This window comes from Salvia hispanica, chromosome 5 (genome assembly GCF_029641045.1).
Source record: "Salvia hispanica isolate PSC_SH4W2 chromosome 5, Shi_PSC_v1, whole genome shotgun sequence".
In the NCBI taxonomy this organism is placed as follows: domain Eukaryota; kingdom Viridiplantae; phylum Streptophyta; class Magnoliopsida; order Lamiales; family Lamiaceae; genus Salvia; species Salvia hispanica.
Genome location: NC_142696.1, coordinates 4,339,524 through 4,460,489, shown reverse-complemented (window position 1 = coordinate 4,460,489; position 120,966 = coordinate 4,339,524). Strand labels below are relative to the sequence as shown.

Genomic DNA, 120,966 nt, shown 5'->3' with positions numbered 1-120,966 from the left:
ACTCACCAACCTTTCATATAGAATCAGCATCCAATTCACAAGTCACCAACAATACACATAGATTCAACAAACTATTCAGTAAACACTAACACAAATTTGCCACAAACTAAAAATAATTAACAATAGCCAAGTTGAGATGAACCATAACAGATGAAAGATCTCACCAATATTACACTTTCTCAATCTCCTTAGAGGAATTCAACTCATCATAATCAGGGCTGTGGAAACCAAAAATCCCTTCCTCCTTCATCTGTCGTTCAGCCTCTACCTTGCAAGCCTCCCAAGTTTCACCAGTCATCATCCAAGCAGGAAGAGGCTCAAGTGAATCCATATTAGATTCGGTGTCTGCTTCGGCAGCGGCAGCTGCAGCGGCAGCATCCCGATCCAATATTACTTGGAACCGATCTTTGATATCCTGTAGTGTCACGCATTCGGAGAGACCATCGCTCCTTGGCTTCTTTGCAGTGGGTTTGGCATCAGGACATGGAGCTTCTCCGTCGGAATATTCGACCGGCGCAACGAGGGGGCGGGAGGGGGAGGGGGGAAAATTCTTGCTTTTCTTTTTCCTTGCACCACCGTGAGAGATTCTTTACTGCCACCGCCACCGCCAGCAGATTTATAGCATCCAGGGACATATGACAAGATAGGGCGAGTGAGGGGGCGTCGAGGGTTAACCCACCCGTCGTCGGATGGGTTAGGTTCGTCACTACCAGCAGATTCGTCGGAAGCCATTGAGTGAGAATTTGAAAGAGAAATGCTAGATCTAGGGTTTTTTTTTTTGCAAGAGTCGGCTAGAGAGAAAAGAGAGATTGAGTGGGAAGAGAGAGAGGCGTAAAAAGAAAGTGATTTTGGAATTGGAGTGTTGGGTACAGAAAATTTTGGAATACATTATTTTAATGCTAATTGTAATAAGGGCATTAATTAAACTTAATCTAAATCATGTTTAAAATTCCTAATTTTTACTAAAAATAGAAATGAGTCATGTATGTTGGGACACCCCAAAAAGGAATACGAGTCGCTTAGGTTGGGACGGAGGGAGTATCAATTTTTCAAATGTCAAAATTATACTCCCTCCCTCCCCAAAAAAATTGATAAACTTTTAATAATGTGCAATTGGTAAAGTAAAAGAGAGATGGAAAAAATAAAAGAGAGAGAAAAAGGTAGGGAAATGACTATTAGTGGATTGTGGGTTTCATATTATAAATGACATGTAAGATTATTATTTATTGAAAAACTTTCCATATTTAAACTTTGTCTAATTTTGGGGGACGTTTCAAAATGGTTAAACTAGTCTACTTTTTAGGGACGTATGGAGTATGACATAACTTTTGCAAGTAATATCATAATGGACTTGGTTTTATCTATCAACAGAAAGGTTTCATAATGGTCACTGTCAATTAATCTAGCCTTCTAGGTTGTTCTTTGTGTTGGGGTTTGTATACTAAAAGATGCTTCGAGCGTACATGCCTTTGTACAGTCAGCTTGTGCATGTATACAAGAAACGCCACGTCCACTTGTTTACCTAATTATGAGAATAAATAATATAATATAATGGTTTATTATTGAAATATGATAAACAAGTCTAAGGCTTTTTACTAAGAAGGTCAATTAGGGAAATTCGATGAATCTCCTCATGAGTTTTCCAGTAGGGGACTTGGCCAGATCTAGTAAGAAGAAAAACGTATTCACAACCTAGATAGGCTTTGGCTACCTATTGGTACGGTTGTGGTGTTTGTGATAATTCTCTCTTACCTAAGAAGAGATTAGTAACACCGATGTGGTAAAGCACTGAAAGGATCTAATCCGAAATGTATTCTTTATTGCTATCTACTGAAAGAATATATTTCAGAAAGTTTAGTATTTTCTAGTCTATGATATTAATATCAATATTGTTTATCCAATCAAACGCCACTTTGACTTATCAATATGTGAGAGTTTGTACGTAACTCAAGTTCATGATATCTTAGGTGGTAGTAATTGAATAACATGAAGGTATTAGAATATTATTTCATAGAATTCGCGTGCCCAGTGTGGTATGATTAAATCCCTAAAAGGGTGATCCCCAATGAGGTGTTTGAAAGAGGAATTTATTATTCAGAAATCTGCGCAGTTGGAATTTATTCCACGAATAATAAATAAAGTTTCAAACTAGAAAAAGTCTTTGGAGAATTAATTTAATTCTAGTCACATAGCAGACAAAAGAATTAAATTGACGGATCAAGATAATCTTAAACGCGGGAAATATTATAAAATAAAATGGACCCAAGTTATTTGTAATTTGGTGATTTAAGTGGGAGTGCAATATTATTCTTTAGTGGAATAAAATAATATTCCATTGATAATATATTAAATCATGGGTCATTTGATTTAATTAGTAATTTATCTAATGGGTGAGCCCAACACTTAAGTCATTCCATGGATCCCCTTACTAGCCCAATAAGGTCCACTATAAATAATGAATGAAAGGGAAACCCTAGCACACAATCCAAGACAACACAAAACCCTAACCCTAGTGCCTAGAAATCGGCGCCTCCTTCCTCTTCCTCTTGGTCTTGATTTTCGAGCCATAGTAGTGGGAGAATTAGGGTTTTGATTATTGTTCTTGATCTATCCTAATTCATAGGATTAGATCTAGACAATTTGGTGTTTGTATTGGGTTTCCCTAGATTCATTCAAAGTTATTTAATTGGTTTTCTAAGATCCGCCCACACAGATGGAGAATCAAGGACGATGGAATAGTACGGAAGATTCGTGGTCGATAAACCAAGGATCTCCGGGTGGTGCAGCTAGCAACGTCAATCCAATGATGGATTATGAGGTAACAATCGAATCTACATCGAATATGCATGATTATGTGTTTATTTGATGTTATATCTATAGATCTATGTAAATTGCATGAAATTGGAGTCGAATGCATAATCACCTAAATAGATCCGTTCTAGGACCTGTTTGGTTTCCGTGTCTTCCGCTGCGGTAGTCCCAACACTTTGCTGTTCGAATCTCTCTTCTTTTGAAGATTCATTTGCAACCAGTGGCAGATCCAGCATTTTTCGTTTGGGGGTACGATAAATAATTTTAACGATTTGAAGCTTCAAAATCTGATAAATTTAATTTTTTATTTAATTTTTTCTCTCATAAAATCTATAATTTTAATTTTAATAAAACAAACATCATGTAGATGTGCAACTAAAGGAAATAAAAAAGATAAAAAAAACTAATTATATATTATGATGAAACATGCATTACACGAAAATGTGTGTGAATTTGTGTTGGTTTTCAAATGAATTTTATAATATTTAATAGATATAAAAGCAAAGATATTACTAAATAAAATGCAATATGTGAAAATACTAGACAAATAGGATAAAAAAACTTTTAAAAGTACTTCATCTTCTTCAACGAACACAAATAAATGCAGAGATCAAGAAAAACAAACTCAGATGTAGATCGGAGGCATAATCTTAACAGAAAACTAAACAACGACGGAAATTAAACTGCTAGACGAAGCAAACCAGGCAGAACAAAATTTCCCATAATTTCATGCACAAATTTCACCTCCCCTGTTCAGATCCACACTTCGGATGCTAAATCCACTCCGGATCCAAGCATCAGAACAAAAATCCAACCGAACACAACTTCAATACCACGATTCTCGAATCTCCTAAAATATTCAGCAACAAATTCAAGAGAACATCTCAAATAAACAAACCAAAATAGCAAGCATCATAATAATCAACACGAAATCTAACTTCATCAAAGCAAATCAAATGTAAACAGAACGGATAAACTGATTTAGCAACAAAACAACAAGCTCGACTTCCAAACGTGAAGTTCGAGACTGAACTGAGTACCAAACAGAAATTAAGAGAACAATTGTTTCTTCGCCCTCAAGGGACGGTGGTGCACTGATACGTAATTCACGAAAACGAAAACCACCCCAAATTTCCCATTTCCCTAGTGTGTGTGCTAAGAGCGTGACTGTGTGTGGAGTGTAACCGATCTGCCATTCTTGTTGCGCACTCCTTTATTTATAAGCTTCGAGGTGGGGCCCAGCGAGGTATTGATTGACTTGATTGCCCTCAGCTTTTGGCTTCCTTCCTCTAGCTTTTCCTCGTGATTCCGTTCCTGCTCCTCGCTAGATATCCTCCTCCAGCATCTCCTGGATCCAGCGCTACACACACACCTGGCTTAACAAATCTTGTTAGATCCAGCAGAAATGTGATGTTTTTCACTACATAACCAATGCATGAAATTAGCCTTATCAAACTGCTCACACTTAAACCATACTTGTCCTCAAGTATAAAGACAAGAAGAAAAGAAGAATAAGGCGAATTTCAGGCATGGTTATCCCCTTGACCGACTCTACAGACTCTAGACAAAACTACTACACTTAGACACTAAAACAAAGAATACATAATCACATAAGATGAAAACACATAAACACATATGCATGAACTGGTTTCAACTTTTAGACAACCGTCCCCACAAGATTAAGGTCAATCCAACAGGCTGCACTCCTCCAAATAGGCCTTTTTCTCCCCTCTACCTAGCCAACCTGTCAGCTCGTCAAGATAGCCTTTTACTTCCCCAATTGTTAGATTCACTCGATCACTCATTCCTCACCAGGGATGTTAGGACCGATTCTCTCTTAAGTTATTGCCAAACCACTGAAGCCTCGGGTTATGAGAATTTCCTCCTTCTATCCTCCGTCACTATCCCCCTTTTTTTTCTTTTTTTTTTTTTTTTTTCTTTCTGGACTTCGTCCAGCTTATACCTCCTTGATTTCCTGGACTTCGTCCAGCTTATACCTCCTTGATTTTTTTCTCTCTTTTTATTTCCTCCTCTGGACTTCGTCCAGCTTATACCTCCAGATTTTATGATTATATATTTTCTCCTTTCCCCCTTTTTTATTTATATTTTTTTTTTTTTCTTCTCTTTTCCTTCAGCATTCAGTGGCAGACTTTTGACATATGTTAGCTCTAAGTGTTATCACAGGCTTATAACTCACCTCTAGAGTAGGGCTTCACAACTGAGCAAGTAAAGGCATTTACTATCGTTCTCGCTTCATTCAGATTGGTTCGGCTTACTAAAGAATCAGGCTTCTAAGTTGGAATACCTCCTATTTTCAATTGCTCTCCCTAAGGGAATCTGCCGTATTATATCCACTAGTTCATGCGACACACCCCTAGACCTACGACTCCTCAAAGCATAATAACACTGCATTGACTCCTCTCCCCCTCCCGCTTCACTCAAGCTTGGCCTCAAGCCATCGTCGTGAAGGGGGGAAAAAGAGAATTCAATGCAGAAATAAACAACAATTCTAAAAAAAACAACTTCTCACACTTAGACCGAGCAACGGGCTAAGTGGGAGAAGAACAAACCAACAGAAAACACAGAACTTCTCACACTTAGACCAAGGATTGGGCTAAGTGGGAGAAGGTAGCATAAAACACAGCAAAAACATGAAAATAAGACACAGAAAAGAAAAAAAACACAAAAACTAAAATTTACTTGGTCTGGGGAAATTGTTCATTTCTGGGGCTGGCTCCCGCGAGAGCCAGACGGTGGTGGAACACTGGGGCGGTTTGTTTTCACTTTCTTCTTCGCTGGTTGCTCCAGCTCTTCCTTTCCTTCTGCAGCTTGATCGAGTCCTGGTTTCCTCATTAGCATTTTCGTCCTCGGTGGATTTGGAACTTTCTCGGGAATAGTCGGGGTGGTCAACTGCTGGAATGGCTTGATCGAGGGACTGCTGTGGATGATCTTCTGTGCCTCGCCACTTGACCCAGGAGTCGACTTCGACTGGGTCAAGGGAAGCGTCTGATGCAGCCATTTCAACATCCGCGTAGATATCTCCACAGCTTCCGCCACTCTTTCACTTTGTTTGGCACATTTCGTGGCCAAATCTGCTACGTTGCTGCTCAGAACTTTTACTTCTTCCCGACTCCCATTGAGTTCCTTCCGTATTCCCCCGAGTTCCTTCATCATCTCCTTTTTCATCAGTTGCATTTCCTTTTTCATGTCCTGCACCTCCTTCCTAAGCTCTTCCACCTCTTCACTTGGCATGGCCTCCTCAGCTTCCTCCGGCTCCGCCTTCGCTTTATCTCCCAGCGAATAGAAGTAAGTCTTGTTGCCTTGAGTTTGCAACAAGCCCTTGTTGAAGAAGTAGTCTACGCTGAAAACCTCTGGGCGGTCGCACATCACTATGGGCACTTGGGGCATCTCATCTCGCCTCGAGATTCCCCCTGTCTGTTGACATCTTTCGCAGCATTGACAGTATTCAAAGGCATCCTTGTTCAATGTAGGCCAGTAGAATCCACTGTCTAAAACTTTCCTTGCGGTTCTCCTTGGTCCGAAATGCCCTCCACACGCCAAGGAGTGACAATGATGGAGTACATCTCTTTGTTCCCATTCAGGAATGCAGCGTCGAATTATCTGATCTGCGCACATCTTCCAAAGATAAGGATCATCCCAGAAGTAATATTTGGCTTCGCTTTTAAGCTTCATCTTCTGGGCCCGGGAAGCTTCCTCTGAACTTGGCACCTCTCCCGTGACCAAGTAATTTGCCAGGTCGGCGTACCATGGTTCTGCGTTACGTACGCGCTTTCCTCGATCAGATTCTCCTGGACCTGTTAAAACTAAGACAGATTCCCAGCTTATCGGTCTAGGTGGTTCGTCCATATAGTACAAATGTTCTTCGGGAAAAACATCGGGAATAGCCTCGTCCGTATCTCCTTGATGAATTCTACTCAAGTGGTCAGCCACTCGATTCTCTGTTCCTCTTTTGTCCCTTACTTCCCAATCAAACTCCTGTAGAAGTAGGACCCATCGAATTAGCCTTGGCTTTGATTCTTTCTTAGCTAGCAAGTACTTTATTGCTGCATGATCAGTGAAAACAATAACCTTTGACCCAAGAAGATAAGGGCGGAATTTTTCGAACGAGTAGACGACAGCCAACATTTCCTTCTCCGTAGTATCGTAATTCTTCTGAGCTTGATTTAGTGTCTTGGACGCATAGAAAATTACGTAGTTTCTCCCATCTATCTTCTGCCCTAGGACGGCTCCCACAGCGAAATCGCTCGCGTCGCACATTATCTCAAAAGGGTGATTCCAGTCCGGTGCCCTGATAATTGGTGCGGACACTAGTCTCTCCTTGAGCAATTGAAATGCCCTCTTGCATCCCTCATCAAACTCGAACTCCACATCGTTGTGCAGCAAATGAGTGAGTGGTTGCGCAATTTTTGCAAAGTCCTTGATAAACCTTCGATAAAACCCTGCGTGACCGAGGAATCCTCTAACTTCCTTTTGATTTGTAGGGTAAGGTAGCTTTGCAATCACTTCCACCTTTGCCTTGTCCACTTGTATTCCTCTTTCAGAGACCACATGACCTAAAACAATCCCCTCAGTTACCATGAAGTGACATTTTTCAAAATTCAGAACTAGATGTTTCTCTTGACATCTTTGCAGCACTAGGTCAAGGCTGGCTAAACAAGTGTCAAATGAGCCTCCATATACAGTGAAATCATCCATGAATATCTCGATGCACACCTCTAGTAGATCCGAAAAAATACTCATCATACAACGTTGGAATGTCCCTGGTGCATTACATAGACCAAATGGCATCCTTCGGTAGGCATAAGTTCCAAAAGGGCATGTAAATGTGGTCTTTTCCTGGTCCTCTGGGTTCACGAAAATCTGGAAATAACCGCTATATCCGTCGAGGAAACAGAAATACTGTTTGCCAGCCAGCCTCTCTAGCATCTGGTCAATGAATGGTAAAGGAAAATGATCCTTTTTGGTGGCTTCATTTAGTTTCCTATAGTCGATGCACATCCTCCATCCAGTGACCAGTCGAGTAGGCACCAACTCGTTCTTGTCATTCTTCACCACTTGTATTCCAGATTTCTTCGGTACCATGTGAACCGGACTGACCCACTCGCTATCTGGAATAGAGTATATGATTCCAAGGGACAGTAGTTTCAGAACTTCCTTGAGCACTTCCTCCCTCATGTTTGGATTCAGTTTCCTTTGTGGATCACGCCGAGCCTTTGCCCCTTCCTCTAGTCTGATGTGGTGCATGCAAAGATCAGGGCTAATTCCAACTAGGTCAGAAAGTGTCCACCCTATGGCCTTCTTGTTCCTCCTTATTACTTCCAGCAGCGCACTCTCTTGGTCTTCAGTCAAGCGGCTGTTAATTATCACTGGACAAGTTTCTCCTTCCTCCAGGTATGCATACTTTAAATTTTCAGGCAAAGTTTTCAACTCCTTCTTCGGTGTGATGGCTTCCTGAGGTAAAGGGTTCTCCGCCTTACTTCTTGGCGCCATTTCCTCTAGATTCGCTCCCTCGTCTGGGCTCTTCTCCTGAACAGATCTGGCTGATTGGAATGATAGTGGCTGGTGGCAGAATGCCATGATCGCTTCATTGATCTGATCATCTGTCAAGTCCTGTGTGAAAAAAGTTTCACACCATCCTGTCACCTCCTTTTCTACAGTCTGGCTCAGCTCCGAATTGTCAAACTGTTCCTGCATTAGTTCAGTCTCAAGATATTCTTGGACTAGGGGGTTAATTACATCTACAACATGCAAGTTTTCAACATCAAGCGGTTTTTTCATAGCTTCTTCAATGTTGAAGGTGTATTTCTCCCCATGATAGTCCAGGCATATGGTTCCATCAAACACATCAATAACAGTCTTCGCGGTGCGAAGGAAGGGTCTCCCCAGTAACACCCCACTAGACTCAGCAGATTCATTACCCCTCATTTTTATCACATGAAAATCAGCTGGGTATAGGAAATCATGCACTCTGACTATGACATTTTCCAATACTCCCTCAGGCGATATGCATGTTCTATCGGCCAACTGAATCACTACTTTAGTATCGACCAAACTGACTCCCACCAATTTTTTATATATTGACAGCGGTAGGACATTTATCGAAGCACCTAGATCACACATGGCATGCTCAATTTTAATATCACCTATAGAAATAGGAAGAGTGAACATACCTGGATCTGTACACTTTGACGGCATCCTCCTCTTTTGTATCACGGCGGATACATTTTCTCCTATAACAATCTTCCCATCAGGTTTGGTTTTTCCTGCTATGAATTCCTTGATGAACTTGCTGAAGGTGGGTATTTTCAGAGCCTGCAAAAAGGGTAGGTTAATCTCCAGCTTACTAAATATTTCCACAAGGTCCTCAGTATCATCTTTCTTTTTCTTGGCTTCTCCTCGATATGGGAATGGTTTGGGTCGCTTTACTGCATTCGTGGAACTCCCTGCTGGGGCTGCACCTGTCTCCCTGCTTCCCTCTTTAAGTTCCAACTCAGGTTCTGGATCAAGGAAAAATGGGTCACTTAGTCGAGGCATAGATCCCCTTAAATCTCCCTCCTGGAGGTCATCCTGTATAGGAATTTCTCTGAGTCCAGGATCATCTCCTCGAGACTTCTGATTCCCCTTTTCTCCGTTCATCTGTGAGGGTGTCTCCTCGTTTATCACTTGCTTCGGTCCTTCATAGCCTTTCCCCGATCTCAAGGTAATTTGACTAATATTTGCTCGGTCTGGTGGTTTGACAGTGGCAGGCAATTTCCCTTCATTTCCCCGCATTTCGTTCAGCGACGTGGCCAACTGGGACATCTGCTTTGCCAGCATGTCCATGGCAGACTTCTGCTCCTGCTGGGCATCTTGAATTTTGTGCACCACGTCATTGTTAGCCTGCATGTTATTCTGCATGTGTTGTTGGGAATTTACCAGATCATGCACCATGTCATCAAGATTCCGCTGTGGTCGGAAACCTTGAATTGAACTGGGATTAAATCCTTGATTTTGATTGGTTCCAACCACCTGGTTCTGGCGAAAATTTCCCTGACCTCCTTGATTATTGTTGTACTGGGTTGCTGGACCTGGGTGACTCTGTTGGAAATTTTGATTGTTTCCTGAATTGTTCCTCTGATGCGGTGGCACATAAGAATTCCCTTGGTTGCTCTGGTTCCTGTTGTTCCAGTTATGCTGATCCCCTTGGTTACGGAAATTCCAGTTGTTCAGCCCCTCTTGCTGCTTCCCTGCCCAGTTAGAATTATGCTGTGGTCCTTCCTGATTCCGGCTGGGCCATGTCTGCTGGTTCTCCGCTGGACCTGGGTGTTGTGACTGTGGTTGTTGGTTCCCTTCAGCCCATCTGAAACAAGGATTGTCCCTCCATGGTGCCTCCTTAATCTTCCACTGGTTCCAGTTGGTATTTTGATTACTTTGATTCCAATTCCCCATTGCATTCACTTGAGCTTGGAAATCTCCATCGAGTGAGGGATTATTGTAAAATTGAAGCTGATGTTCCTCTTGACCTGGGTTTTTTTCCTTATCAGTCGACCCAGGGGTATTTTTCTTTTCAATGGCATTTAGCAGTGCCTTCTCCAGTCGATCTATTCTGTCTCTAACCTCTTCTCCTTCTCGTTCCTTAACTGTGTTCGCGGAGCTTCTCCTCATGATAGCACGCGGGCAGTCATACGCCTTCTTCGCGTCGATTAATCTTCCCAGAATCTCGCGTGCCTCGCTTGCCTTATTCTTGGTGAAATTCCCCCCGCTCGAGGAATTCATTAAGTCCTTGGACTCAGGATTTGCCCCTTCGTAGAATAGATAAAATGTTTCAGCCTCCGTCATCCTGTGATTTGGGCAAGCGTCAAGCAGGCCTTTAAACCGAGACCAATATTGGCTTAAAGATTCATCGTAGTCCTGCTTACACTCTTGAATTTCTTTTTTCAAAGCGTTTGTCTTATTGGACGGAAAGAAATAGTCCAGGAACTCCAATTTGAAATCCCTCCATGTGGTGATCGAGTCAGGTGGAAGTCTCAGCAACCAAGTGTTTGCCTCTCCTTTCAATGCAAATGGAATCGCTCGCAGGCGATAGTCCTCCTCGGTAGTTTCGTTAGGCCTTTTCTGGATGCTACATAGCTTACTAAACTCGTTCAAAAACTCATAAGGACACTCATTCCTCCGTCCAGAGAATGTAGGTAAAACGCCCAGCACATTCGTCTTGATCTCAATAGACCGCTGACGTTGATTTGACACTATGGCATGAGCTGGCTCTCCGTCGAGATGTGCAGTTAGCGAACCAATCTCTGGGTCTAGGTCCACTAAGTTTGCCATTACAGACTCCTCTTCCTCCCTTTCCGAATGCTCAGTTTCTGACGACGACCGTGAATCCTCTTTCCCCGATGAATTCCACTCTTCTTCACTCCCTGATTCAAACGGAAATGGATCTACAGTTGACAACCCCGATCTGGTAGTTATGGCGGATGTTGATTCCTTAACTTGCCACTTCAACTGCACGTTCCTTGACCAAGATGGGTTGCTCCAGATTCCTGACCTTGAGCCCTTGCTCATAAACTGCCAAAAGCGAAATTCAAAAGATTAAAACTATTTACACCAAATCTCTAAACACATAAACAAACTACGCCATCCATCCCCGGCAACGGCGCCATTTGAAGAGTTGATTTTCTGCTTGCTGTATCCTATCAATTTCTAATTACACACTTCCTAGATCCAGTAAATCAACTAGATCACAAGGTCTAGAGACTCACAAGACTGGAAGTCTGGTCGTTGGTACGCAAGCAAACCTTCAAAACCCTCAACCACAGATACTAAACTAGCACAGGGAAGTAGGGATCGATCCCACAGAGATGGACTCGTATAGTACATGCATAGAGATTTGGAAACTATTTTTGGGTTGGCTGCTGCCACGCATATTTTGGGTTGAGGAATTTAACTAAGTGAATTTGGAAATAAAGTACGCTATGCTAACTGCTAGATCTAGGCGAAAATGAATTTTGCATAAGAACTAAGTCAAATCAACTACTAGATCTGGGACTTCTACGAACATATCTAGACCAAGGAGATTAAAACAAGTGGGGACCAAACTCTGAAAAAGGTAAGTACGGACAGAATCGAATCTGCAGCCTAACTAACTAAAGCATCAACTGAAAATGACTTCATCTTCTTCAACGAACACAAATAAATGCAGAGATCAAGAAAAACAAACTCAGATGTAGATCGGAGGCATAATCTTAACAGAAAACTAAACAACGACGGAAATTAAACTGCTAGACGAAGCAAACCAGGCAGAACAAAATTTCCCATAATTTCATGCACAAATTTCACCTCCCCTGTTCAGATCCACACTTCGGATGCTAAATCCACTCCGGATCCAAGCATCCGAACAAGAATCCAACCGAACACAACTTCAATACCACGATTCTCGAATCTCCTAAAATATTCAGCAACAAATTCAAGATAGCATCTCAAATAAACACTCCGAAATAGCAAGCATCATAATAATCAACACGAAATCTAACTTCATCAAAGCAAATCAAATGTAAACAGAACGGATAAACTGATTTAGCAACAAAACAACAAGCTCGACTTCCAAACGTGAAGTTCGAGACTGAACTGAGTACCAAACAGAAATTAAGAGAACAATTGTTTCTTCGCCCTCAAGGGACGGTGGTGCACTGATACGTAATTCACGAAAACGAAAACCACCCCAAATTTCCCATTTCCCTAGTGTGTGTGCTAAGAGCGTGACTGTGTGTGGAGTGTAACCGATCTCCATTCTTGTTGCGCACTCCTTTATTTATAAGCTTCGAGGTGGGGCCCAGCGAGGTATTGATTGACTTGATTGCCCTCAGCTTTTGGCTTCCTTCCTCTAGCTTTTCCTCGTGATTCCGTTCCTGCTCCTCGCTAGATATCCTCCTCCAGCATCTCCTGGATCTAGCGCTACACACACACCTGGCTTAACAAAACTTGTTAGATCCAGCAGAAATGTGATGTTTTTCACTACATAACCAATGCATGAAATTAGCCTTATCAAACTGCTCACACTTACACCATACTTGTCCTCAAGTATAAAGACAAGAAGAAAAGAAGAATAAGGCGAATTTCAAGCATGGTTATCCCCTTGACCGACTCTACAGACTCTAGACAAAACTCCTACACCTAGACACAACTGAGGCAAAGCTAGACACTAAAACAAAGAGTACATAATCACATAGGATGAAAACATATAAACACATATGCATGAACTGGTTTCAACTTTTAGGCAACCGTCCCCACAAGATTAAGATCAATCCAACAGGCTGCACTCCTCCAAATAGGCCCTTTTCTCCCCTCTACCTAGCCAATCTGTCAGCTCGTCAAGATAGCCTTTTACTTCCCCAATTGTTAGATTCACTCGATCGCTCATTCCTTACCAGGGATGTTAGGACCGATTCTCTCTTAAGTTATTGCCAAACCACTGAAACCTCGGGTTATGAGAATTCCTCCTTCTATCCTCCGTCACTATCCCCCTTTTTTTCTTTTTTTTTTTTTTCTTTCTGGACTTCGTCCAGCTTATACCTCCTTGATTTCCTGGACTTCGTCCAGCTTATACCTCCTTGATTTTTTTCTCTCTTTTTATTTCCTCCTCTGGACTTCGTCCAGCTTATACCTCCAGATTTTATGATTATATATTTTCTCCTTTCCCCCTTTTTTATTTATATTTTTTTTTTTTTCTTCTCTTTTCCTTCAGCATTCAGTGGCAGACTTTTGACATATGTTAGCTCTAAGTGTTATCACAGGCTTATAACTCACCTCTAGAGTAGGGCTTCACAACTGAGCAAGTAAAGGCATTTACTATCGTTCTCGCTTCATTCAGATTGGTTCGGCTTACTAAAGAATCAGGCTTCTAAGTTGGAATACCTCCTATTTTCAATTGCTCTCCCTAAGGGAATCTGCCGTATTATATCCACTAGTTCATGCGATACAATCCTAGACCTACAACTCCTCAAAGCATAATAACACTGCATTGATTCCTCTCCCCCTCCCACTTCACTCAAGCTTGTCCTCAAGCCATCGTCGTGAAGGGGGGAAAACAGAGAATTCAATGCAGAATTAAACAACAATTTCACTTCTCACACTTAGACCGAACAACGGGCTAAGTGGGAGAAGAATAAACCAACAGAAAACATAGAACTTCTCACACTTAGACCAAGCATTGGGCTAAGTGGGAGAAGATAGCATAAAACACAGCAAAAACATGAAAATAAGACACAGAAAAGAAAAAAAACACAAAAACTAAAATTTACTTGGTCTGGGGAAATTGTTCATTTCTGGGGCTGGCTCCCGCGAGAGCCAGACGGTGGTGGAACACTGGGGCGGTTTGTTTTCACTTTCTTCTTCGCTGGTTTCTCCAGCTCTTCCTTTCCTTCTGCAGCTTGATCGAGTCCTGGTTTCCTCATTAGCATTTTCGTCCTCGGTGGATTTGGAACTTTCTCGGGAATAGTCGGGGTGGTCAACTGCTGGAATGGCTTGATCGAGGGACTGCTGTGGATGATCTTCTGTGCCTCGCCACTTGACCCAGGAGTCGACTTCGACTGGGTCAAGGGAAGCGTCTGATGCAGCCATTTCAACATCCGCGTAGATATCTCCACAGCTTCCGCCACTCTTTCACTTTGTTTGGCACATTTCGTGGCCAAATCTGCTACGTTGCTGCTCAGAACTTTTACTTCTTCCCGACTCCCATTGAGTTCCTTCCGTATTCCCCCGAGTTCCTTCATCATCTCCTTTTTCATCAGTTGCATTTCCTTTTTCATGTCCTGCACCTCCTTCCTAAGCTCTTCCACCTCTTCACTTGGCATGGCCTCCTCAGCTTCCTCCGGCTCCGCCTTCGCTTTATCTCCCAGCGAATAGAAGTAAGTCTTGTTGCCTTGAGTTTGCAACAAGCCCTTGTTGAAGAAGTAGTCTACGCTGAAAACCTCTGGGCGGTCGCACATCACGACCTCGGGAGCAAGCTCGGCGATCTTCACCTCAATGTTTCGTTGCAGGCATGACATCAGCGACCGTACTCCTCCATAATTGTCGGCATTTTGAATTTCAAATTATAACTTCCCTCCTCAACTGCTCCTTCATGCACTCTTCCTCTAATTGATTCCCTTGACCGCGACCTAAAAAAAATATGAAGACCCCAGACTCCTGGGTCAAGGTTAAAGTACGAGACATAAATCCCCTTTGAGTTTGGGTCTTCGAAAATATTTTTGGAAATTTTTGAATTTTTATTTTGTTTGGATTTTCTTTGTCTTCTAAAGCAATTAAACTATGTACAATTACCTTTGAATATTCTCGAATCCCCTGGATCAGTGTGTAAAAACATAACATTTCCCTTGACCCAGGAGTTCATCGAGAATATTCCTTTGTCTGGCTAAGTGATAACTGAGAGCGCACGTAGTGGTATTTCCTCCACTACGCATAGCTCAGAATTATCCCTATAGACTTTCAATCTATGGCCATTAACAAGAAAAGGGACCGAGTTAGGAGCACTTCCCTGGATTTCCACTGCTCCGTGTGCGCGGAGGCCAACGATGGTATATGGACCTACCCACTTTGACTTCAACTTCCCTGGCATTAGCTTGAGTCTGGACTGAAATAGAAGTACTTTCTGCCCCACCTGAAGTTCCTTGACCCGGAGGTTCTTGTCGTGCCAGAGCTTCGTTCTTTCCTTGTACCACATTGCTGAATCGAATGCCTCTAGCCGTAGTTCCTCCAGCTCCTGTAATTGCAGCTTCCTTTCTTCTTCACATGCCACAGACTTCATATTCATTTCCTTAATGGCCCAGTATGCCTTGTGCTCCACTTCCACGGGTAAGTGACACATTTTCCCAAACACCAACCTATAGGGTGACATCCCGATTGGTGTCTTGTAAGCAGTCCTATACGCCCACAAAGCATCGTCAAGGCGTTTACTCCAATCCTTCCTTGTGGTGTTAACTGATTTTTCCAGAATACTCTTTATCTCCCTATTAGAGACTTCAGCTTGCCCATTCGATTGGGGGTGATATGGTGTAGACAATCTATGATGCACGCCGTATTTCCTCATGAGCGCTTCTATAGTGCGGTTGCAGAAGTGTGTTCCTTGATCTGAGATAATCGCTCTAGGAACTCCATATCTGCTGAAAATGTTTGACTTCAGAAACTTGGCCACCTCTTTAGACTCACAAGTGGGCGTAGCCTTCGCCTCTATCCATTTGGAAACGTAGTCTACAGCGACCAATATGTAAGCATTTCCGTACGACGACGGAAATGGGCCCATAAAATCCATCCCCCAAACATCGAAAATTTCGCAGATCACTATGGGCACTTGGGGCATCTCATCTCGTCTCGAGATTCCCCCTGTCTGTTGACACCTTTCGCAGCATTGACAGTATTCAAAGGCATCCTTGTTCAATGTAGGCCAGTAGAATCCACTGTCTAGAACTTTCCTTGCGGTTCTCCTTGGTCCGAAATGCCCTCCACACGCCAAGGAGTGACAATGATGGAGTACATCTCTTTGTTCCCATTCAGGAATGCAACGTCGAATTATCTGATCTGCACACATCTTCCAAAGATAAGGATCATCCCAGAAGTAATATTTGGCTTCGCTTTTAAGCTTCATCTTCTGGGCCCGGGAAGCTTCCTCTGAACTTGGCACCTCTCCCGTGACCAAGTAATTTGCCAGGTCAGCGTACCATGGTTCTGCGTTACGTACGCGCTTTCCTCGATCAGATTCTCCTGGACCTGTTAAAACTAAGACAGATTCCCAGCTTATCGGTCTAGGTGGTTCGTCCATATAGTACAAATGCTCTTCGGGAAAAACATCGGGAATAGCCTCGTCCGTATCTCCTTGATGAATTCTACTCAAGTGGTCAGCCACTCGATTCTCTGTTCCTCTTTTGTCTCTTACTTCCCAATCAAACTCCTGTAGAAGTAGGACCCATCGAATTAGCCTTGGCTTTGATTCTTTCTTAGCTAGCAAGTACTTTATTGCTGCATGATCAGTGAAAACAATAACCTTTGACCCAAGAAGATAAGGGCGGAATTTTTCGAACGAGTAGACGACAGCCAACATTTCCTTCTCCGTAGTATCGTAATTCTTCTGAGCTTGATTTAGTGTCTTGGACGCATAGAAAATTACGTAGTTTTTCCCATCTATCTTCTGCCCTAGGACGGCTCCCACAGCGAAATCGCTCGCGTCGCACATTATCTCAAAAGGGTGATTCCAGTCCGGTGCCCTGATAATTGGTGCGGACACTAGTCTCTCCTTGAGCAATTGAAATGCCCTCTTGCATCCCTCATCAAACTCGAACTCCACATCGTTGTGCAGCAAATGAGTGAGTGGTTGCGCAATTTTTGCAAAGTCCTTGATAAACCTTCGATAAAACCCTGCGTGACCGAGGAATCCTCTAACTTCCTTTTGATTTGTAGGGTAAGGTAGCTTTGCAATCACTTCCACCTTTGCCTTGTCCACTTGTATTCCAGATTTCTTCGGTACCATGTGAACCGGACTGACCCACTCGCTATCTGGAATAGAGTATATGATTCCAAGGGACAGTAGTTTCAGAACTTCCTTGAGCACTTCCTCCCTCATGTTTGGATTCAGTTTCCTTTGTGGATCACGCCGAGCCTTTGCCCCTTCCTCTAGTCTGATGTGGTGCATGCAAAGATCAGGGCTAATTCCAACTAGGTCAGAAAGTGTCCACCCTATGGCCTTCTTGTTCCTCCTTATTACTTCCAGCAGCGCACTCTCTTGGTCTTCAGTCAAGCGGCTGTTAATTATCACTGGACAAGTTTCTCCTTCCTCCAGGTATGCATACTTTAAATTTTCAGGCAAAGTTTTCAACTCCTTCTTCGGTGTGATGGCTTCCTGAGGTAAAGGGTTCTCCGCCTTACTTCTTGGCGCCATTTCCTCTAGATTCGCTCCCTCGTCTGGGCTCTTCTCCTGAACAGATCTGGCTGATTGGAATGATAGTGGCTGGTGGCAGAATGCCATGATCGCTTCATTGATCTGATCATCTGTCAAGTCCTGTGTGAAAAAAGTTTCACACCATCCTGTCACCTCCTTTTCTACAGTCTGGCTCAGCTCCGAATTGTCAAACTGTTCCTGCATTAGTTCAGTCTCAAGATATTCTTGGACTAGGGGGTTAATTACATCTACAACATGCAAGTTTTCAACATCAAGCGGTTTTTTCATAGCTTCTTCAATGTTGAAGGTGTATTTCTCCCCATGATAGTCCAGGCATATGGTTCCATCAAACACATCAATAACAGTCTTCGCGGTGCGAAGGAAAGGTCTCCCCAGTAACACCCCACTAGACTCAGTAGATTCATTTCCCCTCATTTTTATCACATGAAAATCAGCTGGGTATAGGAAATCATGCACTCTAACTATAACATTTTCCAATACTCCCTCAGGAGAGATGCATGTTCTATCGGCCAACTGAATCACTACTTTAGTATCAACCAAACTGACTCCCACCAATTTTTTATATATTGACAGCGGTAGGACATTTATCGAAGCACCTAGATCACACATGGCATGCTCAATTTTAATATCACCTATAGAAATAGGAAGAGTGAACATACCTGGATCTGTACACTTTGACGGCATCCTCCTCTTTTGTATCACGGCGGATACATTTTCTCCTATAACAATCTTCCCATCAGGTTTGGTTTTTCCTGCTATGAATTCCTTGATGAACTTGCTGAAGGTGGGTATTTTCAGAGCCTGCAAAAAGGGTAGGTTAATCTCCAGCTTACTAAATATTTCCACAAGGTCCTCAGTATCATCTTTCTTTTTCTTGGCTTCTCCTCGATATGGGAATGGTTTGGGTCGCTTTACTGCATTCGTGGAACTCCCTGCTGGGGCTGCACCTGTCTCCCTGCTTCCCTCTTTAAGTTCCAACTCAGGTTCTGGATCAAGGCTAATCAATTTTACAATAATCAGTTTATTTATAAGGCTAATTTCATGCATTGGTTATGTAGTGAAAAACATCACATTTCTGCTGGATCTAACAAGTTTTGTTAAGCCAGGTGTGTGTGTAGCGCTAGATCCAGGAGATGCTGGAGGAGGATATCTAGCGAGGAGCAGGAACGGAATCACGAGGAAAAGCTAGAGGAAGGAAGCCAAAAGCTGAGGGCAATCAAGTCAATCAATACCTCGCTGGGCCCCACCTCGAAGCTTATAAATAAAGGAGTGCGCAACAAGAATGGAGATCCGTCACACTCCACACACAGTCACGCTCTTAGCTCACACACACTAGGGAAATGGGGAATTGGGGGAGGTTTTCGTTTTCAGGAGTCTCGTATCAGTGCATCACCGTCCCTTGAGGGCGAAGAAACAATTGTTCTCTTAATTTCTGTTTACTACTCTGTTCCGTCTCGAACTTCACTTTTGGAAGTCGAGCTTGCTGTTTTTGTTGCTGAATCAGTTTATCCGTTCTGTTTACGTTTGATTTGCCTTGATGAAGTTGGATTTCGTGTTGATTATTATGACGCTTGCTATTTTGGTTTGTTTATTTGAGATGTTCTCTTGAATTTGTTGCTGAATATTTTAGGAGATTCGAGAATCGTGGTATTGAAGTTGTGTTCGGTTGGATTTTTGTTCGGATGCTTGGATCCGGAGTGGATTTAGCATCCGAAGTGTGGATCTGAACAGGGGAGGTGAAATTTGTGCATGAGATTATGGGGATTTTGTTCTGCTTGGTTTGCTTCGTCTAGTAGTGTGATTTCCGTCGTTGTTTCGTTTACCGTTAAAATTATGTTTCCAATCTACATCTGAGTTTGTTTTTCTCGATCTCTGCATTTATTTGTGTTCGTTGAAGAAGATGAAGTCATTTTCAGTTGATGCTTTAGTTAGTTAGGCTGCAGATTCGATTCTGTCCGTACTTACCTTTTTCAGAGTTTGGTCCCCACTTGTTTTAATCTCCTTGGTCTAGAGATGTTCGTAGAAGTCCCAGATCTAGTAGTTGATTTGATTTAGTTCTTATACATAATTCATTTTTTGCCTAGATCTAGCAGTTAGCATAGCATACTTTATTTCCAAATTCACTTAGTTAAATTCCTCAACCCAAAATATGCGTGGCAGCAGCCAACCCAAAAATAGTTTCCAATTCTCTACGCATGTATTTTACGAGTCCATCTCTGTGGGATCGATCCCTACTTCCCTGTGCTAGTTTAGTATCTGTGGTTGAGGGTTTTGAAGGTTTGCTTGCGTACCAACGACCAGACTTCCAGTCTTGTGAGTCTCTAGACCTTGTGATCTAGTTGATTTACTGGATCTAGGAAGTGTGTAATTAGAAATTGATAGGATACAGCAAGCAGAAAATCAACTCTTCAAATGGCGCCGTTGCCGGGGATGGATGGCGTAGTTTGTTTATGTGTTTAGAGATTTGGTGTAAATAGTTTTAATCTTTTGAATTTCGCTTTTGGCAGTTTATGAGCAAGGGCTCAAGGTCAGGAATCTGGAGCAACCCATCTTGGTCAAGGAACGTGCAGTTGAAGTGGCAAGTTAAGGAATCAACATCCGCCATAACTACCAGATCGGGGTTGTCAACTGTAGATCCATTTCCGTTTGAATCAGGGAGTGAAGAAGAGTGGAATTCATCGGGGAAAGAGGATTCACGGTCGTCGTCAGAAACTGAGCATTCGGAAAGGGAGGAAGAGGAGTCTGTAATGGCAAACTTAGTGGACCTAGACCCAGAGATTGGTTCGCTAACTGCACATCTCGACGGAGAGCCAGCTCATGCCATAGTGTCAAATCAACGTCAGCGGTCTATTGAGATCAAGACGAATGTGCTGGGCGTTTTACCTACATTCTCTGGACGGAGGAATGAGTGTCCTTATGAGTTTTTGAACGAGTTTAGTAAGCTATGTAGCATCCAGAAAAGGCCTAACGAAACTACCGAGGAGGACTATCGCCTGCGAGCGATTCCATTTGCATTGAAAGGAGAGGCAAACACTTGGTTGCTGAGGCTTCCACCTGACTCGATCACCACATGGAGGGATTTCAAATTGGAGTTCCTGGACTATTTCTTTCCGTCCAATAAGACAAACGCTTTGAAAAAAGAAATTCAAGAGTGTAAGCAGGACTACGATGAATCTTTAAGCCAATATTGGTCTCGGTTTAAAGGCCTGCTTGACGCTTGCCCAAATCACAGGATGACGGAGGCTGAAACATTTTATCTATTCTACGAAGGGGCAAATCCTGAGTCCAAGGACTTAATGAATTCCTCGAGCGGGGGGAATTTCACCAAGAATAAGGCAAGCGAGGCACGCGAGATTCTGGGAAGATTAATCGACGCGAAGAAGGCGTATGACTGCCCGCGTGCTATCATGAGGAGAAGCTCCGCGAACACAGTTAAGGAACGAGAAGGAGAAGAGGTTAGAGACAGAATAGATCGACTGGAGAAGGCACTGCTAAATGCCATTGAAAAGAAAAATACCCCTGGGTCGACTGATAAGGAAAAAAACCCAGGTCAAGAGGAACATCAGCTTCAATTTTACAATAATCCCTCACTCGATGGAGATTTCCAAGCTCAAGTGAATGCAATGGGGAATTGGAATCAAAGTAATCAAAATACCAACTGGAACCAGTGGAAGATTAAGGAGGCACCATGGAGGGACAATCCTTGTTTCAGATGGGCTGAAGGGAACCAACAACCACAGTCACAACACCCAGGTCCAGCGGAGAACCAGCAGACATGGCCCAGCCGGAATCAGGAAGGACCACAGCATAATTCTAACTGGGCAGGGAAGCAGCAAGAGGGGCTGAACAACTGGAATTTCCGTAACCAAGGGGATCAGCATAACTGGAACAACAGGAACCAGAGCAACCAAGGGAATTCTTATGTGCCACCGCATCAGAGGAACAATTCAGGAAACAATCAAAATTTCCAACAGAGTCACCCAGGTCCAGCAACCCAGTACAACAATAATCAAGGAGGTCAGGGAAATTTTCGCCAGAACCAGGTGGTTGGAACCAATCAAAATCAAGGATTTAATCCCAGTTCAATTCAAGGTTTCCGACCACAGCGGAATCTTGATGACATGGTGCATGACCTGGTAAATTTCCAACAACACATGCAGAATAACATGCAGGCTAACAATGACGTGGTGCACAAAATTCAAGATGCCCAGCAGGAGCAGAAGTCTGCCATGGACATGTTGGCAAAGCAGATGTCCCAGTTGGCCACGTCGCTGAACGAAATGCGGGGAAATGAAGGGAAATTGCCTGCCACTGTCAAACCACCAGACCGAGCAAATATTAGTCAAATTACCTTGAGATCGGGGAAAGGCTATGAAGGACCGAAGCAAGTGATAAACGAGGAGACACCCTCACAGATGAACGGAGAAAAGGGGAATCAGAAGTCTCGAGGAGATGATCCTGGACTCAGAGAAATTCCTATACAGGATGACCTCCAGGAGGGAGATTTAAGGGGATCTATGCCTCGACTAAGTGACCCATTTTTCCTTGATCCAGAACCTGAGTTGGAACTTAAAGAGGGAAGCAGGGAGACAGGTGCAGCCCCAGCAGGGAGTTCCACGAATGCAGTAAAGCGACCCAAACCATTCCCATATCGAGGAGAAGCCAAGAAAAAGAAAGATGATACTGAGGACCTTGTGGAAATATTTAGTAAGCTGGAGATTAACCTACCCTTTTTGCAGGCTCTGAAAATACCCACCTTCAGCAAGTTCATCAAGGAATTCATAGCAGGAAAAACCAAACCTGATGGGAAGATTGTTATAGGAGAAAATGTATCCGCCGTGATACAAAAGAGGAGGATGCCGTCAAAGTGTACAGATCCAGGTATGTTCACTCTTCCTATTTCTATAGGTGATATTAAAATTGAGCATGCCATGTGTGATCTAGGTGCTTCGATAAATGTCCTACCGCTGTCAATATATAAAAAATTGGTGGGAGTCAGTTTGGTTGATACTAAAGTAGTGATTCAGTTGGCCGATAGAACATGCATCTCTCCTGAGGGAGTATTGGAAAATGTTATAGTTAGAGTGCATGATTTCCTATACCCAGCTGATTTTCATGTGATAAAAATGAGGGGAAATGAATCTACTGAGTCTAGTGGGGTGTTACTGGGGAGACCTTTCCTTCGCACCGCGAAGACTGTTATTGATGTGTTTGATGGAACCATATGCCTGGACTATCATGGGGAGAAATACACCTTCAACATTGAAGAAGCTATGAAAAAACCGCTTGATGTTGAAAACTTGCATGTTGTAGATGTAATTAACCCCCTAGTCCAAGAATATCTTGAGACTGAACTAATGCAGGAACAGTTTGACAATTCGGAGCTGAGCCAGACTGTAGAAAAGGAGGTGACAGGATGGTGTGAAACTTTTTTCACACAGGACTTGACAGATGATCAGATCAATGAAGCGATCATGGCATTCTGCCACCAGCCACTATCATTCCAATCAGCCAGATCTGTTCAGGAGAAGAGCCCAGACGAGGGAGCGAATCTAGAGGAAATGGCGCCAAGAAGTAAGGCGGAGAACCCTTTACCTCAGGAAGCCATCACACCGAAGAAGGAGTTGAAAACTTTGCCTGAAAATTTAAAGTATGCATACCTGGAGGAAGGAGAAACTTGTCCAGTGATAATTAACAGCCGCTTGACTGAAGACCAAGAGAGTGCGCTGCTGGAAGTAATAAGGAGGAACAAGAAGGCCATAGGGTGGACACTTTCTGACCTAGTTGGAATTAGCCCTGATCTTTGCATGCACCACATCAGACTAGAGGAAGGGGCAAAGGCTCGGCGTGATCCACAAAGGAAACTGAATCCAAACATGAGGGAGGAAGTGCTCAAGGAAGTTCTGAAACTACTGTCCCTTGGAATCATATACTCTATTCCAGATAGCGAGTGGGTCAGTCCGGTTCACATGGTACCGAAGAAATCTGGAATACAAGTGGACAAGGCAAAGGTGGAAGTGATTGCAAAGCTACCTTACCCTACAAATCAAAAGGAAGTTAGAGGATTCCTCGGTCACGCAGGGTTTTATCGAAGGTTTATCAAGGACTTTGCAAAAATTGCGCAACCACTCACTCATTTGCTGCACAACGATGTGGAGTTCGAGTTTGATGAGGGATGCAAGAGGGCATTTCAATTGCTCAAGCTTCCAACTCCGTATTATATCCACTAGTTCATGCGATACAATCCTAGACCTACAACTCCTCAAAGCATAATAACACTGCATTGATTCCTCTCCCCCTCCCACTTCACTCAAGCTTGTCCTCAAGCCATCGTCGTGAAGGGGGGAAAACAGAGAATTCAATGCAGAATTAAACAACAATTTCACTTCTCACACTTAGACCGAACAACGGGCTAAGTGGGAGAAGAATAAACCAACAGAAAACATAGAACTTCTCACACTTAGACCAAGCATTGGGCTAAGTGGGAGAAGATAGCATAAAACACAGCAAAAACATGAAAATAAGACACAGAAAAGAAAAAAAACACAAAAACTAAAATTTACTTGGTCTGGGGAAATTGTTCATTTCTGGGGCTGGCTCCCGCGAGAGCCAGACGGTGGTGGAACACTGGGGCGGTTTGTTTTCACTTTCTTCTTCGCTGGTTTCTCCAGCTCTTCCTTTCCTTCTGCAGCTTGATCGAGTCCTGGTTTCCTCATTAGCATTTTCGTCCTCGGTGGATTTGGAACTTTCTCGGGAATAGTCGGGGTGGTCAACTGCTGGAATGGCTTGATCGAGGGACTGCTGTGGATGATCTTCTGTGCCTCGCCACTTGACCCAGGAGTCGACTTCGACTGGGTCAAGGGAAGCGTCTGATGCAGCCATTTCAACATCCGCGTAGATATCTCCACAGCTTCCGCCACTCTTTCACTTTGTTTGGCACATTTCGTGGCCAAATCTGCTACGTTGCTGCTCAGAACTTTTACTTCTTCCCGACTCCCATTGAGTTCCTTCCGTATTCCCCCGAGTTCCTTCATCATCTCCTTTTTCATCAGTTGCATTTCCTTTTTCATGTCCTGCACCTCCTTCCTAAGCTCTTCCACCTCTTCACTTGGCATGGCCTCCTCAGCTTCCTCCGGCTCCGCCTTCGCTTTATCTCCCAGCGAATAGAAGTAAGTCTTGTTGCCTTGAGTTTGCAACAAGCCCTTGTTGAAGAAGTAGTCTACGCTGAAAACCTCTGGGCGGTCGCACATCACGACCTCGGGAGCAAGCTCGGCGATCTTCACCTCAATGTTTCGTTGCAGGCATGACATCAGCGACCGTACTCCTCCATAATTGTCGGCATTTTGAATTTCAAATTATAACTTCCCTCCTCAACTGCTCCTTCATGCACTCTTCCTCTAATTGATTCCCTTGACCGCGACCTAAAAAAAATATGAAGACCCCAGACTCCTGGGTCAAGGTTAAAGTACGAGACATAAATCCCCTTTGAGTTTGGGTCTTCGAAAATATTTTTGGAAATTTTTGAATTTTTATTTTGTTTGGATTTTCTTTGTCTTCTAAAGCAATTAAACTATGTACAATTACCTTTGAATATTCTCGAATCCCCTGGATCAGTGTGTAAAAACATAACATTTCCCTTGACCCAGGAGTTCATCGAGAATATTCCTTTGTCTGGCTAAGTGATAACTGAGAGCGCACGTAGTGGTATTTCCTCCACTACGCATAGCTCAGAATTATCCCTATAGACTTTCAATCTATGGCCATTAACAAGAAAAGGGACCGAGTTAGGAGCACTTCCCTGGATTTCCACTGCTCCGTGTGCGCGGAGGCCAACGATGGTATATGGACCTACCCACTTTGACTTCAACTTCCCTGGCATTAGCTTGAGTCTGGACTGAAATAGAAGTACTTTCTGCCCCACCTGAAGTTCCTTGACCCGGAGGTTCTTGTCGTGCCAGAGCTTCGTTCTTTCCTTGTACCACATTGCTGAATCGAATGCCTCTAGCCGTAGTTCCTCCAGCTCCTGTAATTGCAGCTTCCTTTCTTCTTCACATGCCACAGACTTCATATTCATTTCCTTAATGGCCCAGTATGCCTTGTGCTCCACTTCCACGGGTAAGTGACACATTTTCCCAAACACCAACCTATAGGGTGACATCCCGATTGGTGTCTTGTAAGCAGTCCTATACGCCCACAAAGCATCGTCAAGGCGTTTACTCCAATCCTTCCTTGTGGTGTTAACTGATTTTTCCAGAATACTCTTTATCTCCCTATTAGAGACTTCAGCTTGCCCATTCGATTGGGGGTGATATGGTGTAGACAATCTATGATGCACGCCGTATTTCCTCATGAGCGCTTCTATAGTGCGGTTGCAGAAGTGTGTTCCTTGATCTGAGATAATCGCTCTAGGAACTCCATATCTGCTGAAAATGTTTGACTTCAGAAACTTGGCCACCTCTTTAGACTCACAAGTGGGCGTAGCCTTCGCCTCTATCCATTTGGAAACGTAGTCTACAGCGACCAATATGTAAGCATTTCCGTACGACGACGGAAATGGGCCCATAAAATCCATCCCCCAAACATCGAAAATTTCGCAGATCACTATGGGCACTTGGGGCATCTCATCTCGTCTCGAGATTCCCCCTGTCTGTTGACACCTTTCGCAGCATTGACAGTATTCAAAGGCATCCTTGTTCAATGTAGGCCAGTAGAATCCACTGTCTAGAACTTTCCTTGCGGTTCTCCTTGGTCCGAAATGCCCTCCACACGCCAAGGAGTGACAATGATGGAGTACATCTCTTTGTTCCCATTCAGGAATGCAACGTCGAATTATCTGATCTGCACACATCTTCCAAAGATAAGGATCATCCCAGAAGTAATATTTGGCTTCGCTTTTAAGCTTCATCTTCTGGGCCCGGGAAGCTTCCTCTGAACTTGGCACCTCTCCCGTGACCAAGTAATTTGCCAGGTCAGCGTACCATGGTTCTGCGTTACGTACGCGCTTTCCTCGATCAGATTCTCCTGGACCTGTTAAAACTAAGACAGATTCCCAGCTTATCGGTCTAGGTGGTTCGTCCATATAGTACAAATGCTCTTCGGGAAAAACATCGGGAATAGCCTCGTCCGTATCTCCTTGATGAATTCTACTCAAGTGGTCAGCCACTCGATTCTCTGTTCCTCTTTTGTCTCTTACTTCCCAATCAAACTCCTGTAGAAGTAGGACCCATCGAATTAGCCTTGGCTTTGATTCTTTCTTAGCTAGCAAGTACTTTATTGCTGCATGATCAGTGAAAACAATAACCTTTGACCCAAGAAGATAAGGGCGGAATTTTTCGAACGAGTAGACGACAGCCAACATTTCCTTCTCCGTAGTATCGTAATTCTTCTGAGCTTGATTTGAAGAGTTGATTTTCTGCTTGCTGTATCCTATCAATTTCTAATTACACACTTCCTAGATCCAGTAAATCAACTAGATCACAAGGTCTAGAGACTCACAAGACTGGAAGTCTGGTCGTTGGTACGCAAGCAAACCTTCAAAACCCTCAACCACAGATACTAAACTAGCACAGGGAAGTAGGGATCGATCCCACAGAGATGGACTCGTAAAATACATGCGTAGAGAATTGGAAACTATTTTTGGGTTGGCTGCTGCCACGCATATTTTGGGTTGAGGAATTTAACTAAGTGAATTTGGAAATAAAGTACGCTATGCTAACTGCTAGATCTAGGCGAAAATGAATTTTGCATAAGAACTAAGTCAAATCAACTACTAGATCTGGGACTTCTACGAACATATCTAGACCAAGGAGATTAAAACAAGTGGGGACCAAACTCTGAAAAAGGTAAGTACGGACAGAATCGAATCTGCAGCCTAACTAACTAAAGCATCAACTGAAAATGACTTCATCTTCTTCAACGAACACAAATAAATGCAGAGATCAAGAAAAACAAACTCAGATGTAGATCGGAGGCATAATCTTAACAGAAAACTAAACAACGACGGAAATTAAACTACTAGACGAAGCAAACCAAGCAGAACAAAATCCCCATAATCTCATGCACAAATTTCACCTCCCCTGTTCAGATCCACACTTCGGATGCTAAATCCACTCCGGATCCAAGCATCCGAACAAAAATCCAACCGAACACAACTTCAATACCACGATTCTCGAATCTCCTAAAATATTCAGCAACAAATTCAAGAGAACATCTCAAATAAACAAACCAAAATAGCAAGCGTCATAATAATCAACACGAAATCCAACTTCATCAAGGCAAATCAAACGTAAACAGAACGGATAAACTGATTCAGCAACAAAACAACAAGCTCGACTTCCAAACGTGAAGTTCGAGACGGAACAGAGTAGTAAACAGAAATTAAGAGAACAATTGTTTCTTCGCCCTCAAGGGACGGTGGTGCACTGATACGAGACTCCTGAAAACGAAAACCACCCCAAATTTCCCATATCCCTAGTGTGTGTGCTAAGAGCGTGACTGTGTGTGGAGTGTAACCGATCTGCCATTCTTGTTGCGCACTCCTTTATTTATAAGCTTCGAGGTGGGGCCCAGCGAGGTATTGATTGACTTGATTGCCCTCAGCTTTTGGCTTCCTTCCTCTAGCTTTTCCTCGTGATTCCGTTCCTGCTCCTCGCTAGATATCCTCCTCCAGCATCTCCTGGATCTAGCGCTACACACACACCTGGCTTAACAAAACTTGTTAGATCCAGCAGAAATGTGATGTTTTTCACTACATAACCAATGCATGAAATTAGCCTTATCAAACTGCTCACACTTAAACCATACTTGTCCTCAAGTATAAAGACAAGAAGAAAAGAAGAATAAGGCGAATTTCAAGCATGGTTATCCCCTTGACCGACTCTACAGACTCTAGACAAAACTCCTACACCTAGACACAACTGAGGCAAAGCTAGACACTAAAACAAAGAGTACATAATCACATAAGATGAAAACACATAAACACATATGCATGAACTGGTTTCAACTTTTAGGCAACCGTCCCCACAAGATTAAGATCAATCCAACAGGCTGCACTCCTCCAAATAGGCCCTTTTCTCCCCTCTACCTAGCCAATCTGTCAGCTCGTCAAGATAGCCTTTTACTTCCCCAATTGTTAGATTCACTCGATCGCTCATTCCTTACCAGGGATGTTAGGACCGATTCTCTCTTAAGTTATTGCCAAACCACTGAAACCTCGGGTTATGAGAATTCCTCCTTCTATCCTCCGTCACTATCCCCCTTTTTTCTTTTTTTTTTTTTTCTTTCTGGACTTCGTCCAGCTTATACCTCCTTGATTTCCTGGACTTCGTCCAGCTTATACCTCCTTGATTTCCTGGACTTCGTCCAGCTTATACCTCCTTGATTTTTTTCTCTCTTTTTATTTCCTCCTCTGGACTTCGTCCAGCTTATACCTCCAAATTTTTGCGATTATATATTTTCTCCTTTCCCTTTTTTTTATTATTTTTTTCTTTTCTCTTTTCCTTCAGCATTCAGTGGCAGACTTTTGACATGTGTTAGCTCTAAGTGTTATCACAGGCTTATAACTCACCTCTAGAGTAGGGCTTCACAACTAGGCAAGTAAAGGCATTTACTATCGTTCTTGCTTCATTCAGATTGGTTCGGCTTACTAAAGAATCAGGCTTCTAAGTTGGAATACCTCCTATTTTCAATTACTCTCCCTAAGGGAATCTGCCGTATTATATCCACTAGTTCATGCGATACAATCCTAGACCTACAACTCCTCAAAGCATAATAACACTGCATTGATTCCTCTCCCCCTCCCACTTCACTCAAGCTTGTCCTCAAGCCATCGTCGTGAAGGGGGGAAAACAGAGAATTCAATGCAGAATTAAACAACAATTTCACTTCTCACACTTAGACCGAGCAACGGGCTAAGTGGGAGAAGAATAAACCAACAGAAAACATAGAACTTCTCACACTTAGACCAAGCATTGGGCTAAGTGGGAGAAGATAGCATAAAACACAGCAACGCATGGAAATAAAACACAGAAAAAGAAACACAAAAACTAAAATTTACTTGGTCTGGGGAAATTGCTCATTTCTGGGGCTGGCTCCCGCGAGAGCCAGACGGTGGTGGAACACTGGGGCGGTTTGTTTTCACTTTCTTCTTCGCTGGTTGCTCCAGCTCTTCCTTTCCTTCTGCAGCTTGATCGAGTCCTGGTTTCCTCATTAGCATTTTCGTCCTCGGTGGATTTGGAACTTTCTCGGGAATAGTCGGGGTGGTCAACTGCTGGAATGGCTTGATCGAGGGACTGCTGTGGATGATCTTCTGTGCCTCGCCACTTGACCCAGGAGTCGACTTCGACTGGGTCAAGGGAAGCGTCTGATGCAGCCATTTCAACATCCGCGTAGATATCTCCACAGCTTCCGCCACTCTTTCACTTTGTTTGGCACATTTCGTGGCCAAATCTGCTACGTTGCTCCCATTTGAAGAGTTGATTTTCTTGCTTGCTGTATCCTATCAATTTCTAATTACACACTTCCTAGATCCAGTAAATCAACTAGATCACAAGGTCTAGAGACTCACAAGACTGGAAGTCTGGTCGTTGGTACGCAAGCAAACCTTCAAAACCCTCAACCACAGATACTAAACTAGCACAGGGAAGTAGGGATCGATCCCACAGAGATGGACTCGTAAAATACATGCGTAGAGATTTGGAAACTATTTTTGGGTTGGCTGCTGCCACGCATATTTTGGGTTGAGGAATTTAACTAAGTGAATTTGGAAATAAAGTATGCTATGCTAACTGCTAGATCTAGGCAAAAAATGAATTATGTATAAGAACTAAATCAAATCAACTACTAGATCTGGGACTTCTACGAACATCTCTAGACCAAGGAGATTAAAACAAGTGGGGACCAAACTCTGAAAAAGGTAAGTACGGACAGAATCGAATCTGCAGCCTAACTAACTAAAGCATCAACTGAAAATGACTTCATCTTCTCCAATGAACATAAATAAATGCAGAGGTTAAAATCAAAATAAGGCGTAGATCGGAAACACAATTTAACGGTAAACGAAACAACGGCGAAAGTTACACTACTAGACGAAGCAAACCAAGCAGAACAAAATCCTCATAATTTCATGCACAAATTCACCTCCCCTGTTCAGATCCACACTTCGGATGCTAAATCCACTCCGGATCCAAGCATCCGAACAAGAATCCAACCAAACACAACTCCATAATCAACGATTCTCAATTCTCACAAGATATTCAGCAACAATTACCAGACAACATCCCAATAGAACAAATCGAAATAGCAAACATCATAAGAATAGTAATCAAAACGGAATTCAACTCCATCACAAGCAGATCAGAACGTAGACAGAATAACCAAAATGAATCCAGTAACAAAAGCGACAAGCTCGACTTCCAAAAGTGAAGTTCGAGACGGAAATGAGTAGCAAACAGAAAATAAAAGAACGATTGTTTCTTCGCCCTCAAAAGGACGGTGTTGCACTGATACGTAACTCACGAAAACGAAAACCTCCCTTAACCACCAGAATTCCCCATATCCCTAGTGTGTGTGTGTGAGCTAAGAGTGTGACTGTGTGAGGAGTGTGACGAAAAAAGTGATGTTTCTTGTTGCGCACTCCTCCATTTATAAGCGTCGAGGTGGGGCCCAGCGAGGTATTGATTGACTTGATTGCCCTCAGCTATTGGCTTCCTTCCTCTAGCTTTTCCTCGTGATTCTGCTCATCCCGTTCCTGCTCCTCGCTAGATCAACTCCTCCAGCATCTCCTGGATCTAGCGCTACACACACACCTGGCTTAACAAAACTTGTTAGATCCAGCAGAAATGTGATGTTTTTCACTATATAACCAATGCATGAAATTAGCCTTATCAAACTGCTCACACTTAAACCATACTTGTCCTCAAGTATAAAGACAAGAAGAGAAAAGAATAAGGCGAATTTCAGGCATGGTTATCCCCTTGACCGACTCTACAGATTCTAGACAAAACTCCTACACCTAGACACAACTGAGACAAGGCTAGACACTAAAACAAAAAAAACACATAATCACATAAGATGAAAACATATAAACACATATGCATGAACTGGTTTCAACTTTTAGGCAACCGTCCCCACAAGATTAAGGTCAATCCAACAGGCTGCACTCCTCCAAATAGGCCCTTTTCTCCCCTCTACCTAGCCAATCTGTCAGCTCGTCAAGATAGCCTTTTACTTCCCCAATTGTTAGATTCACTCGATCACTCATTCCTCACCAGGGATGTTAGGACCGATTCTCTCTTAAGTTATTGCCAAACCACTGAAGCCTCGGGTTATGAGAATTTCCTCCTTCTATCCTCCGTTACTACCCCCTTTTTTTTTTTTTTTCTGGACTTCGTCCAGCTTATACCTCCTTGATTTCCTGGACTTCGTCCAGCTTATACCTCCTTGATTCTTTTCTTTTTTTTTTTTTTTTAAATTTCCTCCTCTGGACTTCGTCCAGCTTATACCTCCAGATTTTTATGATTATATATTTTTTTCCTTTTTTTTTTCTCCTTCTTAAATTCTTTTCCTTCAGCATTCAGTGGCAGCCCTTTGTCATGTGTTAGCTCTAAGTTATCAAAGGCTTATAACTCACTTCTAAAGTAGGGCTTCACAACTGAGCAAGTAAAGGCATTTACTATCGTTCTCGCTTCATTCAGATTGGTTCGGCTTACTAAAGAATCAGGCTTCTAAGTTGGAATACCTCCTATTTTCAATTACTCTCCCTAAGGGAATCTGCCGTATTATATTCACTAGTTCATGCGACACAATTCTAGACCTACAACTTCGCAAAGCATAATAATACTGCATTGACTCCTCTTCCCCCTCCCGCTTCACTCAAGCTTGGCCTCAAGCCATCGTCGTGAAGGGGGGAAAACAGAGAATTCAATGCAGAAATAAACAACAATTCTAATTATAAAAACAAACCAACTTCTCACACTTAGACCGAGCAACGGGCTAAGTGGGAGAAGAATAAACCAACAGAAAACACAGAACTTCTCACACTTAGACCAAGCATTGGGCTAAGTGGGAGAAGATAGCATAAAACACAGAAAACGAATGAAAACAAGACACAGAAAAAGAACACAAAAACTAAAATTTACTTGGTCTGGGGAAAATGCTCATTTCTGGGGCTGGCTCCCGCGAGAGCCAGACGGTGGTGGAACACTGGGGCGGTTTGTTTTCACTTTCTTCTTCGCTGGTTGCTCCAGCTCTTCCTTTCCTTCTGCAGCTTGATCGAGTCCTGGTTTCCTCATTAGCATTTTCGTCCTCGGTGGATTTGGAACTTTCTCGGGAATAGTCGGGGTGGTCAACTGCTGGAATGGCTTGATCGAGGGACTGCTGTGGATGATCTTCTGTGCCTCGCCACTTGACCCAGGAGTCGACTTCGACTGGGTCAAGGGAAGCGTCTGATGCAGCCATTTCAACATCCGCGTAGATATCTCCACAGCTTCCGCCACTCTTTCACTTTGTTTGGCACATTTCGTGGCCAAATCTGCTACGTTGCTGCTCAGAACTTTTACTTCTTCCCGACTCCCATTGAGTTCCTTCCGTATTCCCCCGAGTTCCTTCATCATCTCCTTTTTCATCAGTTGCATTTCCTTTTTCATGTCCTGCACCTCCTTCCTAAGCTCTTCCACCTCTTCACTTGGCATGGCCTCCTCAGCTTCCTCCGGCTCCGCCTTCGCTTTATCTCCCAGCGAATAGAAGTAAGTCTTGTTGCCTTGAGTTTGCAACAAGCCCTTGTTGAAGAAGTAGTCTACGCTGAAAACCTCTGGGCGGTCGCACATCACGACCTCGGGAGCAAGCTCGGCGATCTTCACCTCAATGTTTCGTTGCAGGTAGGCGCCGATGAGGTGGCAAGTATACATGTGGCGTGAGGGATTGCTCGTCATCTGGTGACAGGCCTGAGCCAGCCAATATCCCAAATGTACCTTGATGCCATTGGCCATGCACCAAGTGAAATATAGGTCGGTGGTTGTAAGAGCGGCATTTGCTGTCCCCATCAGATTGTAGCTGATAAAAGTTTGGGCGAAACGAAGGATGCGGTCTTGGATATGAGAGGCCTTCGAGTAGCTTGACTTGAATGCACCCGCTTGAGAGTGAGTGAGCGACTCCCATGCTGACTGCACATTGAAACCGGGTGTGTGCTTTGGTAGCCCAATCATCCTCTCGTTCCACTCCCCTTCATCATCCTCCTCTGGAGTGAGCACCCCCATACGGAGTGACCATTCTCTGATGCTAATCTCATGTTCTTCGTTGAACATCCGGAAGGTAATGGAGTCTGCATCCAAGTCAGTAGTGTTTTTAAACCGAAAGGTGGAGAAAAACTCCCTCGCCAGATCCACCGGAACCTTTACTCTGCTATGCTGCAGCAGCCACTCAAAACCAATTGAGGAAATGCAAGCACAGAACTCTTCGTCGCTTGCAATCTTTACTAGTTCCTTCGGCCGATATTGCTTCCCAGACTTCGTCATCTTTCCCGTGCCACACCTTTCCTTGTAAATAGCGGCCCTCTTCGGATCGTCGAACTTCCTCATAGCTTGCAACAATTTTTTCGTTAACAACACCTTCGGGCGTCCAGCGATAGGCTCCTCCTCCACTTCCTCAGAGTCAGACTCCGGCAGGGGAGTCTGTTCGTCTTGATGCTCCGTGGAGGGTTCCTCGACCACTGGGGAAAAAGGTTCCTCGACCTCCTTGACGGAGGTAGCTTTCCTCGATCGGGTAGTTGCATGGCCTTTCCCTTTCTGTTTCTTCTCGTTTTCCAGACGGCTCTCCTCAGCCGTTGAGTCCTCTTGTGCCACTTCGTCAACTTCATCCAGTAAGCTTCTCCTGGTGCGCCTTCGCTCAGCCCTTTCGTCTACAGCGGGCTCATCTTTCTCTTCCGGTTCATCTACCAAATCCACAATTAAATGGAGCCCCTCCACGTCGGGCTCCTGTACATCAGTCTGCTGCATCTCCGCAGCATCCTCAAACTTCTCAGGGGTTGCCCCCTCACCTTCAACCATCGGGGTTGCCCCCTCAATGTAAACGGGGCTTCCCCCCCCAATATCGAGTAGAGTACCCTCCTCGTCGGCAGGGGTACCCCCTTCCTTCCCCTTATCACCCTCAAGATTAGGGTCCTCGAATTTTCCTATCTCTGTCTCGTCACCCTCAAGATTAGGGTTCTCAAAATTACCTGTCTCTGTATCGTCACCGTCCCCGCCTTCCTTTCCGTCCCTTTTTCCGCCGTCCTTTTGCCTACCTCCGACATCATCCGCCTCCTCTGGGACTATTTCTGTGTTTGTCGGTTCAGATCTACACGCTTCCGCCTCTCCTTGCAGCGCTTTCTCATGAGAGACGGAAGGTCGGGCTGACGAATCGTCTGGTACCGACGTCGGCACAGTGATCGCCGCGGATGGCATCATATTGGCAAAGAATAGGGCGTAGACCTCCTTCGCCTTTTCGACGCACCCTACCTTCTGCGTCAGATCGGCCAGCAAGGCCGGGTCGTAGACTATTTGTGGAGAATTTCCGGCGGGATTAGTGGATTCCATTACTCAGATCTGCAATTCAAACAAAAACTCGGCCGATTTGGTTAGGGTTTGTAAGCTTAGAGAGAGAATGACAGTAGAGAGAGGGAGGAGCAAGTTGTGAAATTATTATGTGGAGAGAGAAGGTCGGTTCGCATCTTTTACACAGAAGAGAGAGACGGTTGCAGGCATGACATCAGCGACCGTACTCCTCCATAATTGTCGGCATTTTGAATTTCAAATTATAACTTCCCTCCTCAACTGCTCCTTCATGCACTCTTCCTCTAATTGATTCCCTTGACCGCGACCTAAAAAAAAATATGAAGACCCCAGACTCCTGGGTCAAGGTTAAAGTACGAGACATAAATCCCCTTTGAGTTTGGGTCTTCGAAAATATTTTTGGAAATTTTTGAATTTTTATTTTGTTTGGATTTTCTTTGTCTTCTAAAGCAATTAAACTATGTACAATTACCTTTGAATATTCTCGAATCCCCTGGATCAGTGTGTAAAAACATAACATTTCCCTTGACCCAGGAGTTCATCGAGAATATTCCTTTGTCTGGCTAAGTGATAACTGAGAGCGCACGTAGTGGTATTTCCTCCACTACGCATAGCTCAGAATTATCCCTATAGACTTTCAATCTATGGCCATTAACAAGAAAAGGGACCGAGTTAGGAGCACTTCCCTGGATTTCCACTGCTCCGTGTGCGCGGAGGCCAACGATGGTATATGGACCTACCCACTTTGACTTCAACTTCCCTGGCATTAGCTTGAGTCTGGACTGAAATAGAAGTACTTTCCGCCCCACCTGAAGTTCCTTGACCCGGAGGTTCTTGTCGTGCCAGAGCTTCGTTCTTTCCTTGTACCACATTGCTGAATCGAATGCCTCTAGCCGTAGTTCCTCCAGCTCCTGTAATTGCAGCTTCCTTTCTTCTTCACATGCCACAGACTTCATATTCATTTCCTTAATGGCCCAGTATGCCTTGTGCTCCACTTCCACGGGTAAGTGACACATTTTCCCAAACACCAACCTATAAGGTGACATCCCGATTGGTGTCTTGTAAGCAGTTCTATACGCCCACAAAGCATCGTCAAGGCGTTTACTCCAATCCTTCCTTGTGGTGTTAACTGATTTTTCCAAAATACTCTTTATCTCCCTATTAGAGACTTCAGCTTGCCCATTCGATTGGGGGTGATATGGTGTAGACAATCTATGATGCACGCCGTATTTCCTCATGAGCGCTTCTATAGTGCGGTTGCAGAAGTGTGTTCCTTGATCTGAGATAATCGCTCTAGGAACTCCATATCTGCTGAAAATGTTTGACTTCAGAAACTTGGCCACCTCTTTAGACTCACAAGTGGGCGTAGCCTTCGCCTCTATCCATTTGGAAACGTAGTCTACAGCGACCAATATGTAAGCATTTCCGTACGACGACGGAAATGGGCCCATAAAATCCATCCCCCAAACATCGAAAATTTCGCAGATCACTATGGGCACTTGGGGCATCTCATCTCGTCTCGAGATTCCCCCTGTCTGTTGACACCTTTCGCAGCATTGACAGTATTCAAAGGCATCCTTGTTCAATGTAGGCCAGTAGAATCCACTGTCTAGAACTTTCCTTGCGGTTCTCCTTGGTCCGAAATGCCCTCCACACGCCAAGGAGTGACAATGATGGAGTACATCTCTTTGTTCCCATTCAGGAATGCAACGTCGAATTATCTGATCTGCACACATCTTCCAAAGATAAGGATCATCCCAGAAGTAATATTTGGCTTCGCTTTTAAGCTTCATCTTCTGGGCCCGGGAAGCTTCCTCTGAACTTGGCACCTCTCCCGTGACCAAGTAATTTGCCAGGTCAGCGTACCATGGTTCTGCGTTACGTACGCGCTTTCCTCGATCAGATTCTCCTGGACCTGTTAAAACTAAGACAGATTCCCAGCTTATCGGTCTAGGTGGTTCGTCCATATAGTACAAATGTTCTTCGGGAAAAACATCGGGAATAGCCTCGTCCGTATCTCCTTGATGAATTCTACTCAAGTGGTCAGCCACTCGATTCTCTGTTCCTCTTTTGTCTCTTACTTCCCAATCAAACTCCTGTAGAAGTAGGACCCATCGAATTAGCCTTGGCTTTGATTCTTTCTTAGCTAGCAAGTACTTTATTGCTGCATGATCAGTGAAAACAATAACCTTTGACCCAAGAAGATAAGGGCGGAATTTTTCGAACGAGTAGACGACAGCCAACATTTCCTTCTCCGTAGTATCGTAATTCTTCTGAGCTTGATTTAGTGTCTTGGACGCATAGAAAATTACGTAGTTTTTCCCATCTATCTTCTGCCCTAGGACGGCTCCCACAGCGAAATCGCTCGCGTCGCACATTATCTCAAAAGGGTGATTCCAGTCCGGTGCCCTGATAATTGGTGCGGACACTAGTCTCTCCTTGAGCAATTGAAATGCCCTCTTGCATCCCTCATCAAACTCGAACTCCACATCGTTGTGCAGCAAATGAGTGAGTGGTTGCGCAATTTTTGCAAAGTCCTTGATAAACCTTCGATAAAACCCTGCGTGACCGAGGAATCCTCTAACTTCCTTTTGATTTGTAGGGTAAGGTAGCTTTGCAATCACTTCCACCTTTGCCTTGTCCACTTGTATTCCTCTTTCAGAGACCACATGACCTAAAACAATCCCCTCAGTTACCATGAAGTGACATTTTTCAAAATTCAGGACTAGATGTTTCTCTTGACATCTTTGCAGCACTAGGTCAAGGCTGGCTAAACAAGTATCAAATGAGCCTCCATATACAGTGAAATCATCCATGAATATCTCGATGCATACCTCTAGTAGATCCGAAAAAATACTCATCATACAACGTTGGAATGTACCTGGTGCATTACATAGACCAAATGGCATCCTTCGGTAGGCATAAGTTCCAAAAGGGCATGTAAATGTGGTCTTTTCCTGGTCCTCTGGGTTCACGAAAATCTGGAAATAACCGCTATATCCGTCGAGGAAACAGAAATACTGTTTGCCAGCCAGCCTCTCTAGCATCTGGTCAATGAATGGTAAAGGAAAATGATCCTTTTTGGTGGCTTCATTTAGTTTCCTATAGTCGATGCACATCCTCCATCCAGTGACCAGTCGAGTAGGCACCAACTCGTTCTTGTCATTCTTCACCACTTGTATTCCAGATTTCTTCGGTACCATGTGAACCGGACTGACCCACTCGCTATCTGGAATAGAGTATATGATTCCAAGGGACAGTAGTTTCAGAACTTCCTTGAGCACTTCCTCCCTCATGTTTGGATTCAGTTTCCTTTGTGGATCACGCCGAGCCTTTGCCCCTTCCTCTAGTCTGATGTGGTGCATGCAAAGATCAGGGCTAATTCCAACTAGGTCAGAAAGTGTCCACCCTATGGCCTTCTTGTTCCTCCTTATTACTTCCAGCAGCGCACTCTCTTGGTCTTCAGTCAAGCGGCTGTTAATTATCACTGGACAAGTTTCTCCTTCCTCCAGGTATGCATACTTTAAATTTTCAGGCAAAGTTTTCAACTCCTTCTTCGGTGTGATGGCTTCCTGAGGTAAAGGGTTCTCCGCCTTACTTCTTGGCGCCATTTCCTCTAGATTCGCTCCCTCGTCTGGGCTCTTCTCCTGAACAGATCTGGCTGATTGGAATGATAGTGGCTGGTGGCAGAATGCCATGATCGCTTCATTGATCTGATCATCTGTCAAGTCCTGTGTGAAAAAAGTTTCACACCATCCTGTCACCTCCTTTTCTACAGTCTGGCTCAGCTCCGAATTGTCAAACTGTTCCTGCATTAGTTCAGTCTCAAGATATTCTTGGACTAGGGGGTTAATTACATCTACAACATGCAAGTTTTCAACATCAAGCGGTTTTTTCATAGCTTCTTCAATGTTGAAGGTGTATTTCTCCCCATGATAGTCCAGGCATATGGTTCCATCAAACACATCAATAACAGTCTTCGCGGTGCGAAGGAAAGGTCTCCCCAGTAACACCCCACTAGACTCAGTAGATTCATTTCCCCTCATTTTTATCACATGAAAATCAGCTGGGTATAGGAAATCATGCACTCTAACTATAACATTTTCCAATACTCCCTCAGGCGGTATGCATGTTCTATCGGCCAACTGAATCACTACTTTAGTATCAACCAAACTGACTCCCACCAATTTTTTATATATTGACAGCGGTAGGACATTTATCGAAGCACCTAGATCACACATGGCATGCTCAATTTTAATATCACCTATAGAAATAGGAAGAGTGAACATACCTGGATCTGTACACTTTGACGGCATCCTCCTCTTTTGTATCACGGCGGATACATTTTCTCCTATAACAATCTTCCCATCAGGTTTGGTTTTTCCTGCTATGAATTCCTTGATGAACTTGCTGAAGGTGGGTATTTTCAGAGCCTGCAAAAAGGGTAGGTTAATCTCCAGCTTACTAAATATTTCCACAAGGTCCTCAGTATCATCTTTCTTTTTCTTGGCTTCTCCTCGATATGGGAATGGTTTGGGTCGCTTTACTGCATTCGTGGAACTCCCTGCTGGGGCTGCACCTGTCTCCCTGCTTCCCTCTTTAAGTTCCAACTCAGGTTCTGGATCAAGGAAAAATGGGTCACTTAGTCGAGGCATAGATCCCCTTAAATCTCCCTCCTGGAGGTCATCCTGTATAGGAATTTCTCTGAGTCCAGGATCATCTCCTCGAGACTTCTGATTCCCCTTTTCTCCGTTCATCTGTGAGGGTGTCTCCTCGTTTATCACTTGCTTCGGTCCTTCATAGCCTTTCCCCGATCTCAAGGTAATTTGACTAATATTTGCTCGGTCTGGTGGTTTGACAGTGGCAGGCAATTTCCCTTCATTTCCCCGCATTTCGTTCAGCGACGTGGCCAACTGGGACATCTGCTTTGCCAACATGTCCATGGCAGACTTCTGCTCCTGCTGGGCATCTTGAATTTTGTGCACCACGTCATTGTTAGCCTGCATGTTATTCTGCATGTGTTGTTGGAAATTTACCAGGTCATGCACCATGTCATCAAGATTCCGCTGTGGTCGGAAACCTTGAATTGAACTGGGATTAAATCCTTGATTTTGATTGGCTCCAACCACCTGGTTCTGGCGAAAATTTCCCTGACCTCCTTGATTATTGTTGTACTGGGTTGCTGGACCTGGGTGACTCTGTTGGAAATTTTGATTGTTTCCTGAATTGTTCCTCTGATGCGGTGGCACATAAGAATTCCCTTGGTTGCTCTGGTTCCTGTTGTTCCAGTTATGCTGATCCCCTTGGTTACGGAAATTCCAGTTGTTCAGCCCCTCTTGCTGCTTCCCTGCCCAGTTAGAATTATGCTGTGGTCCTTCCTGATTCCGGCTGGGCCATGTCTGCTGGTTCTCCGCTGGACCTGGGTGTTGTGACTGTGGTTGTTGGTTCCCTTCAGCCCATCTGAAACAAGGATTGTCCCTCCATGGTGCCTCCTTAATCTTCCACTGGTTCCAGTTGGTATTTTGATTACTTTGATTCCAATTCCCCATTGCATTCACTTGAGCTTGGAAATCTCCATCGAGTGAGGGATTATTGTAAAATTGAAGCTGATGTTCCTCTTGACCTGGGTTTTTTTCCTTATCAGTCGACCCAGGGGTATTTTTCTTTTCAATGGCATTTAGCAGTGCCTTCTCCAGTCGATCTATTCTGTCTCTAACCTCTTCTCCTTCTCGTTCCTTAACTGTGTTCGCGGAGCTTCTCCTCATGATAGCACGCGGGCAGTCATACGCCTTCTTCGCGTCGATTAATCTTCCCAGAATCTCGCGTGCCTCGCTTGCCTTATTCTTGGTGAAATTCCCCCCGCTCGAGGAATTCATTAAGTCCTTGGACTCAGGATTTGCCCCTTCGTAGAATAGATAAAATGTTTCAGCCTCCGTCATCCTGTGATTTGGGCAAGCGTCAAGCAGGCCTTTAAACCGAGACCAATATTGGCTTAAAGATTCATCGTAGTCCTGCTTACACTCTTGAATTTCTTTTTTCAAAGCGTTTGTCTTATTGGACGGAAAGAAATAGTCCAGGAACTCCAATTTGAAATCCCTCCATGTGGTGATCGAGTCAGGTGGAAGCCTCAGCAACCAAGTGTTTGCCTCTCCTTTCAATGCAAATGGAATCGCTCGCAGGCGATAGTCCTCCTCGGTAGTTTCGTTAGGCCTTTTCTGGATGCTACATAGCTTACTAAACTCGTTCAAAAACTCATAAGGACACTCATTCCTCCGTCCAGAGAATGTAGGTAAAACGCCCAGCACATTCGTCTTGATCTCAATAGACCGCTGACGTTGATTTGACACTATGGCATGAGCTGGCTCTCCGTCGAGATGTGCAGTTAGCGAACCAATCTCTGGGTCTAGGTCCACTAAGTTTGCCATTACAGACTCCTCTTCCTCCCTTTCCGAATGCTCAGTTTCTGACGACGACCGTGAATCCTCTTTCCCCGATGAATTCCACTCTTCTTCACTCCCTGATTCAAACGGAAATGGATCTACAGTTGACAACCCCGATCTGGTAGTTATGGCGGATGTTGATTCCCTGACTTGCCACTTCAACTGCACGTTCCTTGACCAAGATGGGTTGCTCCAGATTCCTGACCTTGAGCCCTTGCTCATAAACTGCCAAAAGCGAAATTCAAAAGATTAAAACTATTTACACCAAATCTCTAAACACATAAACAAACTACGCCATCCATCCCCGGCAACGGCGCCATTTGAAGAGTTGTTTTTTCTGCTTGCTGTATCCTATCAATTTCTAATTACACACTTCCTAGATCCAGTAAATCAACTAGATCACAAGGTCTAGAGACTCACAAGACTGGAAGTCTGGTCGTTGGTACGCAAGCAAACCTTCAAAACCCTCAACCACAGATACTAAACTAGCACAGGGAAGTAGGGATCGATCCCACAGAGATGGACTCGTAAAATACATGCGTAGAGAATTGGAAACTATTTTTGGGTTGGCTGCTGCCACGCATATTTTGGGTTGAGGAATTTAACTAAGTGAATTTGGAAATAAAGTACGCTATGCTAACTGCTAGATCTAGGCGAAAATGAATTTTGCATAAGAACTAAGTCAAATCAACTACTAGATCTGGGACTTCTACGAACATATCTAGACCAAGGAGATTAAAACAAGTGGGGACCAAACTCTGAAAAAGGTAAGTACGGACAGAATCGAATCTGCAGCCTAACTAACTAAAGCATCAACTGAAAATGACTTCATCTTCTTCAACGAACACAAATAAATGCAGAGATCAAGAAAAACAAACTCAGATGTAGATCGGAGGCATAATCTTAACAGAAAACTAAACAACGACGGAAATTAAACTACTAGACGAAGCAAACCAAGCAGAACAAAATCCCCATAATCTCATGCACAAATTTCACCTCCCCTGTTCAGATCCACACTTCGGATGCTAAATCCACTCCGGATCCAAGCATCCGAACAAAAATCCAACCGAACACAACTTCAATACCACGATTCTCGAATCTCCTAAAATATTCAGCAACAAATTCAAGAGAACATCTCAAATAAACAAACCAAAATAGCAAGCGTCATAATAATCAACACGAAATCCAACTTCATCAAGGCAAATCAAACGTAAACAGAACGGATAAACTGATTCAGCAACAAAACAACAAGCTCGACTTCCAAACGTGAAGTTCGAGACGGAACAGAGTAGTAAACAGAAATTAAGAGAACAATTGTTTCTTCGCCCTCAAGGGACGGTGGTGCACTGATACGAGACTCCTGAAAACGAAAACCACCCCAAATTTCCCATATCCCTAGTGTGTGTGCTAAGAGCGTGACTGTGTGTGGAGTGTAACCGATCTGCCATTCTTGTTGCGCACTCCTTTATTTATAAGCTTCGAGGTGGGGCCCAGCGAGGTATTGATTGACTTGATTGCCCTCAGCTTTTGGCTTCCTTCCTCTAGCTTTTCCTCGTGATTCCGTTCCTGCTCCTCGCTAGATATCCTCCTCCAGCATCTCCTGGATCTAGCGCTACACACACACCTGGCTTAACAAAACTTGTTAGATCCAGCAGAAATGTGATGTTTTTCACTACATAACCAATGCATGAAATTAGCCTTATCAATTTCTAATTACACACTTCCTAGATCCAGTAAATCAACTAGATCACAAGGTCTAGAGACTCACAAGACTGGAAGTCTGGTCGTTGGTACGCAAGCAAACCTTCAAAACCCTCAACCACAGATACTAAACTAGCACAGGGAAGTAGGGATCGATCCCACAGAGATGGACTCGTAAAATACATGCGTAGAGATTTGGAAACTATTTTTGGGTTGGCTGCTGCCACGCATATTTTGGGTTGAGGAATTTAACTAAGTGAATTTGGAAATAAAGTATGCTATGCTAACTGCTAGATCTAGGCAAAAAATGAATTATGTATAAGAACTAAATCAAATCAACTACTAGATCTGGGACTTCTACGAACATCTCTAGACCAAGGAGATTAAAACAAGTGGGGACCAAACTCTGAAAAAGGTAAGTACGGACAGAATCGAATCTGCAGCCTAACTAACTAAAGCATCAACTGAAAATGACTTCATCTTCTCCAATGAACATAAATAAATGCAGAGGTTAAAATCAAAATAAGGCGTAGATCGGAAACACAATTTAACGGTAAACGAAACAACGGCGAAAGTTACACTACTAGACGAAGCAAACCAAGCAGAACAAAATCCCCATAATTTCATGCACAAATTCACCTCCCCTGTTCAGATCCACACTTCGGATGCTAAATCCACTCCGGATCCAAGCATCCGAACAAGAATCCAACCAAACACAACTCCATAATCAACGATTCTCAATTCTCACAAGATATTCAGCAACAATTACCAGACAACATCCCAATAGAACAAATCGAAATAGCAAACATCATAAGAATAGTAATCAAAACGGAATTCAACTCCATCACAAGCAGATCAGAACGTAGACAGAATAACCAAAATGAATCCAGTAACAAAAGCGACAAGCTCGACTTCCAAAAGTGAAGTTCGAGACGGAAATGAGTAGCAAACAGAAAATAAAAGAACGATTGTTTCTTCGCCCTCAAAAGGACGGTGTTGCACTGATACGTAACTCACGAAAACGAAAACCTCCCTTAACCACCAGAATTCCCCATATCCCTAGTGTGTGTGTGTGAGCTAAGAGTGTGACTGTGTGAGGAGTGTGACGAAAAAAAGTGATGTTTCTTGTTGCGCACTCCTCCATTTATAAGCGTCGAGGTGGGGCCCAGCGAGGTATTGATTGACTTGATTGCCCTCAGCTATTGGCTTCCTTCCTCTAGCTTTTCCTCGTGATTCTGCTCATCCCGTTCCTGCTCCTCGCTAGATCAACTCCTCCAGCATCTCCTGGATCTAGCGCTACACACACACCTGGCTTAACAAAACTTGTTAGATCCAGCAGAAATGTGATGTTTTTCACTATATAACCAATGCATGAAATTAGCCTTATCAAACTGCTCACACTTAAACCATACTTGTCCTCAAGTATAAAGACAAGAAGAGAAAAGAATAAGGCGAATTTCAGGCATGGTTATCCCCTTGACCGACTCTACAGATTCTAGACAAAACTCCTACACCTAGACACAACTGAGACAAGGCTAGACACTAAAACAAAAAAAACACATAATCACATAAGATGAAAACATATAAACACATATGCATGAACTGGTTTCAACTTTTAGGCAACCGTCCCCACAAGATTAAGGTCAATCCAACAGGCTGCACTCCTCCAAATAGGCCCTTTTCTCCCCTCTACCTAGCCAATCTGTCAGCTCGTCAAGATAGCCTTTTACTTCCCCAATTGTTAGATTCACTCGATCACTCATTCCTCACCAGGGATGTTAGGACCGATTCTCTCTTAAGTTATTGCCAAACCACTGAAGCCTCGGGTTATGAGAATTTCCTCCTTCTATCCTCCGTTACTACCCCCTTTTTTTTTTTTTTTTTTCTGGACTTCGTCCAGCTTATACCTCCTTGATTTCCTGGACTTCGTCCAGCTTATACCTCCTTGATTCTTTTCTTTTTTTTTTTTTTTTAAATTTCCTCCTCTGGACTTCGTCCAGCTTATACCTCCAGATTTTTATGATTATATATTTTTTTCCTTTTTTTTTTTCTCCTTCTTAAATTCTTTTCCTTCAGCATTCAGTGGCAGCCCTTTGTCATGTGTTAGCTCTAAGTTATCAAAGGCTTATAACTCACTTCTAAAGTAGGGCTTCACAACTGAGCAAGTAAAGGCATTTACTATCGTTCTCGCTTCATTCAGATTGGTTCGGCTTACTAAAGAATCAGGCTTCTAAGTTGGAATACCTCCTATTTTCAATTACTCTCCCTAAGGGAATCTGCCGTATTATATTCACTAGTTCATGCGACACAATTCTAGACCTACAACTTCGCAAAGCATAATAATACTGCATTGACTCCTCTTCCCCCTCCCGCTTCACTCAAGCTTGGCCTCAAGCCATCGTCGTGAAGGGGGGAAAACAGAGAATTCAATGCAGAAATAAACAACAATTCTAATTATAAAAACAAACCAACTTCTCACACTTAGACCGAGCAACGGGCTAAGTGGGAGAAGAATAAACCAACAGAAAACACAGAACTTCTCACACTTAGACCAAGCATTGGGCTAAGTGGGAGAAGATAGCATAAAACACAGAAAACGAATGAAAACAAGACACAGAAAAAGAACACAAAAACTAAAATTTACTTGGTCTGGGGAAAATGCTCATTTCTGGGGCTGGCTCCCGCGAGAGCCAGACGGTGGTGGAACACTGGGGCGGTTTGTTTTCACTTTCTTCTTCGCTGGTTGCTCCAGCTCTTCCTTTCCTTCTGCAGCTTGATCGAGTCCTGGTTTCCTCATTAGCATTTTCGTCCTCGGTGGATTTGGAACTTTCTCGGGAATAGTCGGGGTGGTCAACTGCTGGAATGGCTTGATCGAGGGACTGCTGTGGATGATCTTCTGTGCCTCGCCACTTGACCCAGGAGTCGACTTCGACTGGGTCAAGGGAAGCGTCTGATGCAGCCATTTCAACATCCGCGTAGATATCTCCACAGCTTCCGCCACTCTTTCACTTTGTTTGGCACATTTCGTGGCCAAATCTGCTACGTTGCTGCTCAGAACTTTTACTTCTTCCCGACTCCCATTGAGTTCCTTCCGTATTCCCCCGAGTTCCTTCATCATCTCCTTTTTCATCAGTTGCATTTCCTTTTTCATGTCCTGCACCTCCTTCCTAAGCTCTTCCACCTCTTCACTTGGCATGGCCTCCTCAGCTTCCTCCGGCTCCGCCTTCGCTTTATCTCCCAGCGAATAGAAGTAAGTCTTGTTGCCTTGAGTTTGCAACAAGCCCTTGTTGAAGAAGTAGTCTACGCTGAAAACCTCTGGGCGGTCGCACATCACGACCTCGGGAGCAAGCTCGGCGATCTTCACCTCAATGTTTCGTTGCAGGTAGGCGCCGATGAGGTGGCAAGTATACATGTGGCGTGAGGGATTGCTCGTCATCTGGTGACAGGCCTGAGCCAGCCAATATCCCAAATGTACCTTGATGCCATTGGCCATGCACCAAGTGAAATATAGGTCGGTGGTTGTAAGAGCGGCATTTGCTGTCCCCATCAGATTGTAGCTGATAAAAGTTTGGGCGAAACGAAGGATGCGGTCTTGGATATGAGAGGCCTTCGAGTAGCTTGACTTGAATGCACCCGCTTGAGAGTGAGTGAGCGACTCCCATGCTGACTGCACATTGAAACCGGGTGTGTGCTTTGGTAGCCCAATCATCCTCTCGTTCCACTCCCCTTCATCATCCTCCTCTGGAGTGAGCACCCCCATACGGAGTGACCATTCTCTGATGCTAATCTCATGTTCTTCGTTGAACATCCGGAAGGTAATGGAGTCTGCATCCAAGTCAGTAGTGTTTTTAAACCGAAAGGTGGAGAAAAACTCCCTCGCCAGATCCACCGGAACCTTTACTCTGCTATGCTGCAGCAGCCACTCAAAACCAATTGAGGAAATGCAAGCACAGAACTCTTCGTCGCTTGCAATCTTTACTAGTTCCTTCGGCCGATATTGCTTCCCAGACTTCGTCATCTTTCCCGTGCCACACCTTTCCTTGTAAATAGCGGCCCTCTTCGGATCGTCGAACTTCCTCATAGCTTGCAACAATTTTTTCGTTAACAACACCTTCGGGCGTCCAGCGATAGGCTCCTCCTCCACTTCCTCAGAGTCAGACTCCGGCAGGGGAGTCTGTTCGTCTTGATGCTCCGTGGAGGGTTCCTCGACCACTGGGGAAAAAGGTTCCTCGACCTCCTTGACGGAGGTAGCTTTCCTCGATCGGGTAGTTGCATGGCCTTTCCCTTTCTGTTTCTTCTCGTTTTCCAGACGGCTCTCCTCAGCCGTTGAGTCCTCTTGTGCCACTTCGTCAACTTCATCCAGTAAGCTTCTCCTGGTGCGCCTTCGCTCAGCCCTTTCGTCTACAGCGGGCTCATCTTTCTCTTCCGGTTCATCTACCAAATCCACAATTAAATGGAGCCCCTCCACGTCGGGCTCCTGTACATCAGTCTGCTGCATCTCCGCAGCATCCTCAAACTTCTCAGGGGTTGCCCCCTCACCTTCAACCATCGGGGTTGCCCCCTCAATGTAAACGGGGCTTCCCCCCCCAATATCGAGTAGAGTACCCTCCTCGTCGGCAGGGGTACCCCCTTCCTTCCCCTTATCACCCTCAAGATTAGGGTCCTCGAATTTTCCTATCTCTGTCTCGTCACCCTCAAGATTAGGGTTCTCAAAATTACCTGTCTCTGTATCGTCACCGTCCCCGCCTTCCTTTCCGTCCCTTTTTCCGCCGTCCTTTTGCCTACCTCCGACATCATCCGCCTCCTCTGGGACTATTTCTGTGTTTGTCGGTTCAGATCTACACGCTTCCGCCTCTCCTTGCAGCGCTTTCTCATGAGAGACGGAAGGTCGGGCTGACGAATCGTCTGGTACCGACGTCGGCACAGTGATCGCCGCGGATGGCATCATATTGGCAAAGAATAGGGCGTAGACCTCCTTCGCCTTTTCGACGCACCCTACCTTCTGCGTCAGATCGGCCAGCAAGGCCGGGTCGTAGACTATTTGTGGAGAATTTCCGGCGGGATTAGTGGATTCCATTACTCAGATCTGCAATTCAAACAAAAACTCGGCCGATTTGGTTAGGGTTTGTAAGCTTAGAGAGAGAATGACAGTAGAGAGAGGGAGGAGCAAGTTGTGAAATTATTATGTGGAGAGAGAAGGTCGGTTCGCATCTTTTACACAGAAGAGAGAGACGGTTGCAGGCATGACATCAGCGACCGTACTCCTCCATAATTGTCGGCATTTTGAATTTCAAATTATAACTTCCCTCCTCAACTGCTCCTTCATGCACTCTTCCTCTAATTGATTCCCTTGACCGCGACCTAAAAAAAAATATGAAGACCCCAGACTCCTGGGTCAAGGTTAAAGTACGAGACATAAATCCCCTTTGAGTTTGGGTCTTCGAAAATATTTTTGGAAATTTTTGAATTTTTATTTTGTTTGGATTTTCTTTGTCTTCTAAAGCAATTAAACTATGTACAATTACCTTTGAATATTCTCGAATCCCCTGGATCAGTGTGTAAAAACATAACATTTCCCTTGACCCAGGAGTTCATCGAGAATATTCCTTTGTCTGGCTAAGTGATAACTGAGAGCGCACGTAGTGGTATTTCCTCCACTACGCATAGCTCAGAATTATCCCTATAGACTTTCAATCTATGGCCATTAACAAGAAAAGGGACCGAGTTAGGAGCACTTCCCTGGATTTCCACTGCTCCGTGTGCGCGGAGGCCAACGATGGTATATGGACCTACCCACTTTGACTTCAACTTCCCTGGCATTAGCTTGAGTCTGGACTGAAATAGAAGTACTTTCCGCCCCACCTGAAGTTCCTTGACCCGGAGGTTCTTGTCGTGCCAGAGCTTCGTTCTTTCCTTGTACCACATTGCTGAATCGAATGCCTCTAGCCGTAGTTCCTCCAGCTCCTGTAATTGCAGCTTCCTTTCTTCTTCACATGCCACAGACTTCATATTCATTTCCTTAATGGCCCAGTATGCCTTGTGCTCCACTTCCACGGGTAAGTGACACATTTTCCCAAACACCAACCTATAAGGTGACATCCCGATTGGTGTCTTGTAAGCAGTTCTATACGCCCACAAAGCATCGTCAAGGCGTTTACTCCAATCCTTCCTTGTGGTGTTAACTGATTTTTCCAGAATACTCTTTATCTCCCTATTAGAGACTTCAGCTTGCCCATTCGATTGGGGGTGATATGGTGTAGACAATCTATGATGCACGCCGTATTTCCTCATGAGCGCTTCTATAGTGCGGTTGCAGAAGTGTGTTCCTTGATCTGAGATAATCGCTCTAGGAACTCCATATCTGCTGAAAATGTTTGACTTCAGAAACTTGGCCACCTCTTTAGACTCACAAGTGGGCGTAGCCTTCGCCTCTATCCATTTGGAAACGTAGTCTACAGCGACCAATATGTAAGCATTTCCGTACGACGACGGAAATGGGCCCATAAAATCCATCCCCCAAACATCGAAAATTTCGCAGATCACTATGGGCACTTGGGGCATCTCATCTCGTCTCGAGATTCCCCCTGTCTGTTGACACCTTTCGCAGCATTGACAGTATTCAAAGGCATCCTTGTTCAATGTAGGCCAGTAGAATCCACTGTCTAGAACTTTCCTTGCGGTTCTCCTTGGTCCGAAATGCCCTCCACACGCCAAGGAGTGACAATGATGGAGTACATCTCTTTGTTCCCATTCAGGAATGCAACGTCGAATTATCTGATCTGCACACATCTTCCAAAGATAAGGATCATCCCAGAAGTAATATTTGGCTTCGCTTTTAAGCTTCATCTTCTGGGCCCGGGAAGCTTCCTCTGAACTTGGCACCTCTCCCGTGACCAAGTAATTTGCCAGGTCAGCGTACCATGGTTCTGCGTTACGTACGCGCTTTCCTCGATCAGATTCTCCTGGACCTGTTAAAACTAAGACAGATTCCCAGCTTATCGGTCTAGGTGGTTCGTCCATATAGTACAAATGCTCTTCGGGAAAAACATCGGGAATAGCCTCGTCCGTATCTCCTTGATGAATTCTACTCAAGTGGTCAGCCACTCGATTCTCTGTTCCTCTTTTGTCTCTTACTTCCCAATCAAACTCCTGTAGAAGTAGGACCCATCGAATTAGCCTTGGCTTTGATTCTTTCTTAGCTAGCAAGTACTTTATTGCTGCATGATCAGTGAAAACAATAACCTTTGACCCAAGAAGATAAGGGCGGAATTTTTCGAACGAGTAGACGACAGCCAACATTTCCTTCTCCGTAGTATCGTAATTCTTCTGAGCTTGATTTAGTGTCTTGGACGCATAGAAAATTACGTAGTTTTTCCCATCTATCTTCTGCCCTAGGACGGCTCCCACAGCGAAATCGCTCGCGTCGCACATTATCTCAAAAGGGTGATTCCAGTCCGGTGCCCTGATAATTGGTGCGGACACTAGTCTCTCCTTGAGCAATTGAAATGCCCTCTTGCATCCCTCATCAAACTCGAACTCCACATCGTTGTGCAGCAAATGAGTGAGTGGTTGCGCAATTTTTGCAAAGTCCTTGATAAACCTTCGATAAAACCCTGCGTGACCGAGGAATCCTCTAACTTCCTTTTGATTTGTAGGGTAAGGTAGCTTTGCAATCACTTCCACCTTTGCCTTGTCCACTTGTATTCCAGATTTCTTCGGTACCATGTGAACCGGACTGACCCACTCGCTATCTGGAATAGAGTATATGATTCCAAGGGACAGTAGTTTCAGAACTTCCTTGAGCACTTCCTCCCTCATGTTTGGATTCAGTTTCCTTTGTGGATCACGCCGAGCCTTTGCCCCTTCCTCTAGTCTGATGTGGTGCATGCAAAGATCAGGGCTAATTCCAACTAGGTCAGAAAGTGTCCACCCTATGGCCTTCTTGTTCCTCCTTATTACTTCCAGCAGCGCACTCTCTTGGTCTTCAGTCAAGCGGCTGTTAATTATCACTGGACAAGTTTCTCCTTCCTCCAGGTATGCATACTTTAAATTTTCAGGCAAAGTTTTCAACTCCTTCTTCGGTGTGATGGCTTCCTGAGGTAAAGGGTTCTCCGCCTTACTTCTTGGCGCCATTTCCTCTAGATTCGCTCCCTCGTCTGGGCTCTTCTCCTGAACAGATCTGGCTGATTGGAATGATAGTGGCTGGTGGCAGAATGCCATGATCGCTTCATTGATCTGATCATCTGTCAAGTCCTGTGTGAAAAAAGTTTCACACCATCCTGTCACCTCCTTTTCTACAGTCTGGCTCAGCTCCGAATTGTCAAACTGTTCCTGCATTAGTTCAGTCTCAAGATATTCTTGGACTAGGGGGTTAATTACATCTACAACATGCAAGTTTTCAACATCAAGCGGTTTTTTCATAGCTTCTTCAATGTTGAAGGTGTATTTCTCCCCATGATAGTCCAGGCATATGGTTCCATCAAACACATCAATAACAGTCTTCGCGGTGCGAAGGAAAGGTCTCCCCAGTAACACCCCACTAGACTCAGTAGATTCATTTCCCCTCATTTTTATCACATGAAAATCAGCTGGGTATAGGAAATCATGCACTCTAACTATAACATTTTCCAATACTCCCTCAGGCGGTATGCATGTTCTATCGGCCAACTGAATCACTACTTTAGTATCAACCAAACTGACTCCCACCAATTTTTTATATATTGACAGCGGTAGGACATTTATCGAAGCACCTAGATCACACATGGCATGCTCAATTTTAATATCACCTATAGAAATAGGAAGAGTGAACATACCTGGATCTGTACACTTTGACGGCATCCTCCTCTTTTGTATCACGGCGGATACATTTTCTCCTATAACAATCTTCCCATCAGGTTTGGTTTTTCCTGCTATGAATTCCTTGATGAACTTGCTGAAGGTGGGTATTTTCAGAGCCTGCAAAAAGGGTAGGTTAATCTCCAGCTTACTAAATATTTCCACAAGGTCCTCAGTATCATCTTTCTTTTTCTTGGCTTCTCCTCGATATGGGAATGGTTTGGGTCGCTTTACTGCATTCGTGGAACTCCCTGCTGGGGCTGCACCTGTCTCCCTGCTTCCCTCTTTAAGTTCCAACTCAGGTTCTGGATCAAGGAAAAATGGGTCACTTAGTCGAGGCATAGATCCCCTTAAATCTCCCTCCTGGAGGTCATCCTGTATAGGAATTTCTCTGAGTCCAGGATCATCTCCTCGAGACTTCTGATTCCCCTTTTCTCCGTTCATCTGTGAGGGTGTCTCCTCGTTTATCACTTGCTTCGGTCCTTCATAGCCTTTCCCCGATCTCAAGGTAATTTGACTAATATTTGCTCGGTCTGGTGGTTTGACAGTGGCAGGCAATTTCCCTTCATTTCCCCGCATTTCGTTCAGCGACGTGGCCAACTGGGACATCTGCTTTGCCAACATGTCCATGGCAGACTTCTGCTCCTGCTGGGCATCTTGAATTTTGTGCACCACGTCATTGTTAGCCTGCATGTTATTCTGCATGTGTTGTTGGAAATTTACCAGGTCATGCACCATGTCATCAAGATTCCGCTGTGGTCGGAAACCTTGAATTGAACTGGGATTAAATCCTTGATTTTGATTGGTTCCAACCACCTGGTTCTGGCGAAAATTTCCCTGACCTCCTTGATTATTGTTGTACTGGGTTGCTGGACCTGGGTGACTCTGTTGGAAATTTTGATTGTTTCCTGAATTGTTCCTCTGATGCGGTGGCACATAAGAATTCCCTTGGTTGCTCTGGTTCCTGTTGTTCCAGTTATGCTGATCCCCTTGGTTACGGAAATTCCAGTTGTTCAGCCCCTCTTGCTGCTTCCCTGCCCAGTTAGAATTATGCTGTGGTCCTTCCTGATTCCGGCTGGGCCATGTCTGCTGGTTCTCCGCTGGACCTGGGTGTTGTGACTGTGGTTGTTGGTTCCCTTCAGCCCATCTGAAACAAGGATTGTCCCTCCATGGTGCCTCCTTAATCTTCCACTGGTTCCAGTTGGTATTTTGATTACTTTGATTCCAATTCCCCATTGCATTCACTTGAGCTTGGAAATCTCCATCGAGTGAGGGATTATTGTAAAATTGAAGCTGATGTTCCTCTTGACCTGGGTTTTTTTCCTTATCAGTCGACCCAGGGGTATTTTTCTTTTCAATGGCATTTAGCAGTGCCTTCTCCAGTCGATCTATTCTGTCTCTAACCTCTTCTCCTTCTCGTTCCTTAACTGTGTTCGCGGAGCTTCTCCTCATGATAGCACGCGGGCAGTCATACGCCTTCTTCGCGTCGATTAATCTTCCCAGAATCTCGCGTGCCTCGCTTGCCTTATTCTTGGTGAAATTCCCCCCGCTCGAGGAATTCATTAAGTCCTTGGACTCAGGATTTGCCCCTTCGTAGAATAGATAAAATGTTTCAGCCTCCGTCATCCTGTGATTTGGGCAAGCGTCAAGCAGGCCTTTAAACCGAGACCAATATTGGCTTAAAGATTCATCGTAGTCCTGCTTACACTCTTGAATTTCTTTTTTCAAAGCGTTTGTCTTATTGGACGGAAAGAAATAGTCCAGGAACTCCAATTTGAAATCCCTCCATGTGGTGATCGAGTCAGGTGGAAGCCTCAGCAACCAAGTGTTTGCCTCTCCTTTCAATGCAAATGGAATCGCTCGCAGGCGATAGTCCTCCTCGGTAGTTTCGTTAGGCCTTTTCTGGATGCTACATAGCTTACTAAACTCGTTCAAAAACTCATAAGGACACTCATTCCTCCGTCCAGAGAATGTAGGTAAAACGCCCAGCACATTCGTCTTGATCTCAATAGACCGCTGACGTTGATTTGACACTATGGCATGAGCTGGCTCTCCGTCGAGATGTGCAGTTAGCGAACCAATCTCTGGGTCTAGGTCCACTAAGTTTGCCATTACAGACTCCTCTTCCTCCCTTTCCGAATGCTCAGTTTCTGACGACGACCGTGAATCCTCTTTCCCCGATGAATTCCACTCTTCTTCACTCCCTGATTCAAACGGAAATGGATCTACAGTTGACAACCCCGATCTGGTAGTTATGGCGGATGTTGATTCCTTAACTTGCCACTTCAACTGCACGTTCCTTGACCAAGATGGGTTGCTCCAGATTCCTGACCTTGAGCCCTTGCTCATAAACTGCCAAAAGCGAAATTCAAAAGATTAAAACTATTTACACCAAATCTCTAAACACATAAACAAACTACGCCATCCATCCCCGGCAACGGCGCCATTTGAAGAGTTGATTTTCTTGCTTGCTGTATCCTATCAATTTCTAATTACACACTTCCTAGATCCAGTAAATCAACTAGATCACAAGGTCTAGAGACTCACAAGACTGGAAGTCTGGTCGTTGGTACGCAAGCAAACCTTCAAAACCCTCAACCACAGATACTAAACTAGCACAGGGAAGTAGGGATCGATCCCACAGAGATGGACTCGTAAAATACATGCGTAGAGATTTGGAAACTATTTTTGGGTTGGCTGCTGCCACGCATATTTTGGGTTGAGGAATTTAACTAAGTGAATTTGGAAATAAAGTATGCTATGCTAACTGCTAGATCTAGGCAAAAAATGAATTATGTATAAGAACTAAATCAAATCAACTACTAGATCTGGGACTTCTACGAACATCTCTAGACCAAGGAGATTAAAACAAGTGGGGACCAAACTCTGAAAAAGGTAAGTACGGACAGAATCGAATCTGCAGCCTAACTAACTAAAGCATCAACTGAAAATGACTTCATCTTCTCCAATGAACATAAATAAATGCAGAGGTTAAAATCAAAATAAGGCGTAGATCGGAAACACAATTTAACGGTAAACGAAACAACGGCGAAAGTTACACTACTAGACGAAGCAAACCAAGCAGAACAAAATCCCCATAATTTCATGCACAAATTCACCTCCCCTGTTCAGATCCACACTTCGGATGCTAAATCCACTCCGGATCCAAGCATCCGAACAAGAATCCAACCAAACACAACTCCATAATCAACGATTCTCAATTCTCACAAGATATTCAGCAACAATTACCAGACAACATCCCAATAGAACAAATCGAAATAGCAAACATCATAAGAATAGTAATCAAAACGGAATTCAACTCCATCACAAGCAGATCAGAACGTAGACAGAATAACCAAAATGAATCCAGTAACAAAAGCGACAAGCTCGACTTCCAAAAGTGAAGTTCGAGACGGAAATGAGTAGCAAACAGAAAATAAAAGAACGATTGTTTCTTCGCCCTCAAAAGGACGGTGTTGCACTGATACGTAACTCACGAAAACGAAAACCTCCCTTAACCACCAGAATTCCCCATATCCCTAGTGTGTGTGTGTGAGCTAAGAGTGTGACTGTGTGAGGAGTGTGACGAAAAAAAGTGATGTTTCTTGTTGCGCACTCCTCCATTTATAAGCGTCGAGGTGGGGCCCAGCGAGGTATTGATTGACTTGATTGCCCTCAGCTATTGGCTTCCTTCCTCTAGCTTTTCCTCGTGATTCTGCTCATCCCGTTCCTGCTCCTCGCTAGATCAACTCCTCCAGCATCTCCTGGATCTAGCGCTACACACACACCTGGCTTAACAAAACTTGTTAGATCCAGCAGAAATGTGATGTTTTTCACTATATAACCAATGCATGAAATTAGCCTTATCAGCTGCTGAGATGAATCGAACCCAGGTCTCGACAGTTGAAGACCGGAAATCATACCACTAGACCAACTGTACCAACTTATTTTGGGGGTACACTCGTACCCCTTTGTTCTCACGTGGCTCCGCCACTGTTTGCAACCTATGGGTCTAAATCAATGTCGCCATTCGACTAGTTCTCATAAATCATAATAGATTGAAATACATCGAGTCCAATTCAAATATTCAGGTTTCCGACCATCTTTGTAGTCAATTTCTAGCATCACTTTGATATAGGTCTTTAAGTAGTGGTGGCTCCATAAAACTTTCATCGTGGGGTCAGACATAATAAAATATTAATAATGAATACTCCCCCCGTCCCAGATTTATAGTTACATTTAGTTATGACACGGATTTTAAGGAATTGGTGGAGTGTGTAATTAATGAAGTGAGATGGTGGAGTGTGTAATAAATGAAGTGAGATGGTGGAGTGTATAATAAATGAAGTGAGATGATGAAGTGTGTAATAAATGAAGTGAGTTGGTTGAAGGTGAGTCCCTTTTTGATTTTTTGGTTTTTTATTTTTGTTTTGGTTTATTTTGGTGTTGATAATGACATTTGGGTGTAATTTTAGTGAATAATGGGGTAAAATTTTATGTCCAAATATGGAAAATTCTAAATGTGACTATAAATGTGGGACGGATTTTTATGGCAAAATGTGGCTATAAAACTGGGACGGAGGGAGTATAATATTTAAATTATTATTTGAAAAAAATTACAATTAAGAGACTTAATTAATATGGGGTGCCAGTACTGATCCATTGAGATCTAGTCATAGGAGTACCCGAAGGAGATAAGCTTTACTCGAAGTGGTGCCAACAATGATCCGCAGAGTAATCGGGCTTCTGACAGGCTTGGTAGGTGAGACGATTGTTGAAGAAACGGCCACGAATAGGTGGTCGACCGTCAGTGCGAGGAGATGAAGATGAGCTTTGCCGACCATCTTGGTGAACATGAGTGGAGTAAGCAATGTAGGCTGATGGTTGAGAGCCATCAACATTTAAAGAAGGGGTGCGAGTAGCCTACAAGCGAGATTCTAAACATAAAAGGGGAGCACCAACATTATGAACAGACCATTATCACATTTAGAGGTGACAATGACTACAACATGGTCAAATTCAAGACCAAGACCACCAAGGATGTGAAGAATATGATCATCTTTTGAAACATTGTGGCTTGTAAAATTTAGAAAATCACGATAGGAATTCACTTTGTTGAGATACTCACACATAAGAAACTTATTTTTTTGGAAAATCTGGAGCAACAACTTGTAGTACATCACTTTAGCTTTAAATTGGCTAACATAGCTTGATTCATTGGCATGCCAAATATCCTTGTTGGACTTTAGTCGAACGATAAGAATCATGGAGCTTTTAGGGAGGGAGCTCTGGATCCAAATTGAAAGAAGTTGGTCTTGTGACTCCTGTCAATGTCAGACTAAGACTTATGGGTTAGGGTGAGTCGAAGATAGGTCGTTGTTGGGAATAAAAGAAGCAGGGAAACAATGTCATCGGTGAGAAAACCATCAAAGCTGTAGCTGGAGACAATGACCAAAAATTGTTGGCACCACATAAGAAAGTTATCATTAGTGAGTTTGAAGACAATTGGGTGAGCATGAGTAAAAACAAGAGTAAAAGGAAGGTGTGAAGGGACCAAAAGTGGTTGTAGATGTCATTTGGAGAAGAAGATATAAAAGAGCAGATAGAGAATTAGAATCTGAGCTATGATACCATAATAGGAAATATATCAAGAATGTAAATAAAGAAAGTTTACTGTATTATTGTTTGAAAAAAAGGATATTGTGATATGATCACAAAGCAATTATATATCTACAACAAGGGAAGAATCTAGATCCTATCAGTAAACCCTAAGAGAACTAGATGACAAAAAGATTAACTGTTTAGAAAATGATTTATATTTCATTATATTTTGCTAACAAAGAAAATAACTCACTTCAAGTGGAACATTCTAAAATGAATTCAAGCATTTATGGTAATACAAATAGACTATTCTTTTTATGGAAATTTCTTCACAATTTTTTCTCTTTTATGTCTCCTACTTTATCCATTAATTTTTGCACTTTACATCGAACCTTGATCAAAAAAATAATCACATATTTTAAACTCGTTGTTTAATATTTTAAAGCTATGAAGTTAATATTTTCTCTTGTTCTTTCTGAAAAAATCGAATTAGATACATAATAATATTAATACTAATTGAATATATAATTTTGATTTTAAGAACTTCTAAGTTTGATTTTAATCTTTACTTTCAAAATATTAGTTTATATAAATACTTAATAAAAAAATATTTCATATGTTTTTAACTCATGTATATTTTAAAGTTATATATTTTATATATACTATATTATGCAATAAAATTAAAATTTAATACGTACTGTATTATGTTAATATCAATTGAGTTTACCGTTATACGGAGTAATTTTAAAGAATTTCATAATTTTATTCTTTTACTTTCTAAAAATCTAAATTTTAAAAATTCTTAATTTTTAAGTTTCAGTCGAATTCCATGGTCATAATCTAATCTAATGATATAAATATGGAGCATGGGATATTCTAACTAATTTTAAAGTGCTAATGTACATCCAATCACGTGCTGCCACGTGGCAAGAAAAACGCAATATTGTAAACATAAAAATGCAATATACATTTGTAGAAGTGATAGATGAATTTTGCCCGATTACATTTTAGTTATAGGCAGATTGCATTTTTTATTGTTAAGTTTTGCATTTTAAATATTGACTGTTTAATTTGCATTTTTTTATATATAGTCGAATTTTTGCATTTATATATAGTTTATTTTGCATTGTAGACAATTTATGTTAAAATGCAAAACTTAATAATATAAAATGCAATTACTAAAATACAATATGCGGAAATGCATGTACAATTTCACAAATGTGTATTGCATTTTTGTGTTAAACACATTGCATTTTTCGTGCCACATGGCCGTACGTGATTGGATGTACGTTAGCACTCTAATTAAAGATGCACCCTAGTGTTCCCCGTGGAGCATTATATAAATTAGTCAAACTATTAAACGTAATAAAGAAAAAATTATGAAAATATTACATCAAAATGTATCTTTTTTATTTTAATAACAGTAGTCTTCAGATTTTCAATGTTTATAGCGAAGGGTTTAATACGAAACAGCGAGACTGAATCGACATCTCCGAACCTAAATTAGATTTATTTCTGAAAGAAAGCGTTTGCCTTTGGGCCTTTGGCCGACGAGGTTGAATTCAAGCTTTTCAGCTCTACTATTACCTGAACCCTAACATCGATTTATCCACGCCCTAGCACCCCCTTGATTTCAATTTCTCTGTCATTCCTAATTGTGGGTTTTTAAATCAATAAATTAGGAACGGTGAAAGATGTCAATTGATTTGATATTGAAGCCGTCGTGCGGTGCCTGTGGATCGACGACGGAGCTCTACGGCAGCACGTGCAAGCACCTGACGCTATGCGTGAGCTGTGGCAAATCTATGGCCGAGAAACGTTCCAAGTGCTACGAGTGCGGAACCCCTATCACTCGCCTGATTAGGGTTCGTCATGATTGGAGAAATTTATTGAAATTTTTCAGAAATAATTTCTTGTAACGTATCCCTACATTAATTTCAGTATGCTTATGCACATAACTGGATGGTTCAACTGTAAATCTGTTGGATGTCAATTTGAACGCCGACTCTTAATAGTTATGTTTATGAATTGTTTATCTGTAGACAATTTGGAGTGCCGAATATTAAGTTAATGAGTTGTCATTTCTGTGACTCGAGTAATTCAAAGTTTTTTCTAGCAATCTTACTCATTGGTTAACTTCTCCATCCAAGTATAAGAGAATTGATTGTTTGTTTCTGTAATATACTTTTACATGAACTGAAATATCAAGTTAGTCGGTGTGCTTTAGCATCTGAAGTCAAAATGATGCTTGTCTGTTTATGTCTATAGGTTTCAAGGTTCTAGTTGACATGCCATGTTATAACCAAAACTTGAAGTACATTTATGAGTTTTAACTGTAACCATTACTGGAGATAGTTTATAGGCTCTAAAACTTGCATTGTTGTAAACATTTGGCATAGAGAAAGTGAATATTGGTGATATGAACTGCATTCATTAATCTGTTCTTTATGCTCACTTGCATCAGAGATCATTTTCCTTGACATATGTTTAAAAGTGGATGTTATGTGGTGAATGTAGGAATATAATGTACGTGCCAGTTCCAGCAACGACAAAAATTATTTCATTGCAAGATTTGCCTCAGGATTACCAAATTTTAAGAAGAAGAATGAGAATAAATGGACCTTGCAGAAGGAAGGTTTGCAAGGGCGCCAAGTCACAGATACTCTGAGGGTACTTCTTGTCCCAAGTCAATATCTAGTTCTCATTTGTTGAAACTTGCTATACCATTATTATAATATTGTGAAAGAGTTCTGTCATGCATTTGATTGTCTAATTTTTCAATCTCCTAACATGTCCTTCTGTAGACAATTGTGAATCTGTGATGTTGTTCCAGTAGCCTTGTTGTTAGGCAATAATCCTTTCTTTTCATTTTTTCTCAACTTTGCTATTTGTAGTTGGGAAAGTTGCTATACATGGGTGGATCCAAAATTTGAAAATGAGTCAGCTGAAAATTTAACTATTCGGCGCACTCAATTTTATACATATCAAAATATTTTGATGTTCACACAAGCTGTGCCTTGTGGAGCTTCAATACATAAACTCATCAATAACTGATTCTGTATCTTATGCTACATATAACAGAATCTCTTTCAATTCAAAGTGTTAACAAAATTTCTTATTTTTGGGTTGGGCTAAATTTGGGTTAGTCTTAATATAATGCTCCCTCCACCCCATTTTCGTTGACACATTTTTTGGTCACGGATATTCAGGAGAGTTGAAAAGTGGTGTGAGGAATTTATATTATTTAAAGTTCTATGAGTAATAAATGTGTCTTAAAAAGAAAACGTGTCATGTTAAATATGATGGCCTAAAAAGGAATACATGCCATGAATAATGGGACAGAGGGACTACATGGGAGTATAAGAAAAGGTTTTAGGCCAGAGAACAATGCAGCCACTGAATAGATCCACCCCTGTTGCTATAGTAATCTTCATGACCCTCCCCTCTTTTCTTGTACTGAGGTATATTTAGAATAAGATTACTGCAAACACTGAATTTAAATTGGCAGATTCAGCACATTCTTTTCTTTTTTAATTTTTTTGTTATTCAATAACCGATTGCATTCATCATTTAATTTTGCTATGTAGGAGAAATTCAAGAATAAACCTTGGCTACTGGAAGACGAAACGGGTCAGTTTCAATTCCATGGTCACCTTGAGGGCACACAGACAGCCACATATTATCTTCTAATGCTTCAAGGAAAGGAATTTGTTGCTATTCCTGCTGGGTCCTGGTAATCAACATTTTTACGCCCATGTTATTGCTCTTTTGAATATCCATTTCATAGTTGTTGATTATAGGTACAATTTCAACAAAGTGGCACAATATAAGCAACTAACTTTGGAGGAAGCTGAAGAAAAGATGAATAATAGAAGGAAAACAGCTGATGGCTACCAGAGATGGATGATGAAAGCAGCAAACAATGGAGCTGCAGCCTTTGGTGAAGTTGAGAAATTTGATGGCCGGGAAGGTGCATCTGGTAGTGGGAGGGGGCGCAAAAAAACTACAGGGGATGATGATGAAGCCAATGTTTCAGATAGAGGAGACGAAGATGAAGATGAAGAGTCAGCAAGAAAAAACAGGTTGGGTCTCAACAAGAAAAGTGGGGATGACGATGAAGAAGGTCCAAGAGGTGGTGACCTTGACTTTGATGATGATGATATTGAGAAGGGTGAGTGTTGATATTTTTCTCTTTGCTCATGATTCTGTTACTGGATTCTCATATGCATGTGGTGGTTTGAGTGTGTAGGAAAAGTAGAGATGGTTCTATCATGTTGTCAGTTAGCAATGACATGATGACACAGACATTTCTCACTTTCTCAATTTAATTTTTTGCCAACCATCTGCTATAGACCTTTCAAGTTCATGAATCATATATACAATGCTCTGAATCTGTCATATTTTACGATTAAAACACATTTTTCAACAGAACTTAAGTTTTGAAATTAATTTTTTTTGCTAAAATATAATTTGAAATATATTTTATGCTTTCTAATTCTCGGTTTACTCCTTTTCAAGCGAAAATTGTTAAAAATTTAGAAAACTACCTTTATAACTCAATAAACCTTCAGTTGGTGTAAACCGTATTCATAATATAGCTCACACATGGAGTGGCTATTACCTAGGAAAGGTCATCCCCCCTCTGACCTTTTGATGATTGTCATCAGGTGATGATTGGGAACATGAAGAAATTTTCACTGACGATGATGAAGCAGTTGGAATTGATCCAGAGGAACGTGAAGATTTGGCCCCTGAGATACCTGCACCTCCAGAAATTAAGCAGGTCATAATTTGCTGTTATTCTACCTTTAGAACTTAGCTGAGTTTCATATATACTGGAATGAAGGAACCTCATGATAAATAGTCAATAGAATCTTCCATTTGCCTAAAGCATGCATGCATATATTTTTCTCGATGTTGCAAGTTTGATTGATCCCTATTCACGGAGTAGCTGATGTTGCATAAATCATGCAATTTCTTGAGTGCCTATCAGTTATTATGTCAAGATGTTAGTTGTTTAAATTTTTATAGCTGATAAGCATATAAGCTAGGGCGACCTAACTAAACCAAAACCATGAACGTCCCGAAATGGCAAAAAGAGACATTATTTCATGGTCGGAGGGAGTACATGTTATAGGTTTTCAAGGAACTAACTTTAGATGATGAACTTCTTCCTGGTCTTTTTGTAGTTTGAAAGGCTGTCCGCTGTAGTATGCTTGGTGGATCACTGAGTCTGGCTGAATGTGCAACTTAAAAAAAGATAATTTGCTTTGCAGTCCATTTAATTTGGAGCAAATGATATATTTTCCCTGCCAACCTTTTATTTTCATTTCTCATAGGACATTGACACAACTACTAAATGCTTATGATATCCATTAGCACGATGCATGTTTGTGATTGAAGCCCCAGTTTAAATGATGATGTTATTCTGGTTATTTCGTTTATCTCAGGATGATGAGGATGAGGATGAAGCTGACGAAGATGATAAGGAGGGAGGACTGAGTAAATCTGGAAAAGAGCTGAAGAAGCTACTTGGGCGATCTAATGGGCTGAATGATTCCGACTCCGAGGATGACGACGATGACGATGATGTATGTTATTTGATGCCACATTCTAATTTGTTGTTTTTATCTCAAGGAGTTTATATCAACACACAAATGCATTGCCTTGGTGGTGTGGATTTTGAACCTGATAAACATCCAATGTCCTGCACATGGTTTCTTGGAAACTAACCTATTTGCATTGTTTGGAAGCTTTATGAGAAAAAAAAATTATTTTGTTTTTCAATAAAAAGAGGCCCCATATCCATGAACTTTAGAAAGTTTAAATTTGTATTTGTTCAAGTCAAGGTTCTGAACCCAGCTTATCCGGATATTTAATTTTTCCACCTATGTTAGGCGGATGATGATATATCACCTGTGATCGCCCCAAAGAAGGAAGCTCCAAAAGAGGAGCCAGTTCATAACAACAGTCCCCTTAAAGCAACAAATTCTACATCTGGTCGTGGGACACCATCTACTTCAAAATCGTCCAAGGGGAAAAGAAAAGTCAGCAGTGATGATGCAAAAACACCGAACAGTGCACCTTTAAAGAAAGTGAAAACAGAAAATGTGAGATTGCATTTGTGCAGCAGTGCTCATTTACTTTTATGCTGGTCCTCCGGTTCTTCCATAGGTCAATACATTGTGTTTGTGGTTGGTTTATTCAGTGGAATCTTTTATTGGAATACAGGAAACAAGAGCTGTGAAAGATGAGAATGCTTCATCCTTAAAAAGCGTTGCACATCCTAAAGGTGCAATGCCACCCACATCATCAAAAAGTGTGTCAGCACCAGCAACTGGACCAGTTACTGAAGAAGAAATTAGGGCTGTTCTACTACCAAAGACGCCAGTGACCACGAAGGATCTTCTGGGTAAATTCAGATCCAGATTGAAGACAAAAGAGGTCAGGAAATTCATATTCTGCTGTTTTTTCTCCCTCAAATTACCTTATGCTATGCATGTTTAATTTTTATTTTTTTTTCAGTTCTTACATCTTTTCAACACTTATGAAAAGTTAAATGTTGTTGGATCGATTTGGTTTATTAAAAGTTATGGAATATCTGCGGTTTCCCCCTTCTCTGGGTTGTGTGGATTACTGGATTTCCAACTATCAGAAAGATCAAATAAAACTGAATTCCCATTGCTTATGAAAGTATTTGGTTTTTTTGATGCTGCTTCTTGAATGGCCAGAACAAAAAGTATCTCCTTTGATTATAGTCGAAGCTACTTCTTTCCCTGTGGCCATCTCACTGCTAGTTTTTTTGAAAAGTAAATTGTTGTTGTATTGTGTTGTTGCATGAAATCCCTGACCTGGCTTCAACTTATAGTGATTAGGGAGTCTGTACAAATAGGTGTTGGACGTACGCCAGCCATATTAACTGTTATAAATGATTCTGGTTTATGAGTCCTATTTTTAACATGTCTTAAATGACGTGAGCCTATTTGTTAGCACATCACCCATCCTATGCTTAGGCTCCAGTGAGACAACTTTGGCCATGATAGGCTCCTTATGTTTTAAGCTCTTTGTATATTCATACAAGATTTGTATGTGGCTCATAGTCAAATTTTCAGCATTTGTCTTGGAAATGTTAACTCTAGGCAAGTTTGTGTGGATGCAGGAAAAGGATTCTTTTTCAGCTATAATGAAAAGGATATCAAAGATCCAAAAGACCAATGGTGCCACAAACTACGTAGTTCTTAGAGATAACTTGGCGTAGTGACTTTATACCTCATTGCAACAAAAGTTGGTTTATTGTGGGAATAGAAATTGGTGGAAGGCCAGAGAGAACAATACGAATCAATGATCAATTCGATTGCTGAAGTCTACTTCTTCTTTTCTTTGGGATGCATTTCCTTTTTATAGCCATAATAAGGATAAATCATCCTCAACGCTGGTGACGAGACTTACATTTGGATACAGTATAGTTAACCTACACTAGACGTGTGCCGCTATCTGAAACTATGTTTTTGTATTGTTGTATACATCTGGATTTGTGTTGCATCTATGATCTATCCAAATAAAACTTGCTGATATCTAATCTAGAATGCATCCATTCCAAATTCCAATAGGAAGTTACGAATTTTAGTTAAAATTTATGTTGACATGAACGGTGTACATGGGCGTTCATTGAATCAAGAAAACTGAAACAAATCGGGAGTGGTAAGCAGTGAAACATTTATAACTGAAAATGCAAACTAGGGTCGACAGGTTTATTAAGTTAGTATTCCACTAATTAAGCTTGCAATAATTAATCCCACATTAGTTAGTAGTAATATTAATACGAGTAATTGCTAAAGGCGTGTAGGTGGTAAATCCAGGTGGCAGCAGGGAAGAGAAAACACAAGCTGCCGTTGAAACGGGCGGCGGCGGGTGATGGGGGAGGTTTGTATGGAGGAGGAGGCAGCACCTTGAGTGGAGGATACGGGTCAGAATCGTGGGTGCGGGTGACAGTGACGGGCAGCTTGAGTGCGTTACGGAGGAGGAGGCACCTTAATCATTTTTTATTTCTATCTCTTTTCTACCTTTTCAAATTCTCATTAAAATTTGTGTCGTTCCAAATTCTCTATTTTTATGAAACAAACGGATTATAATTAGTCAAAATCAGAATTCAAATAAATGATTAAACATCTCAATTTAATCTATACATATATAAAAAGCAAATTTTGACACTTTTTAATAATTATTTTATACAAGGGATGTACATGTATATTTGTAACTCTTAGAATTGTATTAATAATATTTAATGCATTACACTAATTATGATATAATAAGTATTATGTATCCAATAACAAATTTAGAGGAAATAATATGCGATAGTTGACGTAGCATAATTAGCACTATTTAATTCTAATTAACCATTTGCATTAATTGTTAGGTTACGTTGAAATATATTTAATGCATTACACTAATTATGATATAATAAGTATTATGTATCCAATAACAAATTTAGAGGAAATAATATGCGATAGTTGACGTAGCATAATTAGCACTATTTAATTCTAATTAACCATATGCATTAATTGTTAGGTTACGTTGAAATAAATACTGCATTAGAGATGAAAATAATTAGGTCGTAGAAAATGAAAAGATTTAGGGAGAAGAATGTGAAAAGATTATGAATAATCTTAATATATTTTTTAACTATAAATACTACTTTCGAATCTATACATATGTAAAAGACGAGTTTTAACATTCTTTTGAAATATTTATAAGTTTTGAGGTTTAAATATGAATATTTATGAGTTATATATAGAGATGTGATCAAATTAAAACTCTAAATATTGTACAAACTCAAAATTAAAATCTGAACCATTGAAAAATGTCAACAGATTACAAAAAAACATCAACAGGAAAATGTCAATAGAATTTCAATGGCAGTCAATAATTGATGTTGTGTTGATATTGTGTTGACATTAAAATCTTAAAATTTTACAATGTGTTGATATTGTATTGAAACTGCGTTGAAGCTATGTTGAAGAGTTTGTACAATATATAAGTTTGCATTTTATCACTACCCTAAGTGATTAATTATAAAATAGATGATGATTGACATTATAATTACAAATTTTCAATTATTATTTAGAAATTAATTATAAATTATTGCATGTATACAATGTGAACGGCTAATCATCATGGTGAAATAAATAAATGTGCATTGAAACTCATTTATTCATAATAAGAAATGTATTATAACTTTTAATCTATGGCTAATAACAACAAAAATGAATTAGAAAAGTCAAATTTTGTAACCTCTATTGTCTTAATTTTATAATTATGTTGTTTTAATTCCATGATCTCTCATGGACTAATTTTGTGCCTATAAGGGTGTGTTTGATTGGTCTGAGAGTATTGTGTATGATAGGGTAGTTGTATATGGTTTGATATGATAGTGGTGATAGTACTATATCTCAATCCAATGTTTGTTTGGGCTGATTGTGCAATTCAGATAACTTAGTTGGTCTTTGTTTGGTCTTGCACAAATCCTAGATAGCACCCATGAGTTACCAATATGCCCTCACAATTTTTTTATATTGACGAAATTGTCCTCGTCAGTCAAACCCTTTTCATCGTCAAAATGTGAATTGGCGCTCAAACACCAAATAACTCGCGCCTCTCTCATTTCGCAACTGTGTGAGAATCGTTTAGGCGATTCATCACTCTCAAATCCCACACATATCTTCGGCGGTCCGACACGAAGATTCACCTACGTAAGTTTGCTCTTATTCACCTTCGTCAGTTTGCTATTATTTACAAGTTATGCAGTGTGGTTTGACAATGTGGGTCGTAGTTTTTTGAATTGGTTGATGCTTTTTATATGTGTTGATCTAGTAGAAATTACATAAGACAAGGTGTACCCACTTTATTCATCCCCCATTTAGGAGCATTAGCAGTAGTGGTTGCAGATGTGTGAGAGTCGGTTGATTGAAATTTTTTTTGCTGAAGGGTTTGTTCGCAAATCCTCAATGTCCAGGTCGCGAATGGCTTCTCAGCAGCTAGGGATGAGCGACGACGATGGTAGCCCACCACCAGAGGGTAAATCGGTTTTAATATTAAGTTTGTGATTGAATATATTAGGAGGTTTATTCTCTCAATTGATGCTTTGACTGTCGTTCATTTAAATTTGTAGGTAGCAACGATTTGGGTATGAACAAGCACGGGAAAGCAGACAGGTCGAGGCGCGTTTGGAATGTTCGCGAGGAAGAGATTCTAATGGCAACAATGAAGGAGCTGGCAGCCAATGGCTGGAGGGGAGATAATGGATTCCGATCAGGATATCTTGTGCGTGCTAAGGAGGCAATCAAGCGTGAATTCCCGAATACGGATATCTTGCCTCATCCTCACATCTATTCGAAGATTACAACGTGGAAGAGGAATTACAGTTCTCTAAAGATGATGCTTAACTTCAGTGGCATTGGGTTCAATACCGACGACAACTACCGAATAGACGTTGATGATGAGTCGTGGGCACAATTCATTAAGGTTTGTCATAATGTTGATAAGTTTAATGAGTCGGCTATATGGATTTCACTACTATTTTTTCATCTATGTATCAGCCCAAACAAACTGAACTATTCTTACATCTTGCATCCTGGTTATCCTGTATTTAGATGCATATTTTAATGCTTTTCTATCATCAATTATTAATGTTTTGGATATTAATATTTGACTAATGGGGAACATTCGGAGAGTTAAATGCCTACATATTGATGTTTGCTTCCCTCCATGATCAGCGTTGCATCAACCATTCTGCTACTTGTTATACATATCTTGCTTTGCCTACGTTGTTGCTCCTAATTTCACCTTAGTACTCCCTTTTGACAACTTGCAGAAAGACAGCAATGCACGGTACATGAGGAACAAGTCTTGGCCACAATATGAGGACTGGAAGGAGGTATTCGGAATGAATCGTGCAGATGGTGAACGCGGTGTAGACGTTGCGGCGTCAGCTGATAAGCTCTATGGTCACAAGGAGGTCTCTCCTGATGATGCTGGTCCATCCAACACAATGACTCTTGAGGAGCTATTCCCGGATGAAGTGTACCCCGATGGTGTTCTCCCCGAGATGGTGGATGAGAGCCAATCGTTTACTGAGTATGTTGCGCCTGTTACTGGTGCAGGGGCTGAAACAGGGACCGGAGCATCACCTGCGGCTGGAAAACGTTCGGTTGCCGGTCGAGAATCCGGCTCTAGATCTGGATCGGGGAAGATGGGGAATAAGGTACTAAAGAAACAGAAAATAGAGGAAAAGATGGATGGCGTCCTTACTCTCATGGGCCAGATACACAATGACACCAATGAGCGGCTTAAAGAGATTTTCGCTAGAATTGGATATGAGTTCGACCTCAGTACCAAAAGGGCCGAAGTGTTTGATCAAATGAAAGGTATTCCGGGTCTAACTATGAAACAACAGTTCTACATTTCAAAGAAGCTTGTGAAGGAACCTGAACTACTTGACCTCTTTCAGGGATTGAACGAGACTGCTCGTGCGGCCTTTGTCTTTGATCTTTTGGAGACCGATGGAATGCTAGGCTGAACAATGCTGGCGCGTAATTGGCAACTGTTTCTTTTGTCGAACTCGATGGAGTTATTTTCTTTTATATGTTTAACCTCAAACTTTAATCAGGGAGGTCGCTTTATTATCGCTTAGTAGGCGTTGATGAGTTGTGGATGCATTTGCATCATGTGAACGTATATGCATAACCACAACTCAAGTATTTTGTAGTAATTATCGTATTGAACTTTATGAACCGTATGACATTCTGGATTGTTGTTATCAATTATGATTATACATGAATGAACTGTGTTACGAGTGATAAACTATAGCATACTGCACTTATACTTCAAGGTTGAATACTTGCATTTAAAACAACCTATTCGACGATTAGGTTCATGTATCAACACCCAAGAAAACGAGACACTCTTTGAATACCTTGATCCACACCTATTGACGGACCAGTTATGGGTCTGTGTTACGTGCACTAGGGCAGGGACTCCACGATGCACAAGATGAGGCCTTCGGAGAAGATAAATTTGCTTTCTTGACTTGCTGAAATCGAGTGGGAGACTTAGTACAAGACGTTTCACCGCCGCATGTTACGCCTGTATCGAATAGCTTGCGGCGAATGCGACTAATTTTACCCGGCAGCGGTGAAGTCACTTCGTCCGAGTCGGCAGGTGAATCATATGGAACGAGCTTCGTGGGCGTGTCTGGTACAACTGATTCGGAGAGCACGATGATCTCGGTGGTGTCGGACAGAGTAATCACCTCACGAGCGAACTCCTCCTTCACGTCATTTAAGCCAAACACACTTGCAAGAAGTGTGGACTCCGGCTCGTCGCGGTAGTAATACGCAGCTACCAACGCATCCCTCTGCCAATGCAAAGTGAGCAAACATAGAAACGATGATATATAATACTTATTTTTGGAGTTACATTTTTACATTTTAATATGATTTCCACGAACCTCTATAATAAGCTTCCACGCCTGGTCTTCGGCTGTCACGACCCTCGCATCCTGGTTCCATAGGACTCCATGTGTAGCGACCACCTTCTTAAATAGTCGATATCGAGCCTTCAAATGTTTGCAGCGCTCGGAAACATCTTCAGTTGATAGGGCTGCTCCAAATGGATGGTTTAGCACGGCACGAACGTTGTTGATGACTTCATCGGGCAAATTAACAGCATCCTAGTCACGGCCCCTCCTCAAACTGATCAACGTGGAAAGAAGTAAGGTATCCATCTCTCGGGACCATTTCCCTCTGTAGAAGAATGTTGCTTGCTGCGGAACACGGAAGTTCTTTGTTGAGAGAATACTAACAATTTCTTTGGTAATGGTTGAAGCACCTAATATAGAAATCGAAACCTAAACTAGTACCTCCTTCTTCATTAATGTTTATGGTTGAGCACTTTCTACCCTTTAGTTGATGTATGTGTAGTCTACCTCAAGGACGAGGTTCACGTTATTCTCGTACTAAATAGATGCCATAAAAAGGAGAAGTTAATTAATTTCCTGCAAGTATATTATTTTTTATTATCGTGACTTTACTTATTCAGATAAGGAAATAATAATACACCCATATTGCTTTGCCAAATATTAGAAATAATCTACACAACATACTAGGCCACGTTCAACGCGTTATTAAGGTCTAATATTTTCAATATATTATTTTTTTATTGTTTGGGAATCCCCGCATAAACATTAGCAATCATATGACATCAAGTGTTGATCATACGCACATGTTTCATTTTTAATTGCATTTAAATAATTAATTATATGCACTCACTTCAAATGACTATATAAATGTAGATATAATTGTGGAAATTAGTTTCCATCAGAAACACGAATATTTGGTAGACATTATTAATGCCGAAAATCATGCAAAAAAATGCCGAAAATGATGAATATGAATGGGCAAAAATATAATTAATATTATGGTGAGGCATAAATGTGTAATACATATGTCCATTTTCTCCTATATGAACTACAAAATATGGGTTATGTTTGACCAAATAAATGCACAAATATCTTCCCATCTCCCCCTATACATAGCTATGGATTAAAAGCTTTTATTGCAGATCTGCTCTATCAATTTTGCAGCAGTCGGTGGCGTATGTAATGCCAAGAAGAAGAGTCCATTTATTTGGCCCAACCACCCACCTTCTCGATGCAGTGTTATGCCTAATCAAATTCAGTCATAGCACCTATTCATGGTCGTCATTTTTCTTATTAAATAACCCATTTCCTATCGCTGCATTCCATAGACAAATCCACATCTCAGAACACTGTGTTAGTAATACAATGGCCGGTATCAATAGTGTTAATGAGTACCACAGGCTCCCTTCGTTCATCAAGAAGTTCTCTGAGGACGTTAACATGAACGAGATGGTAAGGCTGCGTCTTATTTCATTACTTTCTTCATATATTCTAAGTATGTTGTGCTTTTAACTCTGTTTCAATTGATAAAGCGTCTGCCACCAGAATTTGTGGCAAACCACTACGATGATCTCCCTTTCAACTGCTGACTTGTGATGCCGAGAGGGGGGAAGTGGCCCGTTCGCCTCCTCAAGATCGCCAGTGGGTCGTTGGGTGGCCCGAGTTCTGTTTACTCAACCGCATTGTCCACGATGACACTCTTGTGTTCACTATGGTCGAACCCGAGATTTTCCATGTCAAGAGGTTTAAGAATAGAACCGGTTGCCCCCTCCCCCCGAGTGATTTGACACGTGAGTAGACGAACATACGCCCTTATCTCAATTAGAATAATTCACATGTAATTTTTGTTCATTGTCTAAACTATTATTTTGCATTTGAATTGATAAGCGGTCATGGACGAGGACTCCGACCAGAGTTATGCTGCGGATGTCGATAGTGAGGATGATTATCAGCCCTTTGAAACGGAGATCCAATCCTCCGACGATGATGATGAGCCATATGCTCCCGATGCGGGGGTGATCGACGTTGATGGATGCCCGACATTTGTTGTCACCCTGGACCAATCCAACATCAGACGAACTTTGGAGATACCTTATGCGTTTTGGCGCCGTCACATTCGAATGAACGCCCTGAACGACCCAGTCTACTTCAATGTTAACGGAGATAATTGGCACATGAATCTTGGTCACAGCCGGACCAAAATTTGGGTCAGCAAAGTGTGGCGGCGTTTCAAGAATGGCAACAACTTGGTCGCGGGTGTTCGTTGTCACTTCAAGCTCGTCGATGTGAATGAGGTCCAGTTCTACGTGTGGTTTGATCGTCCATAGGCTATCTTGTGGCCGCCTAAGCGTTGTGTAACCTATCTACTTTATCCCTAGTTTATGTGTGTAATTGCATGGCAAGCATACCTAATTTTTCCAACTTTGTTTGTTATGTTAGTGCGGCCATTGGGAATTTGTTGTTGTTGTGCTCATTTTAGTTCGTGTGTAGTAGTCTGTCGTGTGTAAGATATTATGTAAACACCGTGTTTTGCACCAAATTTTAATCCATATGGTGTAATCGGTTTCAGTGACATGACTTTGTGTTGTTTAATACATTGTATTTGTCACAATATCATAGGGTGTAATGCAGTTCAGGTAATGACTCTTGAATACATCATTTTGAATTACATAAATCCAGACACAAATGTTATAATGTTGAAATAAATGGCACAACATGAACTTTAAGAAAAGTACAAGAGTGGAAATGTTACATATGTTTAACTACGATTATTCGACTAGGTAACAACAAGAACTCAATTCAAATGATACATCAGCCTAAACATTTTGTCTCTCTGCCCACATATCTCTAGCAAGATCATCTCGTTTCTTGTTCCAAGAGGCGGATGGTTCGACGGAGCTGATGTGATCAGCTCCGTCATGTTCGGCGACACTTTCATCCTCATTCTCTGTCTCATTTGCCAATTCTGCCTCAACCGGATCTACCGCCATTTGAGCTCAGATGAAATTATATAGAAGGAAACATGCGATAATCAGACCGGTTTGTATATCTATCGGGTAGAAGCTGGCAGATTGGAGGATACCCCAGCGCATCTTCAACACGGCAAAAGAGTGTTCGATGACATTCCTTGCCTTACTGTGCCTCAAATTGAATAATTCTTTCGGGGTTTGAGGTGCCTGTCTTCCGGGTCCCCATTCTTTCAAATGATATCGGACCCCTTTATATGGCGTGACAAAACCTTCTGCATTTGCGTAGGCATTGTCGCAGAGATAGTAGCAACCTGAATGTAACACCAACAAAATTTTGTATGATACTATAACAAAGTCAAACGAAGAGCTTGTGTACAACTAACTTAAAATATATCACCTTTTGGTACTTTGAGCCCTAACGGTCTACTAACTGCATCTCTCAAGATACGTGAATCACCTGCCGATCCTTCCCATCCGGGGAGTAAGTAAATGAATCGAAGTTGTGGATCACATGCGGCAAGGGTGTTGGTTGTGATGTGTCCTTTCCTGTTCCTATATCGAGGGGCATTAGCAACAGGTAATCTTACGTTGATATATGTTCCATCTAAGGCTCCAATACACCCCTGCGTGTAAAAGTCATAAGAATCATATATAAAGCTAAAATGTTTTAACAAGATTAGAGAATGTGTGAACCTTAAACCACTTCCAGCGCCGGTCAGTGCAACCATCTTCTATCGGGTGGGGCATTACCAAAAATAGACTGTGAAGCTTGAGAATACCACGAAGCACAGTATGGATGTACTTCGAAACGGTCTGAGAGGACCGCATAAAATTGTAACCAACAATCCGAGATTTCTTGTGGTGTGATAGCACACATAAGAACATCGCAACTTGTTCTTCAACAGACACGAATTTCTGATCAATTAATCCTACCCGATCACAGAGAATACGACATAGACGCCCGGTCTGTCAAACGACCGGTCCTTAAATTATCTATGCACGACCGGTCTGTCAAACGAACAAGCCTATCTAACTGCTTAACATGGTTTGGTATAGAATTAACCATTTGTGATTGATTAATTCTATCCAAGCGCTTGCGCTTGCGTGTTTCCGGGACAATTAGTGTGAGCATGAATGATATGAGAAGCATATTAATTTGATGATTCCGTATTATCTCCTCTAACAAAATCAACAAGGCTGTCATTTCATTTCTCCTATCCCCACCCTGATCAAGCAATACAAATACATATTGTCGGTGAAAAAACAGAGCTTCAATGACAGCTACAACCACAACAACAAACAAAATAACACTACAAACATTTTCCAGATACAGATCTACACAAAAAACATTATCAAAATTAACAGCATCCCAATCACAAATGATTACCCGAATGTAAACTGCAGTGGATTCAACAACTCATGTTAATTATAACTAAATCAGATATTAAAACTTTCAGGTTTCGGGGAAAATTCCAGAATTGAATATCCATGAAAATCTAAAGGAATTTGAAGTGAATTTGTCTTTGAATTAAATTTTGTTGTACCTTACCACCGTCTTCTTCATTAGCCATGGAAATCGGCTTCCCAAAAAATGTCGACCTTGCGAGATGGTGCAACGGAATGCTGTGTCGATTTGAAAGTGGAAATAAATTAGATTTGAATTTTTGAATGAATGAATAGTGTCAATTGTTGTGAAATAAATTTTACCAACAATATTCCGACTCCAATTTGTCTGCTGTGCCGGTAAATCTGTCGCCGACGCCAAAACTTTCGACCCAAGCGGTTATGAAATTGGAAGGGGAGAGGATGAAGGGGAGGGGTGTTTTGGAGAGTCAGATGTTCACAAGGCTTTCGGGGTCGCGACATAGAAGGCTATCCCACCCTTCCGCCTGGTTAGCCATATTGGAGATTCACTGCTAGCTATCTTAAATGAAATCGGGTCGGCGTTGTTATCACGGGTTATCATGGAGTGCTATCGTACCAAACAAAAACTACATACAACCTAGATAGCAGCCCTTATATAGGGCTATCAGCCCAAACCAACGCCCCCTAACAGGCATAGAGTTGTGGATGAATCACACACCAATAAAAGCATTATCCATTCTCTCTCAAGTTCTCAACATTTTATTGTACATTTTAGGAACATTGTATTACTCAATTTTTTGAGTCCCATCTAGTTCATCGGTGCCTAGCGGGTTTGAGATGTTATGTACGTTAGGAGGATTTCATCTTTGGGGATAATACGTCAATCCGAGAGCACTAACCATGATGTAATTTGTCTTGCTGAAAGAGGGGTTTTCTCAACTAGACTTATAGGTCAGTTTATTTTATAAATTTTATTGTAATTTCCATTTCATGTATTGTTTTTTTTTTCTTTTGATGGCAATAGTTAGAGTACTGCGTGTATATATGGTTCGAGAGTTTTATCCCAATATTTCGTACAATTCTTAGAGAGGAAAGAATCGTAACATTCTTGACTTGAGAATTTTATCCCAATATTTCTTACAATAGTTAGAGTATCACGTGTATATATTGTGATTTACATTTTTCAGTAGAGAGATATGAATGATTGTTTTAAACATATTTTTCAAAAGTATCAACACTTGATACTCTTTTCTTCGTTGTCCAAATAATTGTGTTTGTCTTGGTTCTATTTTAAATAGTGGAGTATATTTGAATTGTTATTTATAGTATATTTTTCTATTTTTAATCTTAGTTATATTATTTTTTATTTTAATTAATTAATTAATAATTTAAAATCATATGATGAAAATATATTCCTTCGTGCATCGCACGTGTGTTAACACTAGTGTAAACTAAAGCCCAACAAAAAAAATAAATGAGCCAATAATACTAATTGCATGTAATGTAACTAATGAATTCTACACAGCGTGGTTTCGAATATTAGAGCATCCACAATAACAAGGACTAACCAATAGTCTAGCACTAGGACTAACCAAAAACACCTCCTGCCACGTCACTAAGACTAACCGCAGCCTGTTACATCACTAGGACTAACCACAGTACAATAATAGGCTAACACTAGGACTAGCCGACAAAACAAATTGAAATATACGATTTATTCATTTTAATTGTTGGTGTTTATAAAATATTATAAAAATGAAGTGCAATAAGTTGTAAATAATAATAATAATAATAATAATAATAATAATAATAATAATAAAATTAGTTAGTTCGTCCTCTGTCCGTGCAGTAGCGGACTAAAGGTACGACTAACGGTTAGGGCGTGGATGAGCGCCCGTCCTACTTCGGGACGTCTGTCGCGTTAGTCCACTATTATGGACGGACATTCCCATGCCCTAACTGACTCGATTTATTTTAAACACGAGAAATACCCGCAAGTGTACGGGGCTAGTGTAGCAATAAACAAGTATGAGTATCGTATCCACGAAGACAAATTGTGCAGCTCAAGTACCACGAACCAATTTTGACTACTATCTAGAAAATCCGGAAGAGTTGATTTTGATTTTTGAAAAACAAATGAACATAAACAAGACACAAGTATGCAACAAAAGACGAGTTTCAAATAATAGAACGAGATAGAGTCTTGGATCCAACTACAACGAACACGATGTGAACAACTCAACAACTTCGATTACCCAATTGAAGTCTCTAGGATTACTAGGAAAGCCGCTAGTCTAGGCTAAGCCCTCTCTCGAGTGCACTTAACCAGTTGATTAATTATTAATATTGAAGCCTCCTTCTAATACGTCACAAATAACTCCTTAAAACAAAAGGCTCAAGCCCTCACTCTAGAATTCCTTCTCTTGAATGCAAATTGTCTAGGTGTTGTTCATTCTTTTAACAATCCTAATTAGGTATCTCTCGATTACTCAAACTAGGACAACAAACCCAATTGGTAGCTAAGCAATTGAATTGAAAAGGCACAAGAATGAAACAAAGAAATCACAAGAGCAAGGGTAATCAGAAGTCCTTGAATTAATCCAAAGCATTCATTGTAGTCTTCACCAAAACTCTACAAATGATTTAGCTACTCATATCCAAAGCAAATTCACAAGAGAAATCCATAGAAAAAGAGTTGAACATAGTAAACTAATAAAGATACTCCCAAGGGTGAATTGAATGGGCAAATCGTCTTCGTCTTCAAACTTGTTGATGAATCGGACTCTTTGACGCTTCAATCAGCTCTCAAAAGGTGGAAACTGCTTCTGGGGCGTCTCGAATCCGTTCTGGAGTCGAACCCTAGGTCCTATTTATACCCGGGGCGAAAAATAGAAATTCAGCTGCAGACGAGCAAATCGCCCGGCCGGGCGATTTCTAAGCAACAAAACGCCCGGTCGGGCGTTCTTCTTAAGCGCGAAGTTGCGCAAAACGCCCGGCCCGGGCGATTTCAGAGGGGAAAACGCCCGGGGACAGAGAATTCGCCCGGCCTGGGTGGCAAAACGCCTGGCTAGTTGTGTGAAAACGCCCGGCTTGATCTTTTGGCTGTCATTTCGTCCGTTTCCACCTGTTTTGACTACAAAAACTCGACAAACTTATCAGAGCACTCTAACTAAGGGATCATGGATGAAAACTCAAGTAATGTGCTACAATATACTCAATTAAGCACTGTAAACCATCCAAAACACTTGCTAAACTACGAGTTTATCACTAACCGCTAGTCCCACCTTTAATCCTACTTTTAGTCCGCTATTGTGGTTGCTCTTAGAATGAAATTAAATCAATTTGAGCCACTTGCCAACTAATGTCATTTATCTCTCGCCTAGTTGAGAGTGCGCGCAAATCATCCAAAAATTGGCTGCCTTTTTTTTTCTTAAATTTTGGCTCATGCAATCTAATTGTTTGACAAAATGTAAACTTTTATAGTTTAAACCAAAATTGGTTGATTTTTGCTCGATTGTTGCCTTAATTGATGCAAGAGCATCTTTTTACCTATGATTCATTCGATTCACTTTCCCATTCATGTTTGATTTGTTTCAAGTTCTTGATTCTTCAATTTAGGATTTTGAGTTATCGAATTTTTCTACTCTTTCGAGCTAGCAGGTTGTGGCTGTGGATGGCATCCGCCAGCGGCGATCGGTGGTAGAGAGGGAGTTGGGGAAATGAGCGACAATTAAAACACATTCTTATATCAAAACGCATAATAGTTTTGTAATACCAAATTTGCACTGTTAGATCAAAAAATGGATGGTGGATATCTAGGGTTTTTGTCTAGCATTAGCTATTTGTGAATAGGGCATTACATACACAACCCTTAAAACATTACATACGACTGCACTCAGGACATTAAACAACTATCATGTGTTTTGATTTAAGCATGAGTTTTAATTGCTCAATTCATGTAATTTTAAATTGATGAGATGGATCATAACAATATTGTTTTGGTTCAGTAGACAGTAATGAGGTATCCGATCGGTTTTAATTTCATTGGAACTAAAACTCAATCAACATGTTAAATTAACGGTTTTAAAGATAAAGTTTAAAGATTACGGCAAGCAAATATCGAACTCCGCTCATGATATTTCCAACTAATCCTTTGGCGTGCTTTATATTGCTGACTTTTTAAGTTGTTAACTCTGATAACTCATCACCATAGTGTATTTTTACGATGATATTAAAATATCAACATATAATGTCAACAGTGTCTTGACATCTTTAATACAATGCGTTGATGAGTTAGCAGAGTTAGCAACTTAAAAAATTAGCAATTGATCACACCTCTCCATCCTTTATTATAACTATACATCTACACATCACATACATTTAAAAGTAGGGTCATAAAAAGGAGAATGAAAAATATACATTTAAACTTTAACTCTCAATCCTTTATTATAACTATACATCTACACATCACATACATTTAAAAGTAGGGTCGGAGAATGAAAAATATACATTTAAACTTTAACTCGGCTACTCAATCTTCTTTTTTGTCTTTTTCAGAAATTGGCTAAAGTATCTCTCACGCAATTAGCTTCTTGCAGTTGACTGCAACCTAATGGGTATTTTTAATCGAAAATGACTCATTAATTGCTACTCAAAATTATTACTGTGTGGAGATTGTTACGTTTAGTTTTGGCTGCTACTAGTTTTCCTTATATAGTAGGGACAACTGCACTTAGACGAGAAGTTGTCCAAGTTCATATCCTTACAATCTCTCTCTAAATATGCGAATAACTCAAATTGGTTTTAAATTTTGTACGGCTCTGAATTAATTTGGAATTGTTTTTTTTTTTTCTTAAAAGGCACTATACTTATTTGATAGTTATATGGAGTAGTATCAATTTAATTATACCTGATGTAGTACTATTATTTTTATAAAATCCCCATTAGAATGTATCGACCCGTAATTGAGGAATGATGCAAATCCCAGACAAGCCCGGGACCCTCTTTCTATTACTCATGTACTCCCTCGTATGCTTTAAAACATATGCTAGTTGATTAATCATTAAAATTTCAAAGAATTTGGACATAATTTTGGGTCGAAGAAGTTAGCCTTATCCGGATTAATTACTGAATCTTCGAGTCTCCACATGGCATTGGATGAGTGGGGTGATTAATCTAAAAAATATAAGAGGAAGTGAGAAAAAGTTAGTGGTGTTTTTGCATTATTTATCTTAAAGACGCGATTGTACACTAGTCGGGTCGCCATTACAATTAATATTTTGCTAATAATTAAGCTGTTGCATTCTTTTGGTACTAAAAAATTGATCAATTTGAAGTAAACGCATTCGATGTGTTTCTGGCAAATTCAGCTATTGCAACATTGTTTTGTCGAAGGCATGGGATTCATTTACTGAAAAATTCAATTGTAGTTAGAGCGGTATATATTATATTCCCTTCGTCCCATTTTAGGAATCCCGTTTAACTATATTTGGATGTCTCATTTTTGAAGTCTCGGTTGATTTATTTCATAAATGATAGTAATAGACTTCACATTCCATTAACTTTTTTAATCAACTTTTTGGATTAAAAAATAGGACGGAGGGAGTATGAACACGGGAACTAGTGAACATTTATATTTACTCCATATGAATTGAAGAACATTAATGTATTGAGCATAAATAATTGCATTTACTTTTATTTTATATTATTCCATAATTTCGCTTTTCTAGTATTCAAACTCTGAAATTGCATTCATCCATCCCCCAAAAAAAGCATTCATTTTTAAATTTGGTGTTCCAAAGGGTCGGGTTTGAACTTATCCATGAACATAATAAATTGGTAAATTCTCCTAAATAGTATATTAAGGAGATGTTCGGTTGACAAAACTAAATCTCATGATTAAATATGTATCATGTTTGATTTATAAGATTGACCCCCACAACTTAATCCTAGATGGATAGTCTCATGATTATTAGTCATAGTTTCACCCCTCCAACTAAAATAATCTCACAACTTAATTCTAGATGGATAGTCTCATGATAATTAATCATGACAACCGAACGCCACCTAAGTGTTTGTTTGGTAGCCTAAGTGATTATTTGGTAGATAAAATAAGGTACATGATAGGCCATCAAAGCCCACCTCAATTCGCTAATGCCCGGAGTGAATTAGTTGAAAACAGTGAATTCTTTAACAACCCAAAAAAATGAGATAGTATATCCTTATCTTAAAATTCATTATAATTAATTATCTTTTGCTAATTGAACAATATGCGCTAAGAAAAACAGAGGAGAGAAGAAAGAAGGATAAATGATAAAAAAAAGTTAAATGGATTGAGCAGGGAGAATAGCAGGTAGAGAAAGTTGTCCAAAATAGTCTTTCATGCCTGAAGAGTACTGGACAAAAATATTACCACTAGAAAATGCAATTAATGTCGTTTTTTAATAATACTCTTTCCGTCCCATTATAAGTGATTAACATTCCATTTTTGGTTGCCCTATTACAAGTGATTAATTACCTTTTTTAACAGAAAAATAAAACTTAAAACTTAAAGAAATACATCACTTATGATGGGACGGAGGTAGAGTATTACATCACGAAACATGTGAAAATATATATATTTTTAAAATACAAGAATCGTAAATGTACAAGTGACAAAATATTGGGACTAAATTTAAAGTTCTTTTTATATATACTACTACTGTATTTTACAAACTTTTTGATGATATTTGAAGTTAAATAAATTTGATTTTTGTTTAAATGGTGCATTTTAATTAGTTGTGATGAGGCGATATTATGAAACTGTTTTTGGTTTACGGAACGTTCGAATCAATGCAATTGGCATATGAGTGAACTATTTATCAGGGATAAGGGAAAAAAAAATAGTACTCTTTTCATCCCAAATTAAGAAATGAAGATAGTAACTTTTTAGTATAGAATTTAAGAAAATAATAGTATTTAATTAGTTAAATAAAAAGGGATAAAATAGATAAACAGATAATATAATAAAAAAAGAAAGTAAATAATTGAAAGAGAATGAAATAGAAAAAAGAATGTAGTAAGAGAAAATAAAAATATATAATTTTTATTAATAGAATATATAAAAAATATACAACTCAATTAACTTGGGATAGATGGACTAATAATTAGTGGAGTAGTATTACTTATTGAACTATAATTAGCAAAATGACTAAAATTGAACAAAATTACTACTCCCTCGTGTCCATCATTAGGAGTCCCAACTTTTTAGCGGTACGAGTTTTGAAAAATATTAAGGTAAGTGGATGAAAAAAAGTTAGTGAAATGTAGGTCCCACACTCCTACTTGTATATATTAGTTTTAAATAAAATGTGAGTGGAATGAGTTAGAAGAATGTGAGACTCCTGTTCGCGGATGAACTAAAATGAAAAAATGAAACTCCTATTCGCGAACGGATGGAGTATATGATAGTATAAAATAACAATTCCTAATAATCAATCATAAACTAAGGAATGAAGTCAAATGCTAATACATCTAATTCTAATTGGTTATAATCAATTCTAATTATAAAATAATAACTTCTCAATTAAATAAAATACAAAAAAAAAAAATCAAGGAAAAATTGGAGTACTAAAAATATTGAAAAAGGAAAATATTTGCAATAATTAAAATATATGTATGGCTCCGTGCTCAATTATCAACACATGCTACTAATTTGGATGAGATAGTGAACCTGGTCAGATTTCGTGCTTTCGGTACATTGGCTTCCACTCTTAGAAGCTCAACAAATGACTTTCCCGTGGACGTATCACCACATCTACCCATTATATATATATATCGACAACATGTCTTCATCCTTACCATTAGCTTACTCCATCGTTGTATCATAATCACCACATCTATCTCTCTATAAAGGCGTAAATTGTGGGAAATCAGAATCTCGGAGATGGTGAATATTCCGGTGAGGTTCAAAAGGGTTGCGGCGGCCTTCGACGAGATGTCGAGAGATAGGTCGTTCGAGAGCAGCGGCAGCGAGCATTCGGCCGATTTGTCCGATCTCGTCAACTCCTTCTTTGAGAGGGAGATTAGGGAGCAGAGAATAATAGTAGGTGGAGATGGCGATGGCGATGGAGGCGGAGATGATGAGATTGGGATCGATGAAGATGACGATGAATCCGGGAGTAACTCGCACGACTCCAGAATTCATGATTCTTTGAGAAAAATATTTGATCTCGGCGACGGACGAAGCATTTCAACTGCGGTGGAGAAGGCGTTGGAGGTTGTTGGCGATAATGATTCATCGCCGGAATTCAAGCGGCGGCTAATGGCCCGGCTGCGGAGTAGTGGCTTTGATGCCGGTGAGTCTTTTTAATATTAGCCTTGTTGATGCCACTTGATTTTAGTATCATATCAATGTAGGTCCAACTTTATGCGAATTTATTCAATTCTTCATAGTATTATAATTGGCCAATGCTCCTACTTGATAATATTAAATCATAAGAACATTTCATCTATTAAAACTTTTTCAAGAATTAATGATGCAATATAGTCTAATCTTTCCATTAAATTTCTCATTTTGTCACTTTATAGTATGTCCCAACACATACTACTTCATAAAAAAGTGGAATCCAAATTTTTCTAATCAAATTTTCATAGTGTTTGAAACTCATGTTGATCTCAAATGTAACAGTACAGATGGAGATAGTAAACTAGTATAGTTTTATGCAATGTATGTTGGAATATAACATGAAAATGGTAAAACAGGCATTTGCAAATCCAAGTGGGAGAAGAGCGGAAGCAGCCCATCGGGGAATTACGAGTACATAGACGTGAACGCTGGTGGCATCCGCTACATTGTCGAAGTTTCATTGGCCGAGAAGTTCATAATCGCGCGTCCAACAACCGCCTATGCTGCAATGCTGGACGAATTTCCGGCGATCTTTGTGGGAAAGCCTGAGGAGATGAAGCAATTGGTGAGACAAATGTCGAAGGCGATTAGGAAGTCATTAAAGAGCGTGGGGCTGAACGTGCCGCCGTGGAGGCGCCTGAGCTACATGCAGGCAAAGTGGTTTGGCTCGTATAAACGAACCACTAATGAAATTTCAAGGGCGGAGGCGTTCAAGGATTTGGGTGGGAAAAGGTTGGTTGGTTTTGCGACGGCAGCGGCGCCGGATTTGTCTTTCTGCAGAAAGGATTTTGCAGCCAAACACGGCGTTAGAGTTGGGAATTTGGCTGCGGTTTTAAACAATCATGAAATGCTGCTATAAATTTTTCATGCAAAGCCTAGTTAATTGTATTTATTGATTTGGGCAATGATAGTGTATATATCTCCCCATTTTGATTCAAGCAGTATCAGATTGTATTTTTTTTTTTGTTTTTTTTTGTAAAAATGTTGTTGAGATTGTATATGGAAGTAACAAGGAAAAATCAATAAGTATCATGAAATTTCATTTTTGCGATTCTATAAGAGGTGATTGAGTGAGGGAGGGAGTATATGAATAAATGGCTTCAATTATATTGAATCTTCAGCCAATAATTGCATATGTACCGCGAAGGTGTGGACACCGTGAGCTTCGTGACCGATGGAAGGCGCCTAGGAGTGTAAATTCGGGTACCCGTGGGTACCCAATCCCGAAAATTCGAGTACCCGAACCCGAAATCTCAAAAATATCATATCCAATATCCGACCCGTATGTGAATTCGGGTACTCTAATACCCGATGCGGGTATCCGAACGCAACTATTCGGGTACACATAAACCCGGAATTATTATATTTAAAATTTATTCTTTTATAATAAATTAAATTGTGATGAGAATATAAATTATTAAAAATTACACAATATTTATACTATTTATTGACTATAATTCTATATTACATAAAATAGACACTACTTAATTTTAAAATTAATTTTTTTTTGGTATAAATTGAAACATAAAAGAGATTAAAATAATTTTTTAAGACATTAAATGAACATGTAAATAAAAAGGAGAAAGCATAACTAATTAATTATATATTTTCAAAAGATAACAAGTAAGAACATAGATAATGCAACATGGACCGTACAAGAATGTAAAGAAGAGAGCAAACGGCCAAAAGAGAGCAGCAGCAATGGCGTGAAGGAAACTTGAAAAAGTGAGGCACACGAAAAATTTATAAATCTACATGTGATTAAATAAAGTTGCCCTAAATTTACCCTATGGGCCATAGGCCTTATACTAAATAAAAATATTTATCACAAATGCATAATTAATCGGGTTTAATACGGTATTATTTGGGTACCCTAATACAGGTTTCAGGTACCCTAAACCCGAAAAATCCTAACATTAACTACCCAAACCCGTACCCGAACCCATAATTTCGAGTTTCGGGTACCCAAAACCCGTTGGGTATTGGGACTGGATCGGGAATACCCGAAACCCGCGGATTAAATTTTCAAGCCTATTAGGCGCCCCCTCTGATTCCACATATCTCCGCCTGAGTACTCGCGAATTTAGAAAATAAATTTTCATAATATTTGATTACCATTTTTTAAAACGAATTTAAGATTTATAGCTTTTCCTCATTACAATAAAATAAATTTTCAATTTGAAGTTACTACAATAAAATAAAAAATCAATATGTCAAAAAATTCCCAACTTGACAACATGACTAATTTACAGAGTACTGTTGTGATCTACTATTATTTTTACTCTCTTATCTACTTAATTCATTATTATTAATTCTTCTATAGTAGTACTATATATTTTAGGCACATACACGCAAAAATTATATTTTTCTCATATTTTAATATAAGTATATCCCAATAGTAATACAATCTCCGTCCCTAAAAAACATGAACATTTGATTCCGCACGATTTTTAATATATAATTAGAAAAATAAGAGACAGATGGAAGAAAAAAATTTTAAAATATTATTTTCTTAAATTAGAAAGCTTATATCTTTAAGAACAAACTAAAAAGGAAATAGTTCAGGAAGGAAGAAGTAGCGTATTAAATGGATATGTTACGTGGGATTATACATTATAGTTTGGTTCTTTTCAATAAAGAAGCTGAATGAGGAGGCAGAAAACGCTGTTTACTCAAACGTTTTACCTGAAGGCAGAAAACGTAGACGTGATAGAAAGGTAGTATAAGACGGCGCGGCAATGAAATGAAACGTACGCTGGCCAAGTCTATTGCGATCTTGGGTCGTCATTATCAATCAGCAAAGCCCGCTTCCGATCAGGCCCGAACCCATGGCCCGTAGCTTCGTACTGTGGCTGCACGGCCTGGGCGATTCGGGCCCCGCCAACGAACCTATCAAGACCTTCTTCACTTCTGCCGTCTTCGCCAACACCAAGTGGTCCTTCCCTTCTGCCCCTAACAATCCTGTCACCTGCAACTGTAAGTCTACATTATTTTTCTATCGCTTTGCCAATTTGTGAATCCAGACTTTCTGAATTTGTTCAGCTGCTTGCCAATTAGTCGGAAACGAGAGCAATGTGGTGTTTGTGTTACCAACTTGAATCTTTACTGTGGGGTTTATGAGATTAGGGTTTTTTTCTGTATTTTTTGTTACAGTAGAGTATTTTGAACTAGCCTTAATTATTTAATAATCGAGTCAATATCATTACTAAATTTTCTTTTCCAGCTCACTTAATTACTACTCCACTACTATAAAGTATAGACCATGGTGCTCACTGAGATTCTTGGGGGTGGTTATCAGTATTGAAATATTTTTCAGTTATTTGCTGAGATAACTGCAAAAGTTCAATTTTTCAACGTTTATTGGGAAATCGGAAGATCAGTATATATTGCTAGTTGAACTTTCAAAACCCTGCGCCTGGTTGATTGTGAAAAATAGGCAACTGAAAAGGGATAAAGATTAGCTCTTTCTGGGGAAAATTATAAATTAATAGCTCTTTGATTACATTTGGTTTGAACTTTGAATGATTGGGGAGTGAAAATATCATTTTATCATGACTTTGGAATGTAGACTTTCATTCTATTCGGCTGACTTTGATAGTTATGTGTACAGTAAATTTCATACCTTTATGGTATATTTGAGCATTTTCGTTAATTAATAATTATGTGGTTTTTAATTTGAGGAGGCATAATTCATTTGGGATCTTACCTGTAATTCAGTTCTGAAATTTATATTTCTAAAACCAAAACATCATGTGAAGTTTCTAATGTCGGGAGCTTGATAGTCTAAAGTATTGGAAACCTGCCCGTTGTCTTCCTGTAATACTTGTTTGTCCTAGGTCCAATATTAATACTGATCCTATAAAAAGGAAACCAACTCTACTGCCTCTGCTTTCCTCCCTTGTTGATTATTATCTGTCTTCTCTTCAGTTTCCCTAACCTTCTTGTTAGTAACAGGTAATCAAGTTTTTTGCTATCTCTTTTATGAATTTCTACTGTACTAATTTTGTGCGGTGTAGTTTACTGAGAAGCATTTTGTGGAAGCGAGCTTACTGTAGGTGCAGATCGCTTGATAGTGGTTGTCTTATATCTCCGGATGCAATTGGATTACTTCCTTTGATGCATCCTTTACCATATGTTTAAATTAATCTTTTCTTGTAGATGGTTCCGTGATGCCTTCATGGTTTGACATTCACGAAATACCAGTGACAGCTGTGAGTTCTGCCCCTACTTATTCTGTTTAATTTTATGCTTGCATATTTTCTTATGTTCAAGTTGTATCAAATTGAGCCTAACGAGCTGTTCTCCATGCCCATCAATGAAATGTGTTGAAGTGTCTACATGAAGCATTACAGTTGTTTGAATGTCTGATCTGTGAAAACGTTGTTCACTCACTGTCACCACCCACATAGTGAACTCGATAATTGCTCATAAATGAAATTTACACAGTACTTGACCAGTTACCATTATTCTGTATGTTACATTATCTGATGTGAGTTTAGATCGCATAACAGGATTCTCCTCAAGATGAAGGCGATGTGCTGAAGGCAGTTCAAAAAGTCCATGACATGATAGACAAAGAGATGCAGCAGGAACCAATCCTAATAATGTCTTTGTATGTGGGTTCAGTCAAGGAGGTGGTTTTCTTGTTCCTTCAAGTAATCTATATATTGTAAATGAAGTGGTATCTATTTGTTTTTAATCCTTTGGGTAACAGAAGAAATATGATCTTTTAGGTGCTTTAACGTTGGCAAGCATTCTGCTCTACCCGAAAACTCTTGGTGGAGGTGCCGTGTTTAGTGGTTGGGTCCCATTTAACTCTTCAATTTTACAAAGGGTTACAGAAGATGCAAAGAAGGTCATTTCCACCCCTCCTACCTGCATTTCTCAGCTCATTTGCTGGACCTCCCTGTTCTTAGTCATGTTTTACAACGTTAAAACCTTGAAATTTGAAGGGATAGAAAAGAGTTGGATTGTGCAGACAACGTTTGATAAGTTATATGGATTATGCAGGTTATATTTAATTTCCAGAAGGTCTAAAACACTAGAAAATTTCAGACTAACATCAATTCTAAAACGATCTATTATTGCGGGCTGAATTATTTGTTCACAAACATTGACACTGTCTTGTTAACTGCCATTTAATCAATATACCTGGTTGCATGTTTTTCAATTTATGTCAAACCTAGCGTGTAGAGGTGCCTTACTGTAATTCAATGTTATTTTGATATAAAGAATCCATCATCTAATTGAGAAAAATGCATACAGACGCCTATCCTGTGGTCCCATGGCATTGCTGATAGAACTGTACTATTCGAAGCTGGACAAGCTGGTCCTCCCTTTCTCGAAAGAGCTGGCATAAGCTGTGAATTTAAGGTATTACCATTCTCCTTTCTATATAACTGATTGCAAGTAAAAACAAGAAGCCATCTTAGTTATATAGATTGAGTGTTAATTGGTGGTATTTGCTTCAGGCCTACCCTGCTCTCGGCTCCACAGTTCGTCCTGAAGTCGGACATACTTGAACATACTAACAGGTTATGAAGAAACAAGATTGGTCCATATTTGAAAATAAATAAATGAAAATTTGAAAACGTTGTGATAGGAACATCAGCCTTGTGAATTGTCAATCATTGACACATCTTTGCTAGTACGCTAGCGTAAGCAATATGATTGACGTGAGGAAATGAAAATTGAGACATTTCTTGACACATCGTAGAGTGGTCTCCATAAAACTACAAAAAAGAGGATTTGTGATTTCAAAACTGCATCACAGTATAGATTTAAATAATCTTATTTGGAGGCAACTAACTTTATGCATAAAAGTTTGTTTATCAATGGATAATAGTAATAAATTACTTTTTCCGTCACAATTTTTCATTTCGGTCCGTCCCACATAATGTCCCATTTAACTTTTACCATTTTTGGTAATGGACCTCATATTCTACTAACTCATTCCTACTCACATTTTATTATAAAACTATTTTAAAAGTAGGACTCACATCCCACCAACTTTTTCAACCCACTTTTTATTACAATTATTAAAACTCGTGCTCGATCAAAGTGACCCGAATTATCCGGGACTAACTCATGATTGCTTGACCATAAATCCCATAGCAAAAACTTGCATTCAAAAAATATGTATGGCCCGAAATAAGGTTGGGCCTGAGGAGGCCCAAAATCCGATGCAGAGATGTTGCGGTGAAACAGACAGAGAGTGATAATTTCTGTAAAGTGGATATGAGTAAGAGATTCGGTGCGGGCCCGCTGCTCTCTAACCAATCATATCTCATCCTTTACACGACACCACTGTTCACCAACTCATGCGTCGCACCTGATCCCTCCCCACCACGCTCTAAAAACCTAGAACAACAACACTGCTTATTTATTTACTGTATTTATTTCTCTCCATTTCTGTCTCTCATACGGATTGAATTTGATTGCTGATGAAGAAGCTTTACAAGAAGAGCACGGTGCATCCGACGCCGTCTGTTGTTTCAGAGCACCTCCTCTCGTTTTTGCCGGCGGCGATATTGGCTCTGACCGCCGCTCTATCTCCGGCCGAGAGGGAAGTCCTCGCCTACCTCATTTCCCGACGCAAGTCCACGCCGGCGCCGGGCGATGACCACGCGGCGTGCTTCAACTGCAACTGCTTCCGCTGCTACATGAGCTATTGGGCCAAGTGGGATTCGTCGCCCAACCGCCAGCTCATACACGAGGCCATCGACGCCTTCGAAGAGAAGGAGAGCCGGAAAGACAAGACCAAAAAGGAGAGGAGGAAGGGCAAAAGCGTCAAACTCCCTATCTTGAATGAGCCCACGCATTCCGAACCGACTTTGACCGATGTTGATTTCTGTTTCGTTGACTCACACACGGCGGTGGAGAGCGGCGGCGGTGGAGGCGAGCAGGAGGAAGAGGAGGAGGAGATTGTCATCACGGAGGAGGAATTCGACAAGGGTTCAGTGAGGAGGTTTGTGAGTTTTGTTGGAGATAGGATATGGAGGGTTTGGGGTTAATTTTTTTTTTTTTTTTTTTTGAAACACTAATTTCAACGCTTGGTTTGAGTTTGTTGATGCTTTTGATTTAGCAATCAATTCTGTTTTTGGCCTGTGTAGGTGTAGCACTTCATCAGTTCATCCTCATCTGCAATGTAAATTAATATCATTAGCCTTACCTTAATTAATGCCTCTCTTTAATAAATGTTCAGATTGAAATTTGCAATGCTTTTCTATTTTTGGTTCCCAATTTTCATCCAATCCACATATCGTCTTCTTGGTTACTGAGGTGTGGGTGGTTGGAATTATGGTGGGGTTAGCCCTTTTTTGGAATTATTATCAAGTTGAGTGACATATTCTTGTTGCCTTCTCGCTATCATCTCTGATACTCTTTGTTTTCTCCTCATTCATTATTTTCATTTTTTGTACCTTTTCGATCACCTCTTTTCCCCCTTTGCAATACATTTGCTTTCAGCTTTACGAAAATTGTTTGATTTCTTGGTAGGAAATAGTGCGAGAAATTAGAACTATATTCAAATAATTAGGATTCGACAGCTCAATTTGAGGAAAAGGGTAGCTTGTTTTGTGGCAGTGGCAGGGTTGCAAAATATGGAAATGTCCTTTACTTTTCCACATTAAGTGTGGTCTGCCAAAGTTCGTTGCGAAAACAGAGGCCAAAGATTAGGCGGATAATCTCGTTTCATTTCATAGATATGTATAATCATTAAATATGATCTTGATTTTGTTTTCTTTTGTTATTCAACGGAATTCAATTAATTTTGTGATTTGAATCTAATTGAAAAAATAAATGAGTTTAAGGTTGATTTATAGTGGGAAATGGGAATTTTTCAGTGGTTATTTTTATGAAAACGACGAAAAGACGTGCATTGAGCCTCTAACCTGCAACCAAGAAGGGTTACACTGTAAAGCAAAAGGTTGTCTATTCTTTGTGTATAAATTTCGTCTAAATAAATTGCAACTTTCTTTTGTGCACTAGATTATTTTTCTTTGTTTTAGTTTTTCGCAATTTGTAATTATTGGATTGAGATGGAATTCTGGGGCGAAATATAATAATACTATAGAATCTTTTGGTTGAATTTGCGTATCCTTAAGCTAAAAGAAGAATTTTGTATTTCGGAGTGGCAGTTTAATAATTCTTGGAACCTTTAATAGTATAGGTTTTATAAGGTACATTATTTATTCTTAAACTAACGTGTCAAATTATTGGGCATGATAAGATTCTTGAACATTTATACTGCCAATAATAGCATTTTTTTAATTATTGATGAGGTTACCAATTTTCTTTTAAAAAAAGGAATCTTTTAACCATGATCAAAAATTTGAGATGCAAGCATATCTCTAATTTGATTACAATACCAATTACCAAGAGCGAGAGTAAGATAAGAAAGTGAGTCGGTGTATTAAATTTGGTGAAATTAAGTTAGTTTCGATGTCAACCACGGTTATCAGATTTTTCCAGTATAATTCAATTATTCTATTGTATCGACTGCAAATTAATTAAACAGAAGCAAAGTTTACACGTAGCAGACTACAGATTTTTTTTTTTTTTTTGTGGGGGTGGGGGGGATGATCTTCTATTATGTACTATCACAATATGTGATGTTGTAAACTAAACGTGCAGTTTAAATGCCAATTAATGTCTTATCTCTTCTTTCACTCTATATATATTTAGTTTGTGTGCAATTGGGCATTTACTTCATAAATTACAATTATATGGAGTAGTAATTAATTATACATAGAAAATAATACTATGAGTTGCCTATTTTAGTTACACATCAACCAATTATAAACCATTATGATCTATATTTACATTATCAGTTTTTTTGCAAATTTAGTCAACACGCCAACATCGATTATATTTGGATTAATTATAGTTTGTATCTCACCCAACCTTTTATAATATCGATTTTAAACTTACATTTTAACTTTTATCAAATTTATTACAAACATATTCAATTTCAGATATCGAATTAGTGATACAGATTAAACATGCCGAAGATATATTTGTATATTCTCCCATGTGTCATTTAAAAAAATGCCTACCTCATTCATATAAGCGTCTGGCATGTCATGTCATCAATGATTCAGTGTGCTGCCGGAAATTGCATAGGGTGATAAGGTTATCAAACTTGACAAACAAAGTTGCTCTCATGTGGCTTCGCCATCAGGTAAATCTCATTTATTCATAAATTTAGTGCTAATTTTATAGTTCATCCAACGGCTTGACCGAGTAACGAAATGGAGTACTACTCCACTATTTTACAATAACGGTACGAGATTTTAGAAGGTTTTGTTTTGTATATTAAGTGAAAAGAGAAGATATAATATTTATATTAATGTGAAAGACAACCTTTTTCCGTAAATGAAAATGTGACATCTTTAGTGTGACATTATTCATAAATGTAGTGCTAATTTTATAGTTCATCCAACGGCTTGACCGAGTAATGAAATAGAGTACTACTCCAATATTTTTCAATAATGGCACGAGATTTTAAGAGGTTTTGTTTTGTGTGTTAAGGGAAGAGAGAATATATAATATTTATATTAATGCGAGAGATAATTTTTTTCATAAATGAAAATGTGACATCTTTAGTGGGACAAACTAAAAAGAAAAGTGAGACACCTTGATGAGTATTTATTTTTGGTTCTTTTAGCGGATGACGGGATTTGAATCCACACCACAACTCTGCATTGTCAACTGCACCAACTGCACCACGACTCGTTGGTTATCAAATCACAATATTATAACTATAAAGATTAAAGTGTTGAATGAGTCAACTGCATATCAAACCGAATTTGAGTTAAATAAGTCAATAAAGAGATTGAAATGCAGTCAGACTGTCAAATTTGATGATAACACTTATTTGACTCACTCTTTCCATCCATTTCTAATTTTCTCAATTATATGGACTTATTTTCCTAAAATACACGGAAACTAATTTGTAAGTAAAATGAGAGTATATAACAAAGCACGAATTGGTCAAATTTAGTGTAGTTCAGTGTTAACTTGGGTGTAATGTGATTGGGCATAGTTGTATGACGTTGTGATGTCTAAATCAGGAGTTTGGCTAGGTCACACTAGGATAATAAGTGCTAAGTAATGAGACCTTACTTTTTGTTTTGTACTTTACCTAGTGTAATAAATCAAACAATAAATCTACGTGACCAAATTTTGTACAATCAAATTCTTGTTTATTTGACAAAAAAATAGGTTTATTTATGAATTTGTTAACCTATGTCGAATCATTGACAATGTAGAGAATGAGAATCTGTCAAATATTCACACAGAGGATGTTCATGTTGAGAGAATTTTGGATAAGACCTTAACATCAGCTCAAGAAGATCCTTGCCACGTTAGCAGCCCAAGTTGGAAAGATATTCTGTTGAAAGGAAGAGAGCAATCGAATGAGAGCACTCTCCCATGTTCTTGATGCAATGCTGCACTCTCCCACGTTTATGAGGCAGTTACTCCATGAGGCAGTTTTTCCACTTGTAGTTATTATATATAAATGTATTTCTGATTATGTATATCATCTTTTTATTAATGAAAAGTGCTTTACACATTCCTCTTTAAGCTATAATGATTTCTTGCTTTACTATGTTTTTTGCTGCAATCCTTTTATGGTATCAGAGCCTAGGTTCTTCCTAGGTTCTGTGGCTCTATTTTCTTCCCTTGTTCATTCCCAAATTTTTTTTAAAATATGAGCAGTTCAACCTCCGAGGAGGGGAATGGGCATAGTCCCTATGCAGTACCTTTCCTATCACAAAGTCACCCCATTGCCATCAAACTCACTGAATCCAACTATCTTGTTTGGAAACAACATACCATGTCAACAATTAGAGGATATGAACTTGAGTCATATCTGCTGGAGGATCAAGAGAAACCTCCCCAGGAGATAACTGGTGCAGGAGGCATCAAGAAGCCAAATCCTGCCTTCTTGGCTTGGCGTAGGCAAGATCAATTGCTTGCCTCATGGATTCAGTCGTCACTCACAGAGAATATCATGGTTCTCATGGTGGGACTTACAACAACTTGTGAGATCTGGAAGGCTTTGGAAACTAGCTTCGCAAATCAGTCGAGAGCTAAAGTCATGCAGTATAAATTTCAACTACAGACCATCAAAAAGGATAATCTCACAATGAGAGATTTTTTAGCCAAAATCAAAGAGCTCTGCGATCTTCTTGGTGCCGCTGGATGCCGCATTCCTGAGGAGGATCACATTCTTTACATTCTTGGAGGCCTTAGTCATGATTATGACTCAGTTATTGTCACTGTCACAGCCAAGACTCACGACTGGACAGTGCAGGACGTTGCGGCTCTGCTTCATAGCTTTGAGTCCCGTTTGGAAGATCCAAGCGCACAAATTTCGAAAATCAATATTGATGGTTCTGTACCCTCAGTTAATCTTGCTCACACATCTGGAGGAAGAAAGGATGGTTTCCATCAAGGTCGAGGTGGTGGATCCATCTTCAACAGGAATGGTGGTGGTCGAGGCTCTGTTTTTCGCGGTGGTCGATCTGGTGGTTTTCGCGGCAGAGGCAACGGAAGGCTTATTTGCCAATTATGCCAAAAACCTGGCCACTCTTCTGATAGGTGTTGGTACCGTTTTGAGCCGTCATTTATGCGTCACCCACCTTCTCATCATAGGGCTCAACATCAACATCTTCACTCACTTCAGCCTCCATCTCAGCTTCACTCAAATCAGCCTGTATCTCAGCCTCAGCAACCTCCATCTGCTAACTTGGCTCAGTCCCGTAATGCTTCTAGTTATTACTCGCCCTCCGAGTTCAATACTGAATCCTCATCATGGTATCCAGATTCGGGTGCAACTCACCATGTTTCAAACGATCTAGCTAATCTTAACACTGCTTCTGAATATCATGGAGGTAATTCTCTTCATCTAGGTGATAATTTTGGGATTCCTATTGCTCATGTTGGTGAATCTGCTGTGTTTACTCCTCCTTATACCCCTGCATCTAGACTTTTCTCTCTAAAGAATCTTCTTCATGTGCCTAAGGTGTCTAAAAATCTTCTTAGTGTATCCCACTTTGCTCAAGATAATCATGTATATTTTGAGTTTCATCCTTCTTTTTGTCTTGTGAGTGATCAGGTTTCCAAGGAAGTAATTCTACGGGGCACCCTTGAAAATGGCCTTTACAAGTTCATTCTTCACAAGTCTCCCTCACCTTCATCAATTTCAGTCAAGAACTCATCTGCAGCCAGTGGCTCTCCTACTTCCCCTGATGCTCTTCCATCAGTGTTTACTTCATCTTGTAATGTAGCATCTAGTCTAGATCTTTGGCACAAACGGCTTGGTCATTGTGCTTATCCTATTGTAAAAAAGATCCTGCTGAAATGTAATCTTCCCAGTACATCAATGAAATCTGATTTTCTTTGTGATTCATGTTGCATTGCAAAAAGTCACAAGTTGCCTTATTCTCCTTCTCTCACTCAATATACTGCTCCCTTAGAGTTGATTCATTCTGACCTATGGGGTCCTGCTCCTATCACTTCCAGAAATGGTTTTAGGTACTATGTTAATTTCGTCGATCAATATAGTCGTTTTACATGGTTCTACCTTCTCAAAACCAAGAATGAGCTCTTATCTGTTTTTCAGCACTTCAAAAACTTTGTTGAAAACTAGTTTAACACTAAAATTAAGAACCTTCAGAGTGATTGGGGTGGGGAATATAGAGGACTTGTCCAATTTTTACAGCAAGAAGGTATCCATCATAGAATCTCATGTCCATACACGCCTCAACAAAATGGTATGGCCGAAAGAAAACATCGACACATTGTTGAGATGGGTCTTGCTCTTCTTGCTCAATCCGGCCTTTCCTCTAAATTTTGGGATGACTCTTTTGCTACTGCTGTGTTTCTCATAAATAGACTTCCCTCTCAAATCATCCAATATTCTTCCCCGTATGAGAAACTGTATAAATCTCAGCCCTCTTACCTTGATCTCAAAGCCTTTGGTTGCCTATGTTATCCTCATCTTAGGCCTTTCAATAGCTCCAAACTTGATTTCAGATCTGAGCCAGCTACATTCTTAGGCTATAGTTCGTCCCATAAAGGTTATAAAGCTCTCCTACGTAGTGGCAAAATCATAATCACAAGAGACATCATTTTCAATGAAACCATTTTTCCTCACAAGTCTAATCAAAAAAATTCTGTTGCATCTGTTAGTGATCCTGTTTCGTTTCCTCGGCCTTCATCTCCTCATTTTGATAACATCATTCATCACACTCATAATTCTGTTCCTCTAATTCCCATCTCTCCTGTGATAACTAATATTGCTCCAGATAACACTACCATCCCCACTCCTTCACCTCTTCCCAGCAATGCTCTCCCCACTCCTTCACCTTTTCCCAACAGTGGCTGCATCCTATCTCCTGTGATTGATGATTCCTCATCTCCCTCCATTCCAATCTCCTCTCCTCCTCCTCCTCCTCCCATAGTGCTTCCACCACCCCGAAAGCATCAAATGAAAACTAGATCTCAACATGGCATTCATAAGCCCAAGGCTCTCACTGCGACTTCCTCTGTCTCTGATGACTCCAAAGATCTCCATCTTGTTGTCCCTGCATCTGCCAAAATTGCTATAGCTATTCCAGTTTGGCGATGTGCCATGAATGATGAATTTCTTGCTCTTTTAAGGAATAAGACTTGGTTCCTCACATTCCTTCCTCCCGGCAAGAACCTTATCGGATGTACTTGGGTTTTTAGACTTAAGAAGAATGCAGATGGCTCAGTTGCTCGGCACAAGGCCAGGTTGGTTGCTCAAGGTTTTTCCCAAGAGGCTGGATTCGATTTTAATGAAACTTTCAGTCCCGTGGTCAAGCCCAACACCATACGTCTTATGCTTAGTATTGCAGTGTCATCTAACTGGTCGATCAAGCATTTGGATGTTAATAATGCATTCCTTAATGGCGATCTCGAAGAGGAGATTTACATGCGTCAACCTCCCGGTTTTGAGCAAGGTTCCCCAGGTATGGTATGCAAGCTGAATAAGGCGCTTTACGGACTTAAACAAGCATCAAGGGCCTGGTTCATCACCATTCAAGCTGCTCTTTTAAAGCTTGGTTTCACTCAATCAAAAGCGGACACCTCTCTTTTCTATCTGAACTCAAAGGCTGAAACAATCTATCTCTTGTTATACGTCGACGACATGCTCATAACTGGAAATTCCTCTTCTAGTATTCGCCGAGTTATTGATCAGCTTCACAACCAATTTGCTCTCAAGGATCTTGGTGATGTTACACAATTTCTTGGCATTGAAGTGACTAAGACCAGTCAGGGTCTCCACCTGTCTCAATCTGCCTACATCAAGGAGATTCTCAAGAAAGTTAAAATGATTGGTGCTAAGCCTTTTCCAACTCCAATGGTGTCCGACCTGAAGCTTAGTAAATCTGAGGGTGAGCCTACTATTGATGGTAAGTTGTATCGTAGTGTTGTTGGTGCACTTCAGTACGCAACAATTACTCGTCCTGAACTCAGTTATTCCGTCAACAAGCTAAGCCAATTTATGTCGTGCCCTCTCGATATTCATTGGAAGGCTGTCAAGCGAATTCTTCGCCACTTGGCTGGCTCTACTGATCATGGGATTCACATCAAAGCCTCTTCTTTTGCTCTCTCTGGTTTCTCTGACTCAGACTGGGCTTCTGACATCGATGATCGGCGATCTACCTCTGGTTATTGTGTCTACTTTGGAGATAATCTTATTTCTTGGTGTGCCAAGAAGCAAAAGGTTGTTTCGCGGTCTAGCACAGAAGCTGAATATCGTAGTCTAGCTCTGTTAGTTTCTGAAGTCACTTGGCTACAATCTCTCCTTGCTGAACTTGGCTGGGCTTCAAGAGTTCCTCCTGTTCTTTGGGTGGACAATCTCAGGACAATCGCTTTAGCTTCCAATCCTGTTCTTCACTCACGGACTAAGCACATTGAATTGGATCTTCACTTTGTTCGTGACAAGGTCGCTTCCAACCTCATTGATCTGCGTCATGTACCCACCTTGGATCAGGTTGCGGATATTCTTACTAAGCCACTGAGCAATCAATTCTTCTCGAGGCTGCGGAATAAACTTGGTGTTTGTTCGCTTGCCTCACTCGAATTGAGGGGGGGTGTTAACCTATGTCGAATCATTGACAATGTAGAGAATGAGAATCTGTCAAATGTTCACACAAAGGATGTTCATGTTGAGAGAATTTTGGATAAGACCTTAACATCAGCTCAAGAAGATCCTTGCCACGTTAGCAGCCCAAGTTGGAAAGATATTCTGTTGAAAGGAAGAGAGCAATCGAATGAGAGCACTCTCCCATGTTCTTGATGCAATGCTGCACTCTCCCACGTTTATGAGGCAGTTACTCCATGAGGCAGTTTTTCCACTTGTAGTTATTATATATAGATGTATTTCTGATTATGTATATCATCTTTTTATTAATGAAAAGTGCTTTACACATTCCTCTTTAAGCTATAATGATTTCTTGCTTTACTATGTTTTTTGCTGCAATCCTTTTAGAATTTAATTAAAATATTAGATATATATATAGTACATGGAAAGGGCATAATATTGTGGTTATATATACTCTATCCGTATTCAAAAAATATAAACATTTGAAACGGCATGAGTTTTAATGCACAATTAGTAAATAAGTGAAAAGAAATGATAACGTAAGAGAGAGAAAAAGAAAAAGTAGTGAAAGTAGAATTAGTAGATTGTGGGGTCTATGCTTTAAAATATAAAGATTCTAAAGTTTCTATTTTGAAGGTACAATCCAAAATGGATAGTTTTTTTACTTTTAAAAAACAGAGGGAGGACTACTTATAAACCATAAATGAGATAATTGATTCAAAAAAAATTGAATGATAAATTTTAATTTTTTTCGTAATTTCCTCTGTCCACCTCCATCCTCTCTCGATGGAGAACAACACCCTCCATGAAAATGGATGGACTTTTAAAGTAGAAAGAAAAATTTACCAAAAAATAAAAAGGAATTAATTATTGTGGATGGAATAAAATAGAAAAGTACTACTACTTATTAACTAATGACTGTAATATTTAGAATGTTAGGAAAAGAAAATTGCATAAATAATCTGAAAATGTAATATCGGTAATAGTTTAGAATGTTTCGAAAAGAATATTGTATAAATAATATGAAAATGTAAGTTAATTGAATCAGTCGGTGTATAGTGAAATTCAAATGTTAGGGGGCCAATACTAGGAGTTACCATTTTAAAGGCGAGAATTCATAGTTTGTGATATAAACCTTTGAGATTTGGCCGGAAAGATTCTAACTAATCTTGTTTTGAAATTGAAAATCAACCAAGCTCGCCGTAAAAGAATTTTTTGGGCCCATATCATTATTTGGGCCTATACAGTTATGAATCCGTCAAAAAATTCAAAGTTTATTGAAAAGTGTTTATTTGGTACAATATGATAAACCAGGCTGACTAACATTATATAATGAAGTTTAATGGCTACCATAATCGGGCCTAGCTGGGCTGCGATATCCATTGGACTCAATTTGGTAAGTAGAAAATTCCGCTGGAAAGGTTATCAAAAGACAAATTTATACCGAATTTGTACATAATTGGAAACCATTGACAAATAATATAACCAACTAACTATTTTCATATACTATTTTGGTAGTATTATTGCATGCTTTAATAAAAACTAGGTATTAGCTTTTATTTTATTTTATTCTATTTTATTTTATGGTATATGCATTGAACAACTATCACAAGTAAAGAAAATAATTTAATTCGCAAAGTTGGTAAAGTACTTTGATTGTTTTTAACAAATAGATTTAATTTTTAATATAATAAGAACGTTAAACTTTGTTGATGAGTTTTGTAGGAATGGACTCGCGTGGTTTTCCAGTTACATGGACTTAATCCACATTTCACTTCCAAAAATTTAGTTTACTATTTGTTGATTATTTATATATAAGGAATATTTTTTAAATAATACTCCTATTTATTTTTTTGCGACGCGCTTAAGTGGTAAAAACTAACTTAAAATAGCTGAATTCGAAGTCTATATATAACTTTGTATACATATATGAAAAATGAACTCCTAATTTTGTAAAGTTTACACGTGAATTACTAATACTAATTTGATTTTTTTAAAGAAATTGACATGAGCGTATTTCCGATTTATTAATATATTTCGAAAAACTAATAGGGAAAAAGTTAGTGGTGGCGGTATAAGATTACGACCTTCCGAATCTTTAATAGTATAGTACTTATTAAAATAAGTAACTTAGTAGTAGTTAGTATTGTTTGTTCCTCAATGTAGTAAGGGGTGACCCCCTTGATCATAAATCATAATTGCTAATCTTAAAATACGTAGTCAAGGTTTATTTTAAAAATGGAAACAATGATTGATGAAACATTTTGACGTAAGGAATCCTTAGAAGAAGTGAGTTAGCATGATTGAGCGGCATGCATTACGACAAAATCATGATTAATTATGAGTTTAGCTTAAGAAAGCAAAAGCCCACCTGCTGAAAGTGACTCTAATAGCTTCACTCTAAAACACGCTTTTCACCCAAGTCACTTCCATTGATTAAAATTCTCCACCGACTTTTTTTACATAATACTCCTACTATTAATTAATTCATTCATCTTCTTTTCCTAGATTATAATCTTCAAGGTCCACTTTTTGCATGGTCGCATAATTACATCACGCCCCAATTCCTTTTTTTATTATTAAGGAATCGAATTTGATGTATGCTAATCTATGCCTATTGATGATACCATTAATAAATTATAAGAATATGCATTATCAATAAATACATAAAGAAACGTCTATTATATTACATCTCAACTGATAGACAAGTGTTGCTATTTATTAGTTGTGGCAAACCTTCTCTTTCGAGTGTTGGAAAGCGCCGCAAAACAGGGATTAAGGAAGAAATTCAAGTATAATCACTATGATATCAAGTTAAAACTAATTATAAGTACTAATAATTTTTAGAGAAAAAATAAAAGGATGAAAATACATAAAAGATAATTTCAAAAGCAAAAAAGATGATATCATAATAGATGATAGGCTTGATGCTATGCTGAGCATTTGCTAAGTAACAAGAATATGTTATACGAGAAATATGAAAGAGAGGAAGGATTAAAAAGAATAATACTAAAAAATATGGTTCAATCCTCTATCTATTTATGGTTGAATCAGTTTATATTTTCAATTCATAACACTAATATTTTAGTGATTTTATGTTCAAATTAGACCAAACATCATGTTGGATCGCAGCCTGGTCCGGTCTAATTTATAAAAAAAAATTCAAAGTAGTTTTTTTTCGGAGTTAACTACATATTTATTTATTTTGCCATTTATTCTCTATTAAATAATATACCTGAATAACCTATTACATGGAGTAGAATTTAAAAAAAAACAAGAGAATGAATAGAACATAATCATAAGATTCAATCTTTAATTTAGTCAATTTGATGGAACTCGAATCCGCAGATTAAATTGGGGGAATGTATTATGGAAGAGCAAGGCTGGACAAGTGAGATAGGTCCCTCCACAATCCCACAATGGAGATGGCCATTTTATTCATGGATCTTAACTAATCTTCTAAATTAGCATATTTTTTTTGTCGTCAGAATATGAATATTTAATTTTTTTATAAGTATTTATTTTGAATAAAAGGTCAGAAAATCTAATGTTGGGAATATCATATTCGTATGGGACCCACGTACACCCCAAACCTTATTGCTACCGACACTTATAACGCTGCACATCAAAATCCATAAAGAATTGCATTCGCACATTAAACTTTGTTTATTCAGCTTATTAAATAACAGTCGTTGATTCACTAATCCCATGCTTTCTTTATCAATACACTCCATAAATCATACTAGTACTCCAACATTTCTTTATTTCCGTTTTGGGTAGTGAGATTTAAGAAAGTGATTAATAACAACTCATCCATCACAACCAAGCTTTTTACTGGTCTTTCTTTAATTTGGCAGTATTTCAAATCATTATATTGTGTACGGAAACATCATCAATTCATAATTAGTACTACTATCAACTTATGATGCTTACCTATATAAATGTCATTTTCTATTTCAAATATATTCCTATTTTAATTTCATGAATTAGTCATTATCTCCTCCAATCTATGCATCAGATTTATTGTTGTGGTTTCCATCATCTATTTATCATTTAACAGAGCGCTAATGGTTCATTTAAGTAAGATTTGCCTTGCCAATATAAAACTTAATTTGATGCCACGTAATCAATAATTAGTAAATTAATCACTGTTAACAACAATACGAGCATTAATAGATGAAATAAAAAAAATTAATCATCGGGAATGGAGCATCTTATTCTCAACAGAAGACCAAGGATAAAAAGGTCATTCACGTCGACAGTAGACCCTCTTTGGTAATTTCACCACTCGCCTTCTCCATTACCTTCGCTTCCCTTCCCACCTGCACTACACTCTCACTCTACCCACACCTACAAAGCCTTTTTCCTCTCTCTCTCACTTCCATTTCCTCTCTCTCAAGGAAAAAATGAGCGTCCGAAGCGGGTCGCACCAGCTGAGTAACGGGCTGATGGTCTCGGGCCGGCCCGAGCAGCAGCTCAAGGAGCGCCAGCCCACAATGGGCTCACGCGCCGTTCCCTACACCGGCGGCGACGTTAAGAAATCCGGCGAGCTCGGAAGAATGTACGGCGTCGACCTATCCAGCGGGGAACACCACCACCACCCGCCGCCGGTTGTCCCCTCGCGCCAGCCCTCCTCCTCCCAGCACAACAGCGGATCTGCTAGATCCGGCCCCAATTCCGGCCAAATGGGGAAGAATTCGGGGCCTATGAGCAAGAAGTCCTCGTCCTCTTCCTTCTCCGGGCCGATGACGCCGATTCAGCCCACCGGCCTCATCACCTCGGGCCCGCTCAGCTCGAACCGGAGGTCGGGGCAGCTGGACGCACCGGCGGCGCCGAGCTCGTTCAAAAAGGCGGCTTACGGCTCCGCAGTCACGAGCCTAGGCGACGAGGTGAAATTAGGGTTTAAGGTTTCGAAGGTGGCAATGTGGATGTTTTTAGTGGTGGTGGTGATGGGGCTGGTGGTCGGGGTGTTTCTCATGGCGTCCGTCAAGAAGCCGGTCATTCTGGTGGCGGTGGCGGCGCTATTGGTGCCGATTGTCGTCATTTTTGTGTGGAATTACGCCTACAGGAATCGCGGCGTGTTGGGATTCTTAAACAATTATCCAGATGCTGAGCTCAGGGGCGCCGTTGATGGGCAGTTCGTCAAGGTCACCGGGGTAATTACGCATTTGTTTTTTAGTGCCTAATTATTAGGAGAATTTTGCGGAATTTTGAATATTTAATTACGCCCAATTTCATCTTCTGCCTTGTATGTTATTCCCAGCTTGTTGCTAATTATGGCACTCGGCGGATCTCTCTCTCTCTCTCTAGTATATATATTTTATATTTATATGAAAATAGGGGACCAGTTTGACTGCTGGAGCATTGGATATGAAGATCAGCAATTTAGGGGAATACCCGTTTTATTTGGATTATGATTATGATAGTGGTTGAAATTGACCTGGTAAAATATTTTAGGGTGTATCTTTTCTGATAATTTGATCATCAAGTGTGTCAATATTTCACTATGAAGGGGGGTAATTTGATTGTTTTACCTTCAACTGGTTTTTCAGATCTGGATCATTTACCTGATTGTTGTAATTTAGGTTTGACTAAAAAATAACTAAATGTTGCGATAAGTATATTCAATAATAGTGATATGCTCGTGGAAGTGGAGATTTGAGCTCTTAGGAGTCGATGAGAACGGGTTTATTGTGCTAGTAATTAATTGAACGGGCACTGAGGCAATGCTCCTCTGCACAGTTTATTTGTTTCAGATGTTGCAAGTAACTTCTGTATCTCCACGCCAATATGCCTATGACATAAGTGAGGCAGATTATGCCCAAGTGGTATCAGTTATACAGTGATGCGAGTAACCGGGAAACATGTTGCCATTCTTCACTGCTTGCTTTGACTTATGTCACATTTGTTTAGGCATAAATCACTTAGCTAAAATTATGTCTAGTTCTGTTCTGAACTTGCACACGTACTTGCATCTTTTCATGTGCTTAGAAGCTAGAACCCGACCTTATTGAAAAGTGTGTCTTCTTCTTATTATCTTCACAAGATTGAACAGCACAGATCTTTGTTTGAAAGTGTGTTTTGGGATGGAAAATTAGAGGGTTTGTGTATCATTCTACCTGTCAAGTTCAGATGATAGTAGGGGTGCTAAAGTCAGCCATTTTTTTTCTGATTATATCCTGATTCCGGGAACCATGGCTGAAAAGAGTTGTCATGGTCATAAGTTGTAGTAATATAGAAGCAGCTAGCACTCAGTTTAGTTGCATCAGTTATCCTAAGTTACTTTCACTTTCAAAGTACCTACCTGTATTTATCAAATGTTGATTGGTTTTTGGCAGGTTGTCACTTGTGGCAGCATACCCCTTGAAACTTCTTTCCAGAAGGTACAAAGATGTGTGTATGCATCCTCAGAATTATATGAATATAGAGGCTGTGGTGCAAAACCAGCTAATGCCAAACAAAGATGGTTTTCTTGGGCATGCACATACTCGGAGGTTAGTGCTGAGAAAGATACTGCTTCACTAACTCAAATCATAAGGTTGCATCTTCTGTGATGTGTCACTTTGAACGCCACCATTTACATGCTTGAGTTATGGCTATACACCTCATTCATTTTATGGAGATTTTGTGCCTTCATTATCAACAACATGTTGCATAAAGCATGAGATTTCAAGATTTATCTGTCTTTTAGTGGCTTACATTGCTGGTTTTGTAATGAGTTGCACAAGCAGACAATTTCTCCTTGGAAGTAATTTATTGTCCTTGCTTCTTTATGTCAACAGAGGCATGTTGCGGATTTTTATATATCAGATTTTCAGTCTGGTTTGAGAGCTCTTGTAAAAGCAGGCTATGGTGCTAAGGTTGCCCCTTTTGTGAAATCGAAAGTAGTAGTTGATGTCACCAAGGACTCCAGCAAATTGTCTCCAAACTTTCTACGCTGGCTTTCTGAACGAGGCAAGTCGAGTGATGACCGTCTAACGCGGCTTAAAGAAGGGTGAGATACCTCATTGCAATATACTTAGTACCCAAAAAATTGTGTTTTGCTTTTGAAAACATGTGGAAACAAGTGCGAATACATTTGATTCTGCAGATATATAAAAGAAGGAAGTACCGTGAGTGTTATGGGTGTGGTTCGACGACTGGACAACGTGCTCATGATCGTCCCACCTTCTGAGCCGGTCTCAACCGGTTGTCGCTGGCCATGCTGCCTTCTGCCGACATACATTGAAGGCCTTACTTTGACTTGTGATGATAGTCAAAATGCAGACGTGATCCCTGTGTAAATGAAGCGTCTTTTTTGTCTTTGGTTTTTGGCAAACAAACACGTGGACAGTGGAATGTATGAGATGTAATGAAGATCCAGCGGAGATCCACTGTGCATAGTTTTGGTTGATGAAGAAGGTGTGAAATCTATAAGCATGGTAGATAAACAATACACATTACGGAGACGGGTAACGTTCCCTACGAGCAAGTGGGCTTCTTTGATTGATATGAGTGTATAGAAGCCATCAATCTGGGTCAAGCTTTGTATATTCTCCATTTCTTCTTTCACTCCATCAATGTCAAATGTGAATTTATATGTTGTCACTCATTTTGTTTTATAAGTATCATGTTAATATCAGATTGTTAAATTCAGCCTCATTTTTTCTGAGTTTCAGTTGCAGACCAACCTTGAGCAATTTATCTTGTCATGGCTGTCTTATTCGATTATGGGGTCCGTTGTCAAACATCTCGTCTTAGAGCATCCGCAATGGGCGGCTAGCGACCGGCTAGCCGATTCGTCGCGCTGGCCGATCGGCTAGCCGAACCATTGGAGTCGGCCAGCGCGAAATCGGCGAGCCGATCGGCGTGGGCTGGCCGATCGCTCGGCGCTGGCCGCCATTGTGGCGGCCCGATCGGCCAGAGCCGAATTTTGTTTTTTTTTTATTTCTTTTTTTAATTCTTTTTTTTAAAAAAAAAATTAATTCTTTTTTTTAATTTTTGAAAAACTATATAAACGCGATTTTCTCTATCTCTAAATTTCTGTACAAGAGCAACATTTAGCGATGGACAACAACTAGCCAAATACAAAATTAAGACCTAAAACAGAAACATGTCATACCGTCGGGCTGGGGGCCTCTCCGCGCCCCCGGACCCCCATTCGGCTAGCGGCAAACTATAACAGATTCAAGGTGGCTCGTGTGTGGAAGCCCGGATTTTTTTTATGATGTTATTTTTATGATTTTTAGTTAATGTACTTTTTTTTATTTAAATAAAATTAATGAATTTTCCCGTATATGTCTCGTAAATTTAATTCCGTATTTTAATCGTAATTTTAATTCCGTATATGTAGTATATTTTGAATTATTTTTATTGCGGCTAGCCTATGGCTGGCCTAAATCTGATGTGGCAGGTAAATTTTTTAGTGTTGCTGACGTGGCAGGGGAGAGAATGGCTGGCCTATTGCTGGCCTAACCACCATTGCGGATGCTCGTAGTGAGAACCAAATACCCTAATCAAATGATAGTACTCCCTATAAGACAAAGGAGGTTCTCACATTATCCCCATTAAAACGTAACTTATCAATATGTTGGAAAAATGACAAAACTAATTAATATTTCACGTCAATTTTTTGATGCATTAAAGATGAGTGATGGGTATATCTCAAAAACAAGTACTGCATTAAAGCGGAAGTGATGGCCGATGGGTATCTAAACAAACAATAAACATATGGAATACTCTTATCTGTTGATCTGCCTATTAACATCTTGTACATTAACAACTAAAATATGCTTATAAAACTTCGACCAAGAAAAAGTTAAATCAATCTTAAATACTAGTACCACTAAACCCAAGCGAGTAGCGGCAGAACAAGTGCATAAGATAATACTTAAAAGATCCTAAAACATAAGTATAATAAGGCCAGAAAATTACATTCCCATCAAGTGGCTTGGCCACTAGTGGAAGTGCTTCAGTAGCTAAACTGAAACAAAGGCTTCCCCCATATCATACATTACTTGTTTATCATACACTCAGAATAGAGCTCACCGATCACCACACAAGGTGGTATCAATCTATAAAAAATAGCCTATTCTAACTATTTTCATTTCTGTAAGTAAAAAAGGCTCTCTCTCTGTCTCTCTATCTCTCTCTATATATATTTTACATATATGTATCTGTTCCTCCACCTGAATGTAATGACTAATGTAAGCAAAATTTTTTGACACATTTTAACATGTCTGGCGCATATCATCCTGGAGGGCATAAACTATATGTGAATTATGTAAAAGTTAGTTATCACACATCCTTGCCCATATTTAGGGTGGTGCCTGCAGTAATGTAGACACATCAAAGTTGCCAACCACTCCTTGACTCAAAAGGCGCATTGCAGCTCCTTGAGAAAATTTTCTTGCGAATAAAAAACAGGGAACAGATGTAGAATTGTTACTGCACCACTCTGTCCTGTATTCCGTTTCATAGTATACGTGGTTGATATCCTGAAAATACACAGGCCATAAATAGAGAAGAACAACTTGTATCTGGGACAGACTGAGAGATAAATTAAACAAACCTTTATTTTTTTTATTTGTTCTGATCCTGCATCTGCATAGCTAAATGTGAAAGGATGCCAACCACCATTATCCATGTTTGTTGTGGATTGGTTCCATACAGTGTAGGTAACTGTTCTTCTTTCTAGTTCAGTTTCAAGATCTTTCATCTACAAAGCAAAAATATAAGAGAGGAGAGACAAGTCAAGTGATTTGAAATCACAAGCAATTGTTGGAGAAAGAGAAGTGATGTAGTTTTGACCAGGCATGGTTATGGTGGTATATGCATTAGAAGAATTTTTTGCTTACTGAGAGTAATGTCTGGACGTAGTGTTCATCTGGTATACAATTGTGCTGTTTCTGAAGCTTCTGCATCAAATTCAATATTAGATGGTCAACCAATATATAATGCCAATGATAGTGATAGAAATTGAAAATGCAGCATACACTGAAGAGCTACTAATCCTATTTACTTTGATGGATTTTTAATCTTGAGCATGTTTGACCATCATATCCTTCAAAGACTCAATCCTAGTATGTTTTATCATTCAATCCTAACCCTCAAATAAACACTCCCTTATAAGATTTGATAAATTCAAGGTTTATGATTATATTCAAATTGGATCAGGCAGAAAATGGATACTTACAAGATTCTTCCTGCCCTTGCTTGCATCAACTGGTGGACGTCTCTGCAACAAAACACATTTTTTAAAGTTTATCAAATTAACTCTCCAAACAAATATTTACTCACAAAATAAAAGTACCTTACAGAACTTCTTGAAGATGGGAAAAACAATTTCATCATCAACAACTTCTTCTGCATGTCTTCGAATCAAGGTGACCCACTGAAGTAGATAACCAATTAGATTCATTTAGAGCAATATGTTTTGATAACTGTTGAATGAGTTTACCACCCCTTCATAAGAAGGCTCAATTATCTAATAGATGGATTTTGTGGATATTTTTACATTGAGATTTGAGAGACTATTGAATAAGTTTATTCATGGGTGCGGAAAAGGGGGCACCAAATTAGTCAAGGATACTATGATTATCTGGTTTGAGTTAAGAGCAATCAATTTATCAAACAATGAGGCTCATGACTACCATGAAACAAGATATTAACCTGCGATCCTTTCCGCCATTTCTGCTTAGATATAGCTGGTGACATCTGTGGATTGTAGCGAACATCTTTTTTGTCAAGAAAGCTGGCAAAGGAAACTCATATTTAGCTATCTGCTATCCTATATAACAAATGCTTTTAAATAGCCCATAATAAAATGTATCAAAAAACAAGTAGCCAAGAAGTGAAACCTATCTTAACTTTTATTTACTACCTGTCCACAAAACTTCTCGGAGAACCCATCAGATAGTTGTAAATATCGCTGAAGTTGTACAAAGGGACACAACTGTTTGCAAACATCTATAGTCAGAAAACGATCAATGTTCAAGTCGCATCCATGCAGAAAACATTAACGGATACACAAATGTATTACGCAATATGGAAAAATAAAATTTGGCACAAACTGCATACAGTTATTATGAAAAAAATTTGAGATGGAAACAGTAATTATGAAAAAAAAAATTCAGACAGAAACAGTAATTATGAAAATTAGGTGTTGATACCCATGAAATGACATCCCAAAAATGATATGATAAATGCAATTTTTCTCAGTGTATACTGCAACATCTTCTGATTTTTGTTTCGTATACTTCAATATGTAAAGTTAAGACTTAAGCCCCATATGCTTTCATATTTTCCTTTGAGTCCTTGACTTCTCCCCATTTGTAGCCGCAAGAGTGCGAAGGGGTTGATAAAGAAAACTATATTGAGAGATATTTAACTATCCAAACAAATATTTACACCAAGCAAGATTTACAACATACAAAAATAGTGAAAGTACACTCAGAAAAAATGAGTTTTTTTTTTCCTGTAGGAATGGAAGAAACTAAAAAGCCTAACTAAGATACTTAAATGGCATAAATAATCAGTGGCGGACGCCATCAAAATCTACCACAAATTGTCTTGGCAATGGCGTTTTTACAAATTACTGCCATGGCAGTACTATTTAATAACACGGATACTGTATCATGGCACTCCTACTTGTTCTATGTTTTAGAAACACACAAGGCTATGGATAAATCCGATTATATTGTAAGGGCACAGATACCTCAATATGACACTCATATATCCAGAACTTCAATTGACATTGGAACGTGTACTAGCTTGTCTAATTAAGATTTTGTTCGTATGCTTAGTTGCTAACTGCACCATATTAGGTCGAACCAAAAGAATTTGCATACAACTTTATTCGACAAAAACACTGTTCTAGGGCTGTAATGAAGATGACCTGTCTGATAGAAGTACAAATCTTTGATTTGCAGGATCCTGAAGAGCTTCCTCAAAAAGTATTCTCTCAGCTTGAATCATACTTGCTTCTCCCCAGGCTACCTACACCAGCACTCTTAATATCAATCTACTGTGGCTAAGGAAAGAAGCATTTCAAACAGCAGCAGGAGGTTATGTGTCCTTCAGGTCACACATTCTATAGTCACCAAGGATACTCAAGATAAACGTTGAAACACAGAGAATCATACTGCACGAAACCTATAGGATATGGATTTGGTCATTTGGATTTGCAGAATTTCATACACTTGCAATCTATATATTTCACTTATTTTTCACATACAACTACATACTATATCTCCAAATCGGCTTATCCAAACAATGAAGAAAGTGGTGATATTACCTTAATGCTGTTTCCCAGTTGCCGGTCAAAGAAGACTGTCGATCTTGTAGTCGATTCATCAAACACAAAACCCGGCTCAGAATGTATATATATTGAGAATTTTGCCCTATCAACATTCTGCAAAGAGCTAAAGTCCGATTAAAAACTCAAATCAGAAGGAAATGTAATCATCTCCAAGCTAAAAAAAAAGGCTACAGCAGCATGTTACAACGAGCAAGACCAAATCTCCTCCTAAAATCCTACTCCCTGATGTGATCTACTTGGAGAGCCAAAGTCAGAAGTAAAATACCAAAAGAATCGAGAAGCACAAAAACAACAGATTTTCCTCAGCAAACAAAAATTGCACGAACCTCGAAAAAGCTCTCCCAAAGGAAATCAAGGGGTAAATTTCTCCGAACGAGAAACAAAAACGCGACCTTAGGATTGCCGTTGAAGTCATAGGTGAGAGAGCGAGATTTCCGGGGCAGAGCAGCCGTGGACTGAGAATACTGCTGGATTCTGAGAAACGCGAAGACGCAAAGAGCGACAGAAAGTAGGATCACCAGCTTCCATCCGAGACACAACACGTGGCGCATCGACAGCCCCGGCTTAATCGATGCCTGTGCCTTCTTCGTCATTGCCACCGCTCACATACACACAAAAATCGCTGAATCTCAATCCTAATACTTCCTCTTCTTTCTCCTCCTGTTGTTCAAAATGAAAAAAAACAGTAGCTAAATCAACAAATAAGCAGTGAATTAACGGAAAGAGAGGGTGAAAGAGGAGTACATGTACATTGTAAGTGGAGAGCGCGATCTATAGCGTTAAGCAAAGCAATTTTGTTGAAATAATAAAATAATTGAAGTTTGGTTTGAAACGGAAGATTTCTGGCGGTGATTCAGTTGGTTGGGAGGTGCTTCTTTGCTAAGTGGAGGGGACAAGTCCAACGACGTCGTCTCACGTTTTCCATTTTTGCCCCTTATACTCACATTATTCTTTTAATTTGTTATTAATATCTGGATGAATAATTAATTAATTATAAAATTATAACTATATTTTTATATTGTGCATTATTCACAACTGGAGTACGAATAGCGTAGATCTCTAATCACCTTGACTAGTCAATGCCGGATAAATAAATTATGAAGCAAATAAAATTCTTAAACATTAGTATAGAAAAATTATTAAATTATGAAGTAATTTAAAACAGTAGTGCATTCAGTAGTTTAACTTCGTAATTGAAAGAGCATCACAAATTCATTTTGTTATTTTTTTCATAGAAAAACTTACAAATGGATATTCAATAGTTGCAAGCTTGAAAAGGGTTTTGCTTAAATTTGAATCACAGATATGTTGTCGTAGTATGATGAGCTAAAGTAGTGTAGAATAATCAAAATAGAAAAAATGGTAACACGCCAACATTGCAAAGTTGGTTAAAATCAATTTTGTCTATCAACACCAGAGCCACATGTCATATTGAAATCTCTATACTACAACAACCCCCATTTATAAAGAAATTTTCAGAAAAGAAAAGGTCATAAAGCCTTGAAAATGAAAAGAAATTGAGTGAATATTTAGGAAGATCAAACGGAAGGGCGTAAAACTCTCATTTCAATACAAATACTAACCAATATAACCATACAAACTTTTCGATGGAACCTCATTGAAGCTGATGTTAAAGTTGGAATCACTTTTTACAGCTTATATACTCGATGGAACTTTAACTACTCTCTCATTAATTTACAACAGGATCAGTATACCTGCTAAGACAAAGAGCCTTCGTGATCTGGCAGCGATGGTGAGGATCCACCACTAAGTTTGCTGGGAACTGGTGTATTTTTCCGCGACTGTTGTCTTTTCGTGGGTACAATCACGCTATCATCAAGTTTGTTGAATCCTTCATCTTCATCATCCTCATCATCTTTGAAAACTGGGTGGATGTATGCATGCTGGAGATAGCCTTTCAAATTCAGGTTAGGTTCTCTTGCTCGTTCGAGGGTGTCTTTCATCATTGCTTCCTGAAACCAAGATGTGCATTGAATTACTATAAATATCTGATATGAATAGAATAATCCATGAATTAAGAAATGCTACAAACCTGTAAAGGAAATTTAACAAAAGCTGGTTGATAACGGCCTTTGCAGTAGAGATGAAAGAAGATTGTCAACACCGGAAGCACAATAAGGACCAGTGGGGCCTCATATATACCTTTTGTACCCATTAATCCCATCAGGACTATCTGCGAGAAGATCAGGGCATAGATAATACGTCCGTGTACGTCTGGCCAGAATGCTGCAGCACTTTCATATTCTTGATTGTATACATTTATGATCTGCACCAAGAAAAGGGAATACAATGTCAGTTGTATCTGTATTGGAAAGTCGTCCACACACGAGAGATCCATTGAATGCAATGAGAGAGAGAGAGGGAGGAGGAGGAGGATTATTCTACCTGGTGGCGAAATACCATGTATGCCAGAGCAAAGAATACCAGAATAAAAGGAAGGAAAATTGGTGTCACCACAGCATAGACAAGACCTAAAAGGAAATATAATTGTATTTGAGGTTCGCCGGTGTTAAAACCGATGCTTCCTGGATCCATCGCCTCATCTCTGTCCTTTTCAGTCTTCACCAGGAAGAAGTTTTTCAGATGGAAGAATATGAGTGGTTTCAGTCTTAAGATCTCTCCAGCAATACCAGCCCATCCATCAACCATTACATAAGTAATAAAGAAAGTTGCTTTCATAGGGATTGCAACACCAAGTGTCTCAGGGATTCTGCATTGCACAATCACGTATAAGCGAAATAGATGCAACTAATGTATAATGACAGATTCATTAAAAATAGGATACCATTCTCTTAGCATATTTTATACCAGAGAAGATCCATACATTTCTGAGTTAGAACATAGGAATATAACCATATCATCCTACCAGGTGATAAGAAGAGAAGCCTATACAAAATGGTTTTAATGTTGTACAAAAAATAACCAAACAAATTACCAATCCACCCATTGAATGACTACATATATAGTAAGAGTTTAACTAATGAAAAACAGTATTTTCATTTTCATTATCAAAGGTATAAGAGAAACAAGTCAAGATGGTTTATGTTCAGATAACGTACTCTTTTGGTGACTGACGAAGAAAACTATCAAGTTGTGAAAGTGCACTTCCTGCTATTATGCTCACAAGGAAAACATTAACAAAGTTGAATAGATAATATCTTAAGGCAGCTCTCCTCTCCAGAGCTGATATCGACAGAAAGCCTTCAAATTTGGACATCATCATCAATATTGTTGGTAGCACTATAAGAAAAATCTTCAAAGCAAGCCCCGGAAGAACACCTTGGATGAAAGATTTAATAAATTTCCTGCACCACGAATATAGCATTATCATTACTTTGGTAACATATACCACAACAAAAAGTAGCAATATTTGTTTCTAAGGTGATTATTGAAACTTAACCTTCCAAATGTCGGTCACTGACTTGTTCAAAAGAATCAAAAGGTGAAAAAATGGAATGAGTAACTAATCTAGGAATAACTCAACATAAGTTTAAAAAATGATGCTAACTACTGCTCATTATATAATCTACTACCTCCGTCCACCAAAAATAGACGTAGTTTATAATGAACGTAAACAGCTTTAGAAGAAATACTCACTGTTCAACAATTGGCTCGAGAAAAGGCAACCTCTTCTCAATACTCTCAATATTTGCAAGAGACTGAACGGCAGAAACAGGGATCATGAAGAAGAATGTAAGGAAGAAGAAAGCTACTGCAGCAATAAGCCTCCTAATAGTTATTGAAACGTAAGGAATTGCCAGGTTAGCCCAGAATACATCACGTGGCTCTGCAGCCCATTCAGTCAACCACAAAGTTGGGTTTCTGGACTGCTGAGTTTGTGCACACACAGCAGCACCCCACCTAGTTTTGAATGAGACAAAAGCTGCTGGCATGATACACTTCGGATCAGTTTTTACCCTTTCCCGCTCTGCTTCAATCTACATGTGAATAATATGATAAAATTATAAGTTTAAGAATCATCAATTTGTATTTTGTAGTGAGTAAGACCTAGCAAGATCAGTTATCTAGTTAGCAGCAGAACATTAAGTAAATTCATGAAACATTTAGGTGACAGAAAGTGACAGAAAGCAACTCTTAAATAATTTGAAATAGGTTATACTATTAAAAAGATAGAAATTGCCAATAAAGGAATAATCTTTATATCTTTAGATGAACAAACAGTTGTTTGACTAACCAAATTCTGCAGATTACGTTTTGTGTATGCTAATAATGCATGACACTACTGTGAAATTAAACAAACTACATTAATATCAGGTATTAAACATCTTCTACGTAAAATGGTTAATTATCTTTCTGTAGCATCCACATAAACAATGAATCTATTAACTGAGCCATTAGTTGTTACCAAGTTAAACGGAGTTATTAGTTTGTTGAGCAACTAAAGATGAGCCAAGATGGTCCTTAGCCTGGTAGTAAAGGAAAGCTGGAGATCACAAGAGGCAACTATGAAAATGAATACTCTTTGTGTGATAACTACTGTTACATAAACCCTAAAAGATCTAATTGTGAATGCATTCTCTCTATTTTGTTTGTCTGCACTCTACAGTCGAGAGAAACAAGCGAAATGCAGTTATAAACAGCCCCACAGTAATAGGATAGAATTGGTTTTTTGGATGGTGGATTTATACGTGGCACGTGCAATACGGATTTTCTTATTTGTTTTGGAAGCTGGAGCTTTAAATGACAGATTGTGAAGTGCCCTAAATAGTTATAATAATGTTGCATTTCAAATGCAATAGTCATATAGCAAGGAAGACTTCTTTCAAGTTACTTTTCAAGTAAAATTCTATTGTACTCACTTCTTGGGTCAGTCTCTCTATTTCAGCTGTCTGATAATCAATTCCATCCACTTTATCTCCACAAAGGCCAAGGAAACCAGTCTGCAGGTTTGAAATAAGTAAATAGCACTCGTTAACTAGTGATTGAATAATTATACTAAAGTGAAGATGAAGTTCCTAACAATTGAAACAGAAATGAGATGACTCAAAGCAACAAAGAAACAGTACCTTAGTCATAGGTCGTTTCTCTTGATTCCTTGAATATTTTAATTGGTAATAGTCAAGCCAGTTTTCCTTTTTCTTCTTCTCCTCAACCAGTTTTGCAAGTTTATTGGCATTGATTACAACCTGTATGTATTTGGAATCAGACAGATATTTGAATTTTTGTAGTAGACTACACTTATCAACTACTATAATATGAGGACATGATTTGAAGAGGTCCACTGTACAGGAAGTTCAATAGAAAATGACCATGTTGACAAGAAAAGACAAATAGAAATACTCCCTCCGTCCCACAAGAGTATGCACTCTTTCCTTTCTAGTCTGTCCCACAAGAGTATGCACTTTATAATTTTGGAAACTCTTCTCTCTCTAATAAGGTGGGTCTCATTCTCCACTGACAATACTTTAATTACTTTTTCTTTCTACCTCTCTCTCTTACTTTACCAATCGTGCTTTAAAACCCGTGCACAACCAAACAATGTTATCAATCTTCGCATGGCGACTTATGGCAGTTCGCCTAAAAACCGCCACAGGGATAAAGCGTATTATTATGGCGGATATGGCAGTCAATAATTAAATAAATAAAATAATACTTATATATTTATATATAATTCAAAAATAATAAAAATATAACATCTAAAACTCTTAAAACAATTAATAAAGCATAAAATACAACTCCAACCTCCATGTTTCTAGCATAATGCCTAAACCCTAAATGCAGTACACTGCAATGTTGTCAAATAGCGGATATGGCGGTGCTATGGCAGCGCCATGGTGCTATGGCGTTTCCACCACCAAATGCCATGCCATAGCGCCATGGCGCCGCCATATCCACTATTTGATAACACTGCAACCAAAAGTGCATACTCTTGTGGGATGGAGGGAGTATGTACATTTTTTCACGGCAATCTATTTCTTCTATTTTGTACACTCCAAGATTTCAACATAGTCTCAATAGTGGTAATTATCACAGTATCGTGAAATCATTTCAGCTTATAAAAGTGAAATCTGATCCATTAATGAACAATAACTGAAGAATTTAAGAAGCGTGCAGGATCACATAAGAAATGTAGAGGGCCTAGAGGCAGGCCATTTGCTTTGCCTCCTGTAGGCTATATCAAAAATAACAAATGTAGAGGCAGATTCCTACAATTATACAATGAAAATAACTGAAGGAGACTATTAAAAGACGCATCTTATTGCTGCAATCATAAAGAATCTCTTTTAATTATTAAAGTTACAAGTAGTCATAAATGAGATTGAGAACTAATCCTAAAATCATATATGAGACATAAGAGAGAGAGAGTATAAGTAATGAACCTCTTTTCAAATGGAAGGAGAATCATTTTCTGACAGGCATATACTTTGATAAGAAAAGAACAGTATTCGATCAAATTCAAGGAGGGGGAATGGCAGAGGGTTATTCTATGTGACATATCTGAATAAAGAAGACAGCAGACAACAGTCCCAGCAGAAATCTCAACTATTCTGAAAATATATATACATCTATATACTAATTTGCAGTAAATCTTAGCAGTAACAAACCTGATGAGTTAGATAGTGATCTGGATGGTTGACCAAAAAAAAGTGCTCCACACATTCAGACACTGATTCATCAGGATCTGGAGGCACATTTCTGACAAGAACCTGCGTAGAAAAGTTTCACCAAAGTCCAAACTTGAGTGTTCAAACATTGGTAACAATCCATATTCTAAATCATTAATAACCATCTATCACACTAGCATTTCCACCATGCTGATCAAACAGTGTTAACCAAAAGGTACAGAAGGGTGCGCAAAGCAATTTTTTTATTTGAAATAGCATTTCACTACATTTATGTTCAACAAAGCCTTACTATCATCACATCATGTTCGTCTTAGTATATTTCTCAACAGCACAAAACAAAAATAACCTGTTTACAGACTCCAATATTAACTATTGAATAATATCCATGAGCTTATAGGCCCGAGAACTTACTTTTTTTTATAGAATCTTAAAAACTTGTCTGAATTTAGTTTAGCAGACAGCCTTTTTACAGTGTCAACAAGATAATACTTCTTACTGTGAATTGATCAGGACGACGCTTTTCTGAAGCAAGAAAGTGTAAGCGCATTGTAGCAATTATTTCATACTCCTTCATCAACGTATAGCATGTCCAGAAAGTAAAGACATAGGCCATGACTACATGAGTCCAAAACCTGTGAATAGACGTATAAGTGTAATTCACATTTCAATCAGAGTCGTATATTCATGTAAAGCAAATACTACACATTAACTACTGCACATGAAAAATTATAATTAGAAGGCGTCTAGATCCTGAACAATATCATGTGCACATCGAAGAAGACCAACAAACTGGAGGTGTGCATGTCCAAGAAGAAAATCTCTTGCATGTGTAAAAGATCTCCATTGCAATTGAGTTAATTAGATTTATTCAATTATCAAATTAAAGACGATGGCCTGCAAATCATCTGAGATTAATGAGGAAATATTGTTTTCCTGTTACCCATTAGCAACAAAAAAATGCTCTGAGAAAGTTTGTCTCCACCTCACAACTAGGTTAGAACTTTTTATGTCTCAATAAAAGGCTATTGCAAAACACTAGAACAAACACCGATACAGAGCCAACATAGAAAAACAGCTTAGATACAAATGTACCCAACTTTTCAATTTCTCAAAATAGGCAGTGTTTTCACAACATCCCATTAATAAATTAGATGCCGGGAACTCTGGAATAGCAAGTAACAAATTGAAGATGGTTGGAATTAACTCCTAACCTAGGTGATCCATGCGGAACATTTGAAATAGAGAGCTTGTCAATATTACTAAATGTTATCTTTTCATCTCCTTGAGCTAACACTGCCAAGGTGTTGTTCGTCCAGTTGACAGGCACAAGGATGGCCCACGAAAGCAACGTCACTGGAACAAAAATCTTTAGTCTGCATATACCAAAATGCAGAATCAGTTCCACAATTTCCCCTTATTTAGCAGCTTTGAACATTATATGATAAAGCATACAACGGCAAGTCAAGGAAATATAATGTGCAATTATACCCAAGCAAGTAAATCCGCAGATAGGCAGCTGAATCCAGCCCTGCATGATCAATAAGCTCCGGCTCAGGCATCTTAAGTGCCTCTGGTACCCAATTCAGAAATCTAATGTAAGCTCTCCAGTCTAAATTGACAATTTTGGTAACGAATGCGCCTGAGTGACTGGGACTACTTCTCAATCCCTTGAGGTACCATTTCGGAAAATACACTCGATCATTAAATGGCTGAAGCCGCAGGAAGGCAAATGCTATAAGAAAAATCAAGGCACTGAGAATATTAAATGCTGCTGCAACCCCTATGTCTCCAAATGTCGCCATGTCTTGCCTCTAGCTAATTGCCTAAACCTCCTGTTTCCAAACCAGAATATGTCAATTTCACATAAACCATCTATAACATGCCACATAATGCAGTCAATTATGCTATGGATACGTAAAACATTTCTACAATCCAAACATAAAGTTCACGGTTGTACAATCAGATACACATTCCTGAATCGTGTATAGCTATAGAATTGGAGAAAAAAGTTGACTAAAATTAATTTAAGACAATTACACAAAACGCCAAATATCTTGTAAATCCTTTGGCACAACTTCAAACTGATAATAATCCCAGCTGTTGAACATGATTTTCAAATAATACAAAGAAATATATCCTATAACTTCCATAAGCAAATTAACTGAATCCTCAACATCAAAATCATGTTTGGCACCAAAAATTGGGGAAAAGTAGACAGTAGCCGGTGCAAAGCGGAGGAGTTTTACATTCTATTACCTAAACCTCACCACTAACCGGAATTCAAAACCAGAGCATCGCCAGCCGAATTCGTCGAATCAAATTGCATCAGAGATAAGAGGATAAACACTAGAAACAAACGAGAAAAGTTAATTAAAAAGGAAGAAAACATACTTATGATGTAGTAGCCCCAAAAACCATGAAGAAAAGCCAAAAGAAATCAACTCAGAAGGTAGAGAGTTGCGGATCGGGGATGGAATAGAATTGATTCGAAGTTGAACAAAAGGTAAAGAACATCCACCGCAATCTCCTCCGTGAAGATATGTATTACAGTAAACCACAAGACAAGCGCCTATACATACACAATACACACACCTACGGAATGAGAGAGAGAGAGAGAGAGTAGTTGTGTGTGTCAAAAGAGGTATATATAACTAAATCGAATAGGGTCAAGCGACAATGGAGATTCTTCTTCTTCTTCTGATTTGGAGTGGGATTTGTTGGCTACTGCGACTTTTTTTCTCTCACTGATATTTTTTTATGAGTCCACTGTGTTTTGTTTACCTGATTGCTACGTTTTCTGTTTCCCCATTTGCTATAATGAGTAAATAGCTACTTAAATTTATTTCTTTCATAATTAATTGTATAGTTTAGTTGAAGTGTCGGCAAGTCGCATCAGTGCTGCAACGGCTATTTTCTTTTCCAGCGGATAAGGCTTGTGTACATTCACATACAGTAAAGCTATAGGTATATTTTTCTGAAGTTTATACTTAGTATTACTATTTAAATTGTTTTTGAGTTTTTTCTTAAAATATTTGCAAATACTCCAATCATGTTTTATGCACGCATAGAGGATGTCAGAAAATATAGTTATGGATACTATCATATTGGAATATGATTATCTTTGTGTGGAATTCAAATGGGAATTTATTCACATGAGCTTGTCCTTATTTACATGGGATGATAATAATTTTTATTATTTCAATCATTTGTGACAGATAAGAAGTCTTGGGTTGAAATTCTATCAAATTGGGTTTGGCATCTCAGATATTCGTCCCTCGAAGTGGAAAAATACTTTGTCTAGATGCTAAAGTTTATGTAAGGCGACTACTTATATAGGAGTATATAATTCACATGCAAAAAGACTAGCACATTAATGTCAATTTTTTGGTCCAAGGGGTTTAACTACCTATATATACTTATGCCAATATGCAACTTTTTGCCTACTCCAAAACGTGATTACACCACGCACCACGCACCACGCATGCTTTTATTGGCCAACAAATGAAGTAGTACAAGTTTTCAACTAAAGAAAAATTAAAATACAAACTCTTCATGGCGGTAATACAATTAATTTTGAATTACAGTGTCTATACATGAAGTGAGTCTTTTCTCTGTGTTGAAAAGTTGTTTTGAAACTGGTAGGGCTCTTAATTAATTTATACTAGTAATTGGTTTTCAATTTATATGATTTTGACTAATTGGTTTTTATATATACTCCGTATTTATTCTATATGAATCAATATATCAGTAGATATTATCGTACAACATGGATTCATGCAACATTTTTCTAAAAAAATAAATATTGGTAATTGAGAAATGATGTGATAAAGTTAAGTGGTTCT

At 40.0% G+C, this 120,966-nt stretch overlaps 7 protein-coding genes and 1 pseudogene across 11 annotated transcripts; 6 read left to right on the top strand and 2 right to left on the bottom strand.

Annotated features, from left to right (window-relative positions):
• Positions 1-59,294: 59,294 nt before the first annotated feature.
• Positions 59,295-65,455, top strand: RAP74 (transcription initiation factor IIF subunit alpha RAP74). Its single transcript, XM_048085713.2, has 10 exons — positions 59,295-59,436; positions 59,564-59,746; positions 60,399-60,551; positions 61,469-61,614; positions 61,682-62,052; positions 62,549-62,664; positions 63,332-63,472; positions 63,779-63,991; positions 64,113-64,325; positions 65,041-65,455. The coding sequence occupies exons 2-10, from the start codon at positions 59,576-59,578 to the stop codon at positions 65,137-65,139; spliced, it is 1,623 nt and encodes a 540-aa protein (XP_047941670.1). The 5' UTR covers positions 59,295-59,436; positions 59,564-59,575; the 3' UTR covers positions 65,140-65,455.
• Positions 65,456-68,042: 2,587 nt separating this feature from the next.
• Positions 68,043-69,456, top strand: LOC125189976 (uncharacterized). The gene is made up of 2 exons (XM_048087184.2): positions 68,043-68,402; positions 68,752-69,456. Exons 1-2 carry the CDS (start codon positions 68,067-68,069, stop codon positions 69,454-69,456), a joined length of 1,041 nt encoding a protein of 346 aa, XP_047943141.2. The 5' UTR covers positions 68,043-68,066.
• A 13,076-nt stretch (positions 69,457-82,532) lies between these two features.
• On the top strand, positions 82,533-84,040 carry LOC125186334 (phosphoenolpyruvate carboxylase, putative (DUF506)). Its single transcript, XM_048082684.2, has 2 exons — positions 82,533-83,026; positions 83,433-84,040. The coding sequence occupies exons 1-2, from the start codon at positions 82,615-82,617 to the stop codon at positions 83,933-83,935; spliced, it is 915 nt and encodes a 304-aa protein (XP_047938641.1). The 5' UTR covers positions 82,533-82,614; the 3' UTR covers positions 83,936-84,040.
• A 1,696-nt stretch (positions 84,041-85,736) lies between these two features.
• On the top strand, positions 85,737-88,777 carry LOC125187358 (putative carboxylesterase SOBER1-like; annotated as a pseudogene). The gene is made up of 6 exons (XR_016130884.1): positions 85,737-86,052; positions 87,235-87,287; positions 87,588-87,710; positions 87,810-87,931; positions 88,342-88,449; positions 88,548-88,777. The product of XR_016130884.1 is annotated as a putative carboxylesterase SOBER1-like (transcript).
• A 129-nt stretch (positions 88,778-88,906) lies between these two features.
• Positions 88,907-90,289, top strand: LOC125187344 (uncharacterized). The gene has a single exon (XM_048083916.2). It carries the CDS (start codon positions 89,520-89,522, stop codon positions 90,087-90,089), a length of 570 nt encoding a protein of 189 aa, XP_047939873.2. The 5' UTR covers positions 88,907-89,519; the 3' UTR covers positions 90,090-90,289.
• Positions 90,290-102,547: 12,258 nt separating this feature from the next.
• Positions 102,548-105,869, top strand: LOC125190703 (protein SHOU4-like). The gene is made up of 4 exons (XM_048088072.2): positions 102,548-103,374; positions 104,557-104,712; positions 105,001-105,212; positions 105,309-105,869. Exons 1-4 carry the CDS (start codon positions 102,625-102,627, stop codon positions 105,499-105,501), a joined length of 1,311 nt encoding a protein of 436 aa, XP_047944029.1. The 5' UTR covers positions 102,548-102,624; the 3' UTR covers positions 105,502-105,869.
• A 1,236-nt stretch (positions 105,870-107,105) lies between these two features.
• LOC125190200 (glycosyltransferase BC10-like) lies at positions 107,106-111,412 on the bottom strand. 3 transcript variants are annotated; one of them, XM_089058231.1, is made up of 11 exons: positions 111,267-111,412; positions 110,843-111,176; positions 110,493-110,609; positions 110,094-110,194; positions 109,080-109,151; positions 108,869-108,950; positions 108,510-108,590; positions 108,393-108,434; positions 108,055-108,114; positions 107,769-107,915; positions 107,106-107,694 (listed from the first exon to the last, which is right to left on the bottom strand). In XM_089058231.1, the coding sequence occupies exons 2-11, from the start codon at positions 111,107-111,109 to the stop codon at positions 107,515-107,517; spliced, it is 1,149 nt and encodes a 382-aa protein (XP_088914357.1). In that variant the 5' UTR covers positions 111,110-111,176; positions 111,267-111,412; the 3' UTR covers positions 107,106-107,514. The 3 variants fall into 3 exon arrangements, with proteins under 3 accessions (XP_088914357.1, XP_088914359.1, XP_088914358.1); XM_089058233.1 differs by having other exon boundaries at positions 110,909-111,176; XM_089058232.1 differs by having other exon boundaries at positions 111,261-111,402.
• A 649-nt stretch (positions 111,413-112,061) lies between these two features.
• On the bottom strand, positions 112,062-119,900 carry LOC125187919 (hyperosmolality-gated Ca2+ permeable channel 1.2-like). Of its 2 annotated transcripts, none has more exons than XM_048084581.2 (12): positions 119,516-119,900; positions 118,613-118,956; positions 118,336-118,497; positions 117,621-117,756; positions 117,104-117,205; positions 115,565-115,684; positions 115,358-115,438; positions 114,135-114,475; positions 113,597-113,842; positions 112,923-113,247; positions 112,570-112,803; positions 112,062-112,489 (listed from the first exon to the last, which is right to left on the bottom strand). In XM_048084581.2, exons 2-12 carry the CDS (start codon positions 118,924-118,926, stop codon positions 112,235-112,237), a joined length of 2,316 nt encoding a protein of 771 aa, XP_047940538.1. In that variant the 5' UTR covers positions 118,927-118,956; positions 119,516-119,900; the 3' UTR covers positions 112,062-112,234. The 2 variants fall into 2 exon arrangements, with proteins under 2 accessions (XP_047940538.1, XP_088914808.1); XM_089058682.1 differs by lacking the exon at positions 119,516-119,900 and adding an exon at positions 119,399-119,417.
• Positions 119,901-120,966: the final 1,066 nt, after the last annotated feature.

Excerpts from the sequence above, each read along its gene's own strand:
- RAP74 (XM_048085713.2), top strand. The coding sequence starts at position 59,576 with ATGTCAATTGATTTGATATTGAAGCCGTCGTGCGGTGCCTGTGGATCG. Across the intron at positions 59,747-60,398 it reads CTATCACTCGCCTGATTAGG|GAATATAATGTACGTGCCAG; the intron begins GTTCGTCATGAT and ends TGGTGAATGTAG. Across the intron at positions 63,992-64,112 it reads AGAAAGTGAAAACAGAAAAT|GAAACAAGAGCTGTGAAAGA; the intron begins GTGAGATTGCAT and ends ATTGGAATACAG.
- LOC125189976 (XM_048087184.2), top strand. The coding sequence starts at position 68,067 with ATGAACAAGCACGGGAAAGCAGACAGGTCGAGGCGCGTTTGGAATGTT. Across the intron at positions 68,403-68,751 it reads CGTGGGCACAATTCATTAAG|AAAGACAGCAATGCACGGTA; the intron begins GTTTGTCATAAT and ends GACAACTTGCAG.
- LOC125186334 (XM_048082684.2), top strand. The coding sequence starts at position 82,615 with ATGGTGAATATTCCGGTGAGGTTCAAAAGGGTTGCGGCGGCCTTCGAC. Across the intron at positions 83,027-83,432 it reads GAGTAGTGGCTTTGATGCCG|GCATTTGCAAATCCAAGTGG; the intron begins GTGAGTCTTTTT and ends ATGGTAAAACAG.
- LOC125187344 (XM_048083916.2), top strand. The coding sequence starts at position 89,520 with ATGAAGAAGCTTTACAAGAAGAGCACGGTGCATCCGACGCCGTCTGTT.
- LOC125190703 (XM_048088072.2), top strand. The coding sequence starts at position 102,625 with ATGAGCGTCCGAAGCGGGTCGCACCAGCTGAGTAACGGGCTGATGGTC. Across the intron at positions 103,375-104,556 it reads AGTTCGTCAAGGTCACCGGG|GTTGTCACTTGTGGCAGCAT; the intron begins GTAATTACGCAT and ends GGTTTTTGGCAG. Across the intron at positions 105,213-105,308 it reads CTAACGCGGCTTAAAGAAGG|ATATATAAAAGAAGGAAGTA; the intron begins GTGAGATACCTC and ends TTGATTCTGCAG.
- LOC125190200 (XM_089058231.1), bottom strand. The coding sequence starts at position 111,109 with ATGACGAAGAAGGCACAGGCATCGATTAAGCCGGGGCTGTCGATGCGC. Across the intron at positions 110,610-110,842 it reads TTTGGGAGAGCTTTTTCGAG|AATGTTGATAGGGCAAAATT; the intron begins GTTCGTGCAATT and ends AGCTCTTTGCAG. Across the intron at positions 110,195-110,492 it reads AACTGGGAAACAGCATTAAG|GTAGCCTGGGGAGAAGCAAG; the intron begins GTAATATCACCA and ends GTGCTGGTGTAG.
- LOC125187919 (XM_048084581.2), bottom strand. The coding sequence starts at position 118,926 with ATGGCGACATTTGGAGACATAGGGGTTGCAGCAGCATTTAATATTCTC. Across the intron at positions 117,757-118,335 it reads GTTCCGCATGGATCACCTAG|GTTTTGGACTCATGTAGTCA; the intron begins GTTAGGAGTTAA and ends GTCTATTCACAG. Across the intron at positions 112,804-112,922 it reads ACATGGTATTTCGCCACCAG|ATCATAAATGTATACAATCA; the intron begins GTAGAATAATCC and ends TTCTTGGTGCAG.